This window comes from Pelodiscus sinensis, chromosome 3 (assembly GCF_052426305.1).
Source record: "Pelodiscus sinensis isolate ZL-2025 chromosome 3, ASM5242630v1, whole genome shotgun sequence".
NCBI lineage: Eukaryota > Metazoa > Chordata > Testudines > Trionychidae > Pelodiscus > Pelodiscus sinensis.
The window spans coordinates 75,941,933-76,086,111 of record NC_143054.1 but is presented as its reverse complement, the minus strand read 5'-3'; the positions used below and the strand labels follow the sequence as shown (position 1 = coordinate 76,086,111).

Genomic DNA, 144,179 nt, shown 5'->3' with positions numbered 1-144,179 from the left:
TTTTAATTGTCCCCATTCTTTTCATTTACCTTTTATTTCAGAAGTACATCAGCCTCTTTTTTCATGTCTTTATATTCTTAAGTATACCTTGTTTGCAGTACAGATCTTAAATGTATTCTGTCTTTTATCTTGGTTTATGTTAGTTGCCTCTGCTGTTGATGCCATTTGTTTGTTGGCAGATACATTTTTAGCATATCATTTTTTAGTTTATTTTATGTTGGCTCAAATCTGTTGTATTAAAGAAGATAAGAGTCTGGAGATCCATGCAAATAATGAACAAAACAGATTTCATTAATAGTTAAAAATATTAGGGCAGGCTACTTTGAAAAGCCAGGTTTTTAATGTGCTATGAAAATTGGAAAATTAGTTTCACGTATTTTATGGCTTTCAGAATGAAAATTCTTTAAGATTACAACTGTTGTCTCCTGTCCCACATTTGAATATATTGGCTCCTATGTCAGCATTTATTCATCTGTGATAGGTAAGCCCTTGTCTATACTACGAAAGATTATTGTGAAATCAAATTAACTGGCATGTGGTTGAGCAAGACTTAGCAGTCAGTATAGACTCTGAAAAATCATGCTCCATATCATAGAAACAGACCATGATCAGATTCTGAGGTCATCAGTCAAGAAAAACTCTGTTAGGGTACGTCTACACTGCACTCATTTCAAAATAAGCTGTTCCAGAATAGTTATCCTGAAATAGCTTATTTCAAAATAGCACGTCTACACTGCAGGGAAGCCTCAAAATTAGTCCAAGGCAGGCTTCCCTAATGTAGACATGCTATTTCAATTTAGAACTCAGGGAAGCACTGGGGAGGAATAACTTAGGGTGTGTCTAGACTACATCCCTCTGTTGGCAGAGAGATGTAAATGAAGCACTTCGAAAGTGCAAATGAAGCAGGGATTTAAATATCCCGTGTTTCATTTGCATAATCACGTAATGATGCTCTTTCAAAAAAGTGCTATTTCGAAATTGAAACCACAGTCTAGACGAGGGTCTTTTGAAAACGATGTGCTTTTTCAAAAGATCTTGTAAAGCGCCCAGTTTTCGAAAGAACCGTGTCAGACTGTGGTTTCAATTTCGAAATAGCACTTTTTTGAAAGAGTGCCATTATGTGATATTTAAATCCCGGCTTCATTCGCACTTTTGAAGTGCTTCATTTACATCCCTCTGCCGAGAGAGGAATGTAGTCTTGATGTAGCCTTAGAATGGCCCTGGTGAAGGGTTATTTCAAAATAGCTGCAGAGGAGCATCTACACATTCATTATTTTGAAATACCTATTTCAGAATAGGCATTATTCCTCATAGAATGATGTTTACAGATTTTGGAATAAGCTGTCCGTTATTTCGAAAGTATTTCGAAATAACAGAATGGCTGTGTAGACGCTCACATTGTTATTTTGAAATAATGCTAGTTATCTTGAAATAATGGAGATGCACTCTTAATGTTCACAGCCCTGAGAGAAAGAGTTAGTAAATTGCTCAGATGCTTTCAGCTTTCTTTATAGCTGATCTTTGTTAGGGGGTGGGTAATTAGGCAGGGGCTGAACTGCTTGTGTTCTTGGTTATATGATGCATAAAATCAGTTTCTGGTCCCATTCTATTAGCCACCTAATAAATAAAATGAAGCAGCTTGTAAGATATGGTCCTGTACTTGCAGTGAAATAAAATAAATAACTACTAATTTCTCACAAGAAAGGAAATTTGACCATTAATGTTTTATTAAATGTCTCCATCTTATCCTGCCATCTTCTGTTATCACCTCTTAATGAACTCAATGAAATAACAAACTTTAGGCCAGTTCCTGCTTTTAGTTATTCACATGTAATCCTGGAGTAATTCCACTGAAGTCAGTGGAGTTAGTCCAGGTTGACACTGGAATAACTGAGAGCAGAATCTGGTCTCCTATGAATACAAATGGAAATTTGCCTATCTGCAGATTAATCCCATGGATAATTACAAAGAAAAAAATCCTCATTTAGTTTCCTTTTAGAATGTATGCAGCATGGCAAATAAAGCAGCATGCTTCACAACATAGATTGGATATCCAATTAAACAAACAAACAAACAAAAATGTACTTAGAAAATCTTTCAAGCTTCAGGCAGTCTTTGAAATTCATCCAGATTTGGGTTTATGAAGGATACCTACTAGGTGGTCTAAAGCTCCTGGACAAAGGCTTTCTTCTGGCACAAGAAAAAGTCTGAGAAGGAAAGAGAAGTTTCAGGGAGCTGTTACAAGTCTGTGGAACCAACTCCTGCTAAACCTATGCCCAACCAAAAACTACACCACCTTTCATTTGAATTTCAGGGTTTGCTCCATCGATCTGGTCTTGGGGAAAGACAGAGAGAAAAAAACACATGTGAAAGATGCTGTGTAGTGAAACAGTCATTTCACTTAGGGTGTGTCTAGACTACATGCCTCCTTCGACGGAGGCATGTAGATTAGCCAGATCGGAAGAGGGAAATGAAGCCGCGATTAAAATAATCGCGGCTTCATTTAAATTTAAATGGCTGCCCCGATCTGCCGATCAGCTGTTTGTCGGCAGATCGGGGGAGTCTGGACGCGATGCCCCGACAAAGAAGCCTTTCTTCATCGACACAGGTAAGCCTCGTGAAACCAGGTTTACCTGTGTCGATGAAGAAAGGCTTCTTTGTCGGGGCATCGCGTCCAGACTCCCCCGATCTGCCGACAAACAGCTGATCGGCAGATCGGGGCAGCCATTTAAATTTAAATGAAGCCGCGATTATTTTAATCGCGGCTTCATTTCCCTCTTCCGATCTGGCTAATCTACATGCCTCCGTCGAAGGAGGCATGTAGTCTAGACACACCCTTATTGTTGAAACCCATTCAGATATCACAGTGATGATTGCAGGATTAAAATTTGAAGAGAATAAGGACTATTTGTTTACATTGTTCCCTTTGTAAATCTGGAATGACCCAATTCTTCCAAGATGATCTCAGCATTATTGCAGAAAGCTTGTGGGTGTACCACGGATTAATCCGTACAGAGAAAACTTAAAAAACTATGAATAGTCTTTTAGCACTAACAAAAAAATGTAAATAGTAACATGAGCTTTCGTGGGCACAATCCACTTCTTCATTATAGAGTTTGTCTGTTTGATCAAGAACTCTTCCTAAACTGTAAGAGCTAGGACCTCCAAACATGGTATACAGCTTCCTCTTATCATAACTTAATGGAACATAACATAACCCCCTGGAAAATGGTATGTGCTGGAATGGGATTGCTTCTTATAAAACCAAACAGAAAAGAGGTAGAATCACCAAATCAAGTACAGTCCTCAACATTGATATAAATGAGTGAATGTTGAAAGAGACTGAACCAAGATAGGCCAGAAAAATAGAATGAATGTAGAATAGGATTGCTTATTCCTCCACCATATCAAAACACTCTTCCACTATGCTGGATGAAGCCTGCAGGAGCATATCTCTATAAGGCACAGAAGCTGCAGATCTGTGTGTATACGTTCTTCCTTCTGATTTGTGCAGAGAACCACAATGGCTGTGCTGCCTTTTAGCCTGGATTCACTTTGGAGTTGTGGAGTAGCATTTGAGCCCCCTTTTAAAGGAAATAAGCTTTGCCCAGCAAAGGGAGCTGCACAGGAGATATGGATATAATTGTGTCTCCTATATAGTTGTAAAGGTTTTCTTATAAACCTATGGAAAATAAATTGCTAGTTCCAGAGAAGAGTCCTGTGGAGAAGGATATGACTTTGTTCATTCTGAATAATGAGAAAGACTGTATTATGACCTAATAGCATAGAAGAGAAGGGAAAGTTTGGTGCAAAGGAGTTAATATTGTTTATGAGGTAGGCTGAGAAGAACAGAAAAGCGAGCTACATGTTAAAAAATGTTTATGAATGTTGGTCTAACACATCATAGTTGAAACTGGTAGCTCCCTGATGGGGATTGTATTGCTATTTGTTACTGTTTAATTTTAAGGTTTCTTTAAAAACAAAACATTGGGTTCCTGGAATTTGAAATGACTTAAGATGGGACCGCCTCTTCCATAGCCAGGAAAGTCTTCACAAGGTTCTCAAAGAGTTCTTTGTGCGGTAATGATTCCTTTCTATGCATAACCCTGCAGTAGTTAATATCAATATCTAGTTTTATTTCAGCTTCTGAATATATAAAACAAGCATAAAAAAACTTACTGACAGAAGTGTAAAAAATAACATAATCAGTCTGGAGGCAAAATGAGAACTAAAGGATTAGATCTTAGTGATATTAATGCTTTTTTGGGGGCAAAACTTGCTTTCTAAATTTAATATTTATAACTTATAACAACATATCAGGGTATATTTTCATAGCAGCACACAAGAGTTAGCACTTATAATAAGATTTGTACACTGAGCTTCTGAACAGTGCTTTGGACAATTACCCTATCAACTGCATTTTATGATGACACTAAATCTGCATACAGTTAATGCTCTGACATGAAAAAATTTCTGTTACAAATTTTGAAGCAGCAGGTATATGGATGTATGATTTTGTAGCAACAGACAGTGCACTGAAGCAAATCAGTGTGAAAAACAGCCCTGGAAAACAATTTTCTTTCTTTCTGGTAAGACTGGCATCTTTATACCTTTGGAAGAATGCTAATAATATAATGAAAAATATGATTTTGCTTGCTGATTAAAAAAAAAAACCTTATCCCTTTCCACCTTCTCTTTTAGGTCAAGATTATCCAACCATAAGCTGGATATTTAATGACTCTTGATCAATAAACAGAAAATCGATGCTAAATAGTCATTTTTATTCCTGTGATATTTACTATACGTCAATTGATATATGTCATTATTCTATTCCACGTTTGTAAATGCTTTTAATATTATTGCTAACAGATCATTAGAGTCCCTTCATAGAAAAAACACGACCAATACCAAATCATGCAATTGACATTCATTATGTTTATGGCAACTTGGATCTTAACAGATTCTCTTCATGGTTAGGAGTGCAAATGAATAATGTCTATGTCTACATAGTAGCGCATACATCGAAATAAGTTACTCAATTAGAGCTATGCAAATTTCATAGGTTATTTTGAAATTTGAAATTTGGTACTGTCTACATAGCGCTGATTTTGAAATAAATTGCTATTCCAGCATCTTCCTTAATCCTCGTGCAACAGGTTTACAGGAAGCCAGAATAAGAAGCCCGTTATTTGAAATGTATTTTGAAATAATGGGCATGCTGTTAAAATGTGGAGAACGCTATTTTGGGATAACGGACGTTATCCCGAAATAGTGCGGCTGTGTAGATGTACCCTTATTGGCTGTGCTGAGCCCCTGAATTAAACTCTGCCATTAATTTAAGTAATTTAATTCTCTATTCAATCATAGATTATATCTCAGAAATATGAATGCTTTGTTGGTTTTCTTATAAGGAATTAGACAGTGATATTAAAGCCAGAGTCTTGAATTGGGGCAAAGCCCAGGTGCAACATTTCTAAGGGAGCTCAGGAAACTATTCTGCCTCAGTGACACACAATGATTCTGTACTTGAGCTGGTTTTCTGCCAATGTAACTTGTTGGCTTTACTTGGGGCCGTCTTTACGGTACAGAGATTTTCATTGGTATATCTTCATGAATTTAATTACACTGGTACATTGATGTAAAGTGTGGCTTAGTTTGGAAATTTTGCTAATATTGATATAGCTTGAGTTACTGGTTTACAGTTATGTCAGCAACAAAAGAATCAAGTTCACTGTCTTAGGGCATGTTTTTACTACCCCCCAGATTGATGGGCAGCGATTGATCCAGGAGGGGTTGATTTATCACTTCTATTGACAGCTGGGAACTCTCCAGTCGACTTCGGAATTCTTCCAGAATGAGAATAAGGGGTGACAATGGGAAAGCAACATCTGTCAACTTTCTGCAGTGAAGTTACTGCGGTAAGTTGATTTAAGTACGTTAACTTCAACTGCAGTGTTCACATAGCCAAAATTGCATAACATAGATCAACAGCCCTCGGAGCTGTAGGCTACGCCTGAGGAAAAGCTGTTTCACTCTCTTTAACATGTATGATGTGGGGAAGGGCCAGGTACCCATTCTCCCTTTTGCCTTTTCAGAGAAGGTAAGTTCACTCACTTTACAGAATCATCGGGCCAGGCTCCCTACACCCGATATCAGGGCTCTTAAGTTGCTCTTGAGTTGCTCTTGAGTTGCAGGACTCCCATGTTCCCAGCCCCTGTGTAGGATATGCAAGGCATCTTGTTTCTTGTACCACCAGGCAGGAGCAATGGGCATAATCTGGTCATAATTATTATCCATTATTATATTGCAAAAAGTCTAGTAAATTTGGAGCCCCCATGGAAAAAGACACTGTTCCGTCTTAAGGACTGGATTTATCTCTGTCCCTGACATCTTAGAACCTAAGGAGTGAGGGTAAATAGAAGGGAAAGAGTTACAGGCAATGAAAGGAAGATGGGCATACATTGTCTGCTGCAACAGAATGTAGACTGTGTCAGAATATAATGAATTACTGCAATCTTTTAAAAAACATCAGCTAAAGGGGAAAGCATAGCTATTGTAAAAGATGCCAGTCCTCAGCAATTCTGAAATTAAAATATGTTGGGGCTGTTGTAGCAAAAGGGTATATTTAAACTTTTTGGTCACAATGAATTATTTGATGTATTTCCCATCACGCTTTGCTTCTGAAGATATTTAATCAGCAAATTATCCACAAAACTTTCAAATTCAGTTTAGTGTGGCACAAATTAATGCTATCCTGGGATAAGAGCTTTTGGCAGGATTTTGCAAGGAAAGTTATTAATACAGCGGGGTTTTTGTTAAATGTTAGCAAAAGATGGGTACTGATGAAATATTGCACTAATGTGGTATTGTGAGAATAGCCAGAGACTTACACAATAGGGTTTTCACATAACCCTATTCCTGTATGTGGAAATATTAGAGTGTGCAACTGAAATATGATATAACTAGCAGATTTATCTGGTTTTGTTCAAGTTCTTAAATCAATTAAGAGGTTTTTTTGGGAGGGAGGGAGGAATATAGAGAAAATGTACATGCTTTATTTAAATGATTATATTTTTTTAATGTTATTGTCTTTAAATTCATTTTTATTTCAGATTTATTAGAAAAGGGATTGTTAAAATGTTTCAGTTGATTTTTTTTAGTACTTTTTAAATGGGAATTCCATTAAGTGTATTTTTTTCTTCATCCATGTAAACTCACTATGTTTTAACAAAAACGGGCTATAGTCAATTTGTTTCCAATAACATTGTCTTCTATTTTTCAAACCTTAAGCACTGAGTTAGTTTTAGAAAAACAGAGCATACTCCAAATGTCTTAGTTTTACATCTTTTCTGTAGGGCTTATTGAGAAGCAATCCTATCCCAGGTTCATCCTATTTGTCTGGCTCATCTTCAGTGGTGGATTTAGGGCAGGGCGAGCGGGGTGGCTGCCCTGGGCCCCGCGCTTCCTGAGGCCCCATGCATGCGCCATGGCACCACGGCACATGCGCCATGTCAAAGGGGGGGCCCCGCAAAATTTCGCTGCCCAGGGCCCAGCGGCACTCTCATCCACCCCAGCTCATCTTGGTTCAGTCTCTTTCAGCATTCACACAGTTATGTCAGTTTTGAGGACTGTAACAGAATTATTTTGGTATCATGGATGTTGTAATGGGGTATACAAATCCAACTCAACCTGAAAGATTAAAGGCAATATTGGGCCCAGACAGCCTGGCCCTGCTAAGCATGCGGTGCCTGGAGGAACAGGTGAAAAGTTGCTCAGAAGAGGATGCAATAGATCATGTACAGACTATGAGCGTAATCTTTCTCTGGGAAGCCAAATAGAAGCTTGGGAGGTGCAATCCATCCCCTCATCCAGGTCATTAATAAAGATATTGAACAAAACCGGCCCTAGAATCAATCCTTGGGGCACTCTGATTGAAACTGACCGCCAGCCAGACATTGAGCTGCTGATCACTACCCATTGAACCTGACAATCTAGCTAGCTTTCTATCTACCTCACAATCCATTTATCCAATCTTGCTGGCAAGAATATTGTGGGAGACTGTATCAAAAGCTTTGCTAATGTTAAGGTATTTCACATCCACTGACTTTCCCATGTCCACAGAGCCAGTTATCTTGCACTGGAAGGCAATCAGGTTGGTAAGGCATGACCTGCCCTTGGTGAATCTAAGTTGACTATTCCTGATCACTTTCCTCTCTTCCAAGTGATTCAAAATGGATTCCTTGAGGATCCCCTCCATGATTTTTCTGGGGACTTAGGTGAGTCTGACCAGTCTGTAGTTCCCTGGATTGTCCTTCTTCCCTTTTTTAAAGATGGGCACTATCTTTGCCTTTTTCCAATCATCCGGGACCTCCCCCGATCACCATATGTTTTCAAAGATAATGGTCAATAGCTCTGCAATCATATCAGCCAATTCCTTCAGCACTCTCTGATGCATTAAATCCAGACCAATGGATTTGTGTATGTCCAAATTTTCTAAATAGTTCTTAACCTCTTCTTTCTCCATCAAAGACAGCCCACCTCCCTCCCATACTGTGTTGCCTAATGCAGTAGTCAGGGAGTTGACCTTGTCTGTCAAGATAGAGGACAAAAACAACCATTGAATACTTCAGCTTTTCCCATATTATCTGTCACTAGGTTACCTCCCTCATCCAGTAAGGGTTCCACGCCTCTCTGATCATTCTTCTATGGCTAACATGCCTGTAGAATCCTCTCTTGTAACCCTTCACATCCCTAATTAGCTCAATTCCAATTGCTCTTTGGTCTTCCTGATAACACCTCTGCATGCTCAAGCAATATATTTATACTCTTCCCTAGTCATCTGTCCAAGGAAGACTTCCTTTTTGTGGTTAAGCTCACCAAGGATTTCACTGTTAATCCAAGCTGGTCATCTACCATATCCCTTATTTACTGTTACTGAAATTGGCATACTAGAAAATATATGGCCAGTGAGCTCAGAGATAAAAACATCTGAGTCCTGGTGTCATCAACCCAGATTAGAATTTGGATACAGAAAATTTTAAGGATACAAATGTTTCCACAGGGGATGAGAGATATTCCCACATGAGAATCAGAGAGGAATCAGAATCAGAGGGGAAAATCAAAACATTAGGTCTTCGATCCCTGGAGATTTGTAATAATTCTCCATTTCCTCAAGTTCTTTTTCTCTCTGAAACCAAACTTCAGGAGATGTGCACCCAGGACTTTCCAAAATTTACATCCTCTGGATTTCTAGCCTTTACAGGGACAGAATAAAAGAGTGCTGACACGAGATGGTTGAAAAGCATTAATCATCTCTCTCTCTCTCTCTCTCTCTCTCTCTCTCTCTCTCTCTTTCTCCCTCTCTCTCTCTCTCTCTCTCTCTCTCTCTCTCTCTCTCTCACACACACACACACACACACACACACACACACACACACACACACACGGTATGTCTACAAAGAAAAGTTATTTCAAAATAACGCCGTTATTTCGAAATAACTTTCCTAGCATCTACACGGCCAAACTGCTATTTTGAAATTAATTCGAAATAGTGGAGTACTTATTTTTAGAATTTGGTAAACCTCATTCTACGAGAAATAATGCCAAATTCGAAATAGCTATTTCGAAATAAGTGCTGTGTAGACACTTATATCGAAATAGGGGGCCTCCAGCCTTCCCAGGATGCCCTCGTGGCCACTCCAGCCTCAATCAAGAACACTCCACTCCCTCCCTTCTCCCTGGAGCCCTTAAAGGGGTTGATTCTGGCCACTGTGCCTTCACCAGTTCCAAGTCCTCCAGCCCAGAGCTAGCAGTCACTGCCCCTGATCCAGTAACCCCAAAACATGAGCCAGCAAGCCACTGGTGGGAGCCCTCCATCGCTCCCCATGAGCAGTCTACCAGCTCCCAGGAGCCTGACAGGGCCCAGAAAAGGCAGTCACCTTCCTGGTCCATTGTGGAGATCATAGACCTCATTGAGGTTTGGGGGGAATCCTCCAACATCCATGATCTCCACACTAGATGGAAGAATGTGGCTGTCTATGGCGGGATAGCTGGTAGCATGGTCAGCAAAGGCCAATATCCACACCCAGGGACAGGTGTGGATGAAAATCAAGTTGGTCCAGCGAGACCCCCAACCCTGAGCCCTGAGCTTCCCATCCCCCTTCTTCTCCTTCCTTCCCCTTTCCAGCTCCCTCCTCCCAGGTTTCCCCCTCCCCTCTCCCACCCTCTCTTCTCCCCTCTCCCGCCTCCTTTCCCCAGTCTCACCAGAGTTTCATTCCTTCCCCCCAGTTTTGTTAAATAAAGAGAGTTTGTGTTCATGAAAATACTTGTATTTTATTTGACATCAGGAAGGGGGGTTAGGGAGGGGTAAGTGGGAGGACATGAGGGAGGAATGAGGCACAAGCCCCCAGTGGGGCAAACCAGGGAGGCTCTTAGTGCTCCTCAAGGTGGAAGCTCTCCTGCAGTGCCTCCTGGATACTGACAGCCCCCCGATGGACCTCCCAGATGGCAGCCTACAGAAAGTGCAGCCAGGCTCACAGCAACATGTCCACGAGAGGCATCAGAGTGCCCGGGGCAGCTCTGGCTCCATGGTGCAGAGTGCTGTGGTGTCCTGAGTGAAGGCAACCAGAGCACGCAGAGACAAAATGCTTTGCTGTCCGTCATCAAGGTAGGCAAGCAAGTAGGGAAAGCTGAAAACCAGCTGTCCGGGGGGGGGGAGGGGGGGGAGGTCCCTTTAACCAAAGGCCTCAGATAGCCTCAGGCAGCAGCCACACAGAGTAAATCCTGACCTGATGCCCTGCTGGACCTGATTGTAGCCGGCCTTAAATGCGATTCAGCATCCAGTCAGTGTAGATGTGCTATTTCGAAATAGCAAAACACTATTTTGAAATGCATTTTGTGTGTACACGCATTATTTTGAAATAACATATAAGATATTTCATTAATTTTCTTTTTTTCATGCACAAATACAACAATTTCAGATTTATTGATAACTCTCCTACCCTACCACCTCAAAACAACTTCATCTGAATTTTCCAATTTGAGGTTTTTCGGTTTTTGTTTCTCATCCTTTTTTTCCTCTGTTCCTCTTCTTTTCTTATGACTTGGAAGTAGGGATTGAAACTTCGACAGACAAACACACAGAGCAGGGAGCATGAATAAAATACTAACACTTCTACATGGTTTTATGTCTGCTTTTGTTTTGTTTTTGTTTTGTGTGTGTTTGGTAGAATGGACAAAATATTTCAGGTATCGCTTGAGTTGGTTTATGAAATGCTGTGAAAGAAATTCAGCTCATACTATATTATAATGGTTACTTGACTTCTCAATCTAAGTGTTGTTTGAAAGACTTTTAAATGGAATTTCCATTTCCTTTTAATTTTTGTGTTAAAGTAGAAAATGTATGGACTCTTCCAGTAGATTTTGTAAATCCCATAGCTTAAGAATCCCAAAAAGGGTAATAAGGAGAACTTTAAGATTACCTTGCACCACCATGTGGCTCGGGAGACAGAGGATGTATTTCTGGAATCTATTGTATAGTTAGATCAGTTGAACTTACTATTCATTCTACTAGAATATAGTGAATATAGCTACTCAGTTGGAAGCACTGAGGGTATGTCTACACTACCCCGCTAGTTCGAACTAGCGGGGTAATGTAGGCATACCGCATTTGCAAATGAAGCCTGGGATTTGAATTTCCCGGGCTTCATTTGCATAAGTGGGGAGCCGCCATTTTTAAAACCCCGCTGGTTTGAACCCCGTGCAGCGCGGCTACACGGGGCTCGAACTAGGTAGTTCGTACTAGGCTTCCTATTCCGAACTACCGGTACACCTCGTTCCACTCGTTCAAACTAGGAGGGTAGTGTAGACATACCCTGAGACATTTCCACAGTGTGACAGCAGCGGTGATGGGCTTATTGGAAAACTACAAGCAAGAGAAAAATTAATGACCTACATGCTGAGGCATCAGTCTCTGATCAGATATCTTGAAAATCTTTGTTGATTATTTTAAATGTACAGCTTGTCTTTTGATTCAGTATAACTGAAGCAATGCCAGATTTTCTATATATTTACAGCACTTTCCCAACTGTTATAACTTCCCTCTCCTAAGTACAGAAACAACCACCTGGACCTTCCTCTGAAAGTACATGTTAAATTAAAGTGCAGTGGCAGGGCAAAGAATTGTCTGTGTGGAAATACTGAATAGATGGTGTTTGGGGGACGTAGATGCTATAACAATCATGTGCATGGACAAACATGTTAATTTATCTTTCTTTCAGGGTAATTTAAGTTCCACCATGCACTCAAATGATCATTTCTCTTTAAAATATTTAGCAAATGATACTCCATTCAAGTTTAGTCAAATCTTAAGAGACTAAGAAAATACATTATTTGTTTAATGATTTTCCTTGTTCTCGCTTGACCCTCAGCTCAAATAGGTTATCTCCCAAGGAGGTCATCTTCAGACAGTGAGAAACTGTTATTATATCTTTAAGCACCTGTTGATAAATGGAAGGCTCCAAACTGCTAAGGTTACATCTACACTGGCATGATCTTGTGCAAAAACTCTTTAGCGCAAGAGTTCTTGCATTAAAGTAGTTGCGCAAGAGTGTGTCTACACTGGCATGTGCTTTTGCACAAGAGCTGTGCTTTTGTGCAAGATCATCCTTGCCAGTGTAGATGCTCTTTTGCGCAAGAAAGCTCTGATGACCATTTTAACCATAGAGCTTTCTTGCTCAAGAAATTCATATTGCCTGTCTACACTGGCCTCTTGTGCAAGAACAGTTGCGCAAAAGGGCTTATTCCTGAGTGGGAGCATCAGAGTTCTGGTTCAAGAAGCACTGATTTCATACATTAGAACATCAATTTACTTGCGCAAGAACACATGGCCAGTGTAGACAAGCAGCAAGTTTTTGTGCAAGAGCGACCGCTTTTGCGCAAGATCGTGCCAGTGTAGACGCAGCCCTAGAGACATGTCAAGAAACCAAAGTAGATATTCAAAGTTGAAGAATGAGAATGAACCACTATAAGAGTTAGTAATTAGCTGAACCTGGAAATGTGGTTTTGGACAGATACACATAATTGTGGATGCTTATGGCAAAGCTTATCTGACCTATGATGTCCTTTTCTACAGAGATAATCCCAACCCCATCTTTCTCTAACATTACTCCTCCTCTCCTTCCTAATCCTAAATCCTCTGTTTTTTGAGGATCCTTGGGGGGATGGGAATCCAGAGATGCTCTGTGCATCTGGGTAGCTCCTCTTCACAGAAAAGCCAGGGTTCCTCCTCCAAGGAGTGGCCTGCATCTCCAACAATCTCTGTTTGACCTATAGATGATCAATTCAAGCTTTTTAGAGTATATTTCATTTTCTGGAGTGTATGAGATTTGGATTAAATGTCTTTTGGGGCCATGGTGAAGACCCATCAGGACAGAGGCTCTCAATCCTGAAGAAGAGTGTAAGGGGTAGCCTACACTAGAACATAAGAATGGCCATACTGGGTCAGACCAATGGTCCATCTAGCCTAGTATCCTGTCTGCCAACAGTGGCTAATACCTGATGCCCCAAAGGGAGGGAACACAACAGGTAATCCTCACTTGATCCTTCTTCTGTCATCCATTTCCAGACAAACAGAGGCTAGGGACACCATTCCTGGCTAATAGCCACTGATGGACCTAACCTTTAGCTCTTTTTTGAACCTTGTCAAAGTCCTAGCCTTCACCACATCCTCTGGCAAGGCGTTCCAGAGGTTGACTGTGCACTGAGTGAAGAAAAACTTCCTTTTGTTTGTTTTAAACCTGTTGCCTATTAATTTCATTTGGTGACCACTAGTTCTTATATTGTGGGAATAAGTAAATAACTTTTCCTTACTCACTTTTTTCCCCACCAGTCATGATTTTATAGACCTCTATCATATCCCCCCTGGGAGTCTTCTTTACTAAGATAAAAAGTCCCAGTCTTTTTAATCTCTCTTCATATGGGACCCATTCCAAACCCCTAATAATTTTTGTTGCTCTTTTCTGAACTTTTTCTAATGCCAATATATTTTTTTGAGATCAGGTGACCACATCTGTATGTATCTCTTTTGAGATCAGGTGACCACATCTGTACGCAGTGCTACAGTGGTGCACCTCCACCAATGCACCTGCCCTGCTGTAGTACATCTGCTGGAGAGGCACTGAGGATGGGAGATAGGGCTCCTGTCAGCATAACTCCATCTTTGCAAGACGTAGTAGTTTTGTATGTGGGTGACGCCCTCCTGCTAACACAGCACTATCCACACAGGTGCTTAGGTCAGTGTAACGTGTATTTCTGACAGGTGGAGATTATTTGTTATTGTTTATTTTTATTTATTATGTAAAATGCTACTTGGCCCCATGAATTATGTGCTTTTCTCTTTCATTATCTTCTAAGTGGAGAGGCGGAGTTTGAGTTCAACTGAGGCTAAAATGACTGACAGAAAATCATGGTAAGAAATGCCTGTCAAAAGTCATAAGTGAAATGAATTTTAATCTTTCAGCATGATTCTCTAACCTACTCAGATATACATCAAGAATGATTATCTACATTGGCATTAACCTGCCAGCTTTGTATCACCAGGACCCATAAGGGGATGTATCAAGGATCAGAAATTATATGTAGAAACTTCAGGGAAGAAGCAAAATGAAAATGAGACACAGTGAGATGCAAACGGTAGAGCAGCAATCTCTATACTTCTGGCTGCCAATTAATTTCCATTTTGATTTCCAATTCACTTCACAACACACCGGAAACTTACTTTTAATGCTGAAATTGTCAGTGATTATTCTCTAACAAGAAGTGGATATTTTCCCCTTTTGCTTCTTTTTATGGAAAGTTGGAGGAAAATCCATCCAGCCATTGAAGGATAAAATACATTCACAATTTTTTCCCACTGTATAAAGGTACATCATAGTACTTTGTTTCCAGAATTAGGTAAAAATGACTGAAACTTTGTTTCACATTTTACTTGTATCTAGTCTCCAAAAAGCTCTCTGTTCAAAAGTATTGCCTGTGAAAAATAAAAGTTATGGAGGTTTTGAAATCTACCATATTACAAGATCCTGTTGGAGATAACCTTTGTTTGTAAGTGGCTATCTTAAACATATGGGCACAGCTATTAAATCACAAATAGAGTAATGCCTAAATCTCATGTCATTGGCTGTTTTGGCAGGATGAAGAAAATGCTGATTGATGCCTTAATAGCTCTTCCAAGCATGAGCCTCCTCTGTTTCTGCTAAAATGGAAGTAGGAAAGAACAGGCAATAGAAGGATCTTTCTATTGGAAGTTATCCCAGAAAGTGCATAAAATTGCATTTACTCAACGAGTACTAAGCATTAACAGATCCATCTTGAATAATATATTTTTTTTTTACCTCAAAACTTGAGAGTGCATGGTAAGGCTAATGCCAACTCTTTTATTATGACCCTGCAGGGACAATTACATATATCTAATTGACATCTCCAAAACAACAGGTGAGTATCCTCAAATTTGGTATCTGATTGAGTTGTTATAAAAGCAGAAGTATTGATTCACTGGCCCTGACATGTCATTAGTGAGAGCAATGCATCTTGTTTTGATATGTCAGCACAGTGAATCAGTGGAAAAAGGTATGTGATGGGTTATGAGGAAATCACCTTTGGGTAGGCAGGGGTAGGAATTTTTTTAACTTGTTTATTTGTATTTATTACCGCTCCAAAAACAACAACAAAAATAACTCACAAGCAGGCAATACAGGGAGCAGAAATCCTGGAGGACACACACACCCCTAACATCCAGCTGTATCAATCACATCTAATGGAAGGTAATAAGATGTGACTGGCATAATGTGATGGTTTGCAGACTAACTCCTTGGCAACTTTAACCAAAAATAAATGTGATTTCTAGGAAACTGAGTCTAAATAAATGTCTTTTCAATCAAAACAAAAGAGCAGACTGGTGGACAAAACAAGGAGCTGGCATTTTGTATTTACCTGAAAATAGATCAGGACAGATTCTCAGGTGCATCCTATAAGCTTTGGCACATCTTAGATTGTATGAGATGAGGAGAGATGCCTCAGAAGAGATTTACTATGTGTGTAAGATAAGGAGCTTAAAACATTAAGACTGGTATAGATATTCTCACCATTGGGGAAAAAGCCCTCTGCTTTGTTGTTTGCTCACTGCTTTGAAGGTGTTTTTTTTTTCTTTGCAGAAATTCAAAGTTTGCACTTTTGCTGAACTTTTTGTTACTTTTAGCATACCTGGAAACATCTTTGATACATATTTTGTCATGCATCCTTTAGAAACAATATATCCATTGCATTTTGCCAGAGAGTGGCAATCCATACCACTTGGAAGTTCATCTCAGACCCTTCTTCTTCTCATTTGAGAAATAAAAGACCCGATAAAGTTGCTGTGAAGAACAAAGAAGCTAAATAGTGTGCAATGTCTTTGTCTGACACCAGCAGACCCAATGCTTTATTTAGAAAACTGAGGAGGAGCAGGTTTTGTGTCTGTGTGAGAGAACTCTAGGAATCAGGCATATAAAAATCAGCACATTACGAATAATAAAAAAATATTGAAGGCATCGCTTTGTCTTTCCAATTTTGATTTAGTTTCAGTAAAATTACATTCATATTTGGGAGTGAGTACATTGAATCAGACTTCATATCAGTTTCTTTGAATAGTTAGGAAAAACACCATCATCTCTCTCTCTCTCTCTCTCTCTCTCTCTCTCTCTCTCACACACACACACACACACACACACACACACACACACACAGATGCACATGACTCTTTTTTTGGATCAAAATGAGAAGCACAATCCTAGCCACCAATCCTGCAATTAGCTCTGAGTGAAACTAATTGCAATAATATTTATAACAACTTGGTCCAATCCATACTGTGTAATCTAGACACACAATGCAAAACAGAGAGGACTCAGAGTTATATGGTTAGAGAAAAAAGCTCCCTTCCCATAACTCTCTATTAATCTGAGTTGTGCCCAATCATTTAATTTAAGTTTATTACATCTGAATCAGAAGGGACATTCAGGTGGCTGCAGAAGTCATTCAAGCTACTTTCCAAATCTTTCACCCATAAAATCTTCAATGAATGTAATGGATTTGTTCTTTTCAATGAGAATATATAAGACAGTGAGAGACTTCATGAATATATTACAGACACAAAACATTCTTTGTATTCACTTCATGTTCACACTCACAGGATGAAAACAGTATTGAATTGTACTTCAGCTTGTTGGCAATGCACTGTAGCTACTTGCAGGGAAAGGCACACTCCATGTCAAATGTAGCTCTTACATGTTTTCTTTCATGTATGATGATTTCAGTTTTAATTCTGGTGTGATTTTTGCATACCTACAATTTCAGGATAGATAATACTTACAAGATATTTTTGTTACAGTAAGATGTCTATGCACATCCATTTTACTATTGCTGGAGGACCTCAGAAAAGGAGTTGAAAAACATGTTTTCTGAGAACCTATGTTACAACTGCTCAAAGCATAATGCTTCCAGTTGCAGATGACTGTGTGAGGGCCCAAATAGTATGGTGCTCTCAGAAGAAATGAATTTTAGTTCACAAGAGAAATGCATTTCAGGAAAAATACAACAGTCAAATATGTGAATTTCAGTGTGTGAAAATGAATTTGTATTGAGAACCCTACTCCACTTCCCACTCAAAACTCCATTAGGAATTGTAAAGTTTCTCTATACATAAATGAATCAGAATAAATGAGAGAAAGAGAGGAAAAATATTCAGCCTAAAGACATATGTGAGAAACAAATGGTGCTTTATGGAATATAGGAATGAATACATGAATAAAATAAAAAAAATACTCCGCGTAAAACCTTGAAGAAGCTTCCAAAAAGGCTCCTATTGCCTGCTGCCCTGACTCTTGTTTGGCCTAGGGATGTTAGAATGTAACTGGTTAACCAATAAGCAGATGCATATCAGTTAACATTACGGGTTAATCGCAGCCCCACCTTTGCTATAGCTCTGCAAGTAAATTTGGAGCCAGTAGACAGATTAAATCAGTTCTGGCATGTGCCAGGTCCCAGCAGTTGCCCCCAGTCTTAGGCTGCCCCACTGTAGCTCTTCATTTTAAAAAACTTACAGCCGGGACTGAGCCAGCCTGCCTGCTGGCTCCTAGTTTTTAAAATGCAGAGCCACAGTGGGGGCAGCCTGGATGTGGGGCTTGTTGCTGGGATCCGGCATGTGCCAGGACTGAGCCTGCCAGCTTCTAATACAGAGCCTGCAGCGAATTGTAGTAAATTCCCCTGTGAAACTAACAGTTAGCAGTGTAACTGACAAGATATTTAACAGTCTCACAGGGGTAGCTGTGTTAGTCTGTAACTTAAAAAAGCAAAGATTATGAGCTTTCGTGGGCACAACCCACTTCTTCAGATGAGTGGAGTAAAGAGGCACAGACAGGTAACTTTTGGGATTTCTGTACCTCTCTGTGCCTCTTTTCCCATTCATCTGAAGAAGTGGGTAGGGCCCACGAAAGCGCACAATACTAAATACATTTTTTGTTGGTCTCTAAGGTGCTACAGGAACATTCATTGTTTTTTAAAGTTTTTAAAATATATTTAACAGTTAAACTGTTACTGTATTACACAGTTTTTAATATCCCTAGTGTGGCCATACTCAGTTCTGTTATCTGTATATTATGATAGTTAAATCAAATGGAATTACAGTAAAATCTAGATATACCTCTTCCTAATATACAAATCTTGACAAAGCAATAATAGAGTTGCATTACTGATTGCTTTTATCATAAGGTAAAGTGATAACATTAAAGATGGGTTACCATGGCCAGGCCTACAGTAAGTGTCAAATTCAAACTAAAGTACACAAATCAAGTTATCTGAACATACCTTAGTTGAACATCCCACTGTGTGCCCACTATGGGATGTTGATGGGAGAAACTTTGTCAACTTTCCTTACTCCTTGCAACCTGGTAGAGTACCAGAGTTGACAGAAGTGTTATCAGTGGTTGATTTAGCATATCTTTACTAGACCCACTAAATTGACCCCTGAGGAGATCGATCTCCACAGTGTCAATTTCCCAGTAAGTGAAGACTGTTTCAAAAGAGGTTGCCGTTTCTGATTCTCTTGTGAAATAAAAGACTCTTTATTGCTGTGCTTGGCTGTTACATATGTGCTCCCAGTGCCTTCTAGTGTTGGCCCTGCAAAGACCAGGGAGAATTCTAATCCCCCTGCTCTGAGGAACTGGAATGTTCTAGTGTTAGGCAGCTGTGGGTGCATGGAGTCTTGACTAGGTGAGGAAGCAACCAGGGACCATAGACTCTGCCCATCACTGGCTGGAGTTGGACCAACAAAGTGTTTGTGGTGGGGAGAGGGGTGGGGCAGTAAACTGAGTCTTATTTTTATCTCACTCCCTGCCCTCCTTTCCTTTTGAGTTTATCAGAAAGAGACAGGATATGCTACAGACGGACTTCATGAAGCTTTTGCCAACAACTTTGGAGATTAGGGGGCTATCAAACAGATACCAGGGCATGCTTTTAGTCATTCTGTATTTAAAACCAAATGGTATCTTCACCTGTGAAAGCATTTACAAGCAGATATTGCTAGACAAGAATCAACCACAGGAAACTTCATCATCCATTTTAACTTGATTGAGTGATGATTTCTTAGTACAGCAGTTGATTTTTTACAATGCAGCTCTCTGCTATGAGAAGCAGATATCCTCCCTCTCGTTTAAAGATGACATGCAATAAATCTATCTAATACCTGGCAGTTTTATGAGATTCTAGTTGAGAATTTTGCCAATATAAATGATGCTCCAGAACACATTCAATGTTTGCTCACATTCTTGCTCATCTGAACTTTCACTGGCAACCATCTTTTACTCTATGCGCTACTGGATGAATGCAGAAACTGAAAACATGTTTCAGTGCAATTACAATATCTCGTTTGTACAACACTATCTGCTTTATCAGATATGTTTCTCTATGAGCAGTTGCAACTGTGAGTAACTGATATTATCCACTGGGATGAACTGCTATTTTGATAAGTTGTTCTGGCTTGTCTAGTTTATCTCGATAGCTAAACACACACATGTTCCTGCAGAAAAATTCTTTGATGTTGTTAATCTGCTCCTCCCCCCCCAGTAATTAAAAATATTCTGAAAATGATAAGAGATAGTGCCTAAATACATAAAAGAGCTGCCTTTCATAAGATACTGATTACAGGCAGTCCCTGAGTTATGCGAATCTGACTTACGTCGGATCCGCACTTACGAATGGGGCATTCTCGCCCCGGAGCTCGCAGGCAGCGGGACCACCCAGAGCGCAGCAGTCCTGCCACCTTGACCTCCGGGGCAAGAAAAGCTGCTCCGGGTGCCCCTGGTCTGCTGGGGACTGTCTCCAGCAGACATGGGACACCCGGAGCAAAGCCGCAGTGGCAACGGGGTCCTGAGCCTCTGAGGCTTTGCCAGAGCAAAGCCTCAGAGGCACAGCATCCCGCCGCCGCTGCCGCTTTGCTCCCAGTGCCTCTGGTCTGCTGGGGACCGTCTCCAGCAGACCAGGGACACGGGGAGCAAAGCCGCAGCGGCGGCGTGGTCCCGCACCTCTGAGGCTTTGCCAGAGCAAAGCCTCAGAGGCGCGGCACCCCGCTGCCGCTGCGACTTTGCTCCCCGTGTCCCTGGTCTGCTGGGGGGGGGGGGGGGCACAGCTAGTGTGCCCCCCCCAGCAGACCAGGCTTTTGTTGTGGACCCTGGGGTAGAGCAGCTGGGGTGCTGCCGTGTTGGTCCTGCAGGGACCTACCTGGCAGCCCAGCTGTACTGTCCCAGGCTTGAGATTCAGCCACTGTTGAAACTGATCAGTGGCTGATTCCAGGAAGCTGGGGGCAGAGCAATTCTGCCTCCAGCTTTGTGTAGTCAGCCCCTGGTCAGTTTCAGCAGCAGCAGCTGAATCTGGAGCCAGTTCCGACTTACATAAAAATTCAACTTAAGAACAAACCTATAGTCCCTATCTTGTACGTAACCCGGGGACTGCCTGTATTTGAAGGGCTGCACATCTCTATTGTACACTGAGAAAACATTAAGTTCACTATTGATACTTTATATACTAGAGGGAAAAGGATAAATTTAAACTAAGGTTCATATTATTTACACAGTCTTTATTTTCTTTCTGTTTTCTTTTTTTTTTTAGAATTATTATCAGACACTAAGCTCCTGTCCCATCCCCCAACACCTTTTAAAATGACAAATGAGAAAGCCAGCAGGTTCTCCTCTATTCCAAAATCAGATAATAACAACTTATGGATGAAAACCAAAAGCAAACTTAAGATGGAGAAGAAGGACAGTCTGGTAGTTAAAGAAAGCGTTAACATAGGATTTGGGCAATATAAGTTCAAAGTTTTCAATCTATCACCAGCTTCAACTGCAAACTTGGGTAAGTCATTTAACATAGTGATTCTCAACTACAGATATGTGTACCCCTGGGGTTACTGAAACATCTTCCAGGGGGTACTAACCTACATCAGTGTTTCTCAACCTTGTTGTTATAGGCCTCAGGCAGACCCGAGCAGAAGGTTGTGAGTGTCAGACAAGTCTCACAAGTGAAAAACAGGCTCAAGTATTACATTGAAATGTAAGAACAATTAAATGGTAAAAATAAAAAGGCAAGCAATGTTCAGTGATAGTGTGCTTTTGTATTTGCATGTCTGATTTAGTAATCAGGTAGTTTTTAAGTAAGATACATAGAAAGATAATGGAGCCAATGATTAAGCAATCAATTTGCAAACATCTAAAAGATAATAAGGTGATAAGTAGCAGTAAGCATGGATTTGTCAAGAACAAATCATGTCAAATCAACCTGATAGCTTTCTTTGACAAGGGAATAAGCCTTGTGGATATGTTGATGTTAGTAAGGCTTTTGATACTGTCTCTCATGACTTTCCGATAAACAAACTAGAAAAATACAAGCTAGATGGAGCTACTATAAGGTGGATGAATACATAACTGGTTGGAAAACCATTCCCAGTGTTCACAGTCATGCTTCAAGGGCATAATGGGAGTGGTTCTACAGGGTTCTGGATTCAGTTTTGTTGAATATCTTCTTCGGTGATTTAGATAATGATATAGAAAGTACACTTTAAGTATACTTAAAGTGTAAGCCTTTAAATCAGCTTCCGTACCTAATGACAAGAAGGTAGCCAATGTGACACCAATGTTTAAAAAGGGCTCTAGAGGTGATCCTGGCCATTACAGACCGGTAAGTCTAACTTCAGTACCGGGCAAATTAGGCGAAACAATAGTAAAGAATAAAATTGTCAGGCACGTAGAAGAACATAATTTGTTGGACAAAAGTCAACATGGTTTCTGTAAAGGGAAATCATGTCTTACCAATCTATTAGAGTTCTTTGAAGGGGTTAACAAACATGCAGATAAAGGGGATCCAGTAGATATAGTATACTTAGATTTTCAGAAAGCCTTTGACAAGGTCCCTCACTAAAGGCTCTTGTGTAAATTACATTGTCATGGGATAAGAGGGAAGGTCCTTTCTTGGACTGAGAACTGGTTAAAAGACAGGAAACAAAGGGTAGGAATAAATGGTAAATTTTCAGAATGGAGAAGGGTAATGAATGGTGTCCCCCAAAGGTCAGTCCTGGGACCAACTTGTTCAACTTATTCATAAATGATCTGGAGAAAGGGGTGAGCAGTGAGGTGGTAAAGTTTGTGGATGATACTAAATTGTTTAGGATAGTCAAGACAGAAGCAGACTGTGAAGAACTTCAAAAAGATCTCACCAAACTGAGTGATTGGGCAAATGAAATTGAATGTGGATAAGTGTAAAGTAATGAACATTGGAAAAAATAACCCCAACTATACATATAGTATGATGGAGGCTAATTTTGGCTACGACAAATCAGGAAAGAGATTTTTAAGTTATCATGGATAGTTCTCTGAAAACTTCCACACAGTGTGCAGCAGCAGTCAAAAAGTTAAATAGGATGTTAGGAATTCTTAAGAAAGGGATAGAAAATAAGACCCAGAATATCTTACTGCCTCTGTATAAAACTATGGTACGCCCACATCTTGAATACTGCGTACAGATGTGGTCTCCTCACCTCAAAAAAGATATTTTGGTCTTAGAAAGGGTTCAGAAAAGGGCAACTAAAATGATTAGGGGTTTGGAACGGGTCCCATACAAAGAGAGGTTAAAGCGACTGGAACTTTTCAGTTTAGAAAAGAGGAGACTGAGGGGGGATATGATAGAGGTATATAAAATCATGAGTCGTGTGGAGAGGGCTGATAAAGGAAAGTTATTTATTAGTTCCCATAATAGAAGAACTAAAGGACACCAAATGAAGTTAATGGGTAGCAGGTTTAAAACTAATAAAAGAAAGTTCTTCATCACACAGAGCATAGTCAACCTGTGGAACTCCTTGCCAGAAGAGGCTGTGAAGGCTAGGACTATAACAGAGTTTAAAGAGAAGCTAGATAATTTCATGGAGGTTAGGTCCATAAAAGGCTATTAGCCAGGGGGTAGAATGATGTCCCTGGCCTCTGTTTGTCAGAGGCTGGAGAAGGATGGCAGGAGACAAATTGCTTGATCATTGTCTTCGGTCCACCCCCTCTGGGGCACCTGGTGCTGGCCATTGTCGGCAGACAGGCTACTGTGTTAGATAGACCTTTGGTCTGGCCTAGTACGGCTGTTGTTATGTTATGTTCACTTATAAAGTCTGGAGATGATACCAAGCAGAGAGGGGCTGCAAGTGAACAAACTGGAAAAAAATGGCCTGAAGTAAATAGCATGAAATTCAATAAGGACAATTGAAAAGTACTCCACTTAGGAAGGAACACATAGAAAATGGGAAATGACTGCCCAAGTACGAGTATTGTAGAAAGGGATCTGCCGGTCAAAAGTAGACCACAACCTGTATCTGAATCAAAAGGGTAACACTGATGTTAAAAAAAAATAATAATTCTGGGATGTATTAGCAATAGTGTTGTAAGTAAGACATGAGGGCTGCGTCTAGACTGGCATTATTTTGCGGAAATACTTTTAACGGAAAAGTTTTTCCGTTAAAAGTATTTCCGCAAAAGCACGTCTAGATTGGCACGGATGCTTTTGCGCAAAAAGTGCTTTTGCGCAAAAGCATCTGGAGCCAGTCTAGATGCGATTTTGCACAAGAAAGCCGCGATAGCCATTTTAGCCATCGGGGCTTTTTTGCTCAAAACAGTTCTTCCCTGTCTACACTGGCCCTCTTGCGCAAGTATTCTTGCACAAGAGGGCTTTTTCCCGAGTGGGAGCATGAAAGTGTATGCGCAAGAAGCACTGATTTTGTACATTACAAAGTCAGTGTTCTTGCGCAAATTCAAGTGGCCAGTGTAGACAGCTGGCAAGTTTTTGCACAAAATCTTGCCAGTTCAGACGCACCCGAGAAGTAATTCTTCTACTTTACTCCATGCTGATTAGGCTTCAATTGGAGTATTGTGTGGAGTCCCGGGCACTTTATTTCAGGAAAGATGTAGACAAACTGGAAAAAGTTCAAAGAAAAGTTCAAAGGAAATCAAAACTGTTTAAAGATCTAGAAAACATGGCCTATGAGGAAGATTGAAAGATTGAAAGAACTTGGTTTGTTTAGTCTGGAATAGAGAAGACTGAGAACCAATATGGTAACTCTTTTCAGGGACATAAAAGGTTGTTACAAGGATGAAGGAAAAAATTGTTCTTCTTATCCTTTGACGACAGATGGTGCTTGGTCCTACTGTGAGTGCAGGGGACTGGATTAAATGAGCACATGAGGTCCCTTCTAGTCCTATGACTCTATGAAACTTGGGTTATTCAAGACATTTCAGACTCCAGTAGTCTGGAAAGGTTTAGAACCACTGATTTAGCAACTCTATGCTTCAGTTCTACATCTGTTAAATGGCAACCATAGCCCTTTGCTACTTCATAAGAGTGTTGTAAAGATAAATATATTAAAAATGATTCATTCAGATAATATGGTGATGGTTGCCATATATGTCATATATGAACCTGGCATGTTTCTCCCTGTGGCTCCTAGGCAGGTGGAGGGGTGTGTGTGTGTGTACACACTGCCCACAGAGGATGTTGCTGGACCAGAGAGCTCCAGATTTGGGAGGTTCAGCCTGTTCAAAATAGCCATAGCCATGCTTGAAACTTTGAAAGCTCCATTTTAGTTGTAAAAATTCATTTTTCTCCCTTAGCAAGACTCTACTGTTGTTTTGTGAATTATTTTTTAATGTGTGTTTGTTTAGTAGGAACATTCTCCCATCTTGAGAAACAATGTCATAATCAGAGTACCTTCCAAAAAGGTATTTTAATGAGTGTGTATATTATTTTAAAGTATGCTTGCTGTATGTGTATCTACCCTTTATCCATGATGAAAATGGTATACATGTAATAAATTGCACATGTACACAATAAATACCTCTGTAATTTATCAGAAGCCCTCTTGATTATATCACTTGTCCTCTAATGAATTTCCTGGAGTTTTAATCTAATATTCCAAACTTCATAGGATCTTCAAATATATTCATTACCATTGTGAATCAACCAGTGAAATGTCTCTTTATCCCTATGAATGTAGAATTTCTTTCCTAAAATGGACCCTTTCTGTGGGCTAGTCTGGGACAGGAAGGCATGGCTTTATCAGTTGTGAGTAATTCAGCATTACTAAACTCATACTGATAATACTACACACCCCATTATTTCTTCTAAGAGCAGTTGTGCAGAAAAAGGGACTTGGAAACTGTTGAATCCCAATTTTTGTGAATACTTCTAAATATTACAATTACAAGGAAACAATATTTTAATTCATATTCACTGTGAGGGATCACAGTACAAAAGTGCCCAACTGAAATCTGGCAGGAATAAAATTTCCCAAATCAGTTCAGATATCAAAGACATGACATGGCTGGGGATAACATGCTTCTTATTGGCACGAGACATATAATTTTGGCTTTGATTGTGACATTCATACAGTTGTGGCATCTCCTTCACTGCCACATTCATGTCATTCATTACTTGCAGCAGTCTTTTCTAGGCATCAGTGTACAGTTTTACAGAAGCTTATGAATGGCATTTCAATTTACAACACTGCAGCTATTGTCTAGTGTTGTTGCATTTTGAATAGAAGGCAGAAAATGCCTTCAAGTCTTTTTAAATTCAGAATTTGGTCACCTATAAGTGGGTTGTGGAAGTGCTTGTTTTGGCACCTGCTGATGTACTGCAAGAGGTTTTCATTAACTGGAAATCTTTTAATTAAAAAAAAATCTTCTAATATTTAGTAGTTTGCCCTGTGATTTAAAAAAAGAATGATTTATTTATTTAGGTGTATGAGGTCTGAAATCAAATTACATTTTGAAAAAAATCAGTAGGTTGTTATAGAGTACAAAATACATAGTGCTGTATGTCGAAAGATACAGTGGAACTATGCACAGAAATTATTGCTCATTTGTATTATTATTTTTTAAAATTATGGCACCTCATGATTCATTCTGCAGAAGATTTTTATAGAGCCTGAGGTGAATTTATATAATTAGTTTGGTTTTGTGCCATATTTCCCATAGGTCAAGCCAATTAAAGGATAACTGAGGGAGACAGTACTCCAAACTGTGGCATATGGTACTATGGCATAAAAGCACAAGGGATATGGGAAAACAAATTGGCAGGGATTATAGTTTTGAAATTAAATGAAATTGGATGTAAAACATGTTGGACTCTGTTTTTAGATTTCCTTGAAATGTCTTGATTTCTCTTGGACTTGTTCAGTGGAATAGACACTTGGACTAGCAGATATAGGAGCTGTTCCTTAGTCTTCCACTGATACTGTGTGATCTTCCATTGATATTGTGTGACCTTTACCTCTCTGGGGCTCTGTTTCACCTTGAGTCATTTTTCATAGATTATAACGCCCAAAAGGACCGCTGTAATTGTTTAGTCTGACCTTTTGTGTAACACAGGCCTTAGGACTTCCCTGAAGTAATTCCCTTTTTATTAGAGCATATATTTCAGAAAAGCTGGCAATATTTTTTTCTGTCTCAACTATTTAGATGCTTATGGCAAAGAATACCTCTTTATATGAATATATACCAGAGTCTCCAACACATAGCTCACGGACCATCTACATCTGGAGCATTTTTGCAATACAACCTAGGAGTTCTGGTGGCCTGGGCAGGGGCAGCATATCAATCCCATCCCTCAAGCCCTGCCCCTTCCTGTCACTGCCCCACCATCTTCCCCCCAGTGCACTCCATCCCTGAATGGACTCAGCCTCGGCGATTACCAAGAGGGCCTGGCATGGGCTAGCAGCAGTGATTGCATTCCCCTGACACCCCGCACTCTCTGTAGCTCCTGCCACTATGTGAAGTTCAGGGTGTCCCAACCACTGCTGGCACCCTGTATCAGGCTCCTCAATACCCAAGGGCACATCCCTTGGGGACAGGGTGTAATGGGGGTTGAGGGCAGAACAGTGGTGGAAAGGGACAGGTCTTTGGGGATGGGAGGAGACATCCCTGCTCTCCTCTATGCTCCTGAGACTCATGGGCCAGACTGCAAAAATGCTTCAGGTGCGAATGGCTTATGGGTCATGAATCTGAGACTCCTGACATAGTGCCTAGCATAATTGAGGCCTAATCTCATTTGGAGCATGTACACTAACAACAAAAACTTGGCATCTGAGACTCAGCTCAGGTCATTAGATTCAGGCTTGGGTTGCAGGGCTAAAAATAGCAGTGTGGACATTTGGGCTAGGATCAGAACCTGGGTTCTGAAAGCTGATAATGGGGAAGGTCTCAGGTCCCAAGCTCCAGACAGATTCCATATGTGTCCACTATTTTTTCTAGCTCTACAGTCTGAACAATGCAAGCTTTAGTCATTTGAACCAGGTTCTGGGTCTCAGTGCCATGGGTTTTTCTTTCTATAGACATATTTTAGTGCTACTGACAGTCAAATATACCATTATTATTAATTGAATTTTGAGCTTATGTACAGTACTTCTTTTTTTTAGAAGGTTCAGGGTGTTCTTTACCCTGGGTTGTTTTCTTACATCTTGTATCAATGACGTAACTTTTGAGGCTTTTTATATGTTCATAATCTTTTGACCTAAGTCCAACTTTCAGTGTGTCTCCCAGGCTACGTCTACATTGGCATGATTTTCCGGAAATGCTATTAACGGAAAAGTTTTCCATTAAAAGCATTTTCGGAAAAGCACGTCTAGATTGGCAGGACGCTTTTCCGCAAAAGCACTTTTTGCGGAAAAGCATCCGTGGCCATTCTAGATGCGCTTTTCCGCAAAAAAGCCCCGATCGCCATTTTCGCGATCGGGGCTTTTTTGCGGAAAACAACTCTCTGCTGTCTACACTGGCCCTTTTGCGCAAAAGGTTTTTGGAAAAAGACTTTTGTCCGAACGGGAGCAACATAGTATTTCCGCAAAAGCACTGACAATATTATATGAGATCGTCAGTGCTTTTGCAGAAATTCAAGAGGCCAGTGTAGACAGCTGGCAAGTTTTTCCGCAAAAGCAGATGATTTTGTGGAAAAACTTGCCAGTCTAGACACAGCCCCAGTGTATAGTATAATAGTTACCTGAGCAACTATCTTACCACTGCTAGAGATTTACCCTAGATCTAGGAATATAGGCAATGTCTACACTACCAGGTTATTTTGAAATAACTTATTTCAAAATAAAAAATCCCAAAATAACTATTTTGAAATAGCATGTTTACACTGTAGGGAAGCCTCAAAATGAGTCTGAGGCAGCCTCTCTTAGGGTACATCTACACTGCATGGCTATTTTGAAATAAGCTATTCAGGAATAGTTATTCTGAAATATCTTATTTCAAAATAGCACGTCTACACTGCAGGGAAACCTCAAAATTAGTCCGAGGCAAGCTTCCCTAATATAAGGCACCGGGGAGGAATAACTTAGAATGGCCCAGGTGAGGAGCTATTTCAAAATAGCAGCAGTGGCAAATCTACACACGCCTTATTTTGAAATAGCTGTTTGGAATAGGCATTATTCCTCATAAAATGAGGTTTACAGATGTTGGGATAAGCCATTTGCTGTTTCAAAATTATTTTGAAATAACAGAATGGCTGTGTAGACTCTCACATTGTTATTTCAAAATAATGCTAGTCATCTCGAAATAATGGTGCAGTGTAGATGCACCCTTACCGTGAATGCGCTACCTTGACTCAGAGCCCCAGGAAGCATTGTGGGATAATTACTTTGAATGAATCTGGGGTGTAGTTACAAGGAAACCTTTGTTATCCGGTACTCTGTTAACCAGAAAACTTTGTTAACTGGTATTGCCCCCAGCCACAATACTGTCACATCTTCAGGCACACAGGCCTGCTTGGTTTACCATGATTTGCTTAACAATTTTATATTTAAGAAGTACTAAACATCTTTAACTCAAAATAGAAATGTGAGACCAACTGCCTCACACTATAAAACTACCAATATTAAAAACTCGAGTTTTACTATTATCATCCATTGGTTTCTCCTAGGTTGATGGGAACCCTCAGATAACTGGAATTTTTAGCTAACCAGAATGCTCTAATTCCCGAGCGTGCCAGGTAACATAGGTTTTACTGTATTTTGAAATAACAGCAACTGAACATCCACACTAACCCTATTTTGAAATAGCTGCATCTAAACAGGCATTGATTTCAGGGATTGTTATCTTGAAATAACAAGCCCGTTATTTTGAAATAATTTGGAAATAATGGGCTTGTTGTGTGGACACTCACCTTGGTATTACAAAATAAGGAGACTTATTTTAAAATAACTCTGTAGTATAGATATGCCCATAGCTACAATAATACATATTGGGCTCAATTCACTCCAATTTACAACAATATAACAAATAATTTAAATAACCACTGGCAATTACAATGGTGTAAAAACAGATTAACGAAGTGATTAACTAAGCCTATTAAATACAATGTATTCTGAAAACTTTTCCGAAGACTTAGGAAACAAAATTAAAATAATGCACTATGTAACTGACTTAACAAGAGAATTGGCTTTTTAAAGAATAAATTGTCTATCTGTACTATTCATAGTGAGTCTTATATGTATCTGAGAATCCCACAAATAAGTATTAGGTGAAAAAAGCACAACTGTTTAAATTTTAATCTCCTCCACTGGCTGGTCCATGTAAAATAATAATGGTTATCAAATCAGATTCACTGAAAGAATGAACTTGTCAAATTCACTTTATCTGCCATGGCAATTGATGTCAGTATAATAATCGTATTTCATCAAAACGCTTAAGTTAAGATTTTATTACTGGCCCCACGATAAACTCTAGTTTGGGATGGGAGGAAGAGTTTCCAACCCAGTTCATCAAATTTCACAGCACAGACATTCCATACTGTGCTCAGAGTTTTAATTTTTCTCTTGATTTTGACTAACAATAGGATTACTTAAAAGAATGAGGTTTTTATCAGTGTGTACCCTTATCACAGTGGATCAAGTGGCTTTGATGTTAGCAAATATACTATAAAAGAGCAATATACTATAAAATTGAATTGGGGAATATTGAGTTAAAGGCACCAGTGATATATAGACACAAAATATATTAATATATTTCTGTATCTATATCACTATAACCTTTAATTAGGAATTAGGGAAAATATAAGGAAAAATTAGGACTTGTACTCTAAACCTGTTCAGAGGAGAAAGGGGTTTTATTTGCCCTACTGCTTCCCTGGATCTCTGGGACATATATGCGGGCTGGAGAGGAGGCTCCATGTGGTCACTACAGAACAGGGCAGGGAGTGAGCAGAAAAGGCCACAGATGAGTGTATGCAGGAATAATAATGAACCGATATGTTACTAGTCAAGGACAGTAGCAGATTATTTCCCTGACCATGGAACAAATGTAAACATTGGGAGGAACTATGACTCTGGGATGCTCCTGTCATGACCACAGGATCTAAACTTGGGACTATATGTAATATTATAGTACAGATAACTTCTTTTGATTTTTTTCTTTTTCCTATCCTATGTGTAATGCACTAATTATTTGCATGCAGTTTTCTTGTCTTAAACTGTAGTATTAATTATTTGTGCACCAGATTTCATTATCTAGTTTCTCCTCTATGAATCCATATTTCACTGTGCTATTACATTTTTTTAAATTCCAGTTCTTTATACATGTGCCTGTCTTGTCCTCTGAACTTAAACAATTTCAATAACTCTTCCAGTAATGCTACCAATCTAAGACCTACTATATCAGATTTATCATCCCAGTCTTTTAGCTTACATATTACTTACACAGACTTGCTCCAATCCCTGATCCCGTATTACAGTGGATGAAAAATCTGTGTATTGGGACAGTTTGTTTTTAAAACAATAGTTCCTACTAAGATCACCTTTAGCTACTAGCAAAAATAAGATTTTCATCCTTCACTAGGTTGGCTTGCTTTATGATATCAATTAGCAAACAATCTGTTCTGTTGTCACACGATGTAATAAGGTTGCAATCAGAGTGTCTGTGAAACAAAACATTTTACAGGTAGAATGCCTGTTCCCTCAGACATCAGAGTGGCATTGCTTTTCACTGTGCCAAAGCTAGTATGCACAAAACCATCAAAGACTACCATTAGGTATTTTTACACAATGTCTTGGATTCTCTAGGAATTATTTTACTTTAAAATCATTTTTAAAGTGTCTTTGTGACTGCAGCAATGTTTTCATATCATTTCCCCCATTATCACTTCTAAAAGACCTAAAATAGCTACACTTGGAACACTAGAGGGCAGTAGTTGGCTATAAATATTCTCTAGGTTGCCAGCAGCATTATATGCATCTCTTCAGATGCTCTGCATTACTAACCCAATCTAACTACAAACCCCACACTTGCCTGTGTAAGTTGTGGCAATATTGTGCTCTGTAATGGGGTTTACAGACCCAACACTAAGCCAGAACAAAGTCTGATACAGTACTAGCCTAGGGAGGCACCACAACACAGCAGCTGCAGGGTATGCTTCAGGCACAATGATAGTTTTAAAGGGCTCTGACAGCCCAGTAAAAGGATCTAAAGGCTGCGTCAGGAAGTGAGAGCCTGATACCGGGAGCTGTGGTAAGGTGTCTCTGGAAGCAATGATTTGGAGTGCTTCTCTTCCCTTTTGGAACTGAGGAAGATAAGAGAGACTATGACAGTGTTTAGCAACCTGAGACCCTGCAAGGACGGCATGCAGCCTATCAGAGTTCAGTGTATGGCCCATGAGACATTTTGTTTACCATTGCCCATGTCCATGATTGCCATATTCCACTGGTTCCCATCTCAGACCTACTGTATCAGGTTGATAATCCCAGCCTTTTAGTTTACATATTACTTACACAGACTTGCCAGATTTTACTAGTTGCCATCTGCATAGTTTTTTTCCTATCAGTATCACTGAAGTGACACACACGTAAAGCAAGGGTTCATGAAGCAAAGTGCATGCTAATTGCTCACAATGTTAGCGGTAAGAGTTGTGTGCTCCCTCTGAATCCAATCAAAGCGCTGCTACAGTTCATTTGGCACACCTGCAAATTCTAAGTATGAAACTGCAGTTAGCAAAACTACCTTATTAGTTACAACAATCTTGTGGCCCACCAAGATGAAGGAGAGCCACTTATGTCACTCACTGACCTATCACTGGGCCACAAAAAGAGCCATGCTATTCTTGACAGGTTACATTAAAACTTGCACCATAGCCCAAAAGGAGACTTTCAAGTCCAGCAGGAAATGAGCTAGGGAAGAGAGTAACTTTAGGTGGGTTGATAAGAGGTCCAGACATTGCAATACCCTTTTACGTCCTAGATTGGAACCCAGTAGATTAGGCAGACCTGGAGCCCCCTACCTTGTTCCTCTTATCCTCTTTGTAATAGGAGTCCAAGGGGATATCTGGGAGGGGCTGGGATTGCTGTATATAACTTGGCAGGGTCAGTCCAGAGCAGAGAAACTGCAAAGACTTGTAAAGCTATGGCTTGACCACTAGAAAATCTAACCTTAAATGCCCACCTACACAGCTCCAAAATATAGATCATCCCTACCCTGCCCATGTCAGCCTTCTTGCATCAGTGTGCCCCTGACTGCATGAGTTCACCTCCATCCTTGCCCCTCTCCCAATATTCTCCCACATCCATAGTCTCCTCCTTCTCTGTTCTCATTATCAATGGACAAAATCACAAGGACTCATTTTAATTCTCCACATGGACAGTGCTGCACAAATCTAGGACTGCCTGCCTTTAACTGGATGAATGACCTCCCTACTGAGGACTGCCCTTGTACATGACCTATGTACTATTATTCCATTGCTATGATGTTTTAGTAAGTTCATAACATTTAAATGAAATCAGTGAATTTCAATACTCATGGAAGAGACTGCACAGGATAAAGTCTGGGCTATAGTTCATGTAGGTTCCAGTTTCCCTTCAGAAACAACACACTTCGGTCCCATTCTGCACCCTCTCTGCTATGCTCCTAGGCATGCCAAACTAGAGTGAGAAAATCTGTGATGCATACAAATGTTGCAATAGGATTTTTTTCAAGCTAATTTTTAAACTTGGTCTCTAGAGGTCAAAGTCTAACATATGAAAACATTGTACTATTTAGCCTATGGATGTTATGGACACTATGACTGGCAGAGAATGTAAACTCATATTTGAGGAAAACAAAAACGCATTTATATTAAGAGACAAAGAGTTCATGCTTCCTGCTCAAAGCTATGACATTTCCATTTAATTAAAATAATCCCTTAAATTATTAATGTGAGTACTAACTAATTAACATTTCTCATATTCATTTTTTTTAAACCTAATTGCACAATGTCTTGAACTGATAGGAATTTTCAGAATTAAATAGTTCAACTAGCTTAACTTTTCAAAAAGACCATGGTTCTATCCGGGAAATACCAGTAGGAACAAATCTCTCCCCTTTACTCCTTCAACCTCTTCCTGATATGATTTACAGAGATTCTATTGATTTAAGTATTGATTATAATGAATTAATGGGGTACGAATGAATAAGAATAAGTGTAGATGTGGTATGATGGTGGAGTGAACAAAAGAGGCCGAAGGCAAAGAGGCAAAACATCAGGAGACCTGATTGCGCAAAGTGACTATGGCACAAACAACATGAAAAAAGCAAGTCTAAGAGAATGACTGTGCCATACCCAGAGGAAAGTTTTACACAGCAGTTTCTCAGTGAATCATCAACAGAACTACTGATTAGAAGTGTATAAGTGTCCTTTGCACCAGGGCATCAGTGGATATGTATCAACAGATGCCAAGGCAGCATGTGCACTGCCAGATCTCCAGCCTCTTCCAGATACGATCCGTGTTGGCCACCTGATAAGTACGTTTGTGTGAGTATGCTTGAAAAGGGGAATAGAATATCTCACAATTTCATATAAGTAATCTTAACATCTTTGTTGATATATATATATATATGGAATAAAACGAATATAAGGATACTACTCTGATTGTGCCCTCAATCCTTTGGCTCTCCTATGTAAGATTCCTGGAGTAGTCTATTCACCCACACCCAGAGGGACAGATTTGTAGCAATCACATTAATTCTTCTCTGTAGATACTGACTGCCGGGATTAAACTTTCCTGTGAGATTCAGGAAGGAGGAACAAACATTTAGATTTAGATTTTAGATTTAGTTGGATGTGTAGAGATGGCAAGGATCTTGTGAGGAGAGAGGAAGTAAATTTCAAAATGCCATCTGGAACTGGCCTGGATGGATAAACAACATTTAAGAAAAAATTCAGACTCACCTCTTCCTTGCCTTCCCATGCACATACAAAGTGCCACGTTCTTTCATTTAGGCTACCTGGCCATAAACCCCCATAGATTTAGATTCGGTTCTCAGATCAACTTTTGGGCTTTGTTATGATAATAAGTCATTTACATTGCATCCAAAGAGTGGTAGTGAAATATTTTCATGTCATGAAATCAGTATCCTCTATTCTGTATTTCTTCATCTGTAGACTGCCATTTTGTGGATCGCCTATACCATTTACTGGATTATGTGTTCCTCAGTTTTCTTCCATTTAAATATTGACATAGCCTGTCTTAATTTGGCATTGTGAGAGCTGACAAGATGGTAGCATAAAAAGGCATGGCTGCTGTCTTTTGAAAGCGTTTTTGGTTGTATATAGGGTGGCTATACCCAGCTATTACGCGCATAACCGACCAAAGTTTTGATGATTTCTAATAAATTAACACTGTATCCTCCTTGTTTTTCTCCAGTACATCCAATATGATATGTGAGTCACAACATGCACTCTGTTGGCTCCTTAATGCTCTCCAGTATGTTGTAATACCTTCCTTTTTACTGATTGAGATGCAAAACATGATACAGCTGTATTATTGTGTTTTATTTCCAAATAGAAATACTACAACAGTTCATTCTTTTTGCCCCAACTTCCTTTGTGAATATTCCAGTAAAGAGGTTCCTCTATATGCCACCTGTCCTGGGAGCTGGAATAGGCAGCACTATCATGCATTTTTTTTAAAGTGAATGTCTGATTGCAGTGGCCTATTGCTTTCTTCGCCTGCATTGATGGTTGTTGTTTTTTTTTTAATTTAGATTCTTTGTGAGCTTTAAGTAGAACAACAATTGATGCTGGTGCAGAATGTTTCCATCGATTTGTTACATGGTTCCTTGGTTCATCAGCTTATACCATCAAATTGTGAGGAGGTTGGCAAAATAAGAAATAAGTGACCTGGGAACAGAGGGCATGCAGACTAATTTTTAAAATTATAATTGTAACTTGCTTGCTTTTGCAGCCAGGTCTATTAGATTTACACCTTTCTCGTAGGATGAAAAGGGGCTATTCAGTTAACTGCTAAAGTAAAGTAAATGGAAAAAATGTATCTAACTAATTAACTAATATTTTTGTAAGCATGTTTTTCACCATTTGCTAACTATTATTATATACCATTTCCCTCTGTTCCCCAATTTTCTCAACTGCTCAAATTTGTAAGGAATATTTTCTTCACACACAATCTCCCAACATCACTGAGGGTTCAAGAAGCATAGAGCCAGTGTGCACATTGTATATTTGAAAGAGACGTGCATCCATCATCTGCTCTTTGTCCCTGGCCTGTTGACTTGGGAGAAGAAGTGTGTAGCTCCACGAGCCAATGTCCCATATTATATGACAGTGAAAAAAGAACAATTGAGACTACTGCAGCCTCACTTGCCACAACTGCAGATGTAATTGTATTATAACTCTGCAACTCTGAGATAGGTCCAGATTGAATTGATGGACAATAAGGAGGTGGAAATGAATTCATTCTACCTCTGACAGAGTACTCAGCCTATTAGTCCCCACATAGTAGGCAACTTTTGCAACTATACTGAATCTTTTTGCCCAGCCGTGATACATAACATCCCCAAATAGTTCAGTATGGCTTACCCGCTGCCACTAACACACACATCGTCTCTTCACTATTGGCTCTTCTTTTGGTGTGAAGAGTCAGCCCATAAGATTTATTTTCCTCCACCCAATGCCCCCCCAAAACTTCTCCTTGTCATGGTGGATAGAGTTACGGCTTTACATTTTGAAAACACCGTAAAACCATAACCCTAGTAGTTTCTCCGAATCCTTTTCATGGTTCATAAATAATATGATCTCATCTAACTTTAAGAGGGAAAATGAGACAGGGAATTTAAATATAAACCACACAGCAAGACAGTGTCAGAGCCAAAATTAGAACTCAGCAGTTACCAACTTATAGCCTGGTACTCAGTCCACCAAACCATGTAGCCTCTCCAAGAATAAGTAAACCATTCAGAAATATGTATAAAATGCAACACCAAGTTGTTGAGCTGAAGCAGCACACCTCCCAGAGAAGTGTCACAGCCTTATCTGTAGCAATGAAAAACAAATATCCCGTGAATAGCCATCTGCGCAGGGTTAGATTAACACAATTGTAGAACTACTAAGTGATGATACTGCCAGAGTTTATAGTTTGTAACAAACTATTCATTACATTCTTGGCTGCATTTTCTCTACATTCCTAGGTCCATTTTCACATGTTTTTATCATAAAAAGTTGTGTTGCAGATTTATGAGACCACATGAAAAAAAAATACATGACCCATGGCCAGCTGACAGGTGCATGTTCATAGCTACACACATATTACCGCTGGTGATCAAAGCGGTACAGTAAGGCAATAAGCCTTGTAACTCTCCCAGTCTTTGTATGCTTGTTAGAAATATGTTTTCTATATATGAAAGGCTTACATTAAAAAATGCTGCAGTTTGGCATGTTTATAACACTGTCTTGAGGTCACGGTAGATATAATAGCCAACAACAACAATCTAGTACTAGTGCAAGTTTGTGCACCAAACTTAAGGAATACAAAGTTTTGTTTTCTACAATTGTAAATCAGCTTGCTTGTAAGCCAAAAATCAAAAGAAAAGGCAGATGGAGGTAACAACTTTCTTTCTTTCTTTCTTTCTTTCTTTCTTTCTTTCTTTCTTTCTTTCTTTCTTTCTTTCTTTCTTTCTTTCTTTCTCTCTATTCTGAATTATTCTTCATTTTAAGCATCTTTTTAACCCAACTGGTAAAGTTTTCTTCTGCTGCAGGAAAATAACAGGGAAGAACTCAGAAAATGTTTAATAGGGAATGTTTTCCAAAGATTCAAGCATAGCTTGCAGTGGTGTGTCATCTTTGCAATCAGAAATGAACTTAAAAAAATGTGATTAACACATGTCACTGAGGCTTGGGCAAAGTCAGATGGGTCCAAGTGTGAATCCTGAAGAGCTTTTGAATAAAGGGGATAATTTCCTCAATGAGCAGACTACAGCATGAGCTGGCAGAGGAGTGTATATATATGTGTGTGGGTGAATGGTGTGAGAGGTCAAGCTTCACTGCAAGAGAAATTGTGCCTGGATTAAGCTTCAGAAGCATGCAATTTAGTGCTTTTATTTCTTGAAGCTTGCATGCTTAATCTTTTATAACAATGACCAGCTGCAATGCCACTTTAGGGACGCAAGAGAAAAATACATCAACAAAAGAAAAATGCATCAAGACAGGTTCATTCCCCTTCCACCTCTCCCCTGCAAAAGGAAATGAAGGATCTTCAAAGAATTTAAAACAGGGGTGGGGAAATTTTGGGGGCTTGGGGGCCGCTGACCTACAGAAAAATCTGTTGGGGGCAGCACACAAGTGAGAAGGAACCCCCCCAACCCACACAAATCCACACTGATATAGCCCCAGGTTGAGAAGGAAAAAGACATTCCCCACATTCCCCTTGCACGCCAGAGTCTAGTGGGTCCCAGGCTAGTAGATTTTGAGTGCAGGCAGGCAGCAGGGGAGCTGGAACACAAGCACGGGCCCCCAATTCTCGGAGGGGGGAGCCCTGACCCTCAGGAGCTGGATCCAAGCAAGTCAGGGGCTGCATCTGGCCCTAGGGCCTTACATTCCCCACCCCAGAATTAAAACCATGCTTAAAATACACAGATGTAAAATATCTTTGGTCAAATGTATACATGGTCTTCTCATGTATTATCAAGCATAAAGAAAGACACTTGCTCTTTCTTTCATGTGTCATTTGTCACTTAAATAAAAATGGTAATTATTTCCTAGGGAAATAAGTGCCCAGAAGGATATCTAACCTTTAAAGTTCCAAATTTCTGGGTGGCCATTGTAAACTAATCCAGTGCATTCCTATCAGTTAATTTTGAGTGTGTGTATATGAATTTAACTTAGATGATGTATCTTCATATAACTTATTAGAATGGAAAGAACAAGAGAATAATTAGTTTTAATATCTCCTTGTCTTTTGTTTGTGAGAGATGTCTTGAATAGATCATCTTCTCCCAGTGCATGTTTATGAGCTAAATCATGTACACCTGGTTATAACCCAGAACAAACAAACAGGCACAATCGTGATTATAAAGCTGTCATCACTCAGCACTGGAAAAGAATTTTTATTTTTATATATCAAACACAATCTCCTGGAATTACTTCAAAATGTTATTGCCTAGACATCTGAGCTGAGTTTGGTGCAGTGTGTGTGTGTGTGTGTGTGTTTACGAAGGTGGGTGACTGCCAGGCTGCTAAGCTATGATTCTATGATGCCCTGAGTGTTGGCATCTATTAGAGCAACTTGAAGATCATAAAGAACTACATGCTAATTGAGAACAGTTGGCATGCAGAGTGATCTGGCCCTGGCCCAAGACTCAGGGCTCCACTGCTGGAGGTGTGACAGGAACCAGTTCAGCCTGAGAAATTCTCAGGTGGAACAAAGGTCCTGAAGTGCAAATGGGAATTTGGTCCCACATGCCCATATTCTACACACACATCTGCACAAATAATGTAAGTTCTCTCCATTATTTGCTCTGTTGATATGCAAGGGTTAGAGATAAAATGTGGTTAATAGTTTATCTATGCTCAATATTAACAGGGTAGAATGCATAAAAGAAGAAAAAATTATACAACTTCTAAATCCAGTGCTAGAAAACCTAGCAATATTTGACCCAAATGAGTTCTCCCTTGTCCTGAATTCTAGAGCTCATCTGGAGTTTTGATTAATATTTTTTCATCCAAAATGCCAACTTGTGAAAACCAAAACTGTTTGCAAAACAGAGTTGAGTTCAATGAATTTCCTGACTTGAAAAGAATATCGAGGTAAAAAGTTTCTAAAGTATCAAAATATTTATTTGTGGTATTTTTTAAAGAAATGACTTTTTGTTTTAAAATTGAAGCTAATTTTAGTGAAAAAAAGTTATTTTTAAAAGTTTGAAATCTAAACTAAATGTTCTGAAATGATCAAAACAAAACATTTTGATTGCCCAGAAATGAAAACATTTTGGGGATTTGGTTTTGTAGGGTTTTTTTTTTTTAAGATTTTGATTTTGCTTTGTAAATTTGAGATGGAGAGAAATATTGAATTAAAATTCACAGGACAGGATAGTTCATAGACTTGGCCAGAAGATGCCATCATGACAATCTAATCTGACCTTCTTTTTCATTTTGTAGGTCAGAGAACCTCACCCACACACTCGTGAGATAGACTCTTGATAGCTAGGTCATATCCTAAAGTCTTTAAATCCAGCTCTACAGAGCTGTGCTGCACGATGGGGAGGGATAGCTCAGTGGTTTGAGTATTGGCTGGCTAAACCCAGGATTGGGAGTTCAATCCTTGAGGAGGTGATTTGGGGCCAAAATTGTCAGGGATGGTACTTGGTCCTGCTGTGAAGGCAGGGGACTAGACTCAATGACCTTTCAAGGTCCCTTCCAGTTTTAGGAGATAGGCAATCTTCATTAATTTATTTGTTTTTTATGAGCTGAACAGACTTTGAAATTAGTATTACATCACTGCAATTTGTCTATACCTATCTGCTTAACAACACAATCTTAGCACAATTTCCTAAAAAGGGAATTTCCTAGATTGTGGCCTACTCATGCTGGGGGCACAGGATATGGGTATATGCAAGGAACTTCCCAGGTAATGTTCCCACACAAGGAGCAAGAACATTTTCCAGTCCTTGTGCTCATGTGCACAGGCATTGTACATGTCTAAAGACAGAGTTATCCAACTTAAAGACAGAAGGATAGGGACCGAATGCTGATCCTATGCCCTTCACAACTGGCTTGTTGTGAAGTACAAAACACATAGTTCCCTTTTAAGAGCTGCTTCAATATCCTATTCCTCTGGCATGCATTCTTTTTTGCACAATGCCTCCTGTTACACTCAATTTGTACAGCAGTATAGCACAGCCCACAATATCCTACAACAAGTGCCTATCAGGCACATTCCAGCTCACAGATTCCTGTAATCTTAAAGGAGAGAGAGGTTCTTCATCTGGAGAGGGGTTGTAGAGGTTGTCTGCTTTGTGCTTATATAGTGACATAATTGTCTGCCTTTGTGTTTTATAGTGACAATAGTTTCAGTGACTTCATTGGAGAGGGTGTAGATTTGCAGCAGTGTGAGGTTAGAATCAGACCTAACTGAATATACACAGTATGAGTAGATTGATTTAATTTTTCAAAAGATGTTGAACATTTGAATAGTTATGCAAATCTAACCTCTGTGCCTCTGGAGATTCTCCCTTCACTAAACAAAAGCTCTAAGCCATGAGGATATGTACTGAGAATTGTTCCTGATATATCTTGTTTCAAATTATGTTCACTGAGGCCAGGACCTTATCCACCCCTAGCACAATGGGCCCCGATCCCGATTGAAATGTTTTGCCACTATAGGTTGAACTCTCTAGACTGGCATACTCTGGTATAGCAACATCCATGGTCTAGCATGATTTTAGTTAGTTGGATGTCCACTCATCATGGGTGATTTCCCACTGTCCCATAAAGTTTGTTTACAGCTACCAGTCATGGTTTTCAGTATACTATTATTTAGCTCTAATTTACCCCTAAATGTCTTCCAGGAGCCCAATAAGCAGCGGGTGGAAGTGTTAGCATTGCTGCTAAACCATATTGACCTCCTACATTTTGAAAAATGATTTGGTACGGCACCAGTCAGCTCCCAAGGGAGACGGACTAGAGAGGTTCAACCTGGACCACATTAACAATGATACAGTGATGTAAATAATGAAGAAAATAAATACACTACACAGAAAATATATTTACACAGAGAATAACTAATGTGTGGTATTGCTAATTGAAAGCTGCAAGTGATCCAATAATTATAAACATATTCATAAAACAGAAAGGCAGATATTAGGTGGGGGAAAACATTAGACTGCAAAACAAGACAGAAAGGTGAATAAACTTGATAAGGCTACTTGGTTTCTTCCAGCCCTGAAATCTTAGCAGGCTTTTCCATATTAAATATTCAGAGCTGTACAAGTATCTCCTGAAGTCCCGCTGTAGAATGCTCCATGGGACTTGGGTTATTTGAAGTGGGAGAGAGCTAGGGAGTTCATTGCTCAATGTTTTTGTTCTCATTCTCTCTCCTCTCCTTCAGAGATTTTGGAGGGCATGAGGATTTCACTCCAAGTGTCTCTGACTTTAACTGCTTATCTGCTGAATAAAGGTGGCTGATATTTGTAACCCTCGCCTGAGATACCTTTGAAGTTCAGGGTGCATCAGTAGTATATTGGTGTTTTCCATTCCAGTGCTGAAGATATAAGAAAAAAATACAATGAAGTAGTTAAAACAAGTGCCTCAAAAGGATTTTTCCAGGCAAGTTTTTCCAGACTTTCTTATTTCCAATATTGATTAGACCCTTTTCTTTGCACACTGATTGAATGTGTTTATGAAATACCTATACTGTAACATGTGCAACTTATTTCACATAGAGAACTTGTTGAATGTTGATAAAATAAAGGACATTATACCTAAGGGGTTATGAACCTTTCTTTTAGGAAAGTATTGGTGTCTCTACATTCTGGCAGTTTTCTAGAGGTGCATAACATGCTATCAAAAATATTACAACTACACACCCCATTAAGATTTACTCCTACATTGGCTCATCAATTGCAATTGAAATCTTGGGCTCTCTTATCCCTTTTACAAGCTCAGTTAGGCATAATTTAAAGATCTTCCCTTCCCTTTCATTGTAAGGTACTTTGCTCTTTTCTCAGCATACTCACCTTTAGAACTGACTTCTGAGTTTTTAAAGAAATGACTACAAAAATATAATAAACAGCTTCTGACTCAGTTACTAATGGTTTCATCTCCAGTTCCTTTGTGACTTAAAAACAAGTGTTTATTTATAAACTGCCTTCAGCAAGGATACATTTTGGGATTTATTTTATGTCACAGATTAAATTATTTCTTGTTTATTCCTTTCACTTGAAATGCATAATTAATGTTTCAGAGCATGTTTAGATTAGTGGTTACATTTTCTTCTTTACTTAATTTTAAAAGTAATTTAACACGATCTCAGTAAGACTTAGCCTTCATACTCTCCCAGTAGAACCCATAAATCAGGTTAAACGTTTGAGTCAGTGAGCTCTAATGTTGCTTTTAAATCCAGAGCACTGGTGAAAATACATTTTATCTTGTGCTACAGTAGCTTGTCACCCACCAATAAATAACAGTGCAAGTTTCACAGTTTTAAACAATTACAAATCAAGAATTTGTAATCATCCTTCATTAATTGCATGGTTCCCTAGAATCTGCAAACCCTTTTTGTTATTCTAGGAGAGAAAGCACTTTTGTTCCCTGATGCTGGAAGTTGCCGTACATGTTTCTAACTGGAAATCTTCAAAATGACAGCATACCTGCCCACATACACACATGTGGGAAGGTGTGTGCATGTACGCGTGTGTGGATGAAAGATTGTCAGGGGTGCTGGAACAATTTGCATAGTGAGGGTGCTGAGAGCCATTGAACCAAACTCTAAACCTTGAATGTGATGGAAACCACTTCAAGCCAGGGAGTGCAGTAGCACCCCCTGTTCTACCACCTATGGAGGTTATATGCAAACACATGAACGGTGTGTGTGAGTGTGTAGTCACAGTAACCTGGCTTCACACTTTTGAAAACTTATCACTTCATAGACAAAAAAAGTATATATATTTAAAAGATACATTTATTATGTATCAAGTTACAAAGTCAACAGATTTCAGTATTGGGCAAAGATTCAATGTGTTGTTCCTTTATTGTATATGCTTTCACTTTCTCTTTCATTCTTCCCTGCTTCCCTCCCACCAACCAGAGCAAGCCCTAGAACAAATGGTGCCCCAGATGAGGAGTGTCTTTGGCGCCACACCTCTTCATTTGTTAAACTTTTGAATTTCTTATTTTTAGTACATTTGTAGTGTATTTCATGATCTTTATGCTCTGTTTGCATTCATGGTTTATCCTTGTCATGGAAGACAATAAATCTGCATGCTAAGGTCTGTAAATCTGTATTTATGTATGACATTTATAAGCAAATAAATGCTATAAGCAGCTTTCTTCAATGGACACTCAAACAGTGTCAATGAGTGAGTAAAACCCCTCTCTTTTGAATTTCTCTTCTGAGTTTTTTCTGCCCTAGTAAATATATTTGTTGCTTCTCCTAGTGAATCTAAATTGAAGACAGGCTCAGCACTTAAATTTTCTGCAATTTTGTTAGCATCTTCAAATCCTTTGTTTCTATAGGCCACAACCAAATCAAGGTAGCTCCATCAAAATAATGACAGTCCTGGGGCATGTCTAGATTGCATCCCTCTGTTGGCAGAGGGATGTAGATTAGGCAGGTCGACATTGAAAATGAGGCAGGAATTTAAATAACCTGCACCTAATTTGCATAAAAATGGCCACCACATTTTGCCAACTCAGCACTTTGTTGGCAAAAAAAGGCAGTCTAGAGGGGGATCTGTCGAGAAAGAAAGCCTTTTTTGACAGATCCCTTATGCCTCCTTCAAGGAGGTTTACAGGATCTGTTGAAAAAGGCTTTCTTTCTCAACAGATCCCCCTATAGACCACCTCTTTTTGCTGACAAAACACGGTGGACATTTTTATGCAAATTAGGCACGGAATATTTAAATTTCTGCCTCATTTGCAATGTCAACCTGCCTAATCTGCATCCCTCTACTGGTAGAGGAATGCAGTCTAGACGTACCCATGATGTCCATCAACTGAGCTTTAATGCCTTGCTTATACATTTCCTTGGAACAAGATGTGTCAAACCTCAGCTGAGACCAGACTTTTGAGATCAGTAATCTGGTTTGCCAGGCTTTGAGCCTTATGTCAGTTTCTGGTGTTGTCTTCTCTCAACTGCATCAATTGCATCAGGGTATCATAAACTTCATTCATTTGGTACTTCACTGGACTTGTGCTGTCAATACAGCTCTACCAGAAAGTGTCACTTAGGGTATGTCTAGACTACATGCCTCTGCTGACAGAGGCATGTAAAATAGGCTACCCGACATAGTCAATGAAGCAGGGATTTAAATATCCCCAGCTTCATTAAAATAAAAATGGCCGCTGTGCTGTGCCGGCTCAGTTGATCGTCAGCACAGCGCCCGAGTCAAGACACGGATCGGTCGACAGGGGAAGCCTTTGTCAACTTCTTCTGTAAACCTCGTTCCACAAGTCATAAGGTAGCGGTTGACAAAGGCTTCCCCTGTCGACTGATCTGTGTCTTGACTCGCGCGCTGTGCCGACGATCAGCTGAGCACAGTGTGGTGGCCATTTTTATTTCAATGAAGCTGGGGATATTTAAATCCCCACTTCATTGACTATGTCGGGTAGCCTATTTTAGATGCCTCTATCGGCAGACGCATGTAGTCTAGACATACCCTTGGTGTCTTCATGGTCATAGGTGTAACATTGTCCATGAGGATCTTTCATCTGATAGTTGATGCTAAAACAGGACATATATCATTTGAAGTACTCCAAAGAGTGATACTGAATGTAAAGAAAATGACTCTGCATCTGACACAATCATGTTGAGGGAATGGCTACTATAATACATGAAGAAAGCTCTTAGATTCAGTTCAAGGATCCTTGCCTCGAGACTTCTATTTCTTTCCTTCATGGGTACACTATTTTTGTAATCTTGGTTGTAGCAGTTCAGAAGCTTTATTTTACTCTTATTCAAAACATTCATAAACAGTTCTGCAAGGTCTTTTCCCATTGAGCTGTTCACAGACCAGAAATAAATACAATATTCTTAGGTACAGTTATCCTCATCATCAAGAAATCTAACTGTAAATAACATCTCTTCACTGTGACTAATTTCAGGAGTGCAATCCATTATTATGGCATAATATTTCACTTTTTCCAAGTTGCATGACTATGTTATCTATCACCTTCCTTGCCATAAGGTCAATCAATTCTGTCTGAATTGTTTTGCTGCTGTAATGGTCCATAGCTACTTTATGAAGTGCTTGATGTAAGTGCTCATGAATGAGAACACTGTATTTCCCCAGGAGTACTACCAAACTGAGGAAATTACCATTATGTTCAGTGAACATCTTACCTGATGAACCCCAGAAAACCAAATTATTCTTTGCAAGGAAGAGGGTAATTGAGAGCAGATGTTCAAACATGTTCCTCTGATGCTGGCTTTTTATATTCTTAATGCACTGGTTTTCTGAGTCTATGCCAACAAATGGGTGGGCTACATGATTGGCCCTCCTTCACCTCAGTGGTCTCCCCATATAGGGACTTTTGCTAACTGCGCTTGCATACCTAGAATTTGCAAGGTGTGCCTATTGACCATTGCAGAGCTGTAATTGGATGCAGAGGGAGCACAGTCATTTTTGTGTGCATCCTTCAGATGCCTTTGGTGCTGTGTTGTCAGCACCAAATTTCAAAATAGCCTATTGTGAAATAAACTTGAAATAAGTATTCAATTTGCGTAGCACAAATTTGGTATCTTATTTCAAGTTTAGAGTTCAGTGTAGACATAGCCTAAATGACTGGTGATGTACCCTTCTGTTTCCCCAGAGGTCATGGCTGGCCACATTCTAGGAGGTGAAAGTAAAATGTAGTTCTTAGATGGTCTGAAAAATTCCATGAGATTCTGCAAGCTTGAGATCATTCTAGAATGTTAGTGAAAAAAGAATCCACATACAGAATACCTGAAAATTTTTACTTCAAGCATTCTATTTTCTCTTTTGTCACTAACATCAAAGACTCCGCCCCGAGCCTGCTGCCCCCCCAGTCTAGCATCCCCGAAAGTCACCTGCTCCCCCATTTTCTCATCTCCATGCTTCCTTTGCTCACTCACGTCACTTTTATTTTCTCCTGTATCTCTTCTTAGTCAATTCTAAAACATTTTAGGATTGACTAAGAAGAGATACAGGAGAAAATAAATAGTATGGTCATCCTTGAGCCATTGCCAGGCTAACTGAATGCCTCCAAATTTCTACCACCTGTGAGTAGGTGGAAATTGAAATGACAAAGCCTGTACTCTTGCCTACATAGAGTACATCTACATAGCAGCATTATTTCAGAATAATGGTGGTTATTTCAAAATAACAATATGAGCATCTACACATCAATTCCATTATTTTGAAATAAATTTGAAATAACGGGTGGCTTATTCCAACTTCTGTAAACCTCATTCCATGAGGAATAACACCTTTTCCAAAATATCTATTTTGGAGTATCAGTGGTGTTGATGTTCCACTGTGCTATTTTGAAATAGTTCCACCCCAGGGCCATTCAAAGTAATTGCTCTCCAGTGCCTCCTGGGGCTCTAAATCAATGTAACATCCACGTTAGGGAAGCCTGACTCAGACTAATTTTGAGGCTTCCCTATAGTGTAGATGTGTTATTTCAAAATAATCTATTTCTGAGTATTTCTTGCAATAAACAGGCAGTTCAGACATACTCATAGACTGGAACCATAAACCTGCTCTCCTTCTTTCAAGGGCACCATTTCAGGAGGGTGTGTGCATGGGGAGGCAGCAGCCGTGCACTCTAGGATGTGGCTTGTTTTTCATCCCATTCCCCAGACTATCAGGGAGTGAGGGAAAGTACTTGCATTCCGTGCATTCCTCTCACACCCAGCTGGTGAAGGGAGCTCAACTTCCAGAAAAGAGGAAGACAAATCAGGCTGCTCACTAAGGGTGTGTCTAGACTACCTAGTTTTGTCGACAAAAGGGGACTTTTGTCGACAAAACAATACCAGCGTCTATACTACCGCGGAGTTCTGTCGACATAACGTCGACAGAACTCCGCGGTTTTGTCAACACTGGTATACCTCATTTTACGAGGCATAACACTTTCTGTCGACAGAACTCTGTCGACAGAAGGTGTTATTGCCTGTAACACTGCGTCCAGACTACGGAGTTCTGTCGACAAAGCGGCTTGCTTTGTCGACAGAACTCCATGTGTCTGGACGCAAATTGTCGACGGAAGTTTTGTCGACAGTATCTGTCGACAAAACTTCCGTCGACAAAACGCGGTAGTCTAGACGTACCCTAAGACAGAGAGGTACAACTCACAGCACATTATTACTATTTTAGGTCATCAGTCAATGGGCACTGATCACACTGTCCCCTGCAAAATACTGACAGAGGTAGGTTTTGCAATTTGGAGGTGATGGGTCTTTGGGGATGAGTTGGAGAGCATGCTGGCTGTGACAGCTCCTGTGCAGTAGAGCTGGACCTGGCTCACTACTACCAGGTGTGACCTGGTTGCTGAGGTTGCAGTACCACTGAGGTTTGGCCTAGCCATGTCGTTGGGCCAAATGTGAGGGACTGACATTGCACTGGATAGCAACACTGTGAGGCCATACCCAGCCCCACGGCATAGGAGCCTCCTCTGTTGGGTGACTGTAGGTCAGCCTCTTTCCACTCCCATATGAAAGCCTTCACACATATACCTAAAGGCCACCATTGTGCTGTTGCCACCCTACCTCCCCCAGTAGTTCTGCCACTGCTACAGAGTAACCTACAGGAAAAAGCCCTCAAATTTAGAGTGGCAGCCTATACTTTCAGAGTTGTCAACACACCAAAATTGCTACTGTGGGTTTGCAGAAAATGGAATTTTTGTTTTCAATTCAAGCACAAGTTAATACCTAAGTGGACACAGATGATCACCAGTTAAATTATTTCCTCCCCACGATGAAAATAAGGTTGCATTTTCTGTTGTCCTCCAGTATCTCTATTATTTCATTTGTTCTTATACACGCAATGCTGTCTGTATTACGGAAGCTGCAAAGTACACAGCTCTTCAGACTGTTGACCAAAATTGAGCTCTATTAATCAGCTCGGGTGGCAAGAAAAGACAGCAGGGGAAGACAGCACTTCTTGCTTCTAATAGATTATTTCCCATGACAAGATTTTTAAAAAAGGGAAACCTTAGTTGCCAAAATTTGAGGAAGATTGGATTAGAATGCCTAGTCCGAACTACCTAGTCCGTTCCGCATGTAGCCGCGCGGCATGGAGTCCACACTAGCGGATATTTAAAAACGGCGGCGCCCGGCTTTATGCAAATGAAGCCCGGGAAATTCAAATCCCGGGCTTCATTTGCAACTCCGGTTGCCTACATTACCACCCTAGTTCGAACTAGGGTGGTAGTGTAGACATACCCTTATATATTAAAACGTCACCTTTATGGCACAGCTTGGCAATCTGCCCACCCCTTGATAAATATATGGCATCAACATTGTGGAGCAGAAGCTAGATTGCTTAACAACAACGTTAACATTGTCATTATAGTACTACCTAATCCAGCTGTGACCAGTGGGGCCGACAGCTTTGCCAGGCCCCTGAGCAAAGTGGGAGGTTCCTGCTCTACACCCTGGAAGAGCTGGGATGCAAGGGGTGGGGCTGGGGCTAGGTAGCTCTTAGCACCACCTGGAGAGCAGTGCTGGAGTGTGTGCATGGTGCTCCAGTAGTGCTTTAAAGGCCCCAGGGGGCTCTTGCCACAACTGCTGCCAAAGTAGCAGCAGCAGCAGGGACTTGGAGCTTCAGGCCATTTTATATTGCCAGGCCCTGTAACAGTTACCCTCTTCTTAACCCCCTGTCTCCTACTGGTGAGCCTGGATGTGATTCACATTTAGTCTCACTGAGAATAAGCATCCAAAATCAGGAAAGAGGAGAGGAGTTATGAACTGCCCATCTAATTCAGTTTGTATTTGGATCATAGTGCTAGTGCTGTCAGAATGTACCTATTATGGTTTTTGCCTTGTGTAAAGTTCTCAAACTTTTCCAGGGAACTAGTGTAGGAACAAGATACTATCCTACATGTTCTGCCTACCATTGAAAATACCACCAGGGGCCTGTCTGCATCTTTAGGCACTTAAATACCTTTAAAAATCTGGCCTCAAGTGAATGGTCAAGGACACACTGGAAGTCTATTGTGGAGCAGACAATTGAATTTGGAGTGTTTAAGTCTCAGCTTAGTACCCTAACCGCTAGACCATCCTTTCTTAGTCAAAGGGCTTTGACTAAGACTCAAGATGAATTGTAAGGCACTCTAGGACTGGTGCTTAGTGCTTTGCCAGCCCAGCTAACTATGACTGTCCCCCTTGAGTGACTGGTCAGGTCTGAATAGAGGATTAGTCTAATGAACCTTACTCTTTTGTGCCTCTCTCCAAAGAGCTGAGTGCCTCCAAGGGAGGGAGTACTTTTCAAGCTGTCCAGAGCACAAGAGCTGGTGTTCTTCCTTCTTTGCATCGAATCATAGAAATGTAAATATGGAAGGGACTTGGAGAAATCATTAGGTCCTGCCCAGTGCATGACCTAGACCTTCCCTGACAGGTGTTTGTCCCACCTGTTTACAAAATACTCCCATGATGTTGATTCCTCAGACTCCCTTGGAAGCCTGGTTCTTATAGTTCAAAAGTTTTTTCCAACATCTAACCTAAATCCCTTTTACTGCATGTAATGGGGGCATCTGCCCCGCACTAACCCTTTAAGGTTTAAAACCTAGCCTTGGGAGAAGGCTGAGAGAGTGTAGCCCACAGCAGAGGCAGATAACAGCCAATTAGGGCTTAGCTGGGGTTATATAAATAAGGGCTCCTGGAGGGAAGGAGAACTCATACTCTTGCTCTAGTTGAGGAGTAGAAGGGACTTGACTGTCAGGGAAGCTGGAGGCTTCCTGAAGCAGAGCAGTGCTAGGAAAAGGCAGGCAGAGCTGGGGAGCTTTGGCCTGACCTCACTCCCAGGCTGCAGGGCCTGAGGCAAGGCCTGAGGGTATTAAGGCTGCAGTGAAGCAGCCAGGACAAGAAAAGGCAGTAGGTCCATATCCCATTGCCACTGATGAGTGGCCATTTCAGACTGCAGTTTGTCCCTGACGTAAGGGTCTAGATGGCTACTGGCAGTGGGTCACTGAGGCAAAGTGAGTTTAGGGGAATTGGGGGTTCCCTGGGATTGAGGACCCTTGAGTGCAGGGGTACTCGCCTAGGACAGTCTGAGGCAGAAAGGGCGCTGTGGCTAGGAAGAGACATGGAACGGAACTAGCAGAAGATGTGCACCAGAGGCTGGGACACCGATCAACAGAGGGCACTCTAAGGCAGGAGTGCTGATTCCAGGAGTGGCTAGTGTGAGGTTCCATGGGGTGAGTGCTCACTCTGTGACACCCGCTATTTCTTGTCCTATTTTCAGTGGGCTTGGAGAACAATTATCATGTGTGGGTCATGAGATACTCATGGACATAGACACCTTAACTCCTCCCTCTCCAGTGTGCACTTAGTTATAGACCACACAGAATCTTGCCAATGATTAGCTCCTGTGAGAGCAGTTACAGTAAAGATGTCAATTAGCATGAATTATAATTTTCTGGATTGAACCCACAGATAGTGGAGCATGGTGTTAGATCCCCTGCCAATTTGTATAAAACTCTATCTAGGATAGAGTGTTTTAGAAAACATTTTCAAGAGTTTAATAATTATTTTTGGAATTTATTTTCTCTGAGTATAAATAACATCTAATTATAAACTCTAATAACACTAAAAATTAAATCACATTGCTCAAGCCATATGGGTGACTGAAACAGAGACATAGGGATAATTTAAACAGCAAGCTTAAACTTTACTATTTAAGAATAGGGAGGAGGTGGTATCACATACCATGCATTTAACTGGGTCCAATAGGCTTCAGTTGCCTCACACCATACAACTGAAAGTTAACTCTCTTAAGCATACCCATGACCAGCTCACTTCTGAATTCTTTCTCACATACACACACACCAAAAAGTGTAGGGGTACCAAGAATTACTTCCGTTTGCAAAATGTACAGGTCTCCTTTTCTCCTTATAGGACAACGGTCATAGAATCATAGATACTAGAACTGGAAAACTGGAAAATACCTTGCAAGGTCATCAAGACCAGACTACTGCACTCATGACAAGAACAAGCATCATCTAGATCAGTAATCCCCCAGCCCACCCTGTGTTCCCCAAATTGTAGGGCTGCTCCAAATTGATGGCTGATCTAAACTGTCCAACGGACAGGATGGCTCTGCACATTGCCCGTTCTCCGTGTCCTCATGCTGAGACAGAAAAGGGCATTTTTAAAAGCAAGTAGATAAAATGTAACTTGGCTTCTACTTTTACTAAAACACTTGTACATCATAGTTGTCAGGTTTTCTGCCTTTTTAATTTCAAACTGCTGCTTCATGTTAATGTTACCATGTGGGAAATATTGTCTTGCATTAACTATGCTGCTGTAATCTCCATTAGTTGACAATTCCTAATATGTGTTCTTGGTAAGACTCACACATTATTGCTACAGACACTGTTTTCTTGCTAATGTTGGGCAAAATTCAGTCCAAGATAGAGGGCCTCCATGCATTCTTATATGCTACTTAAACCAAATATCAAGATGTTCTTAAGTGTTCAGCACACTGAGGCTATGTCTACACTATGGGGTTTTATCGGCAAAAGGTACACACATTGTGCTTTTCAATTTGCATACCTTTTTACAATAGTTTTCTCAGAAGAGGCTTTTCCACAATTTGGCCTATCTACACTAGGCCAAATTTCAGAAAAAAAACCTCTTTCAGAAGGACCCTTCTTCTCTGTGGGAGGAGGAAGACAGGGCTTCCAAAAGAGTATGACTGCTCTTCCGCTTTTTTTTTTTTTTTTTTTTTTTTGCAGAAGAGCAAATGCATTCCCTGGATGCGGTGGAGTTTTTCTGGGTATCCCAGAAAAACCCTGTGGTCTAGCCATAGCCTGAGTGTTGGGCTGAAGTGGCATATGGAGCCTTGTGCGCAAATTCTATTCTGGGTGATTGCCAGCCACAGTTAGTAAAAAATAGATTTCATTGCTCTTAAAATTCCTGTTCAATACCTGTCAGAAAAACTAAGATGCCTTCTTCTATTTTAGAAATTGTAAAGTTGAAATATGAGAATATGAGTTATGATTTCAGTATTAGTTTTTACCTGGTAACTTTACAGGATATGCAAAGTGGCAGTATACCCTTAGATGATAAATGTATCAAGTATAAAGTCTGGCTACTACATATGTGATTATGTATGTGGTAAGGCAAGGAAACAAGCAATTAAGATTTCCTGGAGCCCTCTGCCACAGTAAGTCGAGTGCTTCGACCTTCCACATGCAGCCCTGCCCCCATTCCATTCCTTCTGTCTGCAGCTCCACCCACAACACCACTTCTTTCTGCCCCTTCCACAGGGCTCATCCTGCTCTACCAGTCCACCTTCTTATTGCAGCTTCACAATCTCTTTTGCTTCTTTCTGCCCCACCCCACATTATGGCTCCAAGACTAGAGAAGCTCTGTCTCAATGCCACTGTCCTAGGGCTACAGCAGTGAGGGAGAGTTCCTCCAACACCAGTGCTACAGTGGGGATCCAGGTGTTGGAGCGCCTCCTGCCACATGCTTCTGCAATGGACTGAGGTCAAGCACTGGGGAATCTTCCAGGGATAGGGTTGGATGCCTTGATAGAGGACTTTCTCCATATTGTGGCTTCTGCTAGAAACAGGCTCAGGAGGTGTTGGGGGGGCCTCCCTGCCCCATATGCCCAGCGCTGCTTCTAGAAGTAGGATTGGGGCTTAGTAGCTCCCCTAATAACTAATGCCTGATCTTTAGACACCTGGTGGCAGATCTTTTTCTAGGGCTTTCCAATTGGCCACGGTCTATGAGCATGGGCCCTGTCAGCCCAGTGACTAATTTGTCCGTGCAAACAAAACAAAGGTTTCTTAAAGGGAAAAAAACAACAACAACACAAAAAACAAAAGCAAAATGGTCTTGAGTCAATCAGTGGCCTCTGGAAATCAGCCATGTTCAGCATGAGAAGACCATCACTGGCCCAGAACAAAAAAGAATGTGCGTCTTGCATCTGGCATGGCACCATAGATGTAAGTGGTCTATTCTGGATACGCCAGCCATGGCTGCTCTTCACTGTTAATCTGGATCCAGATGTGGTATGGGAGCCCCAAATCAGGTAGTTGTTCACGCAGTCTGATATAGGAGTTCTTGGTCGTGATAGAGGCTCTCCCCAATTCTGCCTTCCACAATGAGCAGCTGTATGGAAAATGCAACATAGGATTCCTGCAACATAATTGGTGGTGGAATGCACTCCCATATATCTCCGAGAAGCAGCTAGTGTGCATGTCAATGTTGTTTCCCCACTCTGGCACTTCAAGTGCAAAAGGTAGGGGCATGCAAGAGACTTTAAAATACCCTGCCACTAAAGGCTTCTGCTTAAAAATTCCCCAAGGTCACAGATTCCCTGACCTTGGATGGCTCTCTTCCAGCACCCAAATGAAACCCCCCCTTTGAGAACCCAGGAAGATTTCTTCGTGAGGTACCCTCAAGCTCTTTAACCCTCCCTCCCTCCCTCAGCTATTAAGAAAACTGTAATTTCTTAATAGCTGACATTTCAGTCTCAGGCACATTAACATAGAACCTCTTGCTTCCTAGGACACAGGAATCAGATCAGAAAAGGTCATTTTATTAACAAAACAAAGAAGACATACTTAGTAAAGTATATCTGGTTGCTAGGTGTTACACAGCAATTGAAAAAAGGCAGATTCAAAATAGAGTATAGCTTCCCTGGGATTAAGTTTAAAAGTTACAGTGTATGGGAAGAGGGGTACATGGACTCAGCACAGAGGAGTCCAACAAGCCCAAAAAAGCCCTGATCATGTCTGACTAATTATTTACTGTTCTACTCACGTATCTATTGTTCCAAGATTTAGTCCTTCCCTTGGCATGGATATTTCTGGAAATTCCATGCCTTGTTCCTTGCTCACTACATCTCCCCCAGCTCTCCTCTGCTCGTACAAAGATTGCATCAGAAAGGACCTGATTCAATTAAGAAATGTACACTGGCCTCATCTAGACTATGCTAAAGTATCAAAAGAGTATATGAAATTCCCTGGGAATTTGCATATGTTCTTCTGATCTCACTTTCGAAAGTGGAGCCTTTGAAGGTGAAAGTAGTCTGGATGCATTTTTTTCGGCGCCCCCCCCCCCCTTTTTGAAAAGCTGTGTAAACCTCATTTTTTTTGAAATTCCCTCGGAATTTGCATATCCTCTTTCGACACTTTAGCATAGATGGGCCCACTGTTTCCATTGGCTCTCCTGGCTCCCTGACAACTTTTCCTGGAGACTCTTTAGGACCCACTGTCTCTGGGCTTAATTCTTATAGGCAATTTAGTTAACCAAATGGCTAGGCTGTCCTGAAAAGGATAGTACCTCTCCCATTCATCTTAGTGCATTTGCTGTATTTTGATGATCAGTCTGTTGACTGCATTCTGATGCTGGATGCTAGATAGAAAAGTATTGGCTAGGACTGGTGATTATACAAGTTTTGCTGGCTCAGTATGCCTATGATATTTCTCATGGAATGATTAATCTGTGTGTCTGCTAATCTAGTGCAGGCAGAGTTTAAGCAACACTATTTTTTTCATGATGAAATGTACAAACAATGCCCTAAAGATAAAAACTGAAAACCACTGTTGTACTCATGCTGGGATTTAATGTTTGGATTCACTACTTGAAGAAAAAAATCCTCTTTAAATTTAGCTATTTTAGTATGATTTCTTCTTCATCTGACCAAGTCAAAATGCCCAGCAGCAAGCAAAATCTACTGAAGCAGTAAGTTATTCAGTTGAAAACCATGCTGTCTGGCAGTGTTATGTCCTCAATAAAGCCTTCTCGTTTCACTGGCCTGGAGGGTGAGTGTTAGCACTTCAAAAACTGTTCAGTAGAATCTCTTGAGGCAATAAATTAATGACCAAAAATCTTAATGGTCTACAACAATCAATGAGTGTATTCCCTGTAAAATGTGAGCAATCTGGGGCTAATTTGAATAAAACTAATGAAAAGGTACTATTGTAGTATAGCTTCTTCAGAGATAACATCTGAGGTCCATGGTATTACATTTGAATTTATGCAGGGAAGCGAGGTTCTAAAATTAAGCACTGAGTCTAATGGAAATAAGCTAAGAATCAAAATAGCTGGGCGATGGGCTCTGATTGGGTATGTGTGGGCCTGAGTGGTAGTTTACATACTGGGCTGGAACTGGCATGAAAGGCAGGTTTAATTGAGGATTAAGGCTAGCTGGGAAGGGATTAAGAGAGAATTAGAAATGGAGGAAGTTTAGAGCAGAAAAAGGGCTGTAGCAGGAAAAAGTCTGTAGTCTCTCTCTGGCAAGCCTGCCCACCTGCCTGAACCAGACCTAGCATCCTCTCTTGAGCAAAGAAGTCTGGTAAGAAGCCAGAAGAGAAAGAAAAGTCACTGAGAGGGGAGCAGAGTCCAGGGGTAAACACTGATAACAGGGCAGGATTTTGCCTACCAGTAAGAACTTTGAGAGGTGCTCAGCTGAGGATCAGAGCATCAAGAAGAGATGACTGGAGAGGTCAAACCTGAGGCAGTCTGAACTTGCTTTGAGTGTATTCTTTTAGCTTGGGATTTTGCTGGTGGATTCCAGGGGGAAATCTTGAGAGTTCTAGACATGAGAAGGGCTAGCTTAGAGAGATGCTGGGAACTGGTGGTGGTGGAGGGGGGCAGGATATGGCCCCAGAAAAGCCATGATAAGAAGAAATTTATAGAGAAAACAGCAAGGAGCTGCGCAGAGTGGTCTTTGGCTGCTGCACTGTAGTGAAAGACCCAAGTTCCTGGAGAGGGTGATGAAGCCTCTGAGAAGGGAAAAAGATGATGGACAACTCATACAATAGCTCATATAATAGGCCTGGCATATAATAGCAGTTATACAGGCTTTTTTATAGTTTTGATTATATAGTTATATAGAGTTATTTTTGTTTTATATAATTAGATTTATATAATACAGATTTTAGAATTACATAGATTTTGTTTTATAGCAGTGGTAGGTGGGCAAATTCCAGACGATGGGCCAGACCTGGTATGTAGCGTTAATTCCTGGTACCCCTACCTCCATGATTGCCAACTCTTGTTGGCCCTGAATTGCCGTTCACAGCCAATGCAAGTGGCAGGAAGCCGTGTTCTCGTCTGCACCACTTCCTGCCATTCTCATTGGTTACAAAGGACAATCTGTGGCCAATGAAAGCTGCAATTCTCCGATACCTGCAGAAGCACAGGTAAACATAGTGACGGCGGCCTGCCAGGGACTAACCCTGGCAGGTTGCCATATTTTTATTGTTCATTCCTGCCCTAAGGGATGGATTTTAATTGTGACCTGGTAAGAGGGCTGTGTCACAGGAGAAGGTGGACCATCAGATGACATTCTTACTGACAGCTGCTCTGGTCAGATGAGAGAGCTGCTATGCCATACCTAGCCATGAGTACCCCCCTTCACAGGCTACCTACTAGAAATTTCAAATAAAAAAAGGAACCGTTATTTGTTTCCAACTGACAACAAGGTTTTAGAAAGCAGTAATGGATCTATTGGTCTATTATTATTGGATTAATGTAGTGTTTAGAGGCCTTAAGTAAGAATGGTGTCTCATTGTATTAGATGTACAAACTTGACTCTGATAAATGGTTGCTTTACTTCAAAAGTTAGAAAAAAAATATCAGGTTGCTTCCAGGCCCAACAGACCAATCATTTACCCCAGGTCACTTTGTACCTCACATCAAAGGTAGTGCTTGTAACCAATCCTAAAGTAAATGAATTAAGGATTTATTAACTAGGAAAAAGAAATGAGGGAATTATTTATAGATTAAAGCAGGCAACACATGTACACAAATGTGTTACAGTCTATGGATCCAAAGGTAAAAGAGTTCTAATAATGTCAGAGCTTAAAGTCTTTTAGGGCTAAGCATAAATTGACCCTGGGGAGTCTGTTCTTATTTCATAGTTGCAGCCCTGTGAGAATCCAAACAACAAGGAAACAAAGAATTTTCATGTCATATACCTGTAATACTATGGCCCTACCAAGTTAACAATCCATTGTGCTCAATTTTATGGTCATAGGATTTAAAAAATAGTAAATTTCTATATTTCAGGTTTTAAATCTGAAATTTCACAGTATTTTAATTTATGAAGTTCCTGACCTAAAAAGGAGTTAGGTGCATGGAGGGAGGTGTGACTTGATACTACTCCTCTTATTTTCACACTGCTGCTGGTGGTAGTGGCCCTGCCTTCAGAGCTAGATTGCTGGAGAGTGGTTGCTGCTGGCTGGGAGTCCAGCTCTGAAATCAGAGCCACTGCCAGTAGCAGGGTGAAAACAAGAGTAGCAGTATGGCATGGTACGGTATCACCACTGTAACTTCTTTGCTGCTGCTGTCAGAGTTCTGACTTCAGAGTTGGGTGCTAGGTCAGCAGCTGCCACTCTCTGGCCACCTAGCACTAAAGATAGTACAGAAGTAAGGGTAGAAATACTTTGATCCCCCTAAAATAACCTTGCAACTCCTTACAATTCCTTTTTGGGTCAGAACTCCTAATTTGAAAAATGTTGGTCTCCTCTGTGAAATCTGTATTATATAGGACAAAAGTACACAGAAGACCAGATTTCACAGGGGGAGACCAGATTTCACAGTCCAGGATGCATTTTTCATGGCTGTGAATTTGGAAGGACTCTATTTATTACTTTCTTCCAGAATTTAAGCTGAAAGCAGGAGTCTCCTTGCATGCAGATATCTTCACAGGTGTAAAAAGGCCATTACCTCAGTCTTCGTATCATGATGTCTCACAATGGACCACTCAGTTTTGATAGTTCTTCTTGATGGATGGGGGAACCACTCCTCTTGGCTGGGTTCACAAGTTCAAAGCACACATTTTTACAGTTTTAAAGCAAAACTTACATATTACCTGGTAGCCAGGGGTGGATGAGAGTGACATGGCGCATGTGCCATGGCACCACGGCGCATGCGCGGGGCTTCTGCAAGCGCGGGGCCTGGGGCAGCTGCCCCGCTCACCCTGCCCTAAATCCGCTACTGCTGGAAGCATGGAATACAGATATTACAAAATTCATGCATGCAGCAATTTACAAGCATTTTATAAACCGTAAACACATCCTTACAAAACATCTTTTAACACCTATCTTAAACACTATTAAGCTAGTCTGGTTTCCAGCTATAAATCTGTCAGTCCTCAGCTGGCATCTACAGCTTTGGCAATAGCTGGCAGTACTGTCAATGTTATAGCTCTTATTCAGGAAAAGCAGTGAAGCACATGCATAGACTTGAGTTCATTGGGACCTAAACACATACTTAAGTGGTTAACTACATTGAGGCACTCCTAGTTCCTGTCTTGATTATATAAATTATAAATTATAATAATTGTTATTCAGGAAGGACATAGGAAATGTGCCTTATATGCCCTGAAGTAAGTGTGTCTGACTGAGTTTACAGATAACAGATTTGGTTAGGAAAAGGTCCAGAAAGAAAGAGCAGAGTTCTGTAATGCACACCAGGAGCACAGGTTGGGGTGCCAGAATAGGGAGAGAGCCAGAGGATCATGCCTTCCCCTTTTCACAGGCCTGGAGGGGAGGAGGGGATGGAGAAGTGTGAATAGGAGATGCATTATTGGCAGAGTGAAGAGGCAGAACTGGAGCTGGACATCAGAGGAATAGTTGGTACAAGGATAGGGGTCAGGAGAACAGGTGGCATAATGATGGAACTTCTAGAAGATGGAGTGGCATGAGGGCGGCGTATCAGGGTAAAGAGTTCAGGAGTAAGAAGCCCCCCCACATTTAGGGAGTTTGTTCTGCTTTTGATACAAGTTCAGGCCAAGGGACTTATCTTGCCCTGGGCATACCACTTGGAAATTGTGAACTCAGTAATATCCTTAAGATCAGAATATCAGATGTGCAGCATCTACATCAGAACTGCCTGTGTGTTGTATATTACTGTTAATGTATCTAATTGCATATAAAGTATAAGAACATAAAAACAACCACACTGGGTCAGACCAAAGGTCCATCTAGCCCAGTGTCCTGTCTTCTGACTGTGGATAATGCTAGATGCCCCAGAGGGAGTAAACAGAAACAATATGAGAAAAGTGGATAAACAGTTTGTTGGCTTCTGAATTTTCCTCAGGTCCATCATTCTTCTTGTGGAGCTGGTGAAACAGGCTGTAACGCAGAATATGACTCTGAGTTGTAATCTGCCTTTTGGATTCCCCCTAGCTTCATATGTTTGACCTACTACTTTACCTACTGGATTTCCCGCACTGACTTCCTCACCTCATCCTTTTCCCACAACCAAAAAAAAAAAAAAAAAAAAAGTAGGAAACTGTTCCTTTAAACATGCCAATTTCACTGCCTTTTAGACAAGAATAATTCTGAGCAGCAAAAAGGAATGGATTTCAACAATGGCATGAACAAATTCTGTGCAAATGATCATCTGTTCTTAAGAGGGTACACATATAGACATACGTAAATTCAAATTTTGTATAAATCCTGTACAGTGTTTTGAATATGTAACCCATTGCGTAATGAGATAAGTAAATATCATTGTGCTTTGTTGGGTCCTAATATGTTTAATGATGTATTTAACATTTTAAATAACTTATTCCACTGACTGTAAACCAATACACTCAGGAGATTCAGACAATTAGCATATAAAACGAATAACTTAGCTTTGTTTTCTTACCAATAAAATTGCTTTCCTCCATACTGCTTTTGTATTCAAATAAGGAGGCTGTTGTCTTGGTAACTTTCTACATGCTACTATTGATATTTCATTTTTTTTTTGCCTCTTGCTACTAAAATCCACTTTTTCTGCTTTCAGAGAGGTGCTCACATTGCTGCATATTTTTCTAAATGAAAATAAAGCAGGATACTTATATCCAAAGTCACATTTGTTAAGAAATGTAATCCCATTATGGTGACTCTACAGCTGCAGGATTATATTCAAAGTCATTTTAAAGTAGCACATTTGTACTTGCCTAGTTAGAACTCATATAATCTAAACAGCATATCATTAATCAAGGAAGTATTTCTGTAAACTCCATAAAATCAATGAGATCCCATAATATTTATCTTGACTGTAAAAGGACTATAAAGGTTAAAGCGTCAAAAGATAAATGTATCATTTTCCAAAAAGCTGAAGATGGATACAGCTGATGAATTATTAATTCCAAAAAACTCAGAAGTTTTAAGAAATAGCAAGTTCTGTTTTAAATTGCATGTTTTCCTTCACTAAAAGCTGTTACACAAAATAAGCTAGATTCATCACTGATATTATTTTGTGGAGCTGAGTAGGACTAATCAAGGGATAAATTTGGCTCTGTATTAACAGAGTCTTTCCCCACGTGGCTGAAGCGCCAGTGTCGGCTCTTCCATCTGTGAAGGGGTAGGGGAACCCTAAGACTCGGGGCCTGAGGATGACCAGCTGGACAGATTCCTCATCACCGGTGTAAACAAACATGTGGACAAGAGTGATCCAGTGTATACAATGTACCTGGACTTTCAGAAAGGGTAGGACTAAAGGGTTCATTTTTAGAATGTAAAGAAGTAAATAGCAGTGTCCCCCCAGGCATCTATCCTGGACTAGTGCTGTTCAATATACTCAGAAGGGATCTGGAAATCAATGACATGGGAAAATTTGCAGTCAGTACATTAGCCAAGTACGTCCAAAGCTGAATATAAAGAGTTACAAAAGGATCTTTCTAAATTCTGTGAATAGACAACAAAATGACAGATTAATTTTAATGTTGGTAAATGCAAAATAACGTACATGTGAAAATGTAATCCTAACTATGCATGCAAAATGATGTGATCTTAACTAGATGATATCAAGAAAGATCTTGGAGTTACTGTGGATAGTTCTGTGAAAACATCCTCTCTATGTGCAGTACTATTCAAAGAAAGCTAACAGAATGTTAGGTACCATTAGGAAAGGGAAAGACAATATAATGTATGTTTGGGTGTACAAACCACACTCTGGCAACAAAGGTTTAAGGGGTTATTTTGGGTTCAGGGAGCACCAGCCCACCGTACCTGCAGCAAGTACTCCATTTATGAAATGCATTAAAAGACAGGACATTAGCTCATGTGAGGGGCAGAGCTGGAGGTGGTCAGACTTGCAGCCCACAGTTCCAGAAGCACAGAGCATAGAGAAGTCCAAAGGCTCTTACACAGATGCCCAAAGGTGCCCAACCCAGAGGCAATCAGAGCAGGAAGTATCCTGTGGACCCTGGTCATTGGCAACCTCCACTTACTTATTTTAGAAGCTTCAGGGGTAGCCGAGTTAGCCTGTATAGGATAAACTTAAAAAACAACAAATGGTCTGGGAGCACTTTATAGACTAACAAAACATGTAGATGGAATCATGAGCTTTGTGGGCACAGCCCACTTATTCAGATGACCCAAGTTTTGATTAGGACTTCCCCATCAGGAGAAAGTCTTGAACTAAAAGTCATTGCCAGGTGTAGGAGGGGAGAGGAAGATGGCCTTAAGCAGTCTTGGCTGCCAGACTACTGGCAGGAGGAAGATGACCTTAAGCAGCCTTTGTTGCCAGACCAATGGTAGCCCAAAGGACCCTGAGTGGGAGCCCAAGGGAGCCCTGGGCTCTCCTCTGCACAACCCCATCAGAAGTTAGGGGTTGCAGCTTATGACCACAAGGCCATGCTTCTCAGTCAGACCTAGGGTGAGGGTCATTATATAATGTCACTGCATAAATCCATGATAAATCCATACCGTGAACACTCTATGAAGTTCTGCTTACCTCATTGCAAAAATACTTATTAGAATTGGAAAAGGTACAAAACTGGACAATAAAAATGATCAAGGGTATAGAGTGGCTTCTATGTACGGAGAGATTAAAAGACTAGGAATTTTGAGATTGGAAAAAAGTCGACTTACGAAGGTGGTTTATAAAATCATGAATAGTGCGGAAAAGTGAATTAGGAAATTTTTTTCACTCCATCACGTAACACAAGAACCAGAGGTAACCCAATGGAATAAATTAATAAGCAGCAAATTTAAAACAAGCAAGAGGAAGCACTTCTTCACAAAGGCAATGCATGGACTCATAGGTGGTGATAAGGCTAAAACTATAATGGAATTCAAAAAATTATTAGATCAATTCATGGGGGATAAGTTCATCAATGGCTGCTAGCCAAGAAGATTTGGGATGTGTTTCTGATTGCCATACGCTGGGACTGGATGACAGGGAATAGATCACTCGATTGTCTGTTTTGTTCATTCCTTCTGAAGCACCTAGCAATGTCCACTATCAGAAGATAGGATACTGGGGTAGATGGACCATGGGAATGTCTATACTACAGGTCTGAGCTCCCAATCGGGGTAGAAAGACGCACAGTACTGAAATTAGCTAGTAATGAGCTAGCATACTTAAAATCTGCAAGGTAGACATTGGAGCTTGGGCAGAGACTTGGGCTAGGCACCTGATTTTAGACCCAGGAGAATAGGCAGTCTTGAGAGCCTGAATTGCCACCACAGCCATAAATCTTTACTATTTTATAGAGCACAAGCTTGAACCCCCTAGTGTGAATCTGTCTACCTGCCCTAAGAGGCTTTCTCAAAGCTACTGTGTAAACATATCCAGCATTTGTAGTTTGCCTACTCCTAATGTAGCCAATTATTTTATTTAATCATTTTAGCAGAGGGTTTATTGTTGTGGTTAATTAATTATTATTATTAATAATAATTAATGTGTGATTATAGGTTTAAGTAGGATAGGAATATAAGGTTGATACTCACTTATAAGTAAGCACATATTAGGACTATATGGTAATTCATTAATACAAGGCCTACAGGCTGAGGCCTGTAAAATTTCAGCTTAGATATATTAGGCCTTAGGCCCAAGAAGGGTTGACACAAGCAGGTGACCCAGGAATAATCCCATGCCAGTGAAGTTAGAAGATTACTCTAGAGAAGGACTACGTCTAGACTGCAAGCCTCTTTCAAAAAAGAACATCTAAACTACAACCAAAAAGCAAGCCACAATTTCGAAAGAGGGCACCCAGGCAGTCTGGATGCTCTCTTTCAAAAAAGCACAGTTTGCATTATATGGCACCTTTGAAAGAGCACTTTCGAAAAAAGGCGTTATTCAACCAAGGTTTTCCGTGGTTGAAAAAACTGCTGGGTTCTTTCGATTTACTTTAGAAAGAACGTGGCAGCAGTCTAGATGCAGGTAAAGATTTTTCAAAAAAAGGCCACTGTTTCAGTGACTGATGTTTTGGAAAAATAAGCGAGTGTACACATTTAGACTGCAAGACACCTGACTGTAACATCATGGGAAATATTGTTCAAACTACTGTTTATTGTTGGACTAGTTTACACAAATGCTAATAAGTGGAATTAAGAATAAGTGGAACTAAGAACATCCTATGAAAAGCAGGGCACTCCAAATTTTATGGAATATGGAAGTACAGAAAAGGAAAATGGGTTTGGATACGTAAGGTAGTAGGTAGGATCATCACACAAGAAAAAATGGACTTTCTGGTACAATTAGGGATGGAAAATCTCAACAAGACATCTCTTCACCCATTGCCACCTGTTGAGAGAGCCACCTGAGCCTGATCTTTTGGAGATTTGAAAATGAGTACACTGCTTCCTCAGGTTTTGTATATGTATTTATGATGTTGATTATCTGCTTAAGGAACATTACTTGTAACTATGTTTATAGTCACGACAGGCTTCAGATATATATAAATCTGTCAGGATAACCATCATCCTGTCGATTCTAAAACTGTAGCAGCATGGGAAATGGATTTACTCACTAAAGACACAGAACAATTAATTACTATGTTAATTTAACCTAAATATAGGCTACACTAATAACTGTGGTGAATAGTAAGACTCAACATTAAGAGCAGGCTGAAAATCTACAGTGTTATAATTATGCAGAACTGTCATACTAATGTTATTAGCCTGAAAGCTAATCTGAAAGCTGCTTTGCATGAGGACAGTCATATTTAAGGGAATTGGGCTGCATGCAGAGGCAAGGGTCCTGCACAGACAGAAGAACTCATTGGATTTGGACCACTGACAGTTATGGTTTTACTACAAAAACATTAGTAACTAACTCAACATTTCTTCATTAATAAACTAGACATTTCTATATGAATTGTAAACCTGATAGAAAATTGGTCTGTACTGCATGTGCATTTGTTTTTCTTTGTTTTTACAGTGATTTTATACAGCTAAACCTTTCAGTACTCCTTTCCTCTCCCCTTAAAGTGAGCCAGGTGAGTGGATAGTACTCTTAGATATATGGCACTAGCTTTTTCAGTAAAAAATGCCTCCCCCCACTATATGATTATAAATGTTAACATGAACTTCATTGTCCCCAGGGAAAAAAAACTGCTGAAAATATTTCACCGTGAAGTATTACAATGTAAATGGATTACAACAATTAAAACTGAGAACATTGGTTTACTCAGAGAATGGGTGTTTGACCCAGTGACACTGTCTTCCTTGATTTGTAATAGTCATTTTTAACTGTGGAGAATGAGTGAATTGTGTGCATTATTTTTATAAATGGATCTTCGCCTCAGCTAATCTGTGTGCTTTTAGCTTGTTGGAATACATAAAGGTAAATCAGAGGAGGCCGTAAGGGAGCAAGCAAGCAGGAATCCAAACAATGATTGACAGATTCTAAGGCCAGAACAGACTAATCTGATCATCAGGTCTGACCTCTTGTTCAGCACTGGCCAGAGAACGTCTCTGAAATAATTCCTAGAGCATCTGTGTTAGAATAAAAAATATTTTAAAATTGCCAGTGATGGAAGAATCTTCTATGACCTTTGATAACTTTTTCCAGTGATTAATTTCCTTGCTGTTTCTAGACTGAATATTTCTTCTGTCAACTTTCAGGCATTGGATCATGTTCTAATATTCTGAGCTGGAGTGAAGAGCCTATTATTAAATTTGTTGTGTATGTTGCTATCTCTAGAGTAATTGTGTCATCCCTAGGGCTGCCGACAGGAAAGGGCAAAAGGGAAAGCTGCCCAGGGGCCCAGCGATTTCAAAGGGCCTGAGGCTTCCCGCCACTGTTACTGTGGGAGAGGTAGTGGCCAGAGCTTCAAACACTTTAAATTACCACTGAAGCTGGGCAAGCACTGAAGCACTGGCTGTGAGAGGCCTGCAGCCTTATCCCTTTTGCCTAAGGTTCTGCCCCTTCCAGGGACCCAGAACCATCCTTCTCCCTACCTTGCCCAGGTGCTAGGCAATTCTGTCAGCCTCTTAACTTTCCTTTTAGTTGTGCTAAATAGACTGAAGGAGCTAAGTCAATCAACATATGTGTAGTCAATTCCTCTATTCATTTATTGTGCATTTTGTGATGTTAGGATTATAGAAGTATAATATTGATTAGTAGTTAGACGGGATAAATATGTATTAAGTATCTAAATAAGGAAGGCTGAAATGCAAAGCCTAAAGGTTAAGGCTTGTAAGATTTAGCTTAAACATTTTAGGCCTTAGAATTAAAAGTGCCTGGCATAAATAAGTGACTGAAGAATAATCTGATACCATAAGATTACAGGAAAAGATGTGCCAAGAAGTGGTGTTGCGAAAAATTAGCTGTAAAATTAATTTAAAATCACAAAATGCTTTAGAGGCATTTTTTTCTACCACTCTGCCTTTAACCTCAGCATGTCAGCTGTGCATCAGTGCTAATAAGAATAAAAGGAATTATACCCAGTATATAGAAAGTGGGGTACACAGTATTCTTGGGGACACAATACAAATAAGGGGAAAGACGGTAGTCATTTTTATGTTCATGTGCAGGATATGAGATATATTCAAAGTCACTTTATAAAATGAATGTGCCCATACTGGGGAAATTGAACTTCCTATGGGAAACTCTAGAAGGAACCCTCTTTCTAATCATGATCAGGCCATCAAACTCTAACACTGTGGATATGTCTAGACTACATCCCTCTGTTGTCAGAGGGATGTAAATGAAACACTTCAAAAGTGCAAATGAAGCTAGGATCTTTCGAAAAAGTGCCCCGTTTTCGAAAGAACCGTGTTTAGACTGTGGTTACAATTTCGAAATAGCACTTTTTCAAAAGAGTGCCATTACGTGATTATGCAAATGAAGCACGGGATATTTAAATCCCAGCTTCATTTGCACTTTCGAAGTGCTTCAGTTACTTCCCACTGCGGACAGAGGGATGTAGTCTAGATGTAGCCTCTGTGAGTATAGTTGCATAAAAAAGCCTCGGCCTGAGCTCACTAGATTTATATACATGGATTTTCTAAAGGTACACCAAACTGTAAGGTCTAAGGTTTTAAACTGCAACTTATTGTGATCCTTGTCAATCTTTGTAATCTGTGTAACTCTCAAATTTACTGTAAACTGCAATTTTGTAATCTTTGTAACATGCAGTCACCTTGCTTGTAACTTTCCCTAAGCTGCATCCCTCCCCTGAGTGAATGGAGAGAGAGTGTGAGTATATTTGAAGAAGGCTTGGAACAATGGACCACATGGCAATGAGTCATCACAGTATGGGCACGCTCCCTGCTGGATAAAGGGAAGTCTGGGCATGCTCCCTGATGACAAGGTGAATCATAGAATCATAGAATACTAGCACTGGAAGGGACCTCGAGAGGTCATCGAGTCCAGTCCCCTGCCCTCATGGCAGGACCAAATACTGTCTAGACCATCCCTGATAAACATTTATCTAACCTACTCTTAAATATCTCCACAGATAGAGATTCCACAACCTCCCTGGGCAATTTATTCCAGTGTTTGACTACCCTGACAGTTAGGAACTTTTTCCTAATGTCCAACCTAAACCTCCCTTGCTGCAGTTTAAGCCCATTGCTTCTTGTTCTATCTCCAGAGGCCAAGATGAACAAGTTTTCTCCCTTCTCCTTATGAAAACCTTTTAGATACCTGAAAACTGCTTTCATGTCCTCCCTCAATCTTCTCTTTTCTAAACTAAACAAACCCAATTCTTTGAGCCTTCCTTCATAGGTCATGTTCTCTAGACCTTTAATCATTCTTGTTGCTCTTCTCTGGACCCTCCCCAATTTCTCCACGTCTTTCTTGAAATGCGGTGCCCAGACCTGGACACAATACTCCAACTGAGGCCTAACCAGCGCAGAGTAGAGCGGAAGAATGACTTCTCGTGTCTTACTCACAAGACACCTGTTAATACATCCCAGAATCATGTTTGCTTTTTTTGCAACAGCATCACACTGCTGACTCATATTCAGCTTGTGGTCCACTATAACCTCTAGATCCCTTTCTGCCGTACTCCTTTCTAGACAGTCACAGGAGTCACAGGAGCCATTCAGACACTATATAAAGAAAAGGAGCACATATGAGACTCTCTCTTTTTCCTTCCATGATCCTGAGAAGCTCCCCTCCAGTGTCTTTCCTCCTGACCAGCTTCCTCAGCCATGATGAGCAGACAGACCCTCCAGGATCCACATGCCTTGGCTCCTTCTGCAACCCATATGTCTGTGTAAGTGTATGATTGCCTGAGGGTAGGAATGAATGAGTGTGAATGAATGGAGGAGTGTATGCTTGCTTGCTTGTCTCTGTGTGTGTGTATGAGAGAGAGAGAGTTCTGTCTTCTTTAGCTTAAATCTTTGGTGGCTGCTTTCTCCTCTTTAGTTTTACCTAGTGGAAATAAACCCATACTAGTATAACCCTGGGTGGTCTCCAGTGAGAATATTTTTGGGGTAACAAGTATGACTGTAGCTATAATTTGTGCATGGATAGCATAGGATGTATCTATGCTTGGATAGTCATAACTTTAACGCTAATTTTAATAAAATTGATACAAATATATGACATTGTTTTTATGACTGTATGGCTGCGTCTAGACTGGTAAGATTTTACGCAAATACTTTTAACAGAAAAGTTTTTTCGTTAAAAGTATTTGTGCAAGAGAGCGTCTACACTGGCATGGATGCTTTTGCGCAAAAGCATATGTGTAGTCACTCTCTTGCACAAGAAAGCTCCAAAGGCCATTTTCGCCATCGGGCTTTCTTGCACAAGAAATTAACTTGGCTGTCTACACTGGCTCTCTTGCGCAAGAATACTTGTGCAAGAGGGCTTATCCCTGAGTGGGAGTGTCGGAGTATTTGTGCAAGAATCATTGATTTTCTACAGTACAAAGTCAGTGTTCTTGTGCAAATACTCGTGATCAGTGTAGACAGGCAGCAAGATTTTGCGCAAAAGCGTGTGCTTTTGCGCAAAATCTTGCCAGTCTAGATGCAGCCTATGTGTTATTGTTCTTGTGACTGTGTTTCTAGAAGCTCTACATCTGAAACAAGAGGTAGAGACAACTCTGAACTTGAAACTATAGCTGCAATAGCTGACGACACCACAATTACAGTGGTGTAATACAACAACTCAGAATTCGCTTTAAATATAATAAAACTGCATATGGCATGTTTTCTAATCCTTTAATCATCCTCAGGGCTTTTCTGCAAACCCTCTGCAATTTATCAACATATTTCCTGACCTTCAGAGACCAGGGCTACACAGTATTTCATCATCCAAATACAAACACAAAATAACCTCACTACTCCTATTCAATTATCCCTCTGTTACTGCATTAAGGATCACATTTGCTGTTTGATCACAGCATCACATTGGGAGCTCATGTTTAGCTGACTATTCTCCATGACCCTAAATCTTTTTTCAAGAGTCATTATTTCCAGGGTAGAGTTTCTGTAGATGTGGCTACACTATTTATTCCCAGACACTTTTATTTATAACCATATTAAAATAGATGTTTGCTTGCACCTAGGTTATGAAACGATCCAGATCACTTTGAATCAGCGAGCCCTGCTTGTCTTTATTTAACACACCTCCAATTTTTGTGTCACCTGCAAACTTTCTCAGTGATGTTTTTTTTCTTCTTCTTTCAGGTCATTAATAATAATGTTAAATGGCACAATCCCTGTGGGATCCCACTGAAACAGACCCACTCAATGATGACTTTTTAGTTAGTTATATTTTGAGACCTATGTGTTAGACAGTTTTTAATCAATTTAATGTGTGTCATGTTAATTTTATATGTTTCTATTTTTTTGATCAAAATGTCATGTGGTACCAAGTCAAATACCTCACAGAAGTCTGTTTATTACATTGATACTATAACCTTTATGAACCTAACTTATAATTTAATAAAATAAGATATTAGTGTGATAGGATCTATTTTCCATAAAGTCATGTTTATTTTCATTAATCATATTACCCTCATTTTGTTCGTTATTAATCAAGTTCTATATCATCCACTGCATTGATGATCCTGTGATTGATGTCAAGTGACAAGTCTATAATTAACCAGGTTATCCTGTTTAAAGTTTTTAAAACTGGTACAACATTAGCTTTCTTTGAGTCTTTGGAATTTTCCAGTGCCCCAAGACTTCGTGAAAATCAGTGTCAATGATTCACTGAGCAGCTCAGCCATCTCTTTCAAAAGTTTTGTAGGTTAACTTTCTGGAGCTCCTGGTTTATAAGTGTCTAATTTTAGTAGCTTCTATTGAGCATTCTTTAGAGATACTAGTAGAATGAAAGTGTGTTATAATCATATGATAAGATTCAATTTTTTTATCTCCAAATATAGAACAGAAATATTTAATTCATCCTTATTTTCCTTAGTTATAGTAGTCATAGATTTCTCCTTGGCTTCCAACAGGAATGGTGGAAAATTGATAACTTCTGATTTCTATTCACTACAATCAACATCCCCTTTCTTCCACTTGTTTTCTTTTTTTTTCTTTTTTTTTACAGCTGCCTTCTTTTTTTTACAGCTGCCTTCTCTTCCACTCTAAACAAAGTAGGGTTTTTTTTTTCATTAGCATAGCATTTTCCCTTGTTTGAGGGACAGTGGGGTTTGGGACATCTATCGCAGGTTAGCATGTTCTTACATGATTCCCAAGTATAATTCAATTTTTTCCAAGTAAGATCTTCATCCCACCTGATTTGGTTCATAATTGCTTTCAACTTTGTGAAATTGGCTCTGGGAAAGCACTACATTTCTTGCCTGGATTCTTTTCTGCTTGCATATTATAATTGTGACCAAGTCATGATCATTTGTATGTAGGCTACCATTAACTTTCAGTTGTGTGATCAATGCCTGTCTCTTAGGAAAAGGCCTATTGACAAATTTGCCTATCTTGTCTCTAACACTTTTCGAGTTAAGAAATTGTCATCTATAATGTTTAGAAATTCCAAGGATGTCTCAGTTGTGAAAGCACAAGACATCCAGCGTGTCACTCAAATTGCAGTCCCACAGGGTTGCTTTCTATACCAGAGGTGAGGAAACTCTGGTCCCATAGGCTACCCACAGTTTGTCAGGGTTAGCTGCTGGCAGGCTACCAGATAGCTTATTTACCCGAGTGTTCAAGATACAGCCGCTCGCCGCTCCCAGTTACTGTGGTTTGCTATTCCCGGACAATGGGAGTTGTGGAAGGTGGTGGCCCAGCTTGCACTGCTTCCCACAGCTCCCATTGACCGGGAATAGTGAGCAATAGCCGCTGGGAACTGTGAGCGGATGCCCAGGTACACAAACCATGATGAACACCAGATGCTCCCTCCCTCCCCACCATCCTACACATTAAAGATAAGTTGTAAAGAGATAGTCATCCTATTCGCCAGTGTTTTTTGGTAGTCTGTATAGGAAACACCAACTCAGGGAAAAGGTGATGGGGATAAGGTGTTTTCATTGGGAATACCAAGTGTCCTTGGGAAGCTATTACGTGGGAAAAATCCCACACTTAGTGCCCACTAGACTGGCAAAGATTACTCCTATTGGCCAACCCTAGGGTGCATCTAGCCTACATTCCTCTTTCAAAAGAGGAATGCAAATGAGGGAAAAAACCCTGTAAACCTCATTTTTTTCAGGAATAAGAGTTCTTTCAAAAAAGGGGTGTTTTTTTCCCAAAAGAACTCCATTTAGACTGCTTTTTTTTCCAAAAAATCTCTACCGAAAAAGCGATTGGAAGAGATTATGCAAATGAAGTGCGAGATTTGTAAATCAGCACTTCATTTTCATTTTTTATTTCCCTCATTTGCATTCCTCTTTCGAAAGAGGAATGTAGTCTAGATGCACCTCTAGTCCCAAAAATACTAATATAGGTAGGAAGGACTGGGGAGTGAGTGGGTTCGCAGCATGCTGACAGGCAGACACTGGGAGTAAGAAAGTCACAGAGTATGTTGCAAAAGGGAGTCTGTCTCTCCCAACCAGAGATGGGGTTCGCTGGGCTGAAGGAAAGATTTAGGAAAGGGGATATAGGCCTTCTTGTTTTTATCCTTTGGTCTGTAGGTATATAAATTATGCTTTGTTTTAAAGAAGCTGTTTTTGAGTCACATTAATTGGCTTGTTGGACACAGGGTCTTAGAGAAAAAAGGCTTAGAGGTGCCAAACCCACTTGGACCTGTCTGGTTAACACAACTGGGAAAGGGGGGCTGAAACTCAGAGAGCAAGTCTCAGTGGTTGGACTGTGTGGTTCCATCCTTGAGAGAGGAGAGGTGCCAGGCCTGTCATATGAAGGGTGCACTATCGAGAAACCAAATAGGTCTAAAGTTCAGCTGCCCTATAACCATGGCAGCTGCAGGGTTTTAAAACACAGGTATATTGTACAGTTCATAAACAGAAGGGAAGTATGTGAAAATAAAGCCACTGGAGATGTGAATGCTTGTCTCTTGCTGGTTGCCTTTGCTGTTGCATTTTATTGTTCTTTCTGGGGTTTTATTTTGTTTGTTTACTTCTTATGTGTCCTAAGATGCTCACTTTCTCTATATAGAAGACAGGATGTGGGAAGAGGAGCTTAGAGTCACTCTAATGAAAAAGGATAAGAAAGCTGACCTTAATTTGCAACAATACAGAATGAAAAAAATCCCTTTTATTTTCAAGACTGCATATATTTTCAAGACTGCATTGTTGGAGAATAGGGATTTTATGAAGTTGCTTGCTGTATATCTCTGTGTCATAAGTACTGAAAACTCATTGGAAACATATAATCCTATTTCCTCTGAGCTTGAAAAGTTTGTGCCTTTGTTTTCTGCTAAAAAGAGTTTTGGCTGTCTGTTTTCAGCATAGGGAAATAATCTTTTCTTATGTTAAAGGATTTAAAAAATGCTTTTCAGGAGAAAAAAATCTTACTGTAAATGTGACTTTATATGGAAATTTTTTAAAACATCTGAAAATCATTTCTAAGGGTTTTTTTTTTTTTTTTACAAATTATCATTTTCATTCTTGTTATGATTGCTGCATAAAAAGTCAAATCAAGATCTGCTGTAGATTCGTCTACAAATTCACAGAAGACTAGATATGTATATGTAATGAAAGGTCTGAATAAAAAATAAAGGGTGTCTCTCTCCCTCTTTCTCGTCTTTCCTGAAATAGTAGATACAGTTTAAAGAGAAACTGATTTACATAATAAAAATTAATCAAAGGAAGAAAAACATCATTTGGATTAAACTTAGATTTAGCTTCTGAGCACACAAACTATCATCATAAAAAATTGTTTGTGGTTGACTTGGGATCATTTTTCTTTTTCAGATTTTATATTCACTTTTCTAGCAGCAGTTGTCAGCACATTAAAACCCAAAATCTTGACAGTAAATCCCATTCACAGTGCAATGAACAGGTATTTAGCTGAATAAATCCCATCAACCTTAATAAGAGTCCTATTGCTAAATCCCTACACACTACTTCGAAAATTTACTCCTCAGTATAATTCCAGTAACACTGAATTAATTCAGATTGTCTAACGATGAGAACTACACACCAAGGAATTCTGTAAACAAAATAATTGAAATACTAATTTGCTACACTCCTTTAAGTGATAAATTACTTCCCATCCCCCTTCTGTTCTGAAATTTGATTTGTCCTTTTCATATGTGTTCATTTTTTTAATTGTATCCTTTGGTATATATGGTTGTGACAATTTTCTTCCACTATTTGATCTGAGGAAGTGGGTCTGGCCCACGAAAGCTCATCACCTAATAAACCATCTTGTTAGTCTTTAAAGTGCTACATAGTCCTGTATTTTGTTTCAGCTACACCAGACTAACACGGCTACATTTCTATCACTATAAGGGTATGTCTACACTACCCTCCTAGTTCGAACTAGGAGGGTAATGTATGCATACCGCACCTGCTAATGAAGCCCGGGATTTGAATTTCCCGGGCTTCATTAGCATAAGTGGGGAGCTGCCATTTTTAAATCCCCACTGGTTCGAACCCCGTGCAGCGCGGCTACACGGGGCTCGAACTAGGTAGTTCGGACTAGGGTGCCTATTCCGAACTACCGGTACACCTCGTTTCACGAGGAGTAACGGTAGTTCGGAATAGGACCCTAGTCCGAACTACCTAGTTCGAGCCCCGTGTAGCCGCGCTACACGGGGTTCGAAGCAGCGGGGATTTAAAAATGGCGGCTCCCCGCTTATGCTAATGAAGCCCGGGAAATTCAAATCCCGGGCTTCATTAGCAAGTGCGGTATGCATACATTACCCCGCTAGTTCGAACTAGCAGGGTAGTGTAGACATACCCTAAGTTAGTAGTTACTCATTCTTTCAATCCTTCCCCCCTCCCTTCTGAATTACTTATTTATCTAGCAGCATAAAATACTAATACAGGTTGGACCTGCCTGGTTTGGCACCTTCAGGATCTGCCTGGTCCCGGATGAGGAAGTTTGCTGGACCAAGGTAGGTAATATATGCTCACCCTTGCTACTGGCCCCCCAACCCTGGTTCCAACCCTGGACCCGCTACAGGCACTGCTGCCCTGCCAACCCCCATCCCTCCATGCCTGCCATGCTGGGCAGCCCTGCTGTGGTCCACCCAACTCTTGGCCCTCCGGACAGCCCAGCTGTGGCGTGCTATGCAGTCCTGCTGCGGTGCACTGGGCAGCCTCACTTGGGATCTTCGGCACCAGCGCTAGATACCAGGGATCCTAGACATTAGCATTCCTACTGGGACTCTGGTCCTTGATCATCCATGGTCCTCCCAGACCACGCATGTTGCCAGACAAGAGAGTACTGGTTTACAGAGATTCAACCTGTATTAAAAAAATCCCTGATCCTAATGGTAAGAAACAATTGAATACAAGGCTCTATTGTCCAGCTGTACTTGAAGAATGACAGGAAACTCTGGATGTAGTTTAATTAGGTCAAAAACTTTATTCTTAACTGTCTGGTTGTGCCTGGCAGATATCAGTGTACAGTATAGGCAATTCCATTATTTTTTTCATATATACTTGGGAGGCTTTTATCAGCCTTCCTTATTACCTATCGTGTATCCCAGCGAAACCATTGCTGGAACCTCACCATCTCCCCTCCCTCCGTGAGTGGGACTGTAAAGAAGTGAGTTGGTTCCCTGCTGCTCCAATCACAGGTTCCCCCTGAACTCCCATCTGTTCCTACTCCTTTAACAAATACTTCCTTTAAATTCTTTATCAATGCATTTTCTGTGACCACTGTATCCCTTCCCTTTTGAGTACCTGCACTGGACATCTGCCACAAGGATATGCCAGCAATTATTTTGGCTGGGTTCCCAGAAATTTCTTAATGCCCCCATTAATATTGGCCAGAAATGTGTCAGTTCCCAAGTCTGAAGCTGGGTTCTTTATTGGCTCACATATGGGCTGAATTTACAGTATTAACATAAGTGAAAATCCAGGTTCAGTTTTTTTTAATGCAAATCTATTTATTTGAAAGAATCATGAACAAGCAGCAAAAAGGTTATATAATGTTTCTTCCTAAAAATCCTTAATTCCCTAAGCATAACCCCTCAGTAACTATGTTGGCCTTATACTGTATCTTGATTTGCAAACAAAGCAGGCAGAGCTCCCAGTCCTAGATGAAGGCTGCTGTGTCTCTTCCTCTTCTCAGACACTTGATTAGTAAGGGTATGTCTACACTAGCTCGTTAATTCGAGCTAGGTAGGTAAATGAGGTGACTAGAGTTGCAAATGAAGCCCGGGATTTAAATATCATTCCATGAGGAGTAACAGTTAATTCGAACTAAGGATTTAGTTCGAATTAACATTTCACTGCCACGTGTAGCCGTGCGGCAGTGAGTTCGGGCTAGTGAAATTTCAAAATGGCAACCGGATGGGAACATGCAAATAAAGCCTGGGTTATTTAAATCCTGGGCTTCATTTGCAACTCCGGTCACCTCATTTGCCTACCTAGCTCGAATTAATGAGCTAGCGTAGACATACCCTAAAATATCCCCCAGGGCAGGATGTTGACTATCCTTTAACCCTGTAGCTGAAGAGTCTCTTATAGCAGGGGATTGGCTATCTTGGGGCTTTTCATCTTATAAAATCACAGGCCTCGTCACCTGTTAATTGGGATAGATGTTCACCAGCACATATTCCCCTTTTCTCAAATGAGTCACGTGTCTGAGATATGCTATTTTATGCTTCATAACTTGTTTTGCTGATTAATATTTTGGGACAGACGGAAGGCCAGCTGCATTCACTTTCGCATCAGACATTCACCTGAGCTCGTGCTGTTTCAAAGGGTTAATTGGGTCAGTTGACCCGGGAAAGTTAGTTCCAAATTCAATTTCTACCTGTTTTCTTGGTGATCAGGGCTGACCATTATCATAGTTCTTTCAAATCACTACAAATACACACTTTAGTTAAACATTCATAATCCATAGTTGTGTAATTTTCTAAATGGAATTTCAGCATTCTTGGTAAATTTACATCCAATCTGGCTAATGCTAAGAGAATTCCACTCCCAGAATCCTCCACAAATTCAAACTTACCAAGTTTTACTAGACTGACCTGTTAACCACACTAATTTATAGTAATTCAGCATCATCCCGACACCATGATTTCTATATGATTCTAGTGGCCAATATCATATGTCCGGTTTTCAAAGTGCCACCCTCTGTTATTCCATTGATTTGGGCACTTCTCTATGCACATAGCTTCTACTCTTGTCAACCTAAGGGCTTCCCAATTTCCCTCCACACCCTCCATTGCAGCATGTTTCATCAACAATTTTTACTTCTGAAAAAAGATCCAAGATCTGCCACAATTCCTTCTTAGCTCTGTGTTACAACTACTCCTGTACATGTTCCTAAATAATTTTCTGCACAATTCTATTTGGTGCCATCTTATGGGCCCCTAAGGTATACAAAAATGTCAACTTTGCTAGCTCAGGACTGCTAGCAAACATGACATGCCTTTCTTCCTTTGCTAGCTCAGGACTGCTTCACCATAGAGGCCCTGCCGTGACCCTCCAGACAATGAGAAATCCCCAATATGCATCCAGTAAACAATACTGTGCCTGCAGCTCCACAGTACTGTTTGCCTTGCCTAGCTACCCACATCTGGAATGAAAATACAATGGAAAATTAACATGGAATCCACCCATGGTCTGTATGCTTCAGAATGCCAGTGCCCAAATGCCCAACATTGCCTTAGCCCCCCTGCCCCAGCTCTTTGGGCCACTGCTGTTCTTGCCCTGATCTTAAATGAGTGAGAACCAAATTCATATCCATCTATGGAACTCCTTGACAGAGGATGATGTAAAGGCCAAGACATGGAGGATAGGTCAATCAATGGCTATTAGGTAGATGGGCAGGGATGGTGTCTCTATCCTGTTTGCCAGATGCTGGGAGTGGGTGATGGGATGGATCAAATTATGATTACCCACTCTGTTCATTCCCTCTGGGTCACCTGGCATTGACCACAGACAGAAGACAGGATACTGGGCTAGATGGGCATTGGTTTGACCCAGTATGGCCTTTTTTATGTTCTTATGTGCTGGGCATTTGTTACCCTAGGATCCAAATCATGTCAGCCTAGGTGAATCCATCTGATAAACAAACAAGCACCCTGGGACAGGCCTGGGAAAAATACTCTCCATGGGTGAGATCCAGCCCACCAAGCCACCAGATCCGGCCCATGAATGCATCAGAGAGCCTCAGGCAGATTCCCTGCCTGCCTCTTGCAAGCCGCTGAGAAAAGATGGTGTGGAACTTTGTTTGAACAGCTGCTCCTGCCCCCAGTACAAACTTTGTTTGAACATCTGCTCCTGCCCCCATTGGCTAGTTTCCAAGCAATCAGAGCTGTCTGTTGTCAACAGGCAGCTTGCAAAGTACTTTCCTTTCCTCCCCTCAGGCTCGTAGCTATTCAAAAACCACATGGCCCCTGCAGCCAGTGTGAGGTGGGGGAAGGCAGGGGGTCTGCTTGAGAAGGCTGCTTGCTGGGAGTCAAGCAGATAAGTCTTCCAGCTAGAGCCTGCCTCTGGCACCCCAACCCTTTGCCCCTTACCCCATATAACCCAACTCTCTGCCTTCTTCCTGCAGCTATATCCCCATCTAGATCCTGCATCCCAATCCCCTGCCTCATGTCTCAGCTCCCTCCTGTTATAGGTCACAAACCAAACTCTCTGCTCCCTCTCCTGAACCCTTGCTCCACATAACCCAAATTCTCTACCCCTTCCTGCCCCCATATCCTCTCCCAGATCCTGCACTCCAACCCTCTGCCCCATGTTACAACCAAAACCCTCTGCCTCTCTCCGGCACCCATATCCCTCCCAGATCGTACACCTCAGTCCCCTACCTCGAGTCACAACCCAAACCCTCTGCACCCCTCCTGCACCCATTTCCTTTCCCAGATACTGCATCCCAGTCTCGTGCCCCAAGTCACAAACCCCTTCTGCCCTAGATCACACCCCAACCCCCCATGCAACCTAGTCACCTTCCCATGTCACTGCCCCCTTCTGCCCAAGGTCACAACTCAAAACTCTACACAATAGTCCCCTAACCCAGGTCATGGCTGCTTCCTTCACCCAAACTTCCTCCCAGACTCCACACCCTCTTCTACACCCTAATCCCTTACTGCAAGCTCCCTTCTGCACCCAGCCTACATCCCAGACCCTGCATCTCCTCCATTGGAAGAGTGTGGCCCTCAACGACTTCCAAATTCTTGGAGTGGCCCCTGATCAAAAATTATTGCTCACTGCTGCCCTGGGAGCTGGGAACCCCAGTCTTGGGTCCAGTCTCTTGCCCATGTAGCAAAGATCCCACCTCCTTGTCCCTCATGGGTCTCCAGTCCCATTTTGTCCACCCAGTGTTGAAAATCCTTCCCGTCTCTAGCACACCTGCTATGCCTGGATGGAAGGAGGGAGTCATCTTCCCCTCTTATTCTCACCCAACTGCTGTAGTTTGGAGAAGAGCCTGAAATCTGAACTTTCTCTACAAACTGCCTGCTTCTTGCAGCCTGGGGTTGGGAGGAGGCTCCTCCTCCTTCCCTTTCTCACTGATCTGTTTTCTTGATAATTTTTCTTTTCTTAGACTTTTTTAGATGATGCTGACAGGACTAAGGTGATGTTTTCATTGTGTTGAAAGACACAGATAAAAGGATAAAACATACAAAAATTACGTTAAAAGCCTCTATATATGGAAAAACAGAAACAAGGTGACTTGAGGACATAATGACATGAAAATAGTGTTGACAGCAAAAGTTATGTTACATTGAAGCTTGTGTATGCACATTGTATGGATTATGTAAGACATGCTTAATGTTAATTTGAGGAAAGCTAATTAACCTGCAATTTGAAAAGAAACAAAATCTACAAAGGCCCAAGACAGGGAAATACTAGACTGGAAACTGAAGGACCAGACCAGAGAACAATAAGTCTCTTGTAAAGGGAAAGAGAGCTTCTTGGCACTTAGAAACTTGATCATCTGGGTCCCCTACCTAATTCTCCCTTTTGCTGCAATTTAAGCCCATTGCTTTTTGTCCTATCCTCAGAGTTTAAGGAGAATAATTTTTCTCCCTCCTCCTTGTAGCACCTTTTTAGGTACTTAAAAACTGTAGTCATGTATTCTCTCAGGCTTCTTCTTTTCCAAACTAAACAACCCAGTTCTTTCAGTCTTCCCTCGGAGGTCATGTTGGCTGTGTCCAGACTCCATGCCTCCGTCGACGGAGGCATGTAGATTAGCCAGATCGGAAGAGGGAAATGAAGCCGCGATTAAAATAATCGCGGCTTCATTTAAATTTAAATGGCTGCCCCGATCTGCCGATCAGCTGTTTGTCGGCAGATCGGGAGAGTCTGGACGCGATGCCCCGACAAAGAAGCCTTTCTTCATCGACACAGGTAAACCTGGTTTCACGAGGCTTACCTGTGTCGATGAAGAAAGGCTTCTTTGTCGGGGCATCGCGTCCAGACTCTCCCGATCTGCCGACAAACAGCTGATCGGCAGATCGGGGCAGCCATTTAAATTTAAATGAAGCCGCGATTATTTTAATCGTGGCTTCATTTCCCTCTTCCGATCTGGCTAATCTACATGCCTCCGTCGACGGAGGCATGGAGTCTGGACACAGCCGTTGTGTAGACATTTAATCATTTTTGTTTCTTTTCTCTAGACTCTCTCCAGTTTGTCCACATCTTTCTTGAAATGTGTTGCCCAGAACTCCAGTTGAGGCCTACTCAGTGCAGAGTGGAGCAGAAGATTACGTCTTGTGTCTTGCTTACAACACTATTGTTAATGCATCCCAGAAGGATGTTTGCTTTTTTTTGCGGCAGAATCACGCACACACACACATACATGCACACTCATACAGAGAGAAATACACAGATATATAGTATGTTAATTATAAAATATCACAGAGTAAAAATATAAAAGTATAGTTTTGTTCTTTCAGCATTAGCTGGTTTTTACTTATATTTGACCTTGTTTTTCTTCTACGGAACGGCAGTGTAATATTGTTCCTCCCTATTTATTCAGCTTTAAAATGCTTGGTTTTCTCCAGTTAGAAAGTTTAAATAAAACTTCCATATATCTCTGCATGTGTTAGTTTCAATGGATAACAGAAATCTTCCTGAAAATTTAGATTCATAAGTGGTACCAAAACAGGGGTTGGAGATCTGATTACTACTTTCAGAGCACTGCTATAACCTGACTATCTTTATCAGATAAAGTCTGATCAAAATTCTTACTTATGCTACCACAATATGAACAAATCATTTTTAGCTGCTGCTTATCAAAAACTGTTGATGAAAATTGTGGAAAATTGAAATTCATACAAACCTTTCTTTTAGCTTGGTTTTGTCCAAGTTTATATCTCCCAAATTCCATTTTGAATGACCTCCACAACTCACACCAAATCCTCATCTGAGCAGTCAAGCTATATGTCAAAACAATGAATGAAAATGAGTTTCACATGGTTTAAAACAACTCCCAAAATCTCAAACCTAGAAATCCATGTTAATTCCCTTGAAAGTATGCTAAGTTTATTCAGTTTGGGTCCAGTATGAATTGCAGCACCCCATTGCTAGGACTCTTTGAGAAGTTTGCTTTGGTTTGCTTTGAGTTTCTAATCAAATCCAAAGCCCAACTATTCATTGGGATTGCACAACTCTGCTACTGGTATTTTTTCTCTAGACAGTACATATACACCTTCAGAGAATCAGCTGCAGCTGCTAGTTTAAGAAAATCTGGAATTTACTCTATCTTGATTTGGATCTACCAGTGGAAAAAAACCAGCAGCTGTGCTTGCTGGCCTACTTTCATTGTAAAGAGTAAATTAATGGGTTTAACAGACTTTAATTGAAAATGCATTCTTAGCAAAAATGAAAGAATTTGGAGACCAACAGTGCAATGTTGTTTGGAAATGTCTTGAAAGAATTTTACTTAAGCAGAACTGTAATAATTAGGTTTTTTATTAGTTTTTTTATCAGGTCAACATGGTGTTTCAACTGCTAATGAATGACACTTCAATTTAAATATGGATAATAGAGTGAAGTCTGCTAATCCATAATTATGAGGAGGCTATTGTAAATGACAAACTGAGCCTATTCCTTAGATAACACTGGATTCCATATTTGCAAATGTTCTTGATAGTTTTCATATGTAAACTTATTTTAAACATACTTTAAAGAGTTGAATGTCTTAACTTCTGCTTAGCTGTTCTAAAGAGCAATTTCAATATACAAAATCAACTTACATTTCTAATTTTGAAAAGAAAGATAATGTTGTTGTGAAAATATTAATATAATTGCCCCAAACATTGCTTTTGGTTGGCAAATCTCAAAACATTGATTTGATGTAGAGATATTTAAATCAAGAAGCTGGAGTTTAATTTCCATCATCTGAAACCAGATTTGTATATGCTTTAAAAATATAACTCTTGTCTTTGTCATTATTCTTTATTGACAGCTAGAAGTCTGAATCATTTCTAACACCATAAAAATTGTGCTCCTTCTTTTACTTAAAGAAAACAATTTAGAAAATATACACAGTCAATTGGGCATTCAAGTATTTAAGTTAATTTGTTAAATAAATGGGTGAGATTGATTTGAGTTTAATTGGAACATCTGAAATAAAAACTCTGCATGACATTCTCTCTGTACAGCTGTTCTGAGTTTAAATAAAAAAGATAGAATATAGAGGTTTGTATTTCTTTAAAAATGTCTGACTCATGCATACAGAAGTCCATGCCAGGTTCTCTGTATCTCTTGTACCCTGTAGATTTGTATAATATCTTAACTTCTTTCACACTGATGTGAAGAATCAAATTAGCTGATATGAGTCCCACCATGACTTTGTGGCTAGTAAAGATCAAGACCAAGATCATTTTGTCAGCACTTCAGTCATGCGCAAACATGGCATAAGTTTGTACTGAAGACCACGTGGCTGTACAACAACCAGAGGATCTAAGTTTAAGCAATTGAAGTTTCTCCACACTTCTTTAGAGGGCAGCAGCTAAGTGAAGCTACTAAGTGACTTTGCCTCTGCCTCATCATACATGGGCAGTTTGGTTCTGATCTCCCATCAGCAAGCCGGGTTACTCAGATTATGGAGGAAAGTCAATTTCATTCTAAGTGGTTATGATGTGATTGATACAATTACAGCTTCTGCTGGTTTGCCACCACCATTGTACTGACAGCCAAAACTGAACTCCAGTCTGAAATGTACATTATTACAGCATAGTTCTCAAAGGGTCAATGAATTTTCAGAGTTTTTTTTCCCCAGTACCCCTAATTATTCACTGTGGGAAATAAAGGGTTTGCGTTGCTGACAAAACAAAGAGGATGGCATGGATACACAATGCATTTAAAACATGTAATAGAGACACTATAATATAAAGGTTTGAATTTGTGGCCCAGGTCTTTAATTGAGCCAAATTTCTACTTGCAGCAGCTGAACAACTTTGCATTTCCCCTGTCCTTCAATCTGGGAGCTAGTCTCTTCCTCAGCATAATTTAAAGCCCTCCCAGTATTAAATTACACCCAGCTACGAGGCCACCTAAGGAACTATTCCAGACTATACTAGAGTCACAGTTCTTCCTGCCTGTGAGATACCATTTACATCACCTGGGGTTTCCCCATATGAGGATATTCCTCCACTTCGCTTCTTCTGCCAGATTTCTGGTCTTTATTTCTGGTCAGTAATAGAGTGCCTCAGGAGCTATGGCCTGTGTACTTAATGAGCAAGTGGGTTTGTGCCTATTATAAGGTTGCCAACTCTCCAGGACTCAATAGCCTGCTTGCTTGGACTCTATATCTCTTTCATGGATTTTTATTTTCTTATGGTTTTGATTATTTATTATAATAATGTTGTATGTTTCTATTAAAGTATTTTACTGTAACACAAGGGACCTACATGCACATCCTGTATGTTGAGTAAACCATCTTGCTAGTCTTTAAAGTGCTACATAGTGATGTCTTTTGTTTTAGCATACATATGTCTGGGATCTTTCACCCAGGTAGCAAAGTTCTCATACCAGGACCTTATACCTAGATTTATAGTGATATACTAAACGCGAGATCCATATATGGCGGTGACCTTTAAAATAGATAAATGAAAGATGAGCTGAAACAGCTTTTTTAGCATAAGGGGTTTCCTAAGTTCATTGTCTTTTAAACTTAATAGGTACATGGCAAGGAAAGAACAGAAATAACTGTTTAGGACAAAAGTAACAGATGTGAGAATGATCTAATACTAATATATTAATAATAATAGATAATTCTCATATCAGTTATTTTTAGCCTATTGTTTGTTTGTGTGTGTATGTGTGTGTGTGTGTGTGTGTGTATATATATATATATATATGGAGTAAGGGTATCCTTACATTTTGTTTGAACATTTTAAAAAAGGACTTGAGATCTTAAGCTCCATAAGAGGGGTGGCCCACCATGCCACAGATACTTCTGAGCTTCTAAGTTCCAGTTTTGCTAAACTTTTGAGTTCCTAGAAAAACATACAAGCTTAAGCTTCAAGCTTTAAGGTTTCTTTGTTTATTAGTTTTCAGGCTTTTATGTTTAACTGAGAGTTTCAAGTTACCGGTAAGTAAAATTCCAAGTTAGCTCTGTAGCTTCTCCTAATCTATGCACTCCTGTTCCAGAATTGAGGATCCTGGACGAGAACCCTTTTAGAATGACAGATGACAGGCTAGTTCTTTGTCTTTTACCACTGGGTTTTCAAGAAAGGGTGAGAGGATATTAATCAAAAGCTTTATAGAATATCACATGTGTCTCTAGAACAATATTATTGCATTTGTAACTCTGATTATTCTACAATTAGTTTACTATTTGAGTTCCAACCCATGTATTTCAGTAAAATCCTTTAAGGACACATTTTTCTCAATGTGACTATCATCACACCCCCACAGATCCTTGCATGCTCTTTGCTGCATGATTGTCGGACAAAAACTTTATTATCTTCTGATCAAATTACCTGGTGAACTTATAACCCATGCTATCCACATTAATAAAATTAACTTTCTAAAATCAGGCAACAGTTTTCAAATTTCAGAGTTCTTTGGATAAACTTCATGAATTTTTTCCTGTGAGATATATAGTGGCCTGAAAATTTCAGGATATGAAACAATGTGTGTTTTGAAAAAAATTGAATGGATGAAAATTACCAAGCAACTTGAGCTGAACAGGAAAATACTTACATCAATGGCCAGCACAACTGAAATTCCTTCTTTTATCTACAGTGTAAATTTATGTCTTTAATGAATTTCCCATGTAAGGGGCCCTGTACTGACCTCCTGCAACTATTGTGCAGCATAGAGGCACAATTATTCTGATTGGCTGTAGACAGTGTATGCTGCTGCCTGTGCGAGGCAGTTGTACAGACCTTGCAGCAAGTGTGTGCAAAGACAGCAACTGTTCCTGGCTCCAGCACATAGCCATAAGCATGGAAAGGATACATCCTTCCTTTCTTCCATCTTGCGCAGCCATGCAGGAGTGGGCACCATCTCAGTTTCTTCATCTGTCAACTTGAAGAACCAGGCTATTTTTCTCTTGTAGTTAAGATTGTGTTAAGCTTGAAGTGAAGCATGGCTAGACAGTGGCCGGCTGAAGCAGCACATTGGCAGCAGCAATTCACCCGTGTTTTTTCCATTCAATTAAATAACAAAAGCTGCTTGGTGCCCCATTCGCATTTCACTATACCACAGCCATTTACCACATATGGCACCGTTTACAAGGGTGACCCTGTGAGCTGGTTATTGTTGGAGGCTTTACAAGTTAGGTTTAAAAAGTGGTTGTGATTGCTATTTCACTCCTGTAGAGTTTATAAATGGATCCTCACAATGTGGAATGTCACATCTTGAGTACTGTGCTTGTAGTTCTTGTGGTGGTGATAGTCACCACAATTGATTTAAGAATGATAAATGCACTTGCAAACTGCTGATTTTGAGTTCTCCTTCAGTGGACAAGATAAATACTTAGAGCATTGTCACAACCTTAATAATATGTACTAAACTGACAGTGGCTAAATGTTTGGATTGCTCCTGTTCCTTCTTTTACCACAGGAATATTTATCACTATTAGCATATATTGGCAAGGTAAAGTGTCTAGAGGAAAATGTTTTATGTGAGTATCGAATACGCTCTTATAGTTGAGGACTTTTATGATTATCTATCAAATCCTACTATGCCTATTACCATGCTATCTGTGTGCTCAATACAAACATCTTTACTACTACGATGGCAATCTTTGCTTTTGTTTACATTACTGCATATCACGAATCATTTGGTATGGCAGACAAATTCCAAGGAAGAATGTTGCGGATCATTTTGCAACATTTCTCACTACTTCCATGAGTTTTGCATTATGTTCTAAATGACTATGTCTAGACTGCAGGCTTCTTTCAGAAGAAGCTTTTTCTGGACTGCATAGGGCAAGGTAGTTTTTGAGGTATTCACAGTGAGGGATAAATCTTGGTGGTTCATTGGATGTGGTTTGGACCTGATGATGTGTTGTTTGGTTATCATGTTATGAATAGACATATGCAATGTTCACATCACAGTAAAATTTATGAATGAATCTGTTTAGTAGGGGTCAGATTGGGAAGAAAAAAAGATTGTGGAGATGTTCAAAATATTCATGCATCTGTCAGAGCTCCACCGGTGTCCTTGGCCTTCTCCTCCCATCAATGATGCTTTAATATGCTCACAGGCTCTGACATTTTCTTTGGCTCTTCTTTATGGAGCCAGGGTCTGAGACTGGAGAGGGAGGAAGCATCACTCTCTCATGGCACCACATGAGATAATGCTCACAGTAAATCTATGATTTGCCCTCTCTTCTCTTTTTCTATATGAGGGATGAAATAGTTAAAATGTTGACATTCATATGATCATGGGGCATCTCAGTTAATGAGTGAATGGGATAGCACATACCTCTCAGAGTTAGTTTTCTAGGATTCTGAAGCTTCACTAATAATTACATTTACATAACTAATATGGTTTTATTTTTAATAGATTAACACTGTACATTGAATAACAAAGTCTACATCAACACTTAAGGAAATTAATATATTTTTCAGGGCGTTTTAGGTGGGGAAAAGACTGTGTGCTGCACTATTGGCATCTCCTCCCATTTTATTAGCGAAAACATATGTGAGCTGATGAACACGGTAGCTGGCTGAAGTGTGCCTCATAAGGAAGTGCTTGACATTTCCAGTTTGGAAACCTATTATTTGAATGTGAATAGGCTTTGTTTGCTTCTTAATTTGTCAGCATGGGTTGTGCAATTATGGTTTAGAAACAAATTTTGAAAAGTTGCTTTCTTGCTTCATGTTGTTTAACAAGAATAATTGTTGGTATTTATGCTGGCTGTTTACCACATTGTTTTATTTTAACTATTCCAAATCCAGGCAGAACAGAGCTATTACAGCTGTTAACTGCCATGTGACATATAGGAGTTGATAGATAACCAAACAAGTAAACCACAGCTCTTGGATTGGTGAGCACCATTATACAAATATTGTAAAAATTGTTCCTCTAAAGTATTTTTTATTTTTCATGTTGAATTGCATACTATATTATTATTATTCATTATGTCACATTCAATAGCATATCAAATCTAGTCAATTTGGCTATGTCTAGACTTCAGGTTTTTTCCAGGATACCAGAGGTATCCTGGAAAAACCCTGCCGCATCCAGGGAACATGTCTGCTCTTCTACTTTTTTTTGGAGAAGAACAGATGCACTCTTTCAGAAGCCCTGTCTTCCTCTTCCCACAAGGAAGAAGAGCTCTTCCAAAAGAGGAGGTTTTTCAAAAATTTGTCCCGGTATAGACAGGCCTCTTCTGACAAAACTATTGGAAAAAGGTTAGCAAATTGTGGAGCACAATTTACATACTTTTTTTCGATAAAACATTGTAGTCTAGATGTAGCCTTTGACATGAAAATTCAGCCATAGAATGAGTATTCAACAACATAGCACTTTTTAAATTGAGACTAGATTAGGGATTCTTAGACAGTTTAAGATTATTCACAACATCCTCTGACAAGATCCACAGGTTGACTGTGCATTGTGTAAAGAATTACTTACTTTTGTTTATTTGCTTTAGACCTGCTATCTATCAATTTCATTTCATGACCCCCAGATCTTGTGTTATAGGAAGGAGTAAATAACTCTCCTTTTTTGAACCCTGTTAGTGTCTTGGGCTTTATAACATCCTTCGGTAAAGAGTTCCACAAATACCTCCTTTTGCTTGTTTTAAACTTGCTGACTGTTAATGTCATTTGATAACCTCTAGTTCTTGTATTGTGAGAAGGAGTAAATAACAGTTTTTTATTTACTTTTGCCATACCAGTTATTATCTTTCAGACCTCTATCATATCCCCCCTTAATCATTTCATTTACATGCAGAAAAGTCACTGGCTTTTTAATCCCTCCTCATATGGCAGCTGTTCCATGCCACTAATAATTTTTCCAGTTCCGCTATATCATTTTTGAGATGAGGCAACCACATCTGCACACAGTACTCAAGATGTGGGCATACCATGGATTTACATACAGGTAATAAGATTGGATGGCACCCATGTCCTCTCACTATTCTGTATCCTGGCTCACCGATAGCAGCTGACTGTCCATTTATTTTACTCCCACTGCTGCTCTAAACCACTGGGCCATTTCCCTGCAGCCCTGACCCAACTACGCCATTACCTCAGGGCTCTGCCCTATTTGCAATGAGCTGTCTACAGTGAGCTAACTGCAGAACTGCTGCTCTTCCAGCCAGCCAGTCATCTGAACTTCGTTTCTCGAGCTCCACTCAGCAACTAAACTTGCTCTGGCCCAGCAGCTATCCTTATACTAGTTTGCTGGACTTTATCAACTGCTTCCCAGACACACTAGGCAACCCTCTCTACTGCCCTTTTCTGGGGTGTGCTGTGGTAGGACCTCAAGGGGCTTTAGGACCTAATCCACCCCAGCATAAGACCCCATAAGGCAATTTCAATCCCATCCTGTGAGGCCCACAATCACCCACACCAATTCTCATAGAAGAGTCTCTATTTTTGAAACATCATAGTGAGGCCAGGAAGTACTGGTTCTCCTTTGCTTCAAAGTCACAGTTATCTGTCAAAATAAGCAAACAGACTAGAATAATAGTGTCAGGTTTACATTTTTATAACTTTTTTCTTTCAAAGTATACATGAAGCAACTTTTTCTAGGTACCGACATCAGTGTACAAGCAAAAGGGCACAAGGAAAGTTTCTCTGCTGTTCCACAATCATTGAAAAGCTGTGCAATATTTCTCAGTCTGATGCAAGAACAATATAAGGCTGATCTTGCACTTTTGGGGGGTTTAGTCCTTTCATGAACATGAGCCAGTGAAACTGTGACCGAGGGGGTAGAAGCTGCACATTCTTAACAGGTGGTGTAATCATTTCCTTGACCAGCACCTGTGGGAGGCTGTTCAGGTGTTTCATCCTCTCCCCATCCTTCACAGCAGGACTGAACTCAATAGCCAAAGGAGAGTCTTTTAGCTGTCTAACTACTTCTGAAATTTAGTTGTTAAAGCAGAAAGTATAAAATATGTGGGTAGATACAAATAAGAACATAAGAATGGCCATATTGGATCAGACCAAAGGTCCATCCAGCCCAGTATCCTATCTGCTAACAGTGGCCAATGCCAGGTGTCCCAGAGGGAGTGAATCAAACAGGTAATGATCAAGCAATCTCTTTCCTGCTATCCATCTCCACCATCTGACAAACAGAGGCTAGGGACACCATTCCTTACCCATACTGACTAATAGTCATTTATGGACTTAACCTCCATGGATTTATCTAGTCTCTTTTAAACCCTGTTATAATCCTAGCCTTCAGAACCTCCTCAGGCAAGGATTTCCACAGATTGACTATGTGCTGTGTGAAGAAGAACTTCCTTTTATTTGTTTTAAACCTGCTGCCCATTAGTTTATTTGGTGGTCTTTAGTTCTTGTATTATGGGAACAAGTAAATAACTTTTCCTTATTCACTTTCTCCAGATCACTCATGATTTTATATACCTCTATCATATCCCCCCTTAGACTCCTCTTTTCCAAGCTGAAAAGTCCCAGTCTCTTTAATCTCTCTTCATATGGGACCCGTTCCAAGCCCCTAATCATTTTAATTGCCCTTCTCTGAACCTTTTCTAATGTCAGTATATCTTTTTTGGAGATGAGGAGACCACATCTGTATGCAGTATTCAAAATGTGGGCGTACCATGGATTTATATAAGGGCAATAAGATATTCTGCATCTTATTCTCTATCCCTTTTTTAATAATTCCTAACATCTTGTTTGCTTTTTTGACTGCCGCGGCACAACTGCGTGGAAATCTGCAGAGAACTATCCACGATGACTGATTAGTTTGTAGCTAAGTTAGCCCCCATCATATTATATGTATAGCTGGGGTTATTTTTTCCAATGTGCAGTACTTTACATTTATCCACATGACATTTCATTTGCCATTTTGTTGCCCAGTCACTTAGATTGGTGAGATCTTTTTGAAGATCTTCACCATCTGCTTTGGTCTTAATTACCTTGAGCAGTTTAGTATTGTCTGCAAACTTTGCCACCGCACTGTTTACCCCTTTCTCCAGATCATTTATGAATATGTTGACTAGGATTGGTTCTAGGACTGACCCTTGGGGAACACCACTAGTTACCCCTCTCCATTCTGAAAATTAACCATTTATTCCTACCCTTTCTTTCCTGTCTTTTAAACAGTTCTCAGTCCCTGAAAGGATCTTCCTTCTTATCCCATAAAAACTTAATTTATACAAGGTAAGGGACCTTGTCAAAAGCTTTCTGGAAATCTAAATACACTATATCTACTGGATCCCCCTTGTCCACATGCTTGTTGACCCCTTCAAAGAACTCTAATAGAGTAATAAGACATGATTTCCCTTTATAGGAACCATGTTGACTTTTGCCCAACAAATTATGTTCTTCTATGTGTCTGACAATTTTATTCTTTACTATTGTTTCAACTAATTTGCCCGGTGCTGACGTTAGACTTACCGGTCTGTAATTGCTGGGATCGCCTCTAGAGCCCTTTTTAAATATTGGAGTTACATTAGCTATCTTCTAGTCATTGGGTACAGAAGCTGATTTAAAGGATAAGTTACAAACTATAGTTAATAGTTTTGCAATTTCACATTTGAGTTCTTTCAGAACTCTTGGGTGAATGCCATCTGGTCCCGTTGACTTGTTACTGTTAAGTTTATCAATTAATTCCAAATCCTCTTCTAATGACACTTCAATCTGTGACAAGTCCTCAGATTTCTCACCTACAAAGGACTGGTCAGGTCTGGGAATCTCCCTAACAGCCTCAGCTGTGAAGACTGAAGCAAAGAATTCATTTAGTTTCTCCGCAATGACTTTATTGTCTTTTAGTGCTCCTTTTGTATCTCGATTTTCCAGGGGCCTCAATGATTGTTTAGCCGGCTTCCTGCTTCTGATGTTCTTAAAAAACATTTTGTTATTACCTTTTGAGTTTTTGATTAGCTGTTCTTCAAACTCCTTTTTGGCTTTTCTTATTACATTTTTACACTTAATTTGGCAGTGTTTATGCTCCTTTCTATTTATCTCACTAGGATTTGACTTCCAATTTTTAAAAGATGTCTTTTTATCTCTGATGTTTGTGAAACACTGGGACAGAGGGAGACGTACTTAGCATCACAGCTAAACACAGTTTTCATAAAGACAATATTTTACCAAAAGAAGCAAGTAAATAAGGATCGGAAATGCAATTCAAATGCTAACTTTGGAAGGAAAGTAAATCCATCCATCATCCTTTTCATGTATGTTACCTGTTATAAATTATGTCACTGTTAAATATAATCTGCTATTCCATCCCAACCATTATTTACATATCCCGATTGCTCATTTATAAAAGTCACGTTTATTCGTCACTTTTATTTGAAATGCAATTTAGTCAAAGGCAAAAAACACAGATAAGAAGCTAGCTTGAAATATAGGAGTGCTTAAGCTAAATGAATTAGAATTAAAGGGATGAAGAAAAATAAACCCACAACATTTTCGTCACCCTACTCACTTCTGAGACAGCCCAAAAAGTGTTTTAAAAATTCAGATGCAATGTGAATACTAGTGGACATTAGCACTGGGGAACACAGACTTGGACCAGGTGGGGTGGGGCTTTCACTCTACACTCCTGGAAGAGGAGGAAGAGGTGGGGCTGAGGTAGCCAGCCTTGAGTGCTCCTTGGAGCATGTCACTCTGCCCCCTCAAAGCCCTCAGAGCTACCCGGAGTGTGCCACATAAGGTTCCAACAGCAATTTAAAGAAGCATCAGTGACCAGGAGCCTCAGGCTCCTTTTAATCCCTTGGACATGGGATAATTGTCTCCTTTGCCCCAGCCCTACTCATTTTAGCCTTTTCTAAGGAATGACAGACACACTAGGGGTAAGTCTACACAGCAGTGTTATTTCAGAATAACTTTTGTTATTTCAAAATAACACAGTCCATGTCTACACTACAAACAGTTATTTTGACATGACATTGAAATAACGTCGAGCTGGAGGATTTCTTACTCTTGACTCCTGAAACCCTCATTATATGAGGAGTAAGGGAAGTCAGAGGAAGAGAGCTCTTTCTCAGATTTTCTGCTGTGTAGACAGCACAAAACCCAAAATAAGCTATTTCGATTTAAGCTACACAGTTGACGTAGCTGAAGTCGCATAGCTTATATCGGCTTTAGCTCTGCTGTATAGACATGCCCTGGAAAAGCTTTTTTTTTTAAAGTGTTTTTTAAGATCACACTTTGGTATAATATTGTACAAAATAAAATTATTTTCAGAACTGAAATCATAACATCCAATGCAACTAAATAAATGTGTTCCTATTATCCAGCTACACATTTAACATTCAGCCCAATCTAGCTCCCAGTGAGAAGACTCTCCTTAGACTTCTGAAAAACCTGGATTTGATTAATAGAATATGCTCCTGAGAGATATTCAGATATCATGGAGTTTAGCATAATAAAACTGAGAGCAAAAGAGATATTGAACAAGCCACTGGGTGTCCATTTTGGAGCCTGTTGTCAATTAAATGTATTATTAGTTTTTCAACAAATTCAAAAACATGGGGTTTGCAGATTCACACTGATCCATACAATCATGTTCATTAACATCTCTTTCCACTACTATCTGTACTTATTTGCCTTCCATACACAGCTTCTAATAATTCATTTCCCCTCTTAGTTTAAACAATTGACAGTCTTGTAAATAGCGTCAGAGGGGTAGCCTAGTTAGTCTGTAACAGGAAAAACTTAAAAAACAATAGACTAGAAGCACCTTGAAGACTAACAAACCATGTATCATGAGCTTTCCTGGGCAGAGTTCATTTCATCAGATGACAAAAGTGTTAGAAGTCCAGATCCAAGAATAAATAACGGAAGGAGGGAAAGGGAGGGGGAGAAGGAAAAAAAGAGAAAGAAAAGGAGGGGAGGAAGAAAAAAGCGATACAGTGAGTAGATAAGCTTCAGAGGGGTAGCTGAGTTAGTCTGTAACAGGAAAAACTTAAAAAACAACAAAAAGGGGTCTTGTTTACATGACAAGGTAGTGCATAGCAAGCCAGGGTCTGAACCTACAACACACTAGTTTGCTGTGCACTAGATTGCCAAGTGAACCCTGTTACCACAACACTACACATTTTATAGTCTGTTTTGATGTACTCAGTCCACTGAGGTAGCTAAATCTCTAAGGATGCAGATAGATGTCTAGTGGATTTTTTGAAAATGCTTAAGTAGAGTAGGTGACAAAGGAGTCCAGCACTTTGCCTACTTAAACACCTAACAGAATTTACATAACCATGCATTTATATGTTTAGGCATCTGACCCCTATGGACTAGCTAAACATTTCTATTTTTTCTATGAGACATGACCAGTGTTTCATTTTTTTACACTCATGTGCAGAATAAAATTTGTTGTGTGCATCGAGGCAAATAGAGGTGTGCACCAACAGTAGACATGTATGCTGCCAGAGGTGGGTGCTGTGGATGCTCTGCTAATCAGCTGGACAGAACCAGAATCTCTTCTAGGTGGCCACCCAAGTACTCATTTTACAGGAAACACTGGATCTGACACTTATACATTTGAAATTGGTGGCAAAACTGTTATGCTATTAATTAAAACTTAAAGAGGCCAGATTTACTCTAGAGAGTCTATGGCTTTAGTATTGCCAACCCCAAGCATTCAAAAGTCTGTCCCCAAAAATCACAAGATTCTTTTTTAATAATAAATGATAAGTCTTTATATGTAGGTCTTTTTATTTGTTTTCTTTCTCTTTTCTTAGCCTTTAGCAGTCACATTTTCATGCTTTTGCTTATGTTTATGCCAGCCTGCTTTCTTCAGGCAAAGCACCTGCTAAGGATTTGAAATAAACACTGCATAATCAGGAGAATGTGAGAGTCATGCTTTTTCTTTTCTTTTGACTTTCATCAGCATGAGTAGCCATGCTGAAAAGAGAACTAAAATTTATTAGTAAATTGTACCCGGTTCTGTGGCCACTGTTAAGTGCCATGTTCTTTTCATTGTGTGCACACTTAGAAATAAATGAATATCAGGATTTCATAGTGGAAAGACAATTATTTTATAGGGTCAATCCAGTTCCCATTTCCATGTAGCTGAGATTCCATCAGTACCCAAACTGCTGCATTTTTGTGGTCAAATGTGGGGGGGCTAGAGGATGCATGTGGTATGCCATAACTAGGCTCAGGGATTCACTGGTGCATAGATTCTCTCATCCTCTCCACCATGGAGATAATTCAAAAGATCATGAAGAGTCTATACCAGCAATTGATTTGAATTGGCTTTTCTGTGCAGCTCCACATCTATCCTGTGGCCTAGGATTCTTCCAATTTGCCTCTTGAGCATCTGTTCAGACCCCAGTCCAACAGTTTGGGCCAGGGACTGGGGTTTGTACAATACATTATAGATAACATTTACAAATTGACTTACCCACCTGCATCCCAATGAAAATCAATAAGACTTGGGTTCCTAAACCACTTAATTTTTTTTTGAAAAATATGTATGCATATGTATGCATGATTCACACAAGTACAGGCAAACACAAATCAGATACCTTCATGTGCAAATGGATAGCTCTTAACATTTTTGATAGGATTCTCAAATACATAAGGAAATAAGGCCAAAAGCCCAGACTCTCAAAAGTATTTAGATGCTTAACTCTCATTGATATCAGTCACATGGGCATTTGAAAAGCCCACCCTACATATTTACATTTCACAGACCTTACCCTTTTGATTGTTCTCTCATTGTATATTCAATGTGGTACATTCGGTGGCCTGGTACAAGATGCACAGTTGTAAATCTTGAAAAGATTTCACTGTTTGAATGTGATTTCTAAGTGGGATATTTAAGGATGCTCATTAAGTTAATGATTAGGGAGGGAGAGGAGAATTCTAAATTATCTGTTACCACTAAAAAAAGAGGCCTTGGAGTCACTGTGGACAGAGCTTTGAAAACATCCAGGTTATGTCTACACTACCACCCTAGTTCGAACTAGGGTGGTTAATGTAGTCAATCAAAGTTACAAATGAAGCCAGGGATTTAAATATCCCGGGCTTCATTTGCATCTTGCCGGGTGCCGCCATTTTTAAATCCCAGGTAGTTCGGACTCCGTGCCCGCAGCTACACGTGGCACGGAGTAGGTAGTTCGAATTAGGCTTTCTACCGTTACTCGTGGAGTGGAACAAGGTGTAACAGTAGTTCGAATTAGAAAGCCTAATTCGAACTACCTACTCCGTGCCGCGTGTAGCCGCGGGCACGGAGTCCGAACTACCAGGGATTTAAAAATGGCGGCGCCCGGCAAGATGCAAATGAAGCCCGGGATATTTAAATCCCGGGCTTCATTTGTAACTTCGATTGACTACATTAACCACCCTAGTTCGAACTAGGGTGGTAGTGTAGACATACCCCCACTCAATGTACAGCAGCAGTCAAAAAAAACAATCAGAAGTTGGGAATCATTTGGAACAGAAAATAGGATATTGCTTCTCTATTAATCAATAGTAAATCCACATCTTGCATACTGTTTGCAGATCTGGTTGCCCCATCTCAAAAAGATATATTGGAATTAGAAAAAGTTCAGAAAAGAACAACAAAAATGATTTTGGATATGGAAAGCTGCCATATGAGGATGGATTAAAAGACAGGAAATTCAGCTTGCCAAAGAGATGACTAAAGGGGATATGATAAGGGTCTATAAAAAAATAACTGGTATGGAGAAAGTAAAGAAGGAACTGTTATTTACTTCTCACAATATAAGAACTAGGGGTTATCAAATGACATGAATAGTCAACAAGTTTAAAACAAACAAAAGGAAGTATTTATGGGACTCTTTTCCAGAGGATGTTGTGAAGGCCAAGACACTAACAGCATTCAAAAAAACCCAACAACACCACCTAGATAAATTCAATGGCTATTAGCCAGGGTAGATAGGGAAGCAAAACCATGCTTTGAAATATCCCTAGCCTCTATTTGCTAGAAGTTGGAAATGGATGATTGCCTCTTCTGTTCATTCCCTCTGGAGCACCTGCCACTGCCCACTATCAGAAAACAGAATACTGGGCTAGATGGATCATTAGTCTGACCCAGTATGGCCATTCTTATGTTTATTATACTTTTTCCATTGACTTTACTATGCTAGGGTTAGGCTCATAGGGACTGACACTACGTAGAGATCAAGTGAAGCAGTCACTCTAGGCTATTGGAAATAAAGTCTACGCTAGAAAAAAACGGCTGGAATTGATTGGATTTTGTGTGATTTTGGATTTTTTGTGACCTAAGCTTACTGAATCAATGTAAAACAATTTCTCTTGACTTAAGAGGTCTTTTTAGTTGTTATTTGTTTTATCATAGAACCTAAGAAACTTAATTGTGGACCAGTACCCGATTTTGCAAAGCACTGTACAAACACTGAACAAAGACACAACCCTTGCCATAAACAGCTTACCATCTCATTACAAAACAAGAGACAACAGGCTCTTAGTGTTGGGAAGGGGCTATAATTTGGGGTGGGAAAAGAAAGGAAGGGAACAGAGAAAAAATTGAGACAATTTGTAGGAAGAGAATCAAGTGATAACATGGCAAAAGAAACAAGAGTCTCTTTGGGATTTGGTTGTGTGTTTTGTCAGTCAGTTCTTTTGGGTTGGAAGCCCATTTCATATTTTTGAAACTGAAAGGATGAATGTGTTTGCATCTTGACGAAATTAAGGGGACACTTTACTCATTTAGAAACATAGTGTATCAACATATAAACAAACATAGGCAGTATACCATAGTGTTAGGTTATATAGTATGAAACATTTTTATGAAATAGGCCATTTATAACCATTAAACTCCTCGTCCAGACTGCTGACACAATGTGATTTTTACATACTTCTATTTCCTCCAATTTAATGAAGAAGAATGGCAACACGGCTATATCCCTAAAGTAATTCTTTAGCAAGAGTAAGGATAAAATAGCCAACACTCATAATGAGGAAAAATGAGAGGGCATTAGCATTAAATTCATCTCATTATCAGCTCTTACAATGGAGATAAATGATATATATAAGAAAGACATGCATATCATTTTTAATTGTTATCCTGATTAGGACTGAAAGGAGGGTTTGATTCCCATTTTGACTCTGAATTCTAGAAGCCCTGTTACCAACTGGCAAGTATACTGATAACTCAGAGTGATGTTGGGCATACATATGGGTTTGGCCAACAATTCTTTAATTCCACCAGATGACTTAATTGCTTAAAATAATTTTAGATACTTTATCTAAAAATAAAGTTCAACTATACTGTTGGCATTTCCTAGGTTTGTACTAAGGCCTTAAATAGCAGCACTTTGGTGGGAATCAATGGGAAACATCCCAGATGTCAAGGATCTCTCCAAAACTACAATGAATGTTCATCTGACATCTTCATGCTCATTACAAAGGTGCAGGGACAATTCACAACATAGGCTACCAAACTGTATACAGGCAGTCCCCGACTTACGCGGATCCGACTTATGTCGGATCCGCACTTACGAACGGGGCTTTTCTCGCCCCGGAGCTCGCGGGCAGCGGGACCGCCCAGAGCGCAGCGGTCCCGCCACCGCATCCTCCAGGGCGAGAAAAGCTGCTCCGGGTCTCCCTGGTGTGCTCCGAGGGACTACCCAGCACAGCAGGGAGACCCGAGCAAAGCCAACAGGCGGCAGACCCCGCTGCCCATGAGGCTTTGCTCCTTTGCTGTGCTGGGGGGGGAGACAGGAGCAAAGCCGCAGAGGCGGGGGAACCTGCCGCCTGTGCGGCTTTGCTCCGAGGCAAAGGAGCAAAGCCGCAAGGGCAGTGGGGTCCCGTCTCTGTGGCTTTGCTCCGGGTCTCCCTGGTCTGCTGGGTGGGGGGCGCAGCTAGTACGCCCCCCCCCAGCAGACCAGGCTTTTGTTGTGGATGCCTGGGGTAGAGCATCTGGGGTGCTGCCGGGTTGGTCCTGGGGGGACCTACTCGGCAGCGCCCCAGCTGTTCTGTCCCAGGTTCCAGATTCAGCTGCTGTTGAAACTGATCAGTGGCTGATTCCAGGAAGCTGGGGGCAGAGCAACTCTGCCTCCGGCTTCCTGTAGTCAGCCCCTGGTCAGTGTCAGCAGCAGCAGCAGCAGCAGCAGCAGCTGAATCTGGAGCCAGTTCCGAGTTACGTACAAATTCAACTTAAGAACAAACCTATAGTCCCTTTCTTGTACGTAACCCGGGGACTGCCTGTATTGCTAAAATAAAGAGCTTTCCAAATTGTTAGAACAGAATTGTTCTTGCAGATTTAGACTAACTCAGCTAACCCTTTGATACTTCCAAATTGTTGTTTCATCAGAAGATAGAAGTATAAATAGAAGGAGAATAATAATCACCACTCTTAGATTAGTCACAACACATTTATTAAAACACAATGGTTGTAGTAAAATGTTGCATTTACTGGGCCAAATCTTATCGTATTATTACATACACATATGCAGGATATTTATCTCACAGACCTGAATGGTTTCATTGCATGAGATAAGTAGTTTCCAAACTGCTCATTGCAAAAGACAAGTGCATATCAAATATGCTTGTCCTTTTTATGTATGCACACATTTGGAATTTATTTGGAAATTCTTTTTAAAAAGTTTATTATTTTTGCCCTTTTAGAGCCTGGTTCATTACTGTCTTACTCCAGTTATAAGCTGAGGGCACATCAGTGATGTCAGTAAGACCCCAATCATGCAATGAGTTGCTCATGGATTGCTTTCATGTGCAGTCCCATTATACTGTTCTACGTACAAGTTATCTCTCACAAATACATGGAATTTGTCCAGAAGAAAATATTTTGTTGTTTTCTTTATATTCTGAACTAGCCTAGAAATGTAAAGATGTAAATCCAAATAAGCAAAGCAGTATTGCAAATATGATAAGGTTTGAAACAATATGAAATGAAATGTCTGAAAATCTGCAGAAGCTATAAAAGTCTGACTGCAATAGTTCAAAACTATAATCATAATATATGGTGAAGGAAACTGTAATCCTGTAACTCACTGGCCCTCAGTTATTTGGCGCAATGACTAATATGTAGACATTGTAGATTTCAAATGTTATTTTCTGCTCCAATCTCTTTCTCTTTCTAGAGAAAACAGCTAAAGCTCCAGTCTCTTTCCTTTCCCAAGGTTGGCATTAAATGAACATGGATACATGTCAGTGAATTGATGCGTCTCAAGCATTTCTTCCACCATGGTGCATATTATGGCAGCAGCATATTGGCTACCTACCTGCATGACTAGTTCTCAGCAACAGAAAGCATCCTTGCCTCATCTCCCATGCCCACCCATCTCTTGATGTTATCTACAATCTTCAGATGCCTTTCTGCTGTCTGTCTGATCATTAGCCACCAGTAAAATTACCCAGTGGGTGAGTAATGCCTTCTGTCAGATAAGTTTCTTCAGACAGTCTGCCCCTACTTTTTATTCCACTAGGACTTATTGTGTGTCAGTTGTCAGTGGCCGAAATGGAAATGGATCCACTGCAAATAATAACTTGCAGAAACACTCCTGTCACAATGTCTTCCAGGAAACCACTCCAAATTTCATGGCAGGTGTAAAATTAATCTGCCATTCTCTAAAGGTTTTGGTGCTATAAACACACTTGGTCAAATTCAGTGTTCCATTCTTGACAATGGGGTCATACTTTAGGTTGATTTTTAGTCTATAGTACACAACTCCTACCATCACATTTTTCCTGTAAATTCATTAATTGTACTATCAGCACGTTAAAAACAAAACCAAGGGGAAAAATCACTTGAGATTTGCATTTGCAGTGCAATGTATTTTTCATGCTCTTTACTCAAGAAGTATGAGGGGAAGTTTATTATCCTTGAGAAGTTGCCATTTAGTCGGAGCAGTGTCAGAATTTCACCATTTGTATTATAACAGTACAAAATGCTACATATCTTAGGGAAATAGAAAAATATGCTTTGGTCCTCATATTAAGTAACTTTTAGATGTGTAGCGGAATCTGTATTTTAAGCAGTTGCAGCAATCAGTTTATTAGCCAGTACATAATTATGGAATCTTATTAAGGCAAGCACCATTGAATTCTATTGGCCAGTATTTTATCTCTAGGTAACTGACAGAAATTAGCATTCTTATAGTTAATCAAATTACAATTTCTAAAATATCTGCAGTCTAATATGCAGTTCTCATAATCTCACCATGATTTGCTAACAGCTGTGAGGAGCAGACTACAAAATGCAATAGACTCATGTTCTCATTCAGTTATTTCAGTATATAGATATTTCAGTGGTCACAACCAGTAGATTGGAATCTACTGGTAGATCTTGGAGTCTCTCACAGGTGATCCTGACTGGTTTGGCCAGGGAGCTATCAAGCCCTGGCACTTCAGTTGCCCTTCCATCCACTGTCGTGCTGCTCCTACCCTCTGCCTTGGAGCTGCCATCCTGGTGTGGGAGAGAGAAGAAGATGATGCTGATGTCCCTCACTTCTGTATCTATCTCCACACAGAGAGAAGGGGATGGAGGGAGCCTAATCTGTCATGGCTGGAGTACTTATCCCTATGGTAATTGCTGTTCCTGGACGTGGCTGGCATGTCCCTGCAGTCCCTGAGAAAGGCAGAGCAGGGGGTCTCCACATGCTGTCCTTGCCTGCAGACACCACTCCTACAACTCCCATTGAACCATGGCCAGTAGAAGCTGTGGGCTCAGTGCCTGTAGATGAGGGGCAACATATGGCGCCATGAAGCCTCTGCTGTACGTGCCAGCTACTTTCAGGAGTGGTACAGGGCCAGGGCAGAAGAAGTCTGCCTTAACCCTACCTTTCCACCACCTGGAAGCTGTCTCAGTTAAGTGGTGCCCAGCCAGAGCCTGCATCTTGAAACCCTGTCCCAGCCTTCTCCCTATCCTGACTTTGTAGTGATTTTTGGGTAATATTTTCATAATGCATCTCAGAGAACACACTTCTTGTTTTATTGCTGAAAGTCCCATTTAGAAGAAAATGCAAAGAAAAAATATATACAGGCAGTCCCCGGGTTACGTACAAGATAGGGACTGTAGGTTTGTTCTTAAGCTGAATTTGTATGTAAGTCGGAACTGGTACATATTGTAGGGGAAACTCTAGCCAAACATTTCTCCAGAGCTCAGTTTTATTCTCCCACACCTCACTTCCCTCAGTCCTTTATTCTCAAGCTGAGGTGTCTGCTGAGAAAAGCCGCTCCGCATCTCCCTGGTCTGCTGTGGGGGGAGGGGGACGGGCGCTAGCTTCGCGTCTCCCTGGTCTGCTGGAGGGAAGCAGCTAGTGCGGGGTTGCCTCACCCCGTTTGTAAGTAGGGATCCGATGTAAGTCGGATCCATGTAACCCGGGGACTGCCTGTAGTTCAAAATTTCTCAAATATAATATTAGCCCACAAAATGGACTTTGAAACTAAATTCTACCACAATTGAAATCCCAGTTCATAGCCTAATTGTAGATGGTATTAACTGTCTGATTTCTAGCATTTTAAATATAAAAATCAGAAGATAAGTACTGAACATATAAAGTGTAGAATAATCAAAAAGCTTATTTGAAACTCATGATTTTATGCCACAAAACAGCAACTATGTAGCTTGAAGAGAGTGGAATAAAATATGCCTTAAGGATTCTCACTGGAGAATGCACAATATTGTTGGCTAAGGGCGTAGCATAATTATCATGATGAGATTTTTTGGAGCAGAAAAAGATATGTCTATATTTATTAAATTGTATTAAAATATGAATATTAGGTGAAAGCTGAAGAAAATAAGCCTAAAATAACAAAACACTGATAATAAAATAATGAACATGTTCTTGATCCTTACATGTCTTTTCACTATTTAAAACTTTATTTGTAGTACATTGTTACAATGTTTATTGTTCACTTTTAAGATATGAGGTATAAAATATCAAGCATTCATATACAAAAGCAAAAATGTGCATTCTGTTTTACAGCTACTCTAATTTTCATACAAAATTACTGCAGCTGCACACACAAAACATATGTTTTCACAAAGGTATGTCTCTTAACTTTCTACCAACATGTGCAAATATCTAATTTCATTTGCAGTCATGACAACGGTTCCTGTAATAACTATGTGTCTCTCCAAAAAACCACACTTTTGTTTGCAAAATTTGTTCCTTGGATAGTTACTGCTATCAAAAAGGAAAAAAAAATTCCAGTAATGTTATATCCTTTACAATGCATTTCTGTATCCAACTTGAGGGCCATGGCTGAGCATTTAATCTTTCTTTGCAAAATACTCCAAAACCTATTTACTCCTGATAACTCTGCATGAACCTTTAAATCTGCCCTGATCATCCATTCATTTCTCCCAAAAGAATCCCATTAGGCTGATTCAGAAACTGTTCCCAAAACCTTCTCCACCTCTTTAATAAGCTTTAAAACATACTTCCTTTTGTTTATTTTAATTCTGCTGCCTGTTAAGTTCATTTGGTGACCCCAGTTCTACTTTGTGAGGAGTAAATGGCACTTATTTACTTTCTCCCTACAAGCCATGATTTTATAGAACTTAATCATGTGCCTCCTTAGTCATATCTTTTCCAAGCTGAAAAGTCTCAGTCTTATTAATCTCTCTTCATGCATAAACCATTTCATACCCCTAATCATTTTTGTTGCCCTTTTCTAAACATTTTCCAATACCAATATACAGGACCATCCCATCCCTACCGATACACAAACCATACAACTGCTTATGGCATCATGAAACTTGGCTCCAAATTTCATGGTGCCCTAGCAACTATGTGCCATGTATCAGCTCTGGTGGCCAGCCTTGCCTCCTCATCAGCTGTCCCACAGACTGTGTCCAGCTTCTACTCATCAGATGGTGGTGAGCAGCAACCATGCCCCCTCCATAGCCTTCACAGCTGCCTAAAGAGTGCCATTGTGGCACTCCTGCTGCAGTGCAAATGTAGTGGCAACAGCCAGATTCTTGGCTTTTTTGAATCTCTGGTCTGTGGGGCAATTATCCCCTTAGCTCCTCCTGTAGCTGGGTCTGCTCACACTGCTTGCCGCCACCCAGGCCTCCCACATGTTTCTCTCATTTTGCAAGTGAGCTTCCCTGGCCTTCAGTATTCTTGTGCCACAAAACTTCTGACCCACAGCCTCCTCCCATTCAAGGTGGTAGTGCTGGGCTGAACAGGGTATCAGACTTGCTACGGATTGCCCTTTTTGTGGGATGGGGGATGGCCACATCTTCACACAATATTCAAGATGTGGGTGTGCCATGGATTTATATAAAATCAATGATATTTTCTCTCTTATTATCTATTACTTTCTTAATTATTCCTAATATTCTGTTGGGTTTCTTTTGACTGCTGCTGCACATTGAGAAGATATGGCTCAGAACTGGAAGCAAAGAAGATGAGTCACTTGGAGAGATCCTGTGATGATGCACGTTGTTGAGATAAGTTGCATATCAACAAGTTTGGCATGTAACAACAGAGTCAATACTTACTAGCCAGAATGGGTAGGAATGGTGTCCCTAGCCTCTGTTTGTCATGGGTTGCAAAGGATGCCAGGAGAGGGATCACTTAATGATTCCCTGTACTATTCACACCCTTTGGGGCATTTGGCATTGGCCACTGTCAGAAGACAGGATACTGGGCTAGATGGGCCTTTGGTCTGATCCTGTATGGCCGTTCTTATGTTCTTATGATGCTACACTAAATAAAGAAACAAAAAATCCAACCCTCCCCCAGAAAAACCAAGGAGTTCTGAGGCTTCTTAAAAACTAACAGATTTATTTGGGCATACACGTTCATGGGTAAAACCCTTTCATCAAATGCATTCGAGTGGAAATTATAGAGACAGGGATATATACATATCAAAAGAAGAGAATTACTTATCAAATGTAGGACCGGTGATAATGAGGCCAATTCAGTCAGGGAGGATGTGGCTGTCTCCCAGCAGCTGATGGGGAGTTGTGAATACCAAGAGAGGGAAAATTGTCTTTGTAGTGAGACAACCAACCTAAATCCTTATTCGGTCCTTATTTTATTATGTTACATTTGCAAATGAAATTCAGCTCTGCCATTTCTCTTTGTAGTCTGGTTTTGAGGGGTTTTTTTTTGGGGGGGGGAGAGTTTTGGGGTTTTTTGTTTTGTTTTGTTGGAAAAAGATGGCTTCTTTTAAATCCATTACAGAATGTCTAGGGAGGTTAAAGTATTCTCCTTCTAGTTTATATATGTTACCTTTCTTGATATCTACTTTGTGTCCATTTATCCTTTGGTATAGAGAATGTTTGGATTGGCCATTATACATGGCAGAGAGGCATTGTTGGCACATGATGGTATATATCACGTTAGAAGATATGCAGGTTGATAAACCTCTGATGGTGTGGCTTATGTAGTTAGGTTCTATGATGGTGTTGCTTGTATAGATATGCAGACAGAGTTGGCAACAAAGTTTGTTGCAAGAATAGTTTCCTGGGTAAGTGTTTCTGTGGCTGCTGATGAGTATTTGCTTCAAGTTAGGGGGCTGTCTTTAAAAGAGGGCTAGCCTGTTTCCCAGGTTCTGTGAGAATGAGGGATCATTTCCCAGGATATACTGAAACATAGTGCACTGCTCTTAAGTACAAGATAAAAAGGGCTGCCATCTTTAGGGCTGGAACATCTGCTTCCCATGAAGAACCTGCTGGTTTTCTGAGAAGGCTGTTGCATGTCCTTTGCTTGCTATCTTGATCTTTTGGCTAAGATGCTCAAAATATCTTATAGCTCTCATAGTGTAACTCTTTTTGCTGCTCGAGGCTTGATAATCAGTCCCAGAAGTTCTCCTATTTTACCCTGGGGGAGCCCAGATATGGAATGTGGCCACAACACTGAAACACTCCTTATAATCTGGCATGCCTGCAAACAGCAAACAAGTCATCCAGATAATGTACCATCTGGTGTAAACCAGACTGCTGAACTTCTGTCCATTCCAGCATTGCACTGAATTCTTCAAATACCAAGCAAGAGATGGACAATAAATTAGAAGTGATTTACTGAAAGAAAACTGATTCTCAAACAGAAAAACAAAAGGTTAAAATTAGAAGGATGCACTAGCAACAATCAAAAAGACAATTTGATGCCATATTTTGCCAAAAATAGTCCTTCACCAGAAGTTTTTATCGTACCAGGCACAGCCTTATCAAAGGCAAAATAATGCAGTGTACATTATTAACTGAACTACCCCGTGAGTATGACAGATGCTAGGTAAAGTCATGCCTTCTTAGAAATGAAGCTTGGAGGAGAAACCCAGAGGTTCTTCTTAGGTGAATTACTGAATGGCCCTGGAACTCTATTAGCATTTGTTTCCTATGCAATCCATTCCCCCCCCCCCATACAGTGTATACTAACCCTTCTATTTACTTCAGTTTTTTTGACTTTACCCACATACAGGGAATCCTGTCCCTCAGAGTAAACCCTTCCCATAAATATGTCCCATCTGTCCTGTTTGCATAATCTCAAAGAGTATCTGAAACACAGTGAGCTTGATTGGAGGCAAAGCTCTTTCCCATTATCCCTGCTGCCAGCTCCTCTGCTCCCCTTTCTTGGACCCTGAACTCCAACCTGCTCTTGTATCTGGAGCAAAGGGGGCTAGGTTTACCTCACCAACTTTTCTATATATTGGGGCCTTTCTTGAAAGCAATCAGAAATGTGGTGTGAGTAGATCCCAAAACACATTTCATAGGCATGATTAAATTTGGAGATGCTCTGAAAACAGCTGTCATCATTCAAAGCCCTGAAAATATTATTCAGAACACTGGGTCTCTATTGGGCTTGATGGGTAATAAATAACGTGGTATTGTCTGTTCTAATCAAAGCGAGTGATACAGGAGGCACCATTGACTCCCAGCCTGTGTTGCAGCTCTACATGGCTAATCATCGTTGAGACAAGCCTTGTCCCCAAATGTATTACATGTCTGTCTGATTATATCTATGCATATTTGAATAATGCTGGTCCTTCTTTCCAGGAACTGACATCTGTGTAAAGCTGCTTCCCAGTTTTCCCAGGTTCTAATAACATTTGGAGATTTGACATCACTGCTTTGCTTGTCCTGTCCCATCTTACTTTTTGCCATAGCTTCCCTGTGGAGTGATGATAAATATTTCTGTATTCATCTCTCAGTATCTTTATCTTTAGTATTACAGAAAATGTGAATGCCAAAAGAATACCCTCTCCTGCATAACCATATTCCCACTAACCTCCTCACAGAGCCTTCAGTGTACTGAGGCCCCCTGGATACTCTCCAAATGGCATGTTCATCCCATGAACTAATATACTCTGAGGGGATCTGAATTTTACTTCTGCCATATTTAATGATTCCTACACCAATGAGTGGGGACAGCAGCATCTGTCATTGCTGGCAGGCTGCCTGCACATGAAGGTGCTGCCGATGCTAGATGCCTGCAAATCTTTGCTAGTGTTGATATGCCTGCTGGTAGGCTGATCCTGTTCAAGAGAGATCTTTATAGGGCTGCATGGGGTATAAATATTCCCCAGTCTTCTGGTCAAAGCAGTGACCTTGTATTAACCAGGCTCCACCTGATTCCTTCCCTTATCATGTCCATACCTGTTAACTTTCCCCCTTCTTCCCACCTCCTGTGAGGGAGCCCTGAGAGAGGTGACAACTTTCTTCCAGCTAGCCAGCTAAAGACCTGCTTGTCAATATACATGAAGGCTGTATGTAGAACATTGGCCTGATGTTCAGCAGGGCTGAGCAACCTCAGCTCCCTCTGACTGAATCTGGAGGCAGTGGGAGTGCAGGTAATCAGCATATCTGAAAACCTGGTGCTTAATTTTGAATCTAGTTTTAATTCCCAAATAGAACACTTGAAATGTGTCTACATTGACGTGATCTTGCGCCAAAGCGGCCGCTTTAGCACAAAAACATGCTGCCTGTCTACCCTGGTGGGGAGTTCTTGCGCAAGAACACTGACGTTCTAATGTGATGCTCCCACTCAGGAATAAGCCCTCTTGCACAACTGTTCTTGTGCAAGAGGCCAGTGTACACAGTCAACATGAATTTCTTGCGCAAGAAAGCCCGATGGTTAAAATGGCCATTGGAGCTTTCTTGAGCAAGAGAGCGTCTACACTAGCACGGATGCTCTTGCGCAAAAGCACATATCTTGCGCAAAGGCACATGCCAGTGTAGACGCTCTCTTGAGCAAATACTTTAACTCAAGAACTCTTGCGTTAAAGAGTATTTGCGCAAGATAATGCCAATGTAGACACAGCCTTGGAAGGCTCAGTCCCTGCACTCAGTTAAATGTGGGGGTGTCAACTTTACATTGCCCCCCCCACCCATGTTTAACTGAGTGCAGGGTCTGAGCCCTCCAAGTGCCTTCCAAGGTGTAAACCATTTAAAAATATGCTAGGACCATGTATGCTCCCCTGCATGTGTTTTAGGAAAGACCGTGCCCCAATACTGGCAAATGCCTAGCAGTGACTCACTGACTTTTATTGTATAAATAGTGTTTCTTTGATTAAAACTTGAAAGCAGGTACATGGTTATATTAATAATTGTTTTTTAATATAGCTGAATTTAGCTTATTAATAAACACTCAGTACTTACTTCAGATTTATCAAATTGTGCTGTTATCTGCAAATATGTTCATTTCCATGGAAAGACAGAAATTGGATGCCAGTTGCCAATTAGTTCTCCCTACAGCTACTGGTTTGTTATCTGTGTTTGAATATTAATGAATGGGAATTCCATGTATTCATTAATATTCCAGAAGTCAAACACTACTCATTATCTCTTTGATGAATCCAGCCTATTGTGCCTTATAACATCAATCACAAAAAATTCTGCAAGGTAATGAATTACTGAGTGACTGAAGGAAACCATAAGGGATATTAAACCAAACTTAATCTTTTTAACTAATGACATACTAAAATGAATGAAGAAATTAGAATTTCCATAAATGGGAATGGTGGAAATCTTTAGTTATAAGCTGGCCCTGATGCTTCTGTTGTCTTTTTCCTATATTAAAGGCCAGTTTATTAAAGGAAAATAAAACAAGTTAATTTGATTTTTCTTCAGATATGTACTGAAGTCTAGAGAGAAAGGTTAAAAATGCTAGTGGAAAGAAATTTTATTTACATGGTGTTTTAAAAATACAGTTCTCACAAATTTGTAAATGAATGATATACCTGCTGAATTTCATGTGTAAGCCTATTTATAAGGGCAGAATAGCCAAAGGTGGAGTACAAGTCACTGATTCACCACATGCCACTTGTAGACTTCCCATGACCACCGAAGATGGATGGACCTGTGGTGATGGCTAACTGTACTCCATGTGATTCTGGAAGACGTGGTATCACCTAAAGCCAAGGCCCTTCAGCCTTGGAAACCAGACTGGCTTACTGGTGTACTGGCATTATTAACATACATATTAAATGTGTAAGAATGTGTTTAGTGGTGGCCATGATGACATGTTTGTGAGTTGTCCCAGACATTAATCTCACTTATATCTGTATCCCATATTGTACGGTAACATGTAAGTGTTTGCTTTGTAACTATTGAAGTGTTTTCTATGAAACTGGAAACTCCCACAGTCAGGAGAGAAACATTGCCAAGTGTGAAGTGCTCGTTCATTTCAGGATAGTATCTCCTACCCAACAAAAGAAGGCCTATACATTCCAGACAAACCATTTTGGAACATCAGTTGATATAAGATTTTGTTAATTTCTTTCCCCACTCAAAGTGGGGATGTGCACAAATCTGTGTCCCATCACAGTTTAAACTCTGGAGGAAGAGAATAAAAGTCCTTGACCAGAAGGGAGTGTATCACTACATTCCTTTAAATTTGAGGAAAGCAGTATTTCTAAGCATAAGTAATGGGTTCTCAAACAGTTTACCTTGGGTTAGGTCTAAAGGACAATATTAGCTTGCACATTACAGCAGCTTCTCTTGCTTTTTGGAACTTAAGAGTGTAACTCATTTGCATGTGTATGTTTATCTGTGTTAACCTTATAAACAAATCTCTTGTTTACTTTTCTTAGTTATTAACCTTTAGTTATTTCATTACAGAGCAGGCAACAAACACTGTTTTAGATATATGATCTGAGGTGCAATTGGTCTGGAGTAACTGACTGGTCGAACCTAAATATTGTTGAGATTTTTGGGGTAAGGATCAATCTGTCTTTAAGGCAGGGTTGCCTTGGGGCAAGATAGATGGTGGTGACCAAAGGGACTGTTTGTGACTCCATGGGAATGTTGTTACAGTGCTTGAGGAGTTCACAGTTGATACCTGGTGAAATCTATTTACAGACCACACAATCAGCTTGGGGTTCGTTCTCTGATTTTAAACGATCTGCCTGAGGTTGCAATTGACTTTGTTGTGCCTCTCCAGATACCTTAATGCTCCCACTAGTGCAAGCAACATCTGCATCCTTACCCAATAAGGAGGTCCTGGTGTCTTCTGGTACAGGATGTCAAACCAAAGAGCTTTGTCCATGGCTCTAGTAGATAATGCATCTCTTTTTCCTGGAAGTTGTCTGCCAACTAAGAAATATATAACTTCACCAGTAACACCTGAAAAACATCTTCAAACAGAAGGGCCAGACACAATTTCTTTAGACTGACATCTGTAGATCCTGATGCTGTCACATGACTCTGGAAATCTGGGCCTTTGATATGTACCTATGGTGACCAATCCAGCTCAGTTCTCTGGCAAAGACTAATGGAGAGAGGACTAGTAATTATGCTCTATCAGTATTTGGAAGAGAGTATAGGGACAGGAACATGTCAAAGGAAATCTCTTTCAAAGAATCACCCTAGTCCAACAACTAGTAAAATAAACATGTTTTATATGAAAAACTTAAAAAACAACAGAGGGTATGTCTACACTACCCTCCTAGTTCGAACTAGGAGGGTAATGTATGCATACCACATTTGCTAATGAAGCCCGGGATTTGAATTTCCCGGGCTTCATTAGCATAAGCGGGGAGCCGCCATTTTTAAATCCCCACTGCTTCGAACCCCATGCAGCGCGGCTACACGGGGCTCGAACTAGGTAGTTCGGACTAGGGTGCCTAATCCGAACTACCGATACACCGCGTTTCACGAGGAGTAACGGTAGTTCGGAATAGGCACCTAGTCCGAACTACCTAGTTCGAGCCCCGTGTAGCCGCGCTGCACGGGGTTCGAAGCAGCGGGGATTTAAAAATGGCGGCTCCCCGCTTATGCTAATGAAGCCCGGGAAATTCAAATCCCGGGCTTCATTAGCAAGTGCGGTATGCATACATTACCCCGCTAGTTCGAACTAGCGGGGTAGTGTAGACATACCCAAATAGTTTAGTAGCACTTTATAGACTAACAAAACATATAGTTAGTATCATGAACTTTCGTGGGCACAATCCACTTCTTCAGATGACTGGAGTGTTGGAAGTTCAGATCCAAGAATAAATAAGGGACGGGGAGGGAGGGGAAAGGGAGAAAGAGGGGAAAGAAAAAAAATGGAAGGGGAGGAAGAAAAAAAGACAGTGAGTAGATAAGCTTCAGAGGGATAGCCAAGTTTTATATGGATAGTCAGCTTTGCTATCATTTATTAGCTAAATTATTCCTGGTAGTTCCATACACAATGCATTGTAACAGAAAGTGAAAAGTTTCTTCCGTGAACACACTTATTTTTCTGTAAGTCCTTTGTTTAATAGAGCTTCTTTGTACAAAAAACATGGGCGTTTCAATAAAAAATGTTGCAAATAGTGTAATAGAAATGTGTAATAGGCTGGTATGCAACAGTTTTCCACAGACCTACAAAAAGAAAGATAATAATTAGATTTCCAGAATTCAGTTTGGTTTTAATTATATTGTCTCTTATTATTAAGTACCAGAAATAATGTGCCAGAAACCACCAGTCCAAATCGAATTCTACTATGAGATTTGAAAAGCTTATTTTTGAAGTGTAGAGTTTTAACAGAAATTCTGTACTGCTGTGACTTTTACTTGAATGGAGGCTAACCTGCTGAGTTTATTGAAGGAGGATTAGAGGAAAGTGGCATTAAAAAATCATGAAGCAGTTAAAGTAAACCTCTAGGCTAGCAAAACAACAGCTTGGATACAAAATCAGCAGGACAAAATCCACAAGTTTTACCTCCACAGAGTATGGAATTGAATTAGCGCCTTCCATGCTCAGTGTTGAGATGAACACCTACTGAACTGAAAATGGCTGAAAACCTGAGATTATCTTCAATATGTTTTACAAACCCTCAGGCAGAAACAGAAAAGGCCCCATCCTGTAAGGCACTGAGCACCTTCAAATCCATTACAATCAACATGCATTCGGGCATATAGAGCTTCATAGGAAGTGCTCAGCATCTCATGTAACAGTCCCAGAGTAAGTAAAGTCCAATGGTGACAGCCACAATGTCCATTTCCTCTATATGCCTAAAATAGCAGATAGAGGCTAGTTTGATTGCTATGCTATTTTGAAGTGTAGAATTCAAAGGTAAGTTAAATCAGTAAGAAGGAAACATTTCTGAAGGAAACACAGTTCACAGTGTTTTGTTTTGTTTTGTTTTGGTTTTAGTATTTTGTTTGTTTTTGGGGGGGGGAGGAGGAAAGAAAGAAACTAGACTTTGGTATAGCTGTAGTGTTAAAACCTCTTATTTATCACCAGCGTACGCACATCAAATCATGTCTTACTAATATTTAGGTACCAGAAACAGTGGGGGTAAGACGTTCAGGACCATTGTCTACCTAGGGTTACATACATTTCTGTCTCAGAATCCTCTGATAGCACACCACACAAGAAGCCTCCTGACTCCAGGCTTGTGACTGTGCCATGCACACACACAAAGGGAGATAAAAGTGTCATAAGAGGAAAAACATTATGCTATATAATAACTTGCATAAATCAGATCTGCTGACACCAGCTTTCCAGCCCTGTGGGGCAGATTCTGGCTATACAGTGGTAAAGCTATAGGTCATGGGCTACCCTTCTCTCTGCTGCTAGCACAGAAGTCAGGAATAGATAAAGTAGGCGTAGACATGACACTCTTCTGCTGCACTGATCCCTAGCTGTAGTGTTGTTCTCTTGGGGCTGTTAGTGACCGTATATTTTGCAGTAGTCCACATGCAAGGTGATTCTTGTGCAGGTACTGTCCCTGGCATGGTAAAAGTTGCAACTATGAGCCTGATGCTGCAGATTGCAAAAATACAGGTTGAACCTCCCAAAACCAGGACACCTGCATCCTGCAGGACCATGGGTGTTCCTGGACCAGGGAGTTCTGCCTGGGAGCCCCAGAGGCAAGAGGGTTGGTGGCTTGGAGTCCAGCAGGGCTGGGGCTAGGTCTGGGACTGGCACCGGAGCCCTAGTAATGCAGCAGGGCCGCACCAGCCCCAGTAGCAGGGCTGGGAATGTAACAATTGCGGCAGCCACGGTAGCAGAGCTGGAGATGTGGCAACTGCAGCAGACCTCATAGTGGGGCCAGGGCCAGAGACTCAGCAACCACGGCAGCTCTGATAGTGGGGCCAGGACATTCTGGGCTGTCGGGACCTCAGGAGCATGGCAGCTTGGCAGTGGGGGTAGCTGGGGCTGGCAGTCAGGGAGGAAAGGTGGTCTGGGGAGCCGGTAGCAGAGGACTTCCTCTGGTCCAGCAAATTCCCTCATTCGGGACCAGTCAGATCCTGAGGGTGCCAGACCAGAGACGTCCAACCTGTATTCTAGCATAGAATTATGAATTGGGATTGAATTCTAGATGAGATTTGAATAAGAGGAGTTGTGACTGAAGTATTCAAACTAATGAATGACATGAAGAAAATCCGGTGGACACTTCTATTTATCCTTTTTGCTACTACATAGGGGAAAGGACTATCCTAGTATGTAAGATTATAGGCTCCTTTTAGAGGGGATTCTTTTTCTGTCATCTGTGTTCATACAGTACCTCAGACTATGGGATTCTGGCCTCTTGGTGCTACTATAGAAATAATCATTACTACACCCAATTCTATGTACTTATTATATTTATTTATTTAGCATGTGCATAGTCATCTAGCTAAGCAATGGCATCTGCAGTGCATAATGTATCTCTTCTCGATCATTGCTGAACCTAGTCAACGGTCACTCATCAATAATATGCATTATTGTCTCTTTTGCACTGAAGCTGAACAAAGGGCTTTCACAAAGGCCCCAGTAATACTGATTCTCGACACAGAGACCTTATTTAGTCCAGAGCCTGTTCAATAGGGACCACTGGCAAGTCAAAACCATCCAGGCAGTTTATGCAGTTGGTGCTGAGGGACTGGTTGGGGATTACAGCAGATATCTATTCCTCTTGCCTGAGTATTTGTGGGAGTTTCAAGCCTAGCATATTGACATAACTGATGAGACCATAATGGGCAATGTGATGGCAAATGTGCAGCTAGGGTTATAAAAGATCATTTTGCAACGGCAGGCTAGGTGCATATGTACTTTCTCCAGTAACTTGTCAGTGGTAATCTCTCATCTGATAGGAGGAGAAGCAATATTGCTCTGAACTGGAAGCCATGGAAATGGAATCATTCCATAGTATAACATTGGAAAAACAATTCAAACTGAAAATGGAACATTTTGATCTGAAAGGATTAAAAAAAACATTTCATGGATAATTTAAAAATGTTCAAGTTTCATACCAAATCAGAACAAAAACAAAATTTGAAGTCTCAAAATCCTCTTTGAAAAATATTTTCATTCCCAGCCCAAGTCTTATCCTAACTATGGTTGCCACAATGATCTTTGAGCAACTAAAGAGGACTTTTTCATGGTAACAACTGTAATTGTAGAAGTGTTTTTTTTTAAGACTAGGCATGTAGTTAAAAAGAAAAATGTTGTTGAATTGCCACCCTGGAAAGTGACTAGCATTACAATATGATTTTATTGCTGTAATGTCAATGGTAAGTGGATGTACATTGGTGGCTGAGGATACTCAACATCTAAGTTTCCATTGAGCCTTGAATGTTGCTTCAGCTTGTCAAATGAGCTTGTAACCTGATATTAACAGTTTCATTTTTATGTCCTTTAATTATGCATTCTAACATGATAAACATCTTTAGTGTTATTATTAAAAAAATAACCCTTTGTATAATAGATGCACTTTGCTGCTTAGAATTAGAGTGCTTAAGTACACTTTTGAAATTATAAAAGGAACAAAGATTGGTAGGACCTGAACATATGCTGCATTCCTTTTTTTATAGTGGAGTGAAATAAATCTAATGTGCTCCATTAAAGCTAATTCTATGAGCATGCCAACATGAGGAGTGTAGAGATAGCTTTCCTTTTCTTGTGATCGTTGCTATGGTTATAGCTTTAACCACCTCTTTAAATTACTGCTTTACTTCTTTAAAATGTTCACTTTTCATTAGATTTATTAATAGAGCAGGATCAGGATCTGATATTTTAATTGGTGTTTAAAGGCAAAGTGAAACCTTGTTTTCTGTTTTATATATTAAATGCATGCAATATTAAACACATATTTAAAAAGGAGTTTAGAGAAGTTACAGTCTATGATCTGTCTTAAAACTAGCATAGTTTCACATATCAAAGATTCTAAATATATGTTTAGGTCTATCACTAAGACATTTTAAAAGAAAAGTCTCCTTGAAGTCATTTCAATCTCATCACAATTATCTTCCATTTTTTTCTTAAAATATCAAGATTCCTGAGCAAAATATTAAAAACAACATTTCTCAAATACACAAGCATTAGAATATTAAAAGCAACATCAGTTGCCAGGAAGCACCTGGTAGTAATTGGAAGAACTTTGTGATCCTTGCTCTGGCTTTGAAATACCTCTAAACCTGTGGAAGCTCCTCTGTTAGCCATCATTTCGAATCTACTCCCATTGAAAGAATTCACCTCCAATTTCTGAAGCTCTAAAATTTTGGGAATTTGTGTTTAAACTACCTTTGTGTATTACAACTGAGGGGACAATCATAAGAATTGGTGAGTCTCACAGTATTTGTTCTTTTAAAGTTATAGATTCTGAAGTCAGGAGATTACATGACATTCTATGGCAAGGGTTCCCAACCTTATTTGGTCCCCGTACCTCTTGGCTTTTAGTAAACCTTCCCGTACCCCCTATTCAATATGAAAGAAAATAAATTCTAGACTCTAGAATCCACAACTTATTTCACTAATACTACTACTTTTGGAACATTTCAATTAGGATAATCTAGTTATTTACCAAATATTCCCCGTACCCCCTTGACAAGCTTCTCGTACCCCCTGGGGGTACGTGTACCCCAGGTTGGGAACCCCTGTTCTACGGGTATGTCTATGTTGCCGAGTTTTTCCAGAAAAACATCTGTTTTTCTGGAAAAACTACACTTATGTCCACACTGCAATTGCATTCTTTCGACAGAAAGTCAAAAGAACGCAGGGATTTTTCCGATAGCAGAAAACGCTGGGGGTTTCCCTCTTTCTATGAAGAAGAAGCCTTTCTTTGAAAGGGAAAAAGTATTGTTTTTCGTTTTGAAAGAAGAGGCCTCCTAAAAAGCACAGGTGCCCTGGAGGCCACTCTATCCATAGTAATCACAACTAAAATGCGAGATAACGTCCAGTCTTTTGAAAGAGCAGATCACTTTTTCGATGTGCTTTTGAGTGTGAAAGCTCTCTTTTGAAAGAAGTTTTTCTGGAAGATCTCTTCCAGAAAAGCTTCTTCCAAAAGAAGCCTGGAGTCTAGACATAGCTTAAGCTTTGATTTATGAGTCAACAGTGTGATGCTGCTGCAAAAAAAGCAAATATGATTCTAGGTTGTATCAATAGGTGTGTTGTAAGCAAAACTCGTGAAGTCATTCTGCCGCTCTATTCTGCACTAGTTAGGCCTCAGCTGGAGTACTGTGTCCAGTTCTGGGCGCCACATTTCAAGAAAGATGTGGAGAAATTGGAAAGGGTAAAGAGAAGAGTGACAAGAATGATTAAAGGTCTAGAGAACATGACCTATGAAGCCAGGTTTCATGAACTGGGCTTGTTTAGTTTGGAAAAAAGAAGATTAAGGGGGGACGTGATAGCGGTTTTCAAATATCTAAAAGGGTGTCACAAGGAGGAAGGAGAAAATTTGTTCCTCTTGGTTTCTGAGGACAGGACAAGGAGTAATGGGCTTAAAGTGCAGCAAGAGAGGTTTAGATTGGACATTAGGAAAAAATTCCTAACTGTCAGGGTGGTCAAATATTGGAATAAATTGCCAAGGAAGGTGGTGGAATCTCCCTCTCTGGAGATATTTAAGAACAGGTTAGATAGACATCTGTCAGGGATGGTGTAGACAGAGCTTGGTCCTGCCTTGAGGGCGGGGGGCTGGACTCGATGACCTTTTGAGGTCCCTTCCAGTCCTATGATTCTATGATTCTAAGTAAGTTCTAGCCTTCATGGCTGTGGAGAAAAGATTGGGAATAAACTTTATAGGCTCAGAAACAAGAACATAAGAACAGTTGTACTGAATCAGACCAAAGGTCCACCTAGCCCGGTATCCTGTCTTTTTGACAGTGCCAATGCCAGATGCACCAGAGGGAGGGAGCAGAACAGGGAATCTTTAAGCAATTCCTCTCCCATCACCCATTCCCAGTCTCTGACAGAGGTTAGGGACACCATTCCTACCCATCCTGGCTAATAGCCATTGATGGACCTAACCTACACAAATCTATCCAGCTCTTTCTTGAACCCTGTTTAAGACCTGGTCTTCACAACCTCCTCTGGCAAGAAGTTCCACAGGTAGACTGTGCGCTGTGTAAAGAAAAACTTCCTTTTGTTTGTTTTAAACCTGTTACCTATTAATTTCATTTGGTGACCCCTAGTTCTTACATTATGGGAACAAGTAAATAACGTTTCCTTATTCAATAACACTGCTCTAAAGCCAAAATGCTTCTGAAATAAATGTAGTCAAACTTTACTAATTCTGGGTCACTGAGAACGAAAATGATGCTTAAAATTGTTGATTGGCTCTAGTTTTCAAGATATGCTATTGGGTCAGTATATACGACCCTTGACTTGCAAATGGCGGAGGATAAGTGAGTTATAAAGGGAAGGGATCTCAATTTAAACCAGAAATGACTAAAATACATCTTTGACTGGATCTATGAATAAATCTATGACTGGGTTTGGACAGTACTTGCTTTTTAGGCAAAACAATGAAGGATGCAATCTGAAGCTGGTATTGCATCATACATGATATGAATTGCATCATGTTATTCCTAGAAGTCGTGGATGATGCAATCATAACGAAGCTTACATCACTCTGCTGAACAAATTGCCCTATATCAGCTCTAGAAATCATACAGTGTCATGCTCTCTTATTTGTCAGTGTTTGATTTTGCAAAGGGACACATTTCTGTTTAGCCAAAGTGAGCAGAGATGCCTCGTACTTGTGTGAACAGCGCAGATAACTTCTGCTATGTTTGTGGTGAAGTGACTTTTGCATCACAAAAGCACAGTATAACCACTATGGTTAAGAAAGCCTATCACCTTTATTTTGGCTGCAAAATTGGAGATCAGGACAAGAGATGGACCCCACACGTATGCTGCAACACTTGTGCAACAAATCTTCGCCAGTTGTTGAACAGGAAAAGGAAATCTATGCCTTTTACAGTGCCAATGATTTGGAGAGCGCCAACAGATCATACGAGCAATTTTTACTTCTGCATGGTGCCTCCAGTTGGGAAAGGTATGTCAAAGAAGAAAAAGACCCAACGGAGAAGGTCTGCCAGTTCCGGATGCACCAGAATCATTCTCACTTGAGTCAGACGAGGAAGAGGATGAAACTTCTGGTCCTGAACCATCAATGGCACAGGACCCACATTTTCTCCCATCCTCCTCTTCTGAACCACACCTCATAACACAAGGTGAACTGAATGACCTTGTCAGGGATTTGAAACTACCCAAGAGTAAAGCAGAGCTGTTGGGCTCCAGACTACAACAGTGGAATCTCCTGGCAGGTGATGTTAGGGTTTCCATGTTCCGTGACCGTCAAAAGGATCTTGTCCAATTCTTCTTCATGGAAGGTGATCTTGTAGCCTGCAACAACATCGATGGTGTGATGGCAGCCCTCAACATCGTTCACGATCCAGATGAGTGGAGACTGTTCATTGATTCATCGAAGACGAGTCTTAAAGCTGTTTTGCTGCATAATGGCAATGTTTTGCCATCAATTCCAGTTGGTCATGCAGTCCATATGAAGGAAACCTATGACAACATGAAACAACTTTTGAAGTGCATAAACTATGACCAACATCAGTGGCAGCTTTGTGGCAATTTGAAGGTTGTTGTTCTCTTGCTTGGTCTGCAGACTGGATACACACAGTACTGCTGTTTTCTCTGCGAATGGGATAGTTGTACAAGAGATTCCCACTACATCAAGATAGATTGGCCACTCCAACAGTCATTGGAGCCACCCTTACACATCAAGCTGGGTCTGATGAAGAACTTTGTCAAGGCCATGGACAAAATACAAGCAGATTTCAAGTACCTCCGTGGAAAATTTCCAAAGTTAAGTGAAGCTAAGATAAAGGAAAGTGTCTTTGTTGGTCCTCAGATTCGTGAACTTCTTCGAGATGATGCATTTGACCATGCACTGCGTGGCAAGGAAAAGACGGCATGCAAAGCCTTCCAGTTAGTGGCAATAAATTTTCTTGGAAACAACAAGGCAGACAACTACAGGTTGTTGGTGGAAAACCTCCTCAAGGCATACAAAAGCCTTGGTTGCAACATGTCACTAAAGATAAATTTTTTACACTCTCATCTAGATTTTTTTTCCACCGAACTGTGGAGCAGTGAGCGACGAGCATGGCGAGCGATTTCACCAGGACATTGCAACAATGGAGAAACGCTATCAGGGCAAATGGAACCCATCAATGCTTGCAGACTATTGCTGGACAGTGATAAGAGATGCTCCATTTTTTGAATACAAGAGACAAGCCAAGAAGCGCCGAGTAGACACTGAATAGGACTAAACTATGTACATAATAGTTTTTTGCCTTTTGTTTCATATTAAATTTTATTTATATAACCCTTTTGCTGATTTTTAAAGTGTTACATAAACAGGACCAGTGAAATATTATCATGTAAAGCAACCATAAACACATGAAAAGACCTAGGTGTACAATTTATGATTAAAACTCTACTATCTACACAATATACATAGACGTAAAATGTAAAAACTTAAATATCTTGGAAACAGTAGCCAATCAATTGTTTAATTGTCATATTTGAATTCAGCACATCAAAATACATAATAAATAGCACATTTTATCTCTGAAGCAGATGACTTCTAAAAAATTGTAGACCAGTGTAATTGCTTCTTGTGGGTGAAGCTGCTCCAAGAAGCTATCATTTAAGTTAACAAGAAATTTGATCTCTTCATCCCATCCTGAGGTGACGTGTACCCAGTCAATATGGGGATCCCCCACTATTATTGAGTTTTTTATCTTGATAGCCTTTCTAACCTCCCTTAGCATTTCATAGTCACTATCACTATTCTGGTCAGGTGGTCAATAGTATATCCCTACTGCTATATTCTTATTATTAGAGCATGGAATTCCTATCCATAGAGATTTATTTTGATTGAACATTTGTACATTTTGATTTATTTAAGATTTTTACTTCATTTAATTCTAAATTTTCTTTCAAGTATAGTGCCACTGCCCCACCAGCACAACCTATTCTGTCCTTCTGATATATTTTGTACCCTGGTATGATTGTGTCCCATTGAATGTCCTCATTCCACCAAATTTCTGTGACACCTATTATATCAATATCCTCTTTTAATATGACGCACTCTAGTTCACCCATCTTATTATTTAGTCTTATAGCATTTCTGTGTAGAAGTCCCCTAAGAGATGTCTTTATCTGATCCGTGTGCTCGTCCGCCCCTTTTGGCTTTCCCTCAGTGTAAAAACCACTCTACAACCTTTTAATGTTAAGTGCCAGCAGTCGGGTGCCATTTTGGTTTAGGTGGAGACCATCCTTCCTATAAATAGGCTCCCCTTTTGCCAAAATAATATATCTTATTTCCTTATCTTTCCTAATATATCTTAACCCCTCCTCCCTACACCATCGTCTCATCCAGATATTGAGACTCTGAAGTTCTGCCTGTCTACCTGGCCTTGTGCACAGAACTAGAAGCATTTCCGAGAATGCTACCATAGAAAAGCAAGTAAAACAACCCCAAGTGGATTTATTTTTAAAACTCAAGATTTTGGTGATTGGCAATACTGACAATGCCAAGTTAGAATATTCAAATACAAATAATGGGCTCAGTTGTCTCTGATGTTACTAGTTTTTCTCTGTGTGGCACAGAACTGCACTGCACTGTGGGTACACCAGAAACAATGAACTTCAGTGAGAAATAGTGTCTCCTCATGTGCTCGCATACACAGGGAGAATGTGCAAGTTGCTCCAGGCCTCTAAGGCATTCAGAAGGCTTTTCCCTGCATGACAGACCAGAGTAGAGAGTGGGTATGTCCCAGTCTGCTTCCAATCCCTCTTCCTGGCTAAAAGTCATACAATGTGATTACCATTGTGCCTACCTGCTGCAAAAGGGCACAACAAAAGAAGGCTTTTTGTGTCATGTTTCCCTACTAACCACTACTCTTTTTACAACATGGGCCCTTACTGCCACATAGTATGACGAGAACATGGATGTTTGCCATACTTAACCATAGAGAATATTTCATGGCTATACGATAATGTTGTCTTCTCATTATGATTTTTACAGGGGGAATGAGCGAAGGTAGCTTATCTCTGACTTTGCCAATCACTTTGCTATTCTATTACATACATTTTTGGTTTAGAGAGGCTTATTTTCTGATCTTGTGTTTGGTGTTTTTATGTTTTCCTACTCTGTGGCTTATATACAACACTGCCACCTGCTCCCTCACAAAATACAGAGATAGAGCTGGGACCCAGGCCATGGCAAAGAATGACACAGAGGTTTTGGAGAGTTATGGAGATGACCATAGATGTAATTATGAGGCTGCTGAAGCTTGAGTAGTCATTACAACAACCTACATTATTTAGAGGGCCATTGTAACTGCCTCCAACTGCCTTGAAATCCGTAGGGGAGGAGAAAGTTGGTTCGAAGCTATCTTTGCCACCTTCTGCTGGCCAGTGTTCACCCAGGCTGGGTCTACACAGTAACATTATTTTGAAATAACACAGTCTGCATCTACACAGCTGGCAGTTATTTTGACATAATGTCAAAATACTGTCAAGCTAGAGAACTTCTTACTCCAACTCCTGTAACTCTCACGCTGTGTCTACACTGCACCCCTTTTCCGGAAAAGGGATGCAGATGAGACAAATTGGAATTGCAAATGAAGCGGGGATTTAAATTTTCTCCACTTCATTTGTAGAAACATGGCTGCCGCTTTTTTCCAGCTCGGGGTTTTGCCTGATTTTAAGAGGAATAAGGGATCTTTCGGAAAAGGCTTTATTTTCCGAAAGATCCCCGTCTAGACTGACGCTTTTTTCCGGCAAAGCCCCGAGCCGGAAAAAAGCGGCAGCCATGTTTATACAAATGAAGCGGGGAAAATTTAAATCCCCGCTTCATTTGTAATTCCTACTTGTCTCATCTGCATCCCTTTTCTGGAAAAGGGATGCAGTGTAGACACAGCCTCATTGCAGGAGGAGTAAAGGAAGTCAGAGGAAGAGTGCTCTATTTTGAAATAAGAGCTGCGTAGACAGCACCAAAACTCGAAATAAAGTATTTCAAAATAAACTACGCACATGACATAGCTCAATTTGCATAGCTTATTTCGAGTTAAGCCCTGCTGTGTACACACACCCTCTCTGTCCATCTGTCTGCATTTGTCTGCATTTGAAAAGTGGCTCATAAGAAGAAAGCAGTGATTAATCTGGCATAAGTTACATTTGTTGTGAAGTTCTGTAAATAAAAAATAATATACCGGGATAGAAGTACATACCCCGCCATTCATCATGAGTAGTTTGCTTATTACTGTCAGACTTATGACTTGCACTGTTAAGTTTATTGTAGCTTTTTAGTTCTAAAGCTGAAAAATGAACACAACCCAGCTAAAGGGGCTGAGATGAAATTATTTTTCTAGCAAATGCAGAGCCAGCAGAGTCCTCTCCTGTAGAAGGCTGATAAGTGCTTACAATTTTTCTACTATGGTAGAAGTTGTGGCCTTTCCCCTTTAGCCTCAATAAAGGTTTGGGATTTTACAAATGCTGTATCTGTATTTTTTGTGATTAGATTGTCCTTGTGCAAACACAGCTAGCCATTTGTTAGGCAGGTCATTGATCAGTCTTACAGAAGAAATGAACAAAAAACAGCAAACATTTGTAATTCATACAGCTCAGACATTTAAAAATGCTCTAGAAGGATCTTTTGGTGGCATGAGGTTATTGTACAGCATTTTTTGTCAAGTTTGATTGTCACGTCAGTCATCACCATATGCTTTCGCTGTTTTCATATAGCAACATTTTCTGTCTTTGTATCCAGATTCTCATGTTTCAGTTTGACGACATTTATTTGAGGAAAATATTGTTCTTTCAGGCAATGTTCTAAAAGTTAAAGCAATATTTTTATATAAAACAATTATGAAGTTGAGACTGAATTGAATATAAACTGCTAAATATTAACAGCACAAATTATTTCCTTTCAAAATTGAAACTTTATTATATGCATTGCAGAACAACTACTGTACTATGTGTTTTGGTTTATGGCTTTTTAAAATATTGCAACAGTTAAGACTCTAGTAAAAAGACGGAGCCTTGTATTTCCTTTTCCACTTCCCCCAAATATTTCTTAAAGTCATTGAAGATATGTCCTTATTCGTCTAGTTCATATGCATGTTCATACTCCATAAGTTAAATCTACCTCTGCACAGAGATCCAAAATGAAGCCTCTGATACATAGGTCCTGCTTTAATCCTTCTATAAGGAGTGTAAAAGTTTCACAGTCTTTATAGCAGTTCTCTATGCAGAAGAATTTCAGAGCTTTTATTTAACAATTAAATTAGTATTTTATTCAGACATGATATAGAGCTTGTCATGAAAGTATATTATTTTCCACAAATAATTTTGAAGAAAACAAAATGTTTTCATGTTGGTTTTCATTTTTTTCACAAACAAAAAATTGTTGACAGAAATGGAAATGTTCTCATCCAAATGCAATTTTGGTGAAAAAAATGTTTAACCAGCACTGGTGGTATATGATACAGAGCCAGCTGCAGTGCATCACCTAGGTCTGCAATCCTGAGCTCATCCTTCCAGAATGGAGGATGACCTTTCTCCTGTGCAGCCACATGCTGAAGCAGCTGATGTCATGCAGTAAGCGAGAGATACCAACAATCCAGAATGTATGCTTGTTTGTTTTTCCACGTCTGTTTGTCAAAGACAGCATAACTTTTTCTGTGGTCCAGACAATTTCATACTTATCTATGCATTCATCCTCTCTGTTTTGGATTCCTGAAATATGTTCTATTCAGAGTTAAACCTGATATCTACTTAACATCTTCAGCTAATGCAGAATGCTGCATTCATTCATGTAGCTTTGTGCATGGAACACATATTACATCTGTGCTCTGTAATCTGCTCTGAATTATAATGTTAAAACAGTCACATGCTAAAAATTGCTTCTTTTCAGACATTCTTTCCCATCACGTGAGATGAGGTAAGCTGAGTAATGCAGGTATCCAGACTCATGCTGAAAAAGCCTTTATACAGGTACTACAGCAAACCATCATGCATTTTTTCTATATTGCATGGGGAGGAAGATTAATGTTATAAGAGGTCCGTGAATGTGTATTTTGATGTAGTGCATGTATATTTAATATGTTTTCTCCAGCTTTATTAACAAGATTGCCCCTTTTGACCCGAGCAGCTTGTCAAAGTTAGGGACATTGAGTATATTTCAGAATGCAGTAGAAATGGATGATGGAATCTGGTATTGTCTATGATGCAATATGATTTATTTACAAGGAATGTACAAAGATCTGTATTGCCAGAAAACAGCAGGAACTAAAATCAGGAGCATTACAGGCCCAAATCTCTTTAGTTAGCACCAAACCCAGATGTTCTCTTTCTAGCTTCTTCATCACACTTCACTTACGAGTTATTGCTTAGATTTTTTCCTCCATTCCTACGTTTTTTGCCTGTCTTCCCAGCTAGACTTTTTTCCATACCCACAGATACACCTCACCTGATCAGAACAGTACCTGTCCTGGGGGAAACCTTTCCCATGTGGTGCTAGTTTAAATTCACACATCCATTTTAACCCATAACAGTAATCTTGAAAAAAAAGTGAACGAATTTAGGGGTTTGTTACATAGATGTTTTTCTTCAGTTGTTTAATTAATAGCCATATTTAGGCTTGGTAGGATTAATTTTTATATAATGCTGACAATATTGAAATTTATTTTTAATTATTCCTACTCTCTCCCAATGGAAAGTATGGAGGGGTATGACAATAGGCGGAAGTCAGAAAATAAGTATTTAATAGTAGTAGCCCTTGAGATTCAAAAAGTTCAGGCTTAACTGTTAAACTATAAATTGTCAATATCACATCAAATACACAATGTAAATATATTTAAATCAAGCAAATAAGCCTGTAAAAATGTTATTTGCCTATCTGTATGTTTTCATTATTATAGATGGAAATATTTTTCACCGGTGTGTGCAGATGATGAAATGTATATTTACCAAAGTTTAGCAATGTCAAATCCTTCCAAGCCTAGCTGTATTAATGACCTCAATGTACATCATAAGTTGCTCAGAGTATTATGAATTAGAGCCATTCTCCATTCCCCACTTCTTTGCTTTAGTATTCATGGATGAGGATATTGGGGAGATTCTCAAACCTGAGCCATTTTTTTTACGTGACGAATTTGAGGAATTGTCACAGATTAAGGTGTCATTAGAGGAGGTTCTGGAACAAATTGATAAACTGAACAATAACAAGTCACTGAGACCAGATGGCATTCACCCAAGAGTTGTGAAAAACCCCAAATGTGAAATTGCAGAATTATTAACTGTGGCTTATTCTTTAAATCAGCTTCCATACCTAATAACTGGAAGATAGCTAACGTGATGCCAATATTTAAAAAGGTCTCTAGAGGTGATCCTCGTAATTACAGACCAGTAAGTCTAATGTCTGTACTGGGCAAATTAGTTGAAACTATAGTGTAGAATAAAATTGTCAAACATGTAGATAAACTCAATTTGTACAGGGAAAGTAAACATGGTTTCTGTAAAGGGAAATCATACCTTACTACTCTACTAGAGTTCTTTGATGGGGTCAACAAACATGTGGACAATGAGGATCCAGTGGACATAGTATACTTAGATTTCCAGAAAGCCCAATCACTTAGTTTCATGAGATATTTTTGAAGCTTTTCACAGTCTGATTTGGTCTTAACTATCTTGAGCAGTTTGGTATCACCTGCAAATTTTGCCACCTCACCGTTTACCCCTTTCTCTAGATCATTTATAAATAAGTTGAATAGAATTGGTCCCAGGACCAATCTAAGGAAGTGGGTCTGGCCCACAAAAGCTCATCATCTAATAAACCATCTTGTTAGTCTTTAAAGTGCTACATAGTCCTGTATTTTACTCAAGATAGAGATCTTGGAGTCATTGTGGATGGTTCTCTGAAAATATCCACTCAATGTTCAGCCACAGTCAAAAAAGCAAATAGAATCTTAGGAATCATTAAAAAAGGGATAGAGAATAAGACAGAGCATATCTTATTGCCTCCATATAAAACCATAGTATGCCCACATCTTGAATACTGCGTACAGATGTGGTCACCTCATCTCAAAAAAGATATTTTGGCATTGGAAAATGTTCAGAAAATGATTAGGGGTTTGGAATGGGTCCCATATAAAGAGACGTTTAAAAGACTTGGACTTTTTAGCTTAGAAAAGAGAAGATCAAGGGGAGATATGATAGTGGTCTATAAAATCTTGACTGGTGTGAAAAAAGTGAACAAGGAAAAGTTATTTACTTATTCACACAATATAAGAACTAGGGGTCACCAAATGAAATTAATAGGCAGCAGGTTAAAACAAACAAAAGGAAGTTTTTCCTCATAGAGTGCACAGACAACCTATGGAACTCCTTTCCAGAGGATGTGGTGAAGGCTAGGACTTTAACAGGGTTAAAAAAGAACTAGTTAGATTCATGGAGGTTAGGTCCATCAAGGGTTATTAGCCAGTTTGGATAGGAATGGTGTCCCTAGCCTCTGTTTGTATGGAAATGGGTGACAGGAAAGGGATCACGTGAGGATTACCTGTTGTGTTCCCTCCCTCTGGGGCATCTGGTATTGGCCACTGTTGGCAGACAGAATACTGGGCTAGAGGGACCATTGATCTGACCCAGGATGGCCATTCTTATGATCTTATATTCTTACTTTCTGTTTGTTTAGTGGCAGTTCTATCTCTTCTTCAATCTGTTTTGATGCAGTTAAATAAAGCCACAATTTCTCAGCCTAAAATTGTAAAAAGTGAACTGCTCTAAGTTGCACTGAGTACTACCTTTACAAAATTGATGATGAGGAAAACATAATAATGACAACTTTTGGGGAAACTGAGGAGTATAATACAGAAAATAAGGCTTGCCAGCAATAAAGACTGGACCACTATATATTTTTTCAAATGAAATCTTAGAGAAATACAAGCGAAAAAGGAGTTTTCATCTTTACAAAATTCCCAGCTTTCATTTCTGTGTGTGAAGGGAAGCAAAATGTCTTATGTGACCTTGTCCACTTTGAACTTTTCCTCTATTTTAATCATATAAGAGTAATTAAAGTTTACTTAATAAAAGCTTCTACGCTGAAAGTAGGCAGCAGAATGCTTATAGCTCTAGAATTTATTACTCTAACCTGCTGTGTAAGGGAATCACTTTGGTGTGGTGCAGACAATAGAATAGACTTTCTCTTGCAATTACCATCATTTTCCTCAGTTTCTGATTATTTGCAAAACAATAAACATTTGGGCAGAAGTTAATTGTTCCTATTCAAACATTTGACACATTCTTTATTACTTTTAGAGCATGTGAGTCTTTCACCAAGCCACAGTAATAATTAAGACTGATGAAATCATTAGGCTTGTTATAAACATTCAGTTTATCCAAATAGAGTTTGGCAACATTTTAAAGGTCTTCTGTCAGTTTCATTCAGTGTTTGATTATTTTTTGTTGATACTGAATTCCAGTATGATTGTTGTCATTTGTCATTACACTCTATTTCAGGTGCATCAACTGATTTTATTTATATGGTTTGTGGTTCAAAGAAAGGCTCCATCTATTCCAAATGAGCAATAGAGATACTAATATATCCTAAAAGTTTAAAATTGCTTGGTGGAAGCAAACAGGCTCTGTCTTTTCATGAGTCATGAAGCATGCCAATGAATCATGTCAGTGCTGCACACATAATGTACATCACAGAAAATATATTGGCTTTTCTTGATAGTAATGATTGCAGAAGGAACAAACCAAGTTAAGCTTTTCAGGACTAGAATTCCAATACTTTTTGTATTGAAGGTTTTTAAATATTGAATGACTTGGAAGACACAAGACCGGTTGTCATGGTTAAAAGATGCATACAAATAGCTATGGCAAGGTTTCTTCTTTTGCTTTGCTTTAGTTCTGTGAAAAAATGGTTGGATTTCATCCTGCAGAATATTGTTATATTTTATATTTTAACTGCCTGGTACCATTAGAGCTGAAGTTCAGATAAAGTAATACTATAAGAACATAATTATATAGAAAATGTATGAGCCACCTATTTCCTCCCTTGTCCTTAATCTCTCAAATATTCCTTAAGGCACAACTGTCCCCTCACCCTCACTACCACCACTGACTGATCATGAACACTGCTTACTGCATCATCCTTCAAGGACTATGTAATGACAATGGACCTCAGAAATACTCATGATTACTAAAACAATTTTTTCAAACAAGATTTGGTAAAAAACTTTCGATTTCTTTAGTTTCATTCATTTTCTTTCTAGTAGGAAAAGTTATGGAAGGCAGTCACAGTGTTCAGTGCATGATTTACATAAAGCCTGGCATGTCTAAAACTTGGCACATGCTATGCTTATTTATTTTAATTACCATGGATCAGATTTGCCTCTGATAAACACCATTATCACTTCATTGATGTAGATCTTGAGTTACTGAACACTTAAGCTTAGAAAGTTATTATTCAAGACAGGGTTCAAAAGCTTTCTGTTAGCATCCCATGTGTCTTTGACTCTCTTCGTTTCCAGCCATGTGGATGGCAAGACAAAGATTTCCTTTCTTCAGCTTCTTCCTTCATTACGGTTCTTCTCATCTTTAAATTGAAAATGGCTTGTGATAGAGTGCCCTTTCCTACAGATATAGCTTGCTCGTTTGCAGAGAATAAAGTCATATCAAGTTGCTCAGATTGGATATTTGAAAAAAATTAAACAGATTTCTGTGTAAGTTTCTTTCTTTTCTTTTTTTTTTTTTTGGTGATATATGGCTGTCCTTGCAAACCCTTCCAGCTAATGCTTTTGTACTTAAATATAGGGTTACCAGGTGTCCGGTTTTGAACTGGACAATCCAGTATTTGAGCTTTCTGTTCGGGAAACAAATTGAGAAAATATAAATGAGAAAATGTCCTGGTATTTTCTAAATAAGATGTCATGTAGATTGTGATGTAATGTCAAGTTTGTCCGGTATTTTTGTTGAAACCATCTGGCAACCCTACTTAAATATCTGAGCTCCTGACTACATTGTCACCAGATTTTTGAAACATACATATCTGATGTTCATTTACTTACTTCATATTGGTGTTGTGAGACTTAATGCTTGTAAAACACTTTATTATGCTAGGTCTAAAGACTATTGTGGTCACTTAACATCTTGTCACAGACAAATATACAATATTATATCAATATTTAAGGCATTTCCAATAGGCGTACATTGAGGTAATGAGGTAACTTCTGTTTATGACAAAATTGTAAACTGGTAAGAGCAGAGACTTGTTAACAGTAGATCGAGCTGTGTACTGATCATGAGATGAGTTTGAAGATGTGGACTTCAGAGACACATACACTCTATACTTATAACTAGCCAGTTAGCCCGTCATCAGACAGGATTTTCAGGTCTCTTCTCCATGTTGGTCTTCTTTCCTGAGCCTCCGGTCTCTCACTCCGACTCTCTCTCTCTCCTCCTCCTACTGCTTCTCCCTCTCTCTCTCAGCTCTCCTTCGCATTCTGCCTCTCTCTCTGTCTTTCTCTTTCTCTTCTCCCCCTCCTGCCTTTCACTCTCTCTCCGCTCTCCTCTGTCTCCGTTGGGGATGCATGCTCGTCCAGGCCCCGCCCCCAGGCATGTACGTCACTGCCCCACCTTCACCTCCTGCCATGGCGCTTGGCTGACTTCTGCGCCACTCAGCCAGGCTGCCATGCAGGAGCAAGCGGCGCAAGCGGTTGTTTGGGCCCCGTGCTCCCCATGCGTGGACCCCAAACGGCCTCTTGCGCCGCTTGCTTCTGTGCGGTGGCCCGGCTGAGCAGCGCAGCAGTCAGCCAAGCGCCACAGCAGGAGGCAACAGGACCGCCCAGAGGGAACAGCCAGTGTTTCAGCATTACAGAGTCACAGACATTGGGCTACTCTCTCTCTTTCTCTCTCTCTCTCTCTCTCTCTCTCTCTCTCTGTATATATATATATGATAGGGAGCCTGGGGTCTGACTTCAGATTTTTTGTTAATTGACAGTGCCCGCATTCATTCACACAGATAGTGAGGAACTTTATTCCACCTGCAGGCTAGTTAGGGTTCAGGGGCTCTACAGCGTGTGCTTTTCCTGAGCATATGGGTCACCGAGTGGCAGGTTGGCTTCATAGTCCTCTCTGCCTCACCGACCCCATTCACCATAAACAGTACTGGAAAAACAGAAGTTCTGCAGCCTTTCATTGGTACCAGTTAATTCATTAATCCCAGTTGGAGGCAGGAGCAATGAAGGAATTGCAAATCTGTCATAATTCCTTCTCTAGGTTCCTCCTGTGTAGGTACATATTGCCCTTCTTCCGATGCACAAGCAAAGGCTCTAGCCATGTGTGAGTTTAGCATGCCATTTAATCTCTCTCCCTCAATTTCCCCATCTGGCAAATAATACTTGTCCACTTTTGTAAACTGCCTTGTAATCTTTGGATGGAAGTTTAAGGAGTCACTAAAGAAGTGGGAGTGACATTTTTAAATGCATTTAGGTATTGCAGGGCTGAGTGGAGAAATGCTGACCCACCTAGTATAATTTTCATAGTTGTTTTATGAGGGTGCTTTGCTGACCCTCCAACTATCAGTGGCCTAACTCCTGGCCATTGGCTGTGAGGTGTCACAGAGATCAGGAGTATGGACATGATCAGAGCAAGACTATGGCCCTCCTGGATGAGACAGGCATACCTCCAACCTAATTTAAGTATCCTGATTCAGGGCCTCTGAGAAGTTTAGGTTGATCTAGGACTCTGAGCAGGTTGTTCTGAGAGTCAGCAGGGCTTAAATTCCTTTGCAAATGCTACCGGTGGAGATTTAGCCACCTAGCGGGGTGGAGTAGCACCTGCCCTGCAGCTTTTAAAATGTCAGTGGCACCTCCATTGTGGACTTTGGCTCCCATATGCCCATTTAGGAGCCTAAATCTTAGTGCTTTGTGATTAATTGGAAATAGCAATATCTGGAGCATGCAGTTGTTTGTCCTGGAAGAATGATGTCCTCAGGGGTTATCTGGGTCCTCTCTTCAAAATTATCTTTTTCAAAATTGAAAAAATTTCCACTGAGAACGTATTTCTGTTTTCCTCTGACCTTTTCTTGCACCATCCATTCACATAGCCCTGCTCTCACTGATTATGTGTCATGTTCTCATTACTGATTTAAGACCATCTTCTATAGCATACTAATTATTCTTAAAGAATTATTAATACACTATACTAAAATAGTATGAAAAGATTTCACACCTGTGGTAATAATTATGCTTGCTGATTATGTATTCCATTCCTAGATTAAACTGAACAAAGTCAGAGCCTTCCAAATCTCAATAAATATAGGAATGGCATTGTTTTATTTATATAAAAAAAACTTTAGAACTTTTGTAAAGGATTCCTCATAATTTTATTTCCATATTAATAACCCAAATATAAGATCAGCTATTTTCAAGGGGTAGGGCTGAAAAACAATTCCCTGTGACACATAATAATAGAAACCTGCTACTCAAGTTTAAATATGAATGAGGTTGCCAGCTAAATTGCTATGGTTAGAAATGATTTTTGCTTAACATCCAATAGAATTGTAGTGTGAATTTAGGAGTCTTTGCAAGCAAAAGTCCTTCTTTTCTAAATTTGATACTGTTGAACTATAATCACTTGCTTTTAGACTTTTGACTTACTTTAAATAATGTTTAAACTTTTAATTTCCTGACATTTTGAATATGATAACTTGAAATCATCATTCCCTTTTCAGTGCAAACCAACCCAGGCTATGTCTAGACTGCAGGCTTCTTTCGAAAGAGGCTCTTTCGAAAGAGAGCGTCTAGACTGCACGGAGAAATTTCGAAAAAGCGACTTGCTTTTTCGAAAGAAAGCATCCAGTGAGTCTGGATGCTCTCTTTCGAAGAAGCCCTATTTACATTGAAGAACGCCTTCTTTCGAAAGAGGAACTTTCGAAAGAAGGCGTTCTTCCTCGTAAATTGAGGTTTACCACCATCGAAAGAAAAGCCGCGTTCTTTCGAATTAATTTTGAAAGAACGCGGCTTGAGTCTGGACGCAGGGGAAGTTTTTTCGAAAAAAGGCTACTTTTTTCGAAAAAACCCCTGAGTCTGGACACAGCCCCACAGAAAAGGAAAAGGGAAGTTCCCCTTTCATAAATTCAAGACTTTATAATACAGATTGAACCTCTATGGTCCACGACTCTCTGGTCTGGCAACATCCATGGGACTAGAGAGCTCCAGCCACGGAGGTTGCCAGTTGGTCTATATTGGATGGAAAGCAAAAAAATCATTTCTGAATATAGCAATTTTGTTGGCAACCCCCTCTTCCCACAGGGCTTGTGGATGGGTCATAGCCCTGACTGCATGCCAGGGGCAGCGAAGCCTGGCAGGTAGGCTCAGGCCAGGGAGCTTGCCGGAATCACTGGGCCATGAAGGGAGCCCCAGATCCTGACCTCCAGTGGTCTGGCAAACTCCCTTGTTCTGTATTGAGGTTGCTGGACCAGTATCCATCTGAAATTTCTTTTGTAAGACCTAGGAAATAGCTTCTGTTTGCACTGTTCAGTATACAGCTGACAAAATAATAATATTTTTCTTAACCTGTGCAAAGGAAAAAATAAATTATATTGTTTTGAACTGAAACTGATTTCTGTCCTCTTTGCCCTTCTGTTTTTTTCAGTAAAATCCAATCCTCACTGCTTTGGTCAGACAGAAACTGCTGATTATCTTTACCACATTAATCTCACTCATATCGCTGATTACGTTGTTCCTTTTTCAGGTGTTCTTGTCCTACATTTCTCCCTGAAAACATACAAATGATCTTACATCGTCTACCTCTAATCAAAAGCTTAAGTGGCAAAGAAGGATCTTTGGATTTTAAGTTTATTATTTTCCCTGGAAAGCGTATCAGCACCTTTACCTGAGTGGCATTTGGGCAAACTTCCTTATACTCAGGGTTAATTGCTGCTGGAAAAAGCAATCTCAGGGAAACCTTAAAGCTATTGATAACAATTTTCTCCCATTAGGTCATACAATCTCTTCCCTCTGTTGCAGGGAAGTGTAGTGACCAATCAAGATTTGTATTATTCAAAATGATTTCATTACAGGGATGATTTCTTACTAACTCTCTTCAAAAACCAAAGTCTCTGCTGCTTGTTCCTATTTCGTCTTTCTCTTTATTGTACAAATGCCTGACTATTAATCTATCTTCAAACTACTTTTGCCAGACATACCAAGACTATTGTGCCCTTGGGATCCTTGAACTATGACTACAATGCCCCACATATTTCTCAGTGAGGTGAACTTACTTGGCAAATTCATATGATTAATTGGCCTGCTGGTTGAACGTTTGACTATTAATGTCCTGTTAAACAAAGCTGCTACTAGATTTGACAGCGAACACTTACACATTGGTACACATTGGCCTTTTTATTTCAGTGTCACTATTCCTCCCACAATCTTTTGAAACTAAGTATTCAGAGTGGACTGATATTTGACATTAAATATAATTTGGAGTAAGTGGTGGTGTATACACTACACTGCTTTTCATATGGGGCCTAAAAGATAATTTGATTCAGAGCCTAGCTTGCACTCATTCCTGCATGCCTGAACCTAATATACAGGTAACTCTGAGATTTTCTTACTCCATTTTAAGCTTGTGCAGGTATGTAGTCCAAGAAACAATCTAGTCCTTAGGTAGAACAATGGGATCTGCAACATGTTGCATTAGCCTCACAGATCTCTCAAACATTTTTTAAGTTGTCCTGAGATATTTTTCCTTTCCATATCAAAATGCACAGAAGGGAAGGCCTGACATCAGAAACTCAATAGATTCCATTTTCCTTACCAGTGCTACAGTGAGGCTGGGCCCTGGTGGTGTGCATTAAGCGACATTAAAAAAAACTCGAGTAAGATCTCTGCATATTGAGTCAGCTACATGAGCTCCCTGCCTCTGAACCCCTCCTAATCCCATCACTAGTAACAGCAGCCTGCCTAGCAAAACCAAACTAATACTATTAGCTGCCCCACCTGCTACCATGTGAACCCATCAATGACACATAACATGAATTGATGCTGCTCAGGGCAGCAATCATTTAAATGGCAGCAGATCGTAAAGTAATCCTATTATGTTTTTTAATGAGACTATAACTTGTAGACTTGAATGTCCCATGGATCCTTTCCCTTTCTTCTTATCTTTTTCTGAACTGCATCCAGTGTATTAGAAAAATGGACAGTGACCCTGCCTGTGGTTACTTTGTCAGAGTACAAGTAGAGGGGATAGAAAACAGCCGGTTTTCTTTCCCTGACCATTTTGCATGATGTTTCCATGCTTCTGTTCACCATGCAGATAATGTAGCAGAAGGGAACACAGAAGTTAATATTCCTGTTGAACAATAGCAGTCTTCTGCCAGTGATTCAAAGTCAGTTTTCTATCACTACAATTTTGGAATTTTGCTTACTGTATTATTTTATTTCCATTACAGACTATGTCCTAAATGCTATTAGCTACCACAGCACAGCCATTAGTATGAAATTCTTCAAGAGACTAAAGATTTCACAGAAATATTTAGATAAACAAATCTCAGTGGATATGAAGACTAAGCCATTTTGTTATGAAAATATTTTAAGAGGCATTGTGAGTGGGATTAAAATGCATTTGACTAAAACCAAATAGAAAGAGCCTATTAAAACATCATCCCCATTATTACTGTTTGCCTTTCTTTCTCAAACAGAAATAAGAAGCAATGAAAGCTTTTCAGAAAGAGGGAGAGAATATTTGCCTTGAAAGAGAATGTACCAGAAGGAGAACAGTAAAGTTTCTGTCTTCAAGAGATTGATTTCATAAGACACTTTCTATGATGAATGAAGCTGAAGGAAATGTAACTGTCTAGTACAGATTTTACACTCATTTCTATAATAGCATTTAGCTTCTGATTGACTCAGTTGGTGGAATTGATGTAAAATGGAATGTAATAAAGAAATAATCGTTTCTCAACATTTCAGTTGCTGTCAAGTAATTTCTGCTTAAACTATAATACTTAGACAACTGTAATTTTTAATTGAACTTGTTGATATGGCTCTTCACCAGAATATTGAAATTGTGTAATTTACATAATAATACTCTAATTAGCATATTTATTAGTTTCATCTGATGTGTCACAAACAAAGTTTTCTAATCTGGTTTTAGTATGATCTAACCTTCCACCATTATTGTTGTTTATGTGAAGATAATCACACACCTGACTTTGTATGAATTTTTTACAATATGAATTATTTGCATATGAATCCCAGGAAAAAAGCATTTAAAACATTTATTGATTTAAAGATAACCATTATTGAACAGTTGTGAATAAAGGAAATCTTTTAAATGATCATGTTAACTTTTCTGAGAGAGCTAACTTCTTTATTAGCATTAGAGCTGGCAAAATTATGTGAGGTGAACCATTTATCTGTAAAATTTAAGTTTTTTATTTACAAATATTAATGTACAGATTTTGATTTTTACAAATTTCTTCATACTTTAAAATTATCTGGTTATTGTTTTACAAAAATTCCTTTTCAGTACCTGAATTCATCTCAAAATATTTGCCATAACAATACGGATCTACATCATGTGGAATCTCCTCAGTGGAAATTTTTAAGAGATACTTAGAAAAACACCTGTGAGGGAAGGTTTAGATCAGTCATGGGTAATTGTCAAGGGGGTGGCAAGCCCAGCCTCTCACCCACCCACCCTGAGGCAGGGTGCACAGCCTCTTACACCCCATCTGGGTTGCTCCATTCCATAATTGTTACCATCACTGGGCCAGTAGCAGACTTTGTCAGCAGGGCAATAGGGCCCAGCAGCCAAGTCAGTAGTCCAGGTGTAGTATCCCTCTTGGGGGGTGAATAGAGTGGGGTAGCCACTGACAGGACTCTGTCAGTGGTGGGCACGTCCCACCAATAACTCAGTAGGGAATCTGCCAGAAACATGCTGAGCTCTCGGGGATTCCAATACCTCGCCCTGGGTAACTTCCTACCCTGTCCAGGATTGCTGGCATCTTTTCCACCTGTGTCCTCCAAGCTGTCTGCTGGCTGGTCTCTGCCACAGCATCCATCTGCTGCTTCTCTTCCAGATTGCAAGCCTCCCTGGCTGGTCTCCACTGGCTGGCCTCTGCTGCAGTGTCTGCCTGCTACTCCTGAATCAGCACTCTGCAGCAGCTCCTTCCCCTGGAGTGATCAGCCCTGAGCAAGCTGCTCCCCCAGCTTTTATACTGCTCCTCTAGTTGGAGTATGCCCAGCACATCTGTGGGGGTGGTGCTCCCTCAGCCATATAGGCCTGGTTAACTCTTGCCGGCCCAGTGCAGAGTTGGATTACCCCATCACAGTAACCTGCAGTCCACAGGCTACACATGGATGATCAGGGTAAACCTCTGGCAAGCTGCTAGACAGGTTGTTTACCTTGTGTCTACAAGTACGACTGTCCTCATCTCCCATTGGCATGAAATGGTGAATCGTGGACAATGGGAACTATGAGGGTATGTCTAGACATGAGGATAAATTAGACATACCGAAATTGCTAATGAAGTGGGGATTTAAATATCCCGCGCTTCATTAGAATAAAAATGACCGCTGCTTTTTGCCAACGTGGCAATTTGCTGGCAAAAAGAGGCAGTCTAGATGGAGATCGGTTGACAAGGAAAGCCTTTTCCGTCCGATCCCTTATGCCTCGTGGCAATAGAGGTATGTAGTCTAAACATACTCTGAGATGGCATGCCTGCAGGTGCAAGGTAAATAACCTGACAGCCTACCAGCAGCTTAACCTGACTAACTTCATGTGTCCTGCAGGCTGCAGGTTACCCTCCACTAGTCTAAATAGTACTTAATCCTGTCATGAATTTAGGCAATTGGACTGGATGACCTCTAAAGATCCCATCCACTCCTACGAGCCTGTGATTCTGATTCTAAATGACTGAACTCTGGAAATAAGGCCTGCAGGAAGTGGACAGTTTTTGTTAAAAAAGAAGATGAGTCAAAAGCTCAATTTTCTGTCAAAAACAGTTTTGAAAGAAAATCTTTGACCAGCAGTACTCACAAACACATACATTCAGAGTGACAATCTTTAGCATCTACCATGAGAAGGCTAGCCCTGTGACTAAGGTTTGGGACTTGGGAGAGCTCCATTCCATTCTCCTTTTGTGCCACAGACTTCCTGTGTGGCCTTGGGCAAGTCACTTGGGATACATCTAAAGTGGAGCCGAAAGTATAATTGCCAACTCAGCTAGAGATATGCACACTAGCTTTTTGGAATGTTAGCTTAATCAAAGAGAAGAATAGATATGACAGCAAAGGCATTGGGACGAGCTAACCACCTAAGTATATACCTAGGATAGACTCAAAGATTCATAGAATCAAAGATGACTAGAACTGGGAGAGACCTCGAGGGGTCATCAAGTTCAGTTCCCTGCCCTCATGGCAGGACCAAGCACCATCTAGATCATCTCTGATAGGGTATGTCTACACTACCCCCCTAGTTCGAACTAGTGGGGTAATGTATGCATACCGAACTTGCTAATGAAGTCCGGGATTTGAATTTCCCGGGCTTCATTAGCATAAAGCCAGCGCCGCCATTTTTAAAAGCCGGCTAGTGCAAACCCTGTGCCGCGCGGCTACACGCGGCACGGGCTAGATAGTTAGGACTAGCAAGCTATTCCGAACTATCTGTACGCCTCTGCTATTCTGAACTATCTGACCGAGAGGCTGCAAGAACTGCCTGTGGCTAGCACTGATATTGATACGATCACACACAAGCGTCCCAGGGAGTAATCTCCTGCTGAGCAAAGAATGTCCAGTTCTCCCAGTTTAGCTCTCTTTCTTACAAGTGTAAATTACATCAAAACTCCTTTGTAAGAACTGGTGTCATAAAGATAAACCAGCACAATTTGGCACCATAGATAAGAAAGAGAATACGTGATCCCACGGGTATAAAGATGGGACCAGCAGCGCACTCACTCTGATCGTCAATCTACCATCTACCTGCTGGTTGGGTTAGGCCTCCCAAGGTCCACATAGGGACACCCAGCCTTGTATTCGTCTTTCCGAGGAATTGAGGGACTGATCCTGGCCTGACATGCTGGAATTGGGGGATGCAGAAGGGGGTAAAAATTGTACCTGTATGTGTCCTTTTATTTTAGTGCATGCATAGAATAGAGCTCTTTAAAGATTAAGCTGTCACTTGGTACCATTATTTTCTATCTTCCTTTTTTCTTTGTAACCATTTTAAGATCTGTATTTGCTAGTGGTTAAGAAGTAGAACAATAGGCATTGTAACCACATGCTTTTATAAGCCTTTTAATAAACCTGTAACTGTTTAAGCTTTAACCTGACTCCTCCTGTTGCAGTAACAGAACCAAACACAATCAAAAGAACTCCAGCCAATCACAGGGGCAGACGCAGTGAGAGCTGGGTGTTTGGGCTCTGCCGCCTTCATGGGACAGACCCCCTGGGGCATCTGTCAGCCTTCCATAGGCTGCCCGCTGTGAAGGGACTTTGTTACCTAGCAGCTAAAGATTCGGATGTAATAAGCTCTCCCTGCAAACTTTGGGGCGCCCGTCAGCCTTTCGGCTGCTTGTTGTGAAGGGACCCTGTCAGAGCAGTTGAAGACTCAGGTGTATAACACACACACACACACCACACACTGCCCTGACCATTGGCTAACAGAATTGGTATAGTCGGCAGGATTGTATTATTGGTTCACATACAGCAATATGAAGCCAGTCACGCTGAACATGGATTTTAGCTGTATAGAAAAAGAGTTTGCCCAAGAGGGATGGGGCAACCCTAAATGGGATAAGGAGATGTTAGAGAAAGACTGGGGACAATCAAAGGAAATCTGGCAGCAGTTTTGTAACTGGGAAGCTGCCTGCAAAAGGGAAAAGGGAAAAGCGTTTGCATTTGGCTGTTAAAGGGTGTATGTGGCAAGCAGCCTTCACTAGCTACTGGATCTTAAAAACAGAGCTGATAAGAGTTCAGGGAGAGAGAGACAAGCTGCAAAAACAATGCCAGAACCTGGATACTCGGGTGCGAACGCTAACTAAGGACATAGTTGTGAAATTGAGCAGTTGCGAAAATGCTAAAATGGTGTAGCAAAATCGTGGTTTCTTTGCAGACATTCTGAAGGAAAAATGGGCCCTTTTCCCAAAAGAATGTCTGTAAATAATCCCGGCAAATTTGACTCAAATCCATACATTTGATTATAGCTACTGCTAAAAGAACTTTAAGGGGGTTTCTATCGGAACTTAACTACCCCCAATGAATAAAAGGGAATGTAATTATTGTACAGCTATGTAGAAATAGTGTAAGAAAGGTGCAGAAAGAATGTATGTGTGTGTGTATATATATATATATATAGTATAAATAAGTGAGGTTTTCAAGGTCCAGTAATTTTGTTTTGTAGGTTTAAAAAAAATTGGTATGGTTTATTTTCAGTAAGACCATTTCAGTCCAAGTCATTCAATGAAAGTACAGGAAAACTCTGTAAGCATAAAAAAAGTTACACCCTAATCAAAGTTTAACATGACCAAGTAATGTTATAAACAAAGAATGCACATTTTCCTGTAAGATGTATATTGTAAAAGGGGTAAAAACTGCAAACAAATTAAAACCCTGTGAGGGCTCCAGGAGCCACAACAGGTTGTAATTTCCTTTGTGGTACAAATGCCCTAGTTGGCAGTACAAAGAAGATTTGCAGGTAAATAGCTAAGTTTGATCAGCAAACTACCTGAGATTAGAAAGTTCAAATTGTAGCCCTCCAGAAAAAAAGATGTTAGTAAATAAGAGTTAAAAAAAAGGTATAAGCATTGCAATTTTAGTCCCATTAAAAGATTTGGTATACTAGAAAATGTTTAAACATAAGCAGTCTTTTAAGAAGGCTCCCAAAGAGAAGACTAAGAAATTGACATTTGTAAAAGATGTTACCCCCTTTGAACAAATCTTGCAAAATTTGGACATAGCCCTTGGTCTGATCAAGTGTTAGCTGATGTCCCTACAATTTCAAACCTAGAAGACAAATGGGCTAACTACTTATGGATACATAACCTTCAACTCCAATGAAAAGGAAGCAGCTGCAGTTTGGCTTCTATGAAAAACCTGTAATGAGGTGTTCTTCAAATTCACTGAATATGAAACTGAAAAATGTAAAAGCTTCTGCTGCAGAAGTGGAGAGGTAGAAATGCATGTCCCTCAGTACCCAGGCACAGCTAAAATCCCTTAAGGATGGGTACTGAGAGTTAAAGCAACTCTTAGATTTTTCAGGAATATGCTTAAAAAAAGGACCAGGAGGTGTGGGGCGTAGTAAACAAGGCCACCCTCCTTGCTAAACTGGTAATGGGCACTCTATTTACACCACAGAGTAGGTGGGGCAGACACTGCACAAAACCCCACCATGATTAAAGAGTCCCTATGGAAGGTGGGAATGCCTGAAAAGTACCGCCTGCCTCAGCAGCAGTCCCAGCAGATGCATCTGCTTTACCCCTAACTGCAGACATAAAAAGGTCAGCTCAGCTTGCAGAGACGGCAGCAATCAAACTAGCTTGTGAGACAGGTGCCAGTACCATCTACACTGACTCCTATGCTGTATGGGCCAGAGCCACCCAGTGGATAACTAACTGGAAAAATAATAACTGGAAAATAGGGGGGAAGCCTATTTGGGGATTGAAATATTGGAAATGGATATACCAGCATGCAACCCAACATGCCTTAAGCATGTGTCAGCTCACCAAAAGAACAACACCCCAGCTGAACAGTTAAATAACCTAGCCAATGCAGCAGCACAGATTTCTACTGCAGGTGGATTAGGAACGCCTGCACATTTGGCTACATGAAACCTTGGGGCACACAGGAAGTGACGAGCTGGTGCAGCAGGCACATGCCAGGTGTGGCCCATCACCCACCAACAGGCCAAAGACCTGGTACAAGCTTGTACCCTCTGTGTTGAACTCGGAAAACATATAACAAAAGGGCAACGGTTTGCCAAACTAAGAAACGGAAAAGTACTATGGGCAACCTGGCAAATCAATGATATTGGCCCACTGCCCATTGGTAAGCAGAGATGGAAATATGTGCTAACTAGAGTGGAAGTTGTTTCAGGAATTGGTTTTGCTTACCCAACTCGAATGGCAACGGGGTTGTCTACAATCATGGGACTAAACCGCTTAATAGCCCTTGTCCCAACACCCCAGGAAATCCAGTCTGACAATGGCTCACATTTTAAGAACAAACTGGTAAAACAGTGGGCCCTCCGCAATGGAGTCCAGTGGACCTTTCACTTCCTATATTGGCCCCAGTCTAATGGCATGGTCGAACACTGGAATGGACTGTTAAAAACCCACTTGAGACTCACAGATGGTAAATGGGGAAACAGATTAGATACTGTAGTGCAAAGATTAAACAATCGGCAGAACCCTACGGGTAGTCTGATCGGCAAGGGATTCTTTCCTCTGGGGAGAACCCCTCCTAGCACCACTGTACCACCCAAAGATCCTAATATGCACCTGGAGACACTGTAGTAATCAAACATCCCAGTCTGGGAACACAAACACGCGTACTGCACTCCTATAAAGGAAAAGGAGTCTGGACCACTGCAGACGCTGAACTGACGCCAATAACCATTACTGAGGCTTCGATTGTATCCAAGACCGGCTGACCTTATGTTTTACTACAGGAAACTGAGGCAATGATCCCGAACAGTGCTCCAGTGGAATGGACCCTTCCCAATGCTGGCCTGGATCCAGGAAACCACTATGAACTTTTGTTTATATACCACTTGCTGTTGTAGCGCTTTCAATCACTATTGTGGGTTATAGATTGAACCATGTGAAAAGACTTAAGCTGAAACAAGACATGGTACTCCAACTAGCCATGGTCTTCTTCCTCATTTCAACTGTTACTGCTAAACCAGCACATCCGCTCAAAGGCGCTATTCAAACCAACGCCTTTGCCGCTGGTGCCACAAACTGCTGGATGTGTACCCTGCTCAACTCCTCTAGAACTGTAATCATTCTTGTTGCTCTTCTCTGGACCTTCTCGAATTCCTCCACATCTTTCTTGAAATGTGGTGCCTAGAACTGGACACAATACTGAAACCGAGGCCTAATCAGTGCATAGTAGAGCAGAATTAGTTCTCATGTCTTGCTAACAACACTCCTGTTAATGCATCCCAGAATCATGTTTGCATTTTTTACAACAGTGTGACATTGCTAACACATTTAGCCTGTGACCCACTGTGATCCCTAGATCCCTTCTTCAGTACTCCTTCATAGACAGTTGCTTCCCATTCTGATTGTGTGAGACTGATTGTTCCTTTCTAAGTGGAGTACTTTGCACTTGTCCTTATTAAACTTCATCTTATTTACCTCAGACCATTTCTCCAGTTTGTCCAGATCATTTTGAATTATGACCCTATCCTCCAAAGCACTTGCAGCTCCTCCCATCTTGATATCATCTGCAAACTTAATAAGTGTATTCTCTATGCCAATATCTAAATAGTTGATGAAGATATTGAACAGAACCGGTCCAAAACCAGACCCCTGAGATACCCCACTTGTTATGCCTTCAGGATCTCAGATAGAATTCTACTATGGGCAACTAGTGTAGCATGAGAGCTGGTTACCCCCAAGTATAATTCTGTCTGAGACCCTAGGTACATACTGGCTTAATTGAAGTTAGTAAACATACATCTACCTGAAGTGGAAATTATACCTCCAGGTCCAGTGCAGATGTACTGTTCATCTCTCCATGACACACTTCTCCATCTGTAACATGATTGTTGTGAGTATAGCCCTGTGCTGATACAAACATCTATCTGTGGATGCAGTTATCCACAGATAAAAAATGAGTCACAGGACTATTCCCAGGATACACTGCAACTGAAGGAGAGGAGTGCAGTTCTGCCACTCCCGGGAGCCAGTACTCCATGCCAGCAGCTCCTCTTGGCTGTGTGGCTTTACTATCCCCAACCCTGTTGACAGCAAGGCTGGGAGACCTAAGATAGCACTGCTCTACATCCAAAATGCTTCTGAAATAAATGTAGTCAAACTTTACTAATTCTGGGTCACTGAGAATGAAAATGATGCTTAAAATTGTTGATTGGCTCTAGTTTTCAAGATATGCTATTGGGTCAGTATATACGACCCTTGACTTGCGAATGGAGGAGGATAAGTGAGTTATAAAGGGAAGGGATCTTAATTTAAACCAGAAATGACTAAAATACATCTTTGACTGGATCTATGAATAAATGTATGACTGGGTTTGGACAGTACTTGCTTTTTAGGCAAAACAATGAAGGATGCAATCTGAAGTTGGTATTGCGTCATACATGATATGAATTGCTGTTTTCTCTGAGAATGGGATAGTCGTGCAAGAGATTTCCCCCAACATCAAGATAGATTGGCCACTCCGACAGTCATTGGAGACTGGGAGGAAAAGTGTTCAGCATCCACCACTTGTTGAATCAAGGAAGATTTTGTTACCACCCTTACACATCAAGCTGGGTCTGATGAAGAACTTTGTCAAGGCCATGGACAAAACACAAGCAGCTTTCAAGTACCTCCGTGGAAAATTTCCAAGGTTTAGTGAAGCTAAGATAAAGGAAGGTGTCTTCGTTGGTCCTCAGATTCGTGAACTTCTTTGAGATGATGCATTTGACCATGCACTGAGTGGCAAGGAAAAGACGGCATGGAAAGCCTTCCAGTTAGTGGCAATAAATTTTCTTGGAAACAACAAGGAAGACAACTACAGGTTGTTGGTGGAAAACCTCCTCAAGGCATACAAAAGCCTTGGTTACAACATGTCACTAAAGATACATTTTTTGCACTCACATCTAGATTTTTTTCCACCGAACTGCGGAGCAGTGAGCGACGAGCACGGCGAGCGATTTCACCAGGACATTGCAACAATGGAGAAATGATAGGGCAAATGGAACCCATCAATGCTTGCAGACTATTGCTGGACAGTGACAAGAGATGCTCCATTTAATGAATACAAGAGACAAGCCAAGAAGCACCGAGTAGACACTGAATAGGACTAAACTATGTACATAACAATTGTTTTGCCTTTTGTTTCATATTAAATTTTATTTATATAACCCTTTTGCTGATTTTTAAAGTGTTACATAAACAGGCCAGGTGAAATATTATCATGTAAAGCAACCATAAACACATGAAAAGACCTAGGTTTACAATTTATGATTAAAACTCTACTATCTACGCAATATACATAGACGTACAATGTAAAAACTTAAATACCTTGGAAACAATAGCCAATCAGTTGTTTATTTTCATATTTGAATTCAGCACATCAAAATACATAATAAATAGCACATTTTATCTCTGAAGCAGACGACTTCTAAAAAATTGTAGACCAGTGTAGGAGGCACAGCTAGGTGCGGGGACAGAGGCAGTACAGCCGCACAGCCACAACGAACTGCTGATGTGGGGCACTGGCTCCTGGGAGTGATGGCACCACACTTTTCCCGTTTGACCACAGCGTCTCCTGGGAGTAGAGTAGATACCT

At 40.3% G+C, this 144,179-nt stretch overlaps 2 long non-coding RNA genes across 5 annotated transcripts; both read left to right on the top strand.

Annotated features, from left to right (window-relative positions):
* Positions 1-34,285: 34,285 nt before the first annotated feature.
* Positions 34,286-83,347, top strand: LOC149524659 (uncharacterized). 4 transcript variants are annotated; one of them, XR_016349150.1, is made up of 5 exons: positions 34,286-34,373; positions 64,205-64,311; positions 64,883-64,940; positions 74,306-74,374; positions 80,060-83,347. It is a non-coding gene; the product is annotated as an uncharacterized LOC149524659 (long non-coding RNA). The 4 variants fall into 4 exon arrangements; XR_016349149.1 differs by lacking the exon at positions 64,205-64,311 and having other exon boundaries at positions 34,292-34,373; XR_016349151.1 differs by lacking the exon at positions 64,205-64,311 and having other exon boundaries at positions 34,295-34,383.
* Positions 83,348-84,134: 787 nt separating this feature from the next.
* Positions 84,135-137,990, top strand: LOC142827841 (uncharacterized). The gene is made up of 3 exons (XR_016349153.1): positions 84,135-86,892; positions 99,124-99,364; positions 134,363-137,990. It is a non-coding gene; the product is annotated as an uncharacterized LOC142827841 (long non-coding RNA).
* Positions 137,991-144,179: the final 6,189 nt, after the last annotated feature.